This window comes from Callorhinchus milii, unplaced genomic scaffold, assembly GCF_018977255.1.
Source record: "Callorhinchus milii isolate IMCB2004 unplaced genomic scaffold, IMCB_Cmil_1.0 Scaffold3, whole genome shotgun sequence".
NCBI classification, from domain to species: Eukaryota; Metazoa; Chordata; class Chondrichthyes; order Chimaeriformes; family Callorhinchidae; genus Callorhinchus; species Callorhinchus milii.
This window is the reverse complement of record NW_024704744.1, coordinates 16499009-16643187: the sequence shown is the minus strand read 5'-3', so window position 1 is coordinate 16643187 and position 144179 is coordinate 16499009. Positions and strand designations below refer to the sequence as shown.

At 41.1% G+C, this 144179-nt stretch overlaps 1 long non-coding RNA gene across 1 annotated transcript; it reads left to right on the top strand.

The window, feature by feature from the left end:
* The first annotated feature begins 79172 nt into the window (after positions 1-79172).
* Positions 79173-142610, top strand: LOC103180940. Its single transcript, XR_488154.1, has 3 exons — positions 79173-79207; positions 133226-133292; positions 142552-142610. It is a non-coding gene; the product is annotated as an uncharacterized LOC103180940 (long non-coding RNA).
* Positions 142611-144179: the final 1569 nt, after the last annotated feature.

Below are 144179 nucleotides of genomic sequence, written 5' to 3'. Positions count from 1 at the left end.
CTCCACAACATTTCCCACATCTGGCACGATCTCTTCCCCCATAGGCAGCTGAGACCCTCATCCATGCTTTCATCACGTCCTGGCTTGACAATGCTAACTTCCTATTCAATGGATTTCCCAACTCTTCCTTCCACAACCTGCAGATTATTCAGAACTCTGCAGCTCATGTCCTCTCTCACACTAAACTCCATGAGCCTGACACCCCCATCCTCACCCGGCTTCACTAGCTCCCCCATCTTCCAAAGGATCAAATTCTAAATCCTCGTACTCACCTCCACGGTCTTACTCCTCCCTAACTCTGTGACCTAGTAAAACTTTACCAACCTGTACTCTCTCTTCACTCAGTTGGCACTGGCTTGCTCTATGTCCCCTGCCCTGCCTGCTCCACCGTTGGCAGGGCAGGCCTTCAGCCTTTCTGCCCCCACCCTTTGGAATTCCATCCTGGAGCCCTTCCACCTCGCCTCCTTCAAGATCCGTCTCAAGACTTTCCTTTTTGACTGGGCCTTCCCACTTCCACCTCCCTTGACCTCTTGACTCCAACCTCCAGCTTGGGTGCAAATCCTTCCCTGTCCAGCAACTTGGGATGTCCTCCCAACGTGAAAGTCACCGTATAAATGCTATTTATTGTTTCCCATCCCTCAATTTTTGCTATAGCACAACTCACTGTTCTAGTTTCTAACACTCTGCACTGATGCCTGGTTATAATATTGAAACCAATTCATTATTGCCTCCAGCTTCAGATTGATTCAGAACAGGGAGCAGGATTTATACTAATCGCTCTCATCAGGACTGAGGATTTTTTTCTGGTGTAACTAATGGGTCAGCTTCTTTCAGTTATTAACACTGTCATTGCTGGATCAGAACCTCAGTTCATAGCATAGTATAAGTCCACCACAACACTGTGAATATGCTGCATTATCCCAGGTGCTGTCATGTTAGATCCCATCAGCTGGTCAGGTAGATGTTAAGGATCCCGTGGCAACATTCAACAAGGAAGCTTCTTCTGGTATTTTCACCCACAATCCAGCTAAATTGGTTATTCACCTCATGGATGTTTACATGACTTACTGGGGCAAATACTGCTGCATTTGCTAAAAGAAACATCCATTGTACTTGATATTAATTACCTGTGAAGTGTGTCAATCTGATAAGGTGTTTTCAAAAGTGCAAGTTCTTTCTTTTAAAGAACTAGCTACATGATCCTTTAAAATACAGGGTCTATTTTTGAGGACAAACCAAATTGATGACCATTGCCTGCTTTTACATTGCAGTGGTGTGAGTCAACATGCTGCCAAAAGGCACCTGTTCAACATGGTTTCCAAGAGCAATGACCTCCAGCATAAGTCAGCATTGCGCTTTCCCTCAATCCCTCTGCCTCCTTTCCCATCTTCAGGTTGCACTTCAACCATGCCTATGGCAACCTCCCCCTCGCCCCACCCCCTAGCTTTGTGTTGTCCTCCGCCTCTATCAAGCACTATGGGACACTACCCTGTATGAGGGGCGCTGTATAAATGCAAATTGTTGTTATTGGATTTTCAAGACACATTGCCACGAAAAAGCATTGCGTAAGCTATCAATTTATTATCCCATTCATTCTTCTTTTCCCTCCTCATCCTTCTTCTTACATCCAATGCAATGTTTAGCTGCCTCAACAGAACTATTGCTGGGTGCAGCCTGTTGCCAGGTGTACACGCAGTAAGCTTCACTTGATTGATATCCTGTATTACAGTATTTCTTTATGTCTCGCAGTTTCTGTGAACAACATTTCCAAATGTAGCACATTTGTGGTATAAATTAAATGACCGGGAATGGTGATTGATGCAAAAATGAATCATGTCCTGATACATAACCCATTTGTCCTTCAACACTTGTGGATTTTGAGAACCTACATCACTTGGTGATTTATTTTTACGTAGGCCACAACTTCCCGTTGTTTATTCTGAGTGTATGCTTGCTGGAAAACTAGCAGCAACATAATAAACCCACATTCCTAGCACTAAATAGACTATAAATCCCTATTGCTAGAATCAAACCCACTGCTGGAAACAAGGTAGGGAACAGGAAGAAAGGAGTTTCTGAGTATATGCAGCAGGTCCTTGGTATAACATCTCAATCAAAAGATGTCCCTTTGACAATGTAGCTCTTCCCCATTACAGTACTTAAGCATCACCGAGACAATCCCAATGCAGAACTATTCTCATCTGACCTCACTTGAGGTCACAGATACCTTTCAGCACAGGTCTTTGCATACAAATCAGGAGAAGGAGCTGTGCAATGAAGAGTTCGGAGCTGAGCTGCTGGTAGAGATCAGAGAGGATTGGAGGGCAAGGGGGAGGTGGAGGAGGGAAGATGACTGAAGGCACAGTCGAAAAAGAAGGTCTTGAGATGGTCCTTGAGGGAGGTAAGGGGGGCTTATATTTTTTTCATTGCCAAACCAAGGCATGTTAAAGCTAATTGTACTGACCCAAGCTACCCCAGACAAGATCAGCAACTCAGCAGAGAGGTGACTTCAGAGCTGTGATCTCTTAGTCTGCCTGGTTTAGTCTTACACCTGGCAGCTGTATGCACCTATTTTTCTTCCTAAAGGCTGTTGGTGCTACAAGTACTTGCAGGGGATGTTCTAAAGAAATGTAATGTCAGGTGATTGATTTATTTACAAGCTTGTGTGGGTGGGCTTTGATCTGAATTTCATGAACTTTCAACATAAAGCCTACGTAGTGGAAACCAAATTCACAGTTTTTCCTCTCTCTGAGTCCAAAGGTCAATTTACTGAACCCGCCATAGTAATCATCAGAGGTGACAGGTAGCCGATATTTCAATATTGGATTCTGGAGGAGGAGACGGTTCAGTTAATCGAGCCTGTTCTGAGACTTGATAAAATCATGGTAGATCTTTTAATCTGATTTCCTCATCTTTTCTCCATATCCCTTTATATCCTTCCTTCCAATGTATCTCTCTAACTCACTTTAAGCATGCTAAATGAAAGTACCTCAATGGTCATCTAGACTAAGAGTTCCACATTTTCACAACCCTCTGTGTCAAGAGGTGAAGATAACAACAACAAAAAATTGCATTTATGTAGCGCCTTTCATGTTGGGAGGATGTCCCAAGGTGCTGGACAATTAAAGGTTTGCACCTGAGCTGAAGGTAAGGATCAGAGAGGGGTAGAGGGCAAGCAGGTGAAGGATAGAAATCAGCTAGGGTGCAAAAAAATCGTGATTGTCCAGTGCCTTGGGACATGATCCCGACATGAAAGGTGGTATACACATGAAATATGTTGTTGTTGTTGATTCTCCATTTGTGAAACTTGCCCCACACCATTTCAGAGAGTGGAAATGTGAAGCATCTGTTTTGGAGTCAAGCAGGAAAAAAAGGAATGAGATATGCAACAACAAGAACATTTATATACGTAGTGTGACATCTTAAACTGACTGTGCAACACGGGCAAGAAGGGGGGAGGAGGGGAGAGGATAGGGAAGGAAGAATAGAGGTTGGTACCTATACTGAAAGAGTTGACTTCTCAGGAGGCTTTTAAAGATAGAGTTGATTTTTAAATACAGACCTCATTGACTCTTTTTCTTTGCTATTTTCTACTCCATGTCTGAGTTGGCGATACTTTTCTACAGAAAACAGGAATCCGTGTCGACTTTGTTGTAAAATATATGGATCTGTTATTCTTCTGTGTAAACCAAACATCAAGCAGAGTTTGTGGCTTCTGTCAAGATCTCAAGAGTTTTCCAGGCTTCATAAAATATTTCACAATGTTTTCTTTAACTTTGATGACCCACAAATAAAACAAGAATTTATTCCTTTGGCATGTTTTTCAGGTTTCTCAGGTTCTGCGTGTGCTCTTTTACAACACTTTAGATTCAGCCATCCTTTACAAGCTGGTTCAGAAACATTCATTGGATCAGGGGAGACATGAGAGCCTCAAAAGTAGGAGCCAGGCAGATAGAGCAGCCAGCACAAAAACCCCTGTGCTTGTTGTCTTCTGGTTCAAGATGTACAGCATAGATGTAAAGTTTCCTAAAACAGGAAGAAATTTGTTGATCATATTTAAAATAAATATTTAACGTATAGTCATTCTTCCATTTGCTCAAATAAGGTGATTTGATTCTCCCTTTCCCATGTCTATGCAATGAGTTGTGCCACTCACTGATCCCTTAAAATTAGTCATCTTTTTGCTTTCATGAAATTTCCAATTAAAAACAAATGATGAAAAATGACTATTTTTAGTAATTATTGGAGGTCCCAAGGATCTAGCTCCCTAATCCTACTTCATTTCCTTATTTTCCTATTCCAAACCTATGTTGGCCTGTTTCCGTGCAGCAGTGTTCAATTGATATTAATCTTTGCATTTGTTATAGCACCTTTCACAACAGGAGGTCATCTCAAAACTCTTCACAGGAAAATAATAATAATCCTTGCATTATTTGTAAAGTGTAGTGACCGTATTTTTGTATCAATGGTGAAGGGTAGTGACTATATTTTTGTAGCCAATTTGCACACAGAAATGTCCCACACAGATTTGATACAATGTTTGTTTGTTTTTCTATCTTGGTTGCAGTTAAATTAATATTAATAATTAATAAATGTGTTGCCAGTTTTCTATTTAAAAAATATATTGTGTCAGGTGTCACCCATGCTCAATTGGTAGCACACTCATCTCTGAGTTAGAAGATTGTGGTTCAAGCCCCATGATGGGACTTTGAATTCACAGTCAAGGCTGACATTCCAATACAGTGTTGAAGGAACATTACATTTGGAGCCCTGTAGCTCAGTGGTCAGAGCATTCGTTTTGCAAGTGAGAGACCTGAGTTCAATTCCAGGCAGAGGGCGAAACCTTGGGCAAGTTTCCTTACTCCACACAGAGCCTAATAATAATCCCTCCAAAACCAAAAACAATAATAAATTGGTCATTTTCAATCTACGACTGTTTGTGGGACATTGCTGTGTGCAATTGGCTGCCGAGTTCGCCCACAAATATACAGTCAATTCACTTTACAGTGTGTTCTGTGAAGCGCTTTGGGACGTCCTCCCGGCGTGAAAAGCGCTATATCAAATGCAAGGATTATTATTATTATTATTACATTATTGGAGATACTGTACTTTGGGAGAAACATTAAACTGAGTCACCCTGTTCAGATCATGGCACTATTTGAAAGCTGAGGGAATTTTTTCCACAGTCTTGGTCACCAAATCTCCAAGTAAAATTGGTAATTGATTTCATTGCTATTTGTGGGACATTACTGTGTGCAAGTTGGCTGCTGCCTACAAAACTCATAGTCAGTACATTTTTGTGTGGTAAAGTGCTTTGAGACATCCTCCTGGATTAAAGACATTATATCAAATGTAAAGAATATTACTTTAATCACTAAAAATGACCATTTCCAGGGAAATAGACAAACTTCTGCCAATTCCCCTCCCCCCCAATTAATTTCAGCAAAAAATAACATTAATGAATGTGATCCAATAAAACATTTACAAATTTACATTAATAAAGGTCCTTTCAGTTTGGGAGGAAGTCCCAGGGCATTCAGAACATCCCAAGATGAAGGACGGCAACAGCAATATGGAAGATACTGAAGTATTAGCAGGAGTACATTGAGAAACACTGCATATTTCTTGTTAGACATGGAGCAAAAATACTGTTTTAGGCATAAAATAATTAAATTAAGTGCTCTTATGGATTTATTCCCACACTTCATCAATTGCATGTTTATTAATCTTTTATACTTCTGCTCGCATGCAATGTATGATTCTATCTATACAATCATTATATAATAATAATATTTGATATAGCACCATATTATGTCATCGAGATGTCTCAGAAATTATTGGAAAGTGTAGTGACTGTGTATTTATAGATAGCCAATTTGCACAATTATCTTGGGGATAATCCTTGCATCTGATATAATGACCATAACGGCAAAATTTGCATTTGTAGGCAATTTGCATTCAACAATACAGCAAATTTGCATACAACAATGTCCCACATAAAGCCATGGAGGGTATGACCAATTTTATCTGATAGTCTGTCTTGAATTATAAGAGATGCTATCACTGATTTGTTAAAGTACACGTAATGACTCAATGAAACACAGCAAGAGCTGGTTAAACCTCAAAGGAATAGTGCATGATTTTTAGATTGTTCAATTTGTCTAATATCTAGGGCATTCTAGGCCTACAGTACATATGGGGGACTACAGTACATATGGGGGACAGTTGTTTAAAAATAAGTGTTTTACAAGATCAGAAGAGAGCTACAGATCGAATAGGCCCTTCATCCCATTTGATTTCATCTTTCTAAAATACCTACCCTATTGCCTTCTCCTAGTTCAGCCCTCTGAGATGCTACCCCGTGTGAAGGCCATTGTATAAATGCAGGTTGTCATTGTTATAACATCATATTGTAATAAGTCAATTTGGCTCAGTTAGCAGTATTTTCACCTTTGAGTCAGAAGGTTGTAGGATCAAATCCCAAGTTGGAAATTGTAGCTCATTACCTCGTCTGACACTGGAGTTTTGGGTGCACTACATTACTTTTGATGTAGTGTAGTGACTGTATTTTTGCCAAATGGGATGTTAAAAAAATTCTTTAAAAAAAAAACAAATTGGTCCCTCAATCCACAACCATTTGTGGGACACTGCTCTGTGCAATTGGCTGCTGCGTTTCACCTACAAAATATACAGCCAATTCACTTTACAGTATATTCTGTGAAACACTTTGAGACCCTCAAAGACGTGATAAGGCGCTTTATCAAATGCAAGGATTATTATTATTAAACATTAAAGATCCTTCGTTTTTTTTCAAAAAGAAAATGGAGTTTCTCCCAGTGTCTTGGCCAATAATCTTGCAGTTTATTGATCGTTCATCTCATGGGTGTTTGTAGAACAATTGTGTGCAATTTGGCTACCATATTCAAGTATAAATACACAGTCATTACATTTTACAGAAAGCTCTGAGAAGTACTTTAAAACATTTCAATTTGTTAAGGTGCTTTATAAAACGCAAGGATTTTATATTGTTTGGGCATTCATCCACTTTCTCAAACCTCAAATGAAAATTGCTGCTTGATATGGATATTGTTGGTTCAGGAGAGAAGAAAAAAGTGGAAGAAAGACAAACAAAATTGATGGAAACCTCCACTATTCTGTCCTGATGACAATTATACGATTAGTAAAGGGGTTCACAGTTTGAATGACCAGACTTGTGCATGGTTTTATTCATCATATGTTCTTTGAAACCCAAGTTTATGTTTCAATGAATTGAGGTCCTGGAGAGCTGCCTGTGATCCAGCACCAATGTAGTGCAGATCAGTTACCTCAACGATTCTATGAATGAATCCAAGAAAGCAGAGAGGGAAGAGTGAAAACAACGTACCACTAACAATTACAGAGCATAAATAATAAAAAGCTTGCTCACAGTATGCAAGACTGGTTATTTTCCCATCTTGGCATTCTAATAGCAAAAGCATTAAGGTTGAGTAAGAATAACTGAGACAAAGCAAAGCTAATAGGTCAGGAATTTATGAGTGAAATGAGTACCAAGTTGCCAACTAATCCCTTTATTTGTTTTACTTTGGCCCAATAAAGAATAGTTGTTTTTGGTTGAGAGGAAGCCAATGTTAAGCGCTGGTGAAGGCATATGAAACATTATTGGCAACAGCAATCTACAAGAGCACTGAAAAAATATTAATAATCCTTGCATTTGCTCCAGCACCTTATCACAGCACCGAGACATCTCAAACCTCTTCATGGGATACACTGTAAAGTTGTGTGTCTGTAGATGCAAGGCCATGGAAGCAAAGTCCACAGTCTTACCAACATATGAAGGAGATGTTTGGGTTTAAGTTGCAAATGAGGTAAGCTTTGCAGGAAGGCGCTATATAAGTGCAAGTTGTTGTTGTTGTTGCTTGAGGTCTTTCATACCTACTAAAAATCTATCCATTCGACTGCTCCTATAGTCACCTCCCCAAAGTCTCTGGACCATTCACCAAGAGTTATTCAGCTCAAGGAACACTTTAAAATGAACACAAATTTTGGCTCCCCTGTTTCTTAACTGGATTCATTCCTTCAGTCTTCTAGTTCCTCCTTCATCAGACAAGCTTTTGTAACCCAAGCTTGGCATCACTCAATCCTTATGTGTTTACTAGTCCTGTTTCCTCTTCTCTTTTCAAACAAGGTGGTTTTCTGCACTCTGAGCTTTGGCACCTCAATCTTGATTTCTCAATAAAACAAAGTCAACAACAGCCAGCAGAAATAATGGCTCACTTTTGATTCTTCCATTTAAAATTCCTTAGGTTGAAGGTAGTTGAATAGTCAAAACATGAAATAGCAACTTTGAATTTATCTAATCACATGAAAGCTAAATTATAAAGATGGCAATGAATTAAATGTAATGAAAAGCAAGAAATAATCAACCTTGTATTTGATACAGTGTCTTTTACATTGGAGAACACCTCAAAGCACTTCACAGGATTTCCTGTAAAGTAAAATGCCTGTGTATTTTTTTGGCAAACATGGCAGCCAATTTGCTCAAAGCAATGTCCGACAATCAGTCATGAAGCCAATTTTATCAGGATCAGATTTGCATCAGAAGCACATTAAAGTGATAATCTAGAAGTTTTAGATCTCGTCCAATTTTGAAAACAAGAAATGTTTCCAATGTCGAGAATCACATATAAAAATGCATTTTTAATGTGAGTTAATGTAAAACTGCCATAATCCATTCAATAATAGGAATTGCTTGTTAATCATTCAATAATTATTCAAAAAATTTGCTTAATTTGAAATCTGAAAATTTTGATTTGAGAATTTTGGACCCCGGAAAGTTATAGACATTAAACTGAGTAATGTGTGAGGCGGTGAAAATCAAATGGGTTTTATCAAACAGCTTTTTTGAAAAGATCTGGTTAGAGTTTGGCCACTTTGAGGGGCTCTGTGTTATTCGTTAGTTGTGGTTTCTATATTTCATGCGAAGTGACTGGCCTCTAACTGCAAAGTTGTGGTTTTTATTACGGTTTTTATTTTCATGTTCCACAACACTGGACTGGTATTTTAGTGACTTGCTTCTTTGAATTGCTTTTTATTGTGCTTCTTGGCCATTACTAGTTAAGTTTGCTTCCTAACCTATTCAATCAAATCACATCCAACTGTAAAAGAATTTAGAGACTGAAGTCTTGAGACAGAGTGAGCTCTTCAATAAGTAATTTTCTTGAGGTCTTAGCTGGGAGTGGAGGGGGAAAAAGAACCGAGCCCCTCCTTAAATGAAGAATGATATCACCACCATCTGTCTAAGAGGAAAGTAATAATAATCCTACTTTTGATATTCATAGATTCATAGAATGTTACAGCACAGAAGGAGGCCATTCGGCCCATCGAGTCTGTGCTGGCTCTTTGACAGAGCAAGTCACTTTCACTAACCCCAATCACCAGCTTTCTCCCCATAACCCTGTAAACCCGTCTTCCCCAGATACCTAATCCAGTTTTCTCTTAAAAGCTGTTATCGAATCGGACTTCACTGCCCTTTCGGGCAGATCATTCCAAATTCGAACAACTCGCTGAGTGAAAACATTTCTTCTAATCTCCCCTCTGCTTCTTTTGGTAGATATCTTAAGACTGTGACCACGGGTCACAGACACATCTACCAGCGGAAACAGCTTTTCCTTATCTACCTTGTCGAAACCTTTCATGATCTTGAAGACCTCTATCAGGTCCCCGCGTAACCTTCTCTGCTCTAATGGGAAAAGTCCTAACTTCTCCAGCCTGTCCTCATAGCTAAGGTTCCCCATTCCTGGTATCATTCTCGTGAATCTCCTCTGCACCCTTTCCAGTGCCTTAATGTCCTTCCTGAAGTAAGGTGCCCAGAACTGGACGCAGTACTCCAGCTGAGGCCTAACCAGTGTTTTGTATAGATTAACCATAACCTCCCTACTCTTATACTCTATGCCCCTACTAATAAAGCTCAGTACACCAAATGCCTTTTTTACTGCCTTATCTACCTGCCCCGCTACCTTTAATGATTCGCTTACTTGAACACCCAGATCTCTCTGTACGTTCACCCCCCTTAAGATTGAGCTACCAAGTCTATATTGCCTCCTATCATTTTTCCTACCTAAGTGTATCACCTCACACTTATCCACATTGAAATCCATCTGCCACATGTCAGCCCATTCCACCATTCTGTGTATATCTGCTTGCAGTTGGTTACAGTCCTCCTCATTATTTACTACCCTACCTAACTTTGTATCATCTGCAAACTTGGAAATAGTGCTCTCTATGCCCAACTCCAGATCATTAATATATATTAGAAAGAGCAGTGGTTCCAATATCGATCCCTGGGGGACACCGCTGCACACCACCTTCCATTTCGAGAAATACCCATTAACCACCACCCTCTGCTTTCTGTCACTCAGCCAGTTCTTAATCCAAACTGCCACTGTCCCCTTAATACCGTGGGCCTCTAATTTTTGTATTAATCTCTTATGCGGTACTGTGTCAAAAGCCTTTTTAAAATCCATGTAAATAATGTCCACCGCATTTCCCTCATCAACCCTCACAGTCACCTCTTCAAAAAATGCTATTAGATTTGTTAGGCCAGATTTGCCTTTAACAAATCCATGTTGGCTGTCTCCAATTACCTCATGGTCCTCTCAGTAGAGATTTATTCTGTCCTGGATTATGGTCTCCAGTAGTTTTCCTATTACTGAAGTTAGGCTGACTGGCCTGTAATTTCCCAAACGTTAATATTGTGTCTTATCAGGCCAATGGGACATCTCAAAGTGCTTCACAGGATATACTGTAAAATTGTGACTTGTGTACTTTGTGGGTGAACTGTACACCTACCTCATTACAAAATAATCCTTGCAATGTCTTGTTCCGACTCGCATGCTCCCTCCCTTCTTTCAAGGCATGTCTCAAACTGTACCTCTTAGACCGTGCTTCCGGTCATTTATCCCCTTCAAAATCTCCTCGGCTCCCACCCCCAACTCGGTATCCATCCACACTATGAAGCTATTTGAGACAATGTGAAGTCCTGTAGTGTATTGGTTAGAGCACTCATCTTGCAAGAGAGCGCACCCAGGTTCGATTCCCAGGCAGTGCGAAACCTTAGGCAAGTTTCCTTACTCCACAAGCCTCTGTTTAGCTCACAGTAGTAGCAAGCCGGTTGCTAGGTGATTGGTGGATCGCTTTCCAGGGATAATAATCCCTTCAAAATAATAAATAATAACTAATAATTTGGTTACTCAATTCACGACTGTACACCACTGGCTCCTGTGTTTCGCCCACAAAATACAGAGTGATTTCATTTTACAGTATATTCTGTGAAGAGTTTTGAGTCGGCTCAACAATGGGGTAAGGTGCTATATCAAATGCAAGGAATATTATTATTATTAATATTTAATGTCTCTTCTGAACGATAGCACCTGCAATGTGGACACAAGGATGAGAATAAAAATAATAAACAATAATCCTTGCAATTAATATAATGCCTTTCATGTTAAGAGGACAGTTCAAAGTAATTCACTGGATTTTACTGTAAAGTATGGTCCTGTTGAAAATGGGCATTGGAAAGTGTTTTTAAGTAGATGATGTTTGGGTCCTTTCTATAGAGAACATAATGGAATTGGAAGGACTTGAAATCATTAATAGTACCTGTGTATTTTGTACATGAATTTAGCAGCCAATTTCTGCACAGCAATGTTTTATAAATAGACATGAAAAATTACCAATTTTTATTTGGGAGACTGTTGGCCAGATCCTTGGGAGAAACTCTTCTCTTCTATGGAATCCTTAACATTCCCTTGAATGGGTAGACGTAACCTTGGTTTAACGTCTCATGCAAATGCAGGATAAGTGTCTTGCGGGGATAGATGAAGAAAAAAACATAAAGAACTAGCAATAGGAGCTAAAAATGTGGATATTCATTGATATAAAATTACCCAGGCCCTATCTCTGGCCCTGAGTTAGAATAAAAAACCTTTCAAGTGCTAACATGTGGCGGAAGGTGCTTTATAAAACAATTTTGTGTTCATACAAACTGCAAGATCATTTTCAGAGTGCATGTTCTCATTGATACACTGTACTACTGCAATACTAAGGTCACTGCAGTCTCTGAGTTTATGGTGAAGGCTATGTCCTTCTGTGGTGCAGTAGAAGCCATAAATTGCTGTACAGGACAGTAATGGGTTTTCAGTACATTGTTAAAATTTCAGCTCAGGGCTGTGATGATAGATGCATACATATTGTTGTTTGATTTCATATGCCTTTGCAACAGACTTGGGCTAGGTAAAAATCTCTCTCCCTCCCCATAACCACACATACACACACGTGCACACACAAACACATGGCACACATATACATCAAGAAATACATCAACTACTTTTAAACCTACATTGTTATGAAATTAAAAGATCTGCACCTATTTTTCTTGACAGGTTCTCAGTTGTTTTTCATTGTTAACCTCATGTTAATCTGTATTGATGAAGCATTTCAAAAATAAACTTTCACTCCAATTGCAGTCACCTGTTTACACACCTTCCTCTCCTCTGTCTGCCCCCTTCAGGCTGCCTGGTGTTGTTTCTCAGGTTGGGCAACCTGGTCAACAACCCAATGAGTTCCCTGCCCACTCTTTCACTTCTGCACTGCGTCTAGCCCCTGCTGTCTCCATGTCTGAGGGCTGACTATTCCCCACTAACCAACTACCTCAAGTCTCTGCATGTGCATCTTGGCTGCCGCCACTAAGCCGGGCTGTCCTTCCCCCAAAATGTCCCCATCCCTGCAACACTCCCACTCTGTCCTCTCTCTCTGTCCTCTTCACCTCCTATCGCCACTTGACCATCCCACAGCCTCCCTCTGCTCCAGCCTGGGAATCCTCCGCTGGTCTCACTGTGGCACACGGCTTTGGCTGTCCAGCAGCAGCCACACTGACTGCCCCATTCCCCCACTATCACCACAGGCCACGCTGGACCCAGATTCCAGGGCTAACCTCTCCTTCCTCATTCCCATCCTCCCTGACCAGCCCTCCATCACCCTCTCCCGTATCACACATTCCCCTGGCAAATGTTCCCTCCACACCAGCCTACAAAATGCCTGCTCCCTCTGCAATGAAGCGCTGACCTTCAATGACCTCATTGTTGATGAAAACATCGACATCATGGCCCTCGCTGAAACCCAGATCACCTCAGACAACACCTTCCCCCTCACTGAGGCCACACTGACCAGCTGTACCTCCCAGCACACCCACATCCAAACCGCCGTGGCAATGGTGTGGCCCTCACCTCCAGGACTTCAGTTGCTTTATCCTCTTACTCCTCCGGCTCATTCCCCTCATTCGAGCATCTACCATCCCTCCAATCTTTCCCAGAAAATTCTCCTCATTTACCGCCCCCCAAAACCCGCCGCACCTTCATCTCTGATGTCTCCACCCTCTTAGCTTCCTTCTACCTCTGTTCTGACCACCTCCTCATCCTCTGCGACTTCAACTTTCACTTCATCCCCTCCTGCTCTATCTCTTCGGACTTCTTCTCTCTCCTCTCACAACCTTTGCCTCCATAAACACTCTTCCATCCACATTCATGCCCACCCATTCGACCTGGTGATTACCAAGGGCCTCAGTGTCTTGAATATCACAATCACAGACAAAGACATCTCAGATCACCATTTCATTTCCTTTAACTCCTCAATCTCTCTCTCCACTGCCACCAAAATCACTTCCATCTCCTACTGCCCCGGAAAAAATTTCCCCGCAATTCCTCTCCGCTGCCCTGGAGTCATTTGAACTCCTCCCCCTCTGGCCTACCTCCCTCACTGATTTATCCTCCTCGCTCACTCTCCTCCACGACTCCCTCCGAACCACTCTTGATGCCCTTGCCCCCCCTAATCTCCTGAACCACCGCCTACTCATGAACCTCACCCTGGCAAATCAAGGGTCAGGTGCAGGCCATCGAACACACCTGGCTCAAGTCTGATCTAAAGGACCACTGGCAGATTTGGCTGGACCACATCAAAAGATAAGCTGGAAAAGATAATCTTGGAGGTGAATGACTCCCAGGCTCCTATTCTCCACCACCAACTGGCTCCTACGTCCACCCTCCTATGCCTCGTCCATTCAATCCTCGAACTCTGACTGGGAGGAGATGCTCAATTTCATTGAGTCCAAAGTCAAGGGGATCCATTCAGCTGCTTTCACCCTCCCAACCGCCACTCCCTCCCCATCTCCCCCCACACTCCGACCCCTACCCTCCCTCCACATCTTCAAACCTGTCTCCCCCTGCTCTCTCATCAGCACCATATCCAGCATGAAATACACCACCTGCTCCCTTGACCACATCCCCACCCTTCTCCTTACCTTCCAGCTCCACCTCCTCGCCCTCTACTCTCAGACACCATGAATCCCTCCTTATCATCTGACACCATTCCCATCCCCCTAAAAACAGCTATGATCACCCCTGGACCCATCCCTGCTTTCTAACTACCTCCATCTCCAAACTCCCTTTTCTTTCCGAAGTCCTTGAAAGAGTCGTTGTTTCTCAACTTCACTCCTTCCTCTCTTACCACTAACTTCATGAGCCCCTCTAATCATGTTTCCGTGCTGCTCACAGGTTGAGGTGAGAGGAGAGGTGGTGGAGGAGGATGGAGTCCACGGTATCGAAGGCTGCACTCTCCTCCTGATTGGCTCACCCCAGTATCTCTGCACCTCAGGCACTGGCAGCATCAGCATCCACAGAAGCACACTCCACCTCACCAAGCCAGTTAGGAACCTAGGTCTCTTGTTTGCACTCAACTATCCTTTCTCTCCCATATCTGTGCCTTGACCCGCTCTGCCTTCCCCCACTTTCCCATCATTGGCCTCTCCGCCACTGTCTCACCCCTCAGGCTGCCATAACACACATTCGTCACCTCAAGGCTTGACTATGGAAACTTCCTCCTTATTGGTCTCCTCAACTCTTCCCTCCACAAGCTGCAGATCATCCAGAACTCTGTAGCTTGTGTCCTCTTCCGCACCAGGCTCAGGACCCCATCACCCCCAACCTCGCCCAGCTCCACTGGCTCCCCGTCCCTCAGAGGATAGAATTCAAAATCCTGGTCCTCATTTTCAAGGCCTTCAAGGCCTTGCCCCCTCCTACATCTCTGACCTGCTGAGCCCCTATCAACCTGTCCGCTCCCTCCATTCAGCAGGTTCCGACCTGCTCCATGTCTCTCGCCTGACCCACCCGGCCACCAGCGGCCGGGCTTTCTGCCCCCATCCTTTTGGAACTCCATCCCACGATCCCTTCGTCTTGCTCCCTCCCTTGCCTTCTTCAAGGCATGACTCAAAACCCTCCTTTTCGACCGTGCCTTCAACCGCCCTCCTAACTTTCTTATTCCAGATGTCCATTCACACAACTTTCACTTCAGTGTCTGTTTCTTGAATGGGGGGGGGGGGGTGAAGGGGGTTACTGTCTTTCTAACCAGATTTCTGCTTGTTTACTAAGCTGTTTATTTTCCCCTCGAATGTACAAATTTCTCTATGAGAAATTATGTGTTTGCTGATTTGCAGGAGTTTATCAGCAATGATCAAAGAACTGAAGGTCAATTAGTGACCTTCAGACCTTTCGGCTTGTTTCAAATTCCATTATTTGTTATAGCCTCAACGTGGCCTATGCACGTGCTTGCATTTAGAATAGAATTCCAATATATAATCCATCGAGTGACGCGGGGCCCATACGATTCATGATAGCGAACATTAAAAGATGGTTTATATTTATATAATAATAATAATCCTTGCATTTGATATAGCGCTTTTCACATCTTCTAGGCGTCCCAAAGCGCTGCACAGAATATACTTAAAGTGAATTGACTGTATATTTGTGGGCGAACTCGGCAGCCAATTGTGCACAGCAGTGTCCCACAAACAGTCGTGGATTGAAAACGACCAATTTATTATTATTTTGTTTTTTTGGAGGGATTATTATAAAGCGTGTGGAGTAAGGAAACTTGCCCAAGGTTTCGCCCTGCCTGGAATTGAACTCGGGTCTCTCACTTGCAAAGCGAGTGCTCTAACCACTGAGCTACAGGACTCCACGTTGTAATGCATTCATGCGTATAAGTTCCGGCACACACTGGCTCTAAACCACTTGAGGACCTCTCAAGCAAATATTATAGTATGGTTTTAATGAACATTCCAGTGTGTGGTTTATGCTGAACTAGGGGCAGACATCTGATTAAAGCATAACTGAGTGCTTTAATCAGCTTCCTGTCCCCTGATCTAGAATACGACACCCTTGTGCATTTGTGATAAACAGTGGTAGTTTTTCAGAGCTCCGGCTATTGAGCTCATTCTCAGAGTGACTTTTTTTTTAACCACACATACTCATTTAAGAATCAGCTTAATTCTGTAAATGGAAGATGCTGAGGTCTTTGATCTCATTGTATAAGCTGATCCTCCATTGCAGCGCTGGGTGAGCACCGCTCTATCTGCTAATGGTTATTTACTTCAAGTAAAGAGAGTGCTCTAATATGTGGTGCTCCTGTACTAAGGCAGACATTCCACTGGCTTTACCTTCTGTAAAGAGAACAGTTGGCACAATATCAGTACAAATGCATTTGGTGCCTGCCCTAACACAACTTGTAGGGGATCATTGCATGGCTGCCGTTTTTCGCCCGCAAATTATACAGTCAATTCACTTTACAATATATTCTGCGAAACGCTTTGAGACATCTCGAAGATGTGATAAGGTGCTATATCAAATGCAAGGATTATTTTATTATTACTGTACTACAAAGTGGTTGTGCACAATCAGGTTAAACCATTGTGCCTAAAGACAGTCACATCTCCAGTTCCTGACAGTTTTAACCAAATGGTATTAGTAGAAATACATAAGGAAATTTGAGATAATAATAATAATCCTTGCATTTGATATAGCGCTTTTCACGTCTTCACATTTGTCCCACAAACAGTCGTGGATTGATTGACCAAATTTTTTTTTATTGTTTGTATTTTTTGAGGGATTATTACTCCTGGCAAAGCAATCTGCTAATCAACTAGCAAACGGGATTCTATTTACTGCTAGGAAAACAGAGGCCTGTGCAGTATGGAAACTTGCCCAACATTTCGCCCTATCGGGTATAGAACCCAGGTCTCTCGCTTGTGAGCCCAGTGTTCTAACCACTGAGCTACAGGACTCCGCATTAAAGAGATGCATTAAACTCTGAAAGGTCTCTGAAAGTGGGCGTAATATTAAAAGTTTGGAAGATAGCAAATGTGAAAGCAGAATGGAAGAATAAATCAAATAAACCTGCTATTGTTAGTTATTTACCTTCCACATTATTCCTCATATTTCTCTGTGGCATTTGCTACTTTGGCTTTCTCTGTAGTATGCACATATCCTGTGGTTTCATTGTACATCAGTATCAATGAGTCACAGTGGTACTTTGCTTCCAGTGTTCAGTTTCCTCCAACCTCCTGCATACCTATCGCCTATTTTTAACAAACGAAGGTATGTTGACCTCTCAAAATTGCTGTATAGAGCAAACTGAGCTCAGTTGGGAACAGGCACCTGACAACCAAGTAGCCTGCATTGACGGAAAGGTGTATTCTTTTAAGTTCCTGTTTAATGTGCCTGCTGGTCAGTTATTGGAGTCTTCAAATTATATTTCAACAGCTCCTGATTCAATTCCTGTGCTTTTGAGAATGTTTAAATCAGAAGGATCCTCTGTTCATTTCCTGCAACTCACTGTGGAAAATAATTTATTGTTCAAATTGGCACACGTCATACAGCAGTACATAAATAATGCAATACACACCGTGCCCAAAGAGCAAACTACCCATTTGTAAAATATCACAGTGCCACTCAGAGGCACATAGCTTTAAATTGAGTGTGCCTTTGCTCGACTTCCTCCAACCCACTTTTCAACTAACACCTCATACATCTAGAGCATGAGCAGTTTTGTGAGGGTACTCTCAGTGCAGAGGTATGTGACCCGTGCTTCCATTATACATTTATAACTCTTCCATAAAGTTCTGGCCTGTTGAATCCGCTGCAGAGCGTATGTTGGCAGACTAACAGTGCATTTTTTAAAGCTACACAATCTTCTGTGACTTCAGTGAACCAAAAATTATTAGACTGCAGTAAGGGGATGGAATTTATTAAGTTCCTTTAATTAACTATTAAAACCCAGCATTGGAAAATGTAAGATTTGATGCTTAAGATGAACTTTCTTGACCTTCTCTCCTCCGTCCCACCCCACCCCCACAAAGAGTGTCTTGCAAAGGTTTCTGTTATATGCTTAAGTGGATTGTTCTATGTTCTGGGCTGTACATTTTGTTTAAAGGGAAAGAATGTACACCATTGCTGGGGATGAGATGCTGATCCAAAAGTTCGCTCATTTATTTATTTTGTGAAGTGCTTTGAGACATCTTGAATACTTGATAAGGCACTAAATCAAATGTAAGGATTATGTTAGTAAATTGTAGGGACTGTAATTTGTAGGTGATTTTTGAATTGCTACTCCAGAAAGAATTGCTTTAAAAAGTTTTGTAATGATGAGTTAACCCTATCCAAAAAGAGATGTGCTTCGATCTTGTTTATTTAGCAAGTTATTCTAGCGAGACACATATAACCGTTGCAAATTTGTCATGGTCTATGGTGCTCTACCCAGATCAATGCCTGTGTTGTACTTTAAGGGGGAAATCCCATTCTAAATGTGGAACGAAAAGATTGCTAATCTTAGCAATTGGCGTGGGATGGATTGCAGTTGCAACTGACATTAGTTTCTGTTAGTTTTCCATGATAAGTGAAGAAATGAAATATCTGCAATGCCGTGTTATAAAATACCGATTTTCCTTGGGAATTCCTTGTTTAAAATTTGTTTTGGTCAGTTGGATGTCTATATGTGCAGAAGCGCATTACCATGCTTTAGAATGAGAATTCTACAAATGTATGCACTTACACATAATAGTTTCTCACTGTCTGGAATGGAATGCCATTCTTTCACTGGAGGTATGCAACCAACTAACCTAATTCCAGAGAGTATTAGGTATAGGTTGACGAAAACAGAGCTTAGGAATCCTAGAGTGTGTGTTGCGGTGTCGCTAGAGTTGAAATGTAGCTTGCTACATTAAAAGTTAAAGATTAGAAAAACATTTCAAAGGTTCCCCCCATTTAAAACAGCAATTCATTCATCAAGCGTTACAGATAAGGCCCTTTTAGGCCAGATCTCAATGTTCCTTTACTAATGGTCAATTGTGTTCAGTGAAGGTTTGCAATGTCCCAACCAACTGAATTTGTATTGCTTCACATCATGGATGTGCTTTACTGAGCGCTGGTTTGACCACCACTGATACTCACACTGCAACCTGAAGCAATATTTGATTGTTTGACATTATTATTATTATTATGTTGATAGTAATTAAAGAGTTAAATCTAATTTTTCAGTCACAGATCAAGAAATCTCTAAACAGTAAATGCTAATCGTGTACAATGAAACCAAATTGAAACTAACTATGATATTGATGTGGTATGTGATGTATATAACCAGGGACAATTATCACATACTGCATTTTTTCACCCCTGGTAGTGACCAAGATCGTGACTTGTTTGTGAAAACCTAGTCCGTTTGGATGGTACTATTGTCTACTATGTTCCAGTCATTAAGAATGCAAGAGTGATCTTCTCATTACTTGTTTGTAATGGGATTTCTGATAGACTCCATCGGGTTCATTATACGGTTGCTCCAGGACTATGCAGGCACGTATGCTGGCCAGCATTATAATAGCAGTGGCTACAGCAATCTAATGAGTGCAATTGATCTGGATGATATTTGAGGCACACTCCATATCAGCCTTTAAGTGGGAATTCGACAAATATTTGAAAAAAGAGAAACCTGATAGAGTATGGGGTAAGTCAAGAGAATGGGACATCCAATAGCTCTTACAGAAATGCAGCACAGACACTATGGGCTGAATGGCCTCCTTCTGTGCTGTACTGTAAATTTCTACGCTAACATAGTTCCACAGTCCGGTTTCTGATGGTCTGTAACTGATCCCTTTTCAATTTGATAAATGGCGTGTATGCCAGATATTATGACAGTTTGTCATGAAAGCATGAGTTCTCTTGTGGGAAGATTGGCACACAATCCAATGTTTCAAATGTTTAGGTTTTGACTTCCTCGATACAAAACGTGTAGCCCACTTTCCCCAACAATGGGACTTTCCAGGGAAACAATGGGACTTTCTTTGGTGTTGGGCCTTTTAGTTAAGTATTCAGCCATTCAACTCACCACCGCCAGAACTGTGAGGTTCAATAAATAAATTCATGACTATGCTAAGTGGCCATTGGGACTCAAGACTACATAGTTATGAAGAGAGAGGCAAGGCACTAACTGATGGTTGATTAGATTTGCCGCAGAGCTGCTTCATTTGACATTATTATAGCACATGACTCATTGCGAGCTTTCAGCATATAAAAACGTGGGTAGAATTTTACTCTGCGCTGGCGCTTTTTTTTAACACAAAGCAGAATTCCAAGTGGCACATAAAATTGATTCCATTTTGCTGGTGGCAAACCCCAGGATCACACATACTGAATTAATAGCCACTTTCAGTGGTGTGTGCTTTTGGGTCAAGATGACAGAATGAGGACTGAGTGCCAAAGGAGGAAATGGACTCACTTGCTCTTTGCAACCAAGCCTTCTTCTTCTTCTTCTAATAATGATGATAATAATAATACTTACATTTGATATAACGCCTTGTCATGTCGTGTGATATCTCAAAGCGCTTCAGAAGATATACCGTAAAGTGAATTGACTGTATATTTGTGGGCAAAACGTCAGTCGATTGCACACAGCAGTGACTCACAATCAGCCATGGAGTGAGTGACCAATTTTATTTGGGGGCTTGTTGGCCAGAACACTGGGAGAAACTCCTTTCTCTTTTCAAATAGTGCCATGGAATCTTTAACGTCTACATGAACAGGCAGACAGCACCTTGATTTAACATCTCATCCAAAGGACGGGATGTAGTATTATATAATATTCTTGCCACCACTGGGTTCAGGGATGTGTGATTGAAGGTTTTTTTTCCCCCTTGAAAGACAGCATAGCCCAGCCATCAATCGTATGGTATTTGCAGCACAGAGTCAATGGTTGTGCACCTTTGTAAAGTGAAATCATAAGGTCAATGCCTCCAGCAGAGAATTCTTAACCATGCAACACTTCCCAAGCATTTATTTGTTTTTTTTCACAAGCATTTAAAAATAAATCATTTGACTGTGAGGTCAAAGTCCTGACATGGGGCTTGAACCCAAAATCTTCTGACTCAAAACTGAGTCAGGTTAACACCAACTAACTCATTAGAGGAACACAGCAGAGAATGCAGAGTCTTGATTATTCTCTACATTTTTAACAAATATGCATATTGTATATCCCAAAATGTAAATATATAGAAAATATGTGAAAAGTTCTTCATATTTTAACATGCTGCCTGCATTAATAATAGAAATATTCAGATCAGAACAACACACTATTAATTGTTTTTGTTTTAATTACCAGAGCGCAGCTTTGTGGTTTAACTTTGCCATGAATTATAGAAGAAATTATTCCATCTCCAGATTTCGCACTGAACTCTACTTCTGACAACTTTTAAAGAACATTAATTGTCTTGCAAAAGTGGCTTCCCTCTTCTCTTAGTGGCTGAGAGCCACTCCACTGCTTTCAGTGAGAAGAGCTTGAAATACTAAGAGCCTAAGGTGAGGCATTTCAATTCAGTTTGGTTTGGATACTCTTAAGCATGGAAATGGGTGTGTCAGACACTCAACTGACCATTTCAGTTCAGAACCTCGGAATCGAGATCAAAATGCACAACTCCATCATGAATAATACCAACACTAATAATAATAGCGCCTTATCATGACTTCGAGATGTCTCAAAGCGCTTCAGAGATTACACTGTAAAGTGAATTGACTGTATATTTTGTGGGCGAAATGTCGCAGCCAATCGTGCACAGCAGTATCCCACAAACAGCTGTGGATTGAGTGACCAAATTATTATTTTATTTTAATGACATTATTATCCCTGAAAAGCGATTTTCCAATTGACTAACAACTGGGTTCCTACTTAATGCTAGGTAAACAAAGGCGTGTGGAGTAAGGAAACTTGCCCAACATTTCGCCCTGCCCAGGAATTAAATCCAGCTCCTCTCACGTGAGGCGAGCGCTGTAACCACTAAGCTACAGGTCTCCACTTTACATAATAATCACTACATGTGATACAGCACCTTTACCTTTGGGAGTACGTCTCAAAGTGCTTTACGTTAATGGTTGGATACATTAATGACTGGGGGATGGGAGCCATGGGTGGATAAGGCTAGAGGGGTTCAGCCCTCCAAAATCTATCTACAGTTCACTTCTTTAAGGGAAGGTGATCTATAAATAGTCAGCCACGTCTCCCATCCTCCTCCTCACTCTGTAGGTTCCATGCCAACTTTAAATATGGCCAACCCCACCCCCCGCATCATGCAAACTGTGATGGGGGGTGGGGGGGAAGCAAATGGAGCAGGTTATCAGGATGGGTGGCTGAGGCTAGGACACTGGATTCATTAAGAACCAGCTTGATGCTGAACTGAGAAGATGATAGGTTTAGTATTCTTAAAGGATGAAATCAAATGGAACCAAAGGATCTTCATCCTTCTGTCTTGTGACATTGAATATTTCATATTGGGGTTTATTGGCCAGGACACTAGGAGAAACTCCCTTCTCTTTTTGTGGAGTAGCATGGGATCTTTAACGTCCAGCTGAACAGGCAGATGGGACTTTGGTTCAATGTCTCATTCAAAGAATGGCACCTCCTACAATGCGGCATCGGAGCATCGTCTTCAACTATATGAGTTCGAAGTCCTGATGTAGGGCTAGGTAAGTGTATCAAGGGATATGCGGCAAAGGCGGGTATTTTGAGTTGAGGTCAGCCATAATCTCAGAAAACGGCGGAAGAGGCTCGAAGGATCGAATGGCCTGCTCCTGTTTCCATGTTCTTGTGTTCCAAATCAGAGTCGAGAATTCTACCAATTGAACCAGGCTGACATCTATATAAATCCATCATTCTCTTTCGGTCACTGTCTGACTTGCAAAACAAGTACAACTTTTTCTGAGTTTATTTCGAATTTTCAGTATTCACAGATTTTCTTGCCCCTCCATAAATATCCATTCTTGAGATCTGTGTGATACTGATAACTGAACCATGGCAAATGTACAAAAGCAAAGGATGAATACTTTTGAAGTGCATTGTGCAAGAAAGATATTCAAACATCTGGAAAGGTTTATCAGGATGGGTGGCTGAGGCTGGGGGATTGGATTCATTACAAACCAGCTTGATGCTGAAGTGAAAAGATGATAGGCTTAGTATTCTTAAAGGATGAGATCAAATGGAACCAAAAGATCTTCATCCTTCTGTTTTGTGACATTGAATATCATGTGACATTGAATATCAGCCTGAGGATAGAGTAAGAGTTACTGAGCAAATGATATGCAATAACAAAGTGTGTTACAGCAAGAATATTCCACTAGTTAGGCATATGGATATTGTGACAAGGGACTAGATGATGGAAACTGGAAAGACAAATGTACAAGGTCTGTGCTGAGGCACTGGGACTTCGCACAGGGTCTTGAAGAGTAAGAATTTACATTTATATGGCATTTTTCACTTAAGAAGGATGTCTCAAATTGCTCTACACAAGTGTTTGGGTGCCAAAATGGGGGGGCGGCGGGGAGCTGAAAAAACATGTGTTAGGGAAGGGAAAGATGACTGAAAGTGCTGTAAAAGAGGTGCGTTTTGAAGTGGCCAAGAAGCCTGAAGTAGTAGACCAGAGGAGAGAGCATAATACTGAAAAAATGTTTACGATGGTTTTTATTATAAATGCATTATTCATCCAAGTTTTGGAACACTTTATGAGCACAGCAACGATGTGTTCAATCAGACTGATGAGCTGTTTCGTACCATGCTGGTTTCTCCATTAGTAGTGTGGTGGTATAGTGAAAGGGCTCCTGATGTGGGCTTTGCAGTTCATTAACAGGTCAATAGGTCTCAAACATGGGAATGTCAAACAGTATTTCTTGATAAGGACTCTACCCAGGGGACGATCGTGGTATTCCATGTTGTGACATTCAAATATTGCAGCAATGTTGGCAAGAACAATGGCAGGTTCTAGTGAATACAGCAAACACAGTGACCACTTCAGGCCCAACAATTGTATACTGTACCAAAGCCCAGGGGCAGGAATTTCACTTCCGAGGTCCACCCCCAAATGTGACCTATGATGTGATAATTCACACCAACCAACTAACATTACAGTCAAACCAGTCAGTTATTATCAACTCAATTTGAGGGAGAAGGGAGAATGGGAGCTTAAAAAGGTACGATGGGGCAGGAAAGGAAAGATGACAAAGTGAGGTGAAAGAGGTGCATTTTGAAGTGGTGTCTAAGTTTGAAGGAGCAGGCCAGAGGACAGAGCATAACACTAGAAATTATTTTACGAACGTAAATTAATAATAATTGACCGGTTTGAATTATCACATCATAGGTTGCACTTTTTTCACCCTTACAAGTGAACCCAACATGCACTTGACAGAATTCTTTCACAATTGTTAAGCAATTTGGAAGGCTTCATGGACAGGTGCAGGTTCAGTATCAGAAGCTTAAAATTCTGATTTTAGGGTGGAAGCCAGCTGTTCAAAGGTGCCATTTCACCTGAATGACTTCTCCACACGGTAAATCCTTAATCCCAGCATAGCTATTCCCAGAGTTGAGGCATTCCTATCTAAGGAAGAAGGAAAACTTGAAAAATATCCTTACCCACCCCAACCGGCACTCTCTCTATTTGAAACTGGCCCCATTCAAAGGTTCAATGTCACAGAATCAAGTTTTAAAAAGAGCCTCAGTGTTTGCAAACACAATCACAGCTATACCCCAATATGGCCAATAGATAAGTAATAGACACTTAAGTCCTGAAATTCCACCTGGGCCTAGCTTCTAAGTGTAAGACCATTTTGTCCTAAATTGTACAATTGTGTAGAATTGCGAAATTTTTTTAAATCTAGCCTAAATTTTGAAGCCATTTCTTTTTGAGATTTAATTTAAGAATTTTCCATAATTCTATGCAAACTTAAAACGGTCCTCTTCAATGACGTTGGGGGTGGGAGGGAGTTATGTGATGTGATAATAATCCCAAGTGATAAATGTCACAAGACATACCACATTTTTCCCATAGTTTCAATAATTTGAATTCTTCCACTAATGGTAATATAATGAGAGAGTTAGATCTTCCAGACTGTAACCATACGCTGACATACTTGGCTGCTCATCTACCATAGTTCCTCTTTTATTTGGTGTCGTAAATTGAACACTGACAGTTAAGGTCTGCAAACAGGGAGTAGCAAATAATCTTTCTAAAGCAGCTTCCTGTGGCAGATTGTTTAGAGGCTTGCTAGATTTTGACTGATGATCCAGCCTGGCTCATTCTGCCTTTAATTTTAAATACTGCAAGTGCAACGTTCTGCCTGTTAAGTCAATCAGCATCTTCAGTACAGCCTGGTCGGAGGATGAAAGTCACCCTACTTCAACAACAACAAGATTCCATCTGTATAGCACCTTTCACGTTGGGAGGACGTCCCAAGGCGCTGGACAGTGTACAGCATTTCAGACACGAGCTGGGGTCAGGGGGGAGAAGGGAGTGGAAGGGGGATGACCAATGGTATGGTCAAAGAGGAGAGTTTTGAGGCGGGACTTTGAGGCGGAGTGATTGGGGGATGGAGTTCCAGAGGTTGGGGTCAGAGTGGCTGAAGGCTCTCCCGCCAATGGTGAGGCGGGTGGTTCGGGGACGTGGAGCAGGCCGGAGCCGGCTGAGCTGAGGGAGCAGGCAGGTTGGTAGGGGGTTAGGAGGTCACAGAGATAGGGTGGGGTGAGATCATTGAGGGCTTTGTAGGTGAGGACCAGGATTTTGAACTGGATCCTCTGAAGGATAGGGAGCCAGTGGAGTCGGGCGAGAGTGGGGGAGATGGGGTGGGTCACGGAGTTTGGTGCGGGATAGGATACGGGCTGCGGTGTTCTGGATTATCTACAGCCTGTGGAGGGAGGAGTTGGGAAGGCCGACAAGCAGGGCGTTTGCATAGTCAAGCCTGGAGGTGATGAAGGCATGAACATGAGTTTCAGCGGTCTGAGGGGTGAGGTAGTGGCAGAGTCGGGCGATGTTACGGAGGTGAGGGAAGGCAGAGCGGGTCATGGCTTGGATATGCGGAAGTTGACAGTTGAGGGTCGAACAAGACACCTAGGTCCTGACTGGCTTGGTGAGTTGAAGTGTGCAACCATGGAGGTTGATGCTGCCAGAGCCAATCAGGAGGGCCTCAGTCTTGTTCACATTCAACTGTATTTCATCCAGAACCATAGACTTATACAGTTTAGACAATGTCCATTCAAACTATTGCCTATCTGGGCCTACACAATTATGCAAATGGCTCAACTACAAAGTCATTTAAAACAAATCCTATGAAGCATTTTGAGACCCCTCCTGATGTGAAGTGTGCATTATTAATTGCAAGAACAATTGATATTATTTCATATGGTAACACCTATTAACAACAATTACATTTGCATAGCGCCTTTCATATCAAAAGGATGTCCCAAGATGCTGAACAATCAGTGCTTCAGACCTGAGCTGGCGATCAGCATTAGGGAGGGCAGGGGAAGAAGAAGGTTGACCAAAGGCACGGTCAAAGAGGAGGGTCTTGAGGGAGACAGAGGGACTGCGGGATGGAGTTCCAGAGGGTGGGGGCAGAGTGGCTGAAGGCCTACCCACCAATGATGGGGCGGGCGAGGCGGGGGACATGAAGCATGTCGGAGCCCGCTGAGCGGAGGGAGTAGGCAGGTTTGGTAGGGGTTTAGGAGATCGCAGATATAGTGGAGAGCAAGTCTATTGAGGGCTTTGAAAATGAGGACCAGGATCTTGAACTGTATCCTCAGTGTAATGGGGAGCCAGTGGAGTCGGGCAACAAAGGGGAGGACAGGGTGGAGTCCTGTAGCTCAGTGGTTAGAGCAGTCGCCTCACAAACGAGAGACCTGGGTTTGATTCCCAGCATACTTACGCTATACCCTCGTATGCTACAGTTTATCCCCTCTCTTGTGGTTGTCTCTCTCTTTTACTGCCCCAACCCACCCACCCCCCGCCAACCATTCTTTCATGTGGAATTTTGTATGCTGCTTCACAGGATACAGATTTGATTTAGTGGGTATCATCATATAACTGCACTCAAATGCCAATTTTTGCAATCAGGGCAGCGTTCAGAGCGGAGATTTACTTGGGCAGAGACAATGTGTGGGAGGATGAATTTTCCCAATCAGGGAGAGGGGAGGTTACTCAAACTGGTGATAATTTAGAATTGAAAACAAATATGCAGTGTTTTACAATGCATTCAATACGATCATTACAATTAAAACTAGTGCGTCAACAGCATTATGAAAAGCCACTAATAATTCTAAAAANGATTTGTGTTGCATACCTTGTACCTTATAAACTCAAGCCACAAATTCTGTCCGGGTCTTGATTTACACTATTGATTTAGCAGTTCATGGTGTTCAGAATTTGTCAAATCCTTACATGCTTTCTTAATTTTAATGCTGGTTTTCTGTAAATTCTTTAAGAACTGCAGGAAACCAATCTTAAAAGTTAACCTGAGTTCAACAGTTTGCCAAAATCTGTCCGTGTTTGCCTACAAAATATGCAGTCACTACAGTAAACAGTAAAAATCCTGTGAAGTTCTCCCGAATTGAAAGACACCTTATCAAATGTAAGGGTTATTATTAACAACTTCGCATGCTGACTATGTATTTGGTAGATGAACCGACAGTCAATTTGCACACAGCAATGTCCCAATCTGGAGGATTATTAACCAGGACACCAGGAAAAACCCAAATCAAATCCAACAAGATCCAATTGGCCATTACTCCTGCTTCATCCAAACTTCTATTGTAATCTGGTCAAAACCACTTAAGCAGTCATTGAGCCATCCTGCAGACCTTTTAAACCTGCCATTCTGAAGATCTCTCCCTCCCTTTCAAAATGGATTCATATAAAATATCAGGTCAACTCAACCTTCATGCTCATTACAACAACAAATTGCCTTTCACACTGGGAGAATGTTACAACTAAATATTGCAGGTATGGCCTCATCAGTGATCTATACAAGGTTAAAATTAATTAATTTTATAGTCAAACACCACCCAACATTGAGGGGATACATGGTATGTAACAGGCTTTGATGGCAGCGCCTACACATTGGCTGTAATATTAAATCAATAATTACACTCAAATCCTTTTCTTTCTTCTCTACTAATAAACACCTTTTTAGTGTTTACTGTTTCTTATTCTAATATGCGTCATGTTGATTAAACTCATCCTTGAAATCCAGTAAATTTGCACTTCCTTTATATATTTTGAGTTAAATGATGAAATACAAGCACTTTACATACTGAAATTGAACATTGCCAAATATTATTTATAAAGGACTCGCTATGCATTGAGGAAAATCAACGTAAGCCCTTTCCTGAAGAATCAGGCCAAAACCAGCTGGCAAATTCCCATTCAAAATAATGGGCATTCCTGAAATTCTTGGGAGTAAAAGGGTAGCACTTCCAAACCACACCGCGCCTGCTTTGCAGAAAAGAAACACAACATATATTTTATTTGCATTTGAAGTTTTTAAAGCAGTCACAGCATTCATTACTGTGTGAACTGTGAGCTATTCATTCGTGCAGACACAATGCTTTAGTTTCGCAACGGTGCAAAAGGTTTGAGTGCAGGTGAGGTTTTAAGTTCGGGTGAAGTTTAAGCACAATGGACTGACATTGAAAGCACATGGATGAATACAAATTACACATCAGAGCCGGATCTTTGTAGCTTTGCTGATGTGAATCATTTCGAACAAAAATACCTTTGCTGCTGTTTCAAAACTGTTCCATCTCACGTGGAGCAAGAGTATAAAATCAGAGCTTGAAGGAAACAAAATTGGGGTTTATTTCGTAACATCACACATCTGTTCTGCGAACACTTGTCCTTTGTTGGGTTTTTCCTTCTGGGCACGTAATTTCCACATGTTTAACTCGCATATAACCAATCTGATGTTCATGTCCCGTCACAGTGTTTTGTATCCAAGCAGGATGGGCTGGGTATAAGGGAAGTCAGATTCTGCAACCTCTGCAGGAAGTGTGTGTTCCAGACAGTGCTGACTTTTGTCTGCTCAAAAGTCTGAAATCTGACTTTTTTAACCGCACTATAAATTTATTAAATTAGCGCCGTACAAGTAGAAACAGGGTTTCCTCAGTTGGGAACGTTTATGCTTTAAAAAACAAAAGCAGGAAGTGATGTCAGCAGCAATGTAACAACCCAGAAATCGGCCATTTTGTCACGCTTCCATTTGCCACCTTCCAGTCATTTGATACCCGTTCTGTTGCCAAAGAATTTAGGAACATTTCAGACAGAATTCCTATTATTTCCTCACTCAAATGTCTAAATATTCTGTGGTGTTTATAAACCATGAACTCCTATCCCTTTTAATACAGTGTGTCTATTAATATATTAAACAATTCATTGCTTTCTGTATTTGCCAAATCATAAGTACCCACGAATGCTTCGTACCAGCTTCAGGCAAAAATGAACTTGAAGGTATCAAACCCTGTTTATAACCATATTAGGTTCACCACATTCTGTCTCTTCAGGCCTTATTTTTATTGTATTGTTGCTAAGCTATTCCTATGGGATTCATAGCTTATTCTACAGAACATTATAGGATTAGTACATATTTTTTCAAAGTTTCAGAACAACCACATAACGCAATTGTTCCTAACATTCTGTACAAGCCTGTCTATGTTCCACCAATTTTACAGTAATAATAATAATCCTTCTACTTGATACAGCACCTTATCACGTTCATCTTTATACTCTTCTCGTGTTATTCAACAGATGAATCTAGAGCATGGAGTCTTTTAAAGCTGGGTTTTAAATCCATTTACAGGACTACAGAAAACAAGCTTCAAAGTTGAAACTGAACTCCACAATCTGAGTCTGCACACTCTGATATGTTATGTTAATAGAATAAATCTAATCCCAGGTTGAATTTTTCTCCACAAATTCTCACAAGCCTTTGGTTATTTTTAAAATCTGATTTAATTTTTAACTGGTTCAGTTCTAATTTTAAGACTGACCTTTGTTTGGATTCCTCTAAGAAAGGGAAGAGTCATGTCCTTTCCAGTTTGTTAATTCCCCTTCATTATTTCAAACTTTCTTTAGGGAGAATTCAATACAAACTACCTTGATCAATGGGGGAAGAGTTGCACACAGCAATGTCTCACAAATTGAGTGAGTGACCAATTCGATTTGGGAGATTTCTTTGCCAGGACACTGGGTGAATCTCCCTTCTCTTTTCAAATAGTGCCATGGGATCTTTAACATCCACTTGAACAGGCAGACAGGACAGCGGTTTAATGTCTCATCTGAAGGATGGCTCCTCCAACAATGCAACCCCGCCCAACCCCAGCACTTCACTGAAGTGTCAGCCTAGACTATGTGATTCCAAGTCCTGATGTGGGGCTTGAACCCACAATCTTCTGCACCTGGCTGACACACACACAACAGTATAGTAACCCAATACAAAATTTATTGCTGGTGCACAGAGTGCTTTTGTATTGCATCTGCATTCAGTCCAATCCTGTTATAGTGCGATTTACTATGAGTGGGATGGATGTAACAGGATCACAGTGGACCTGAGGTATACCGAAATGCTGCATATTGCTTGCTTCAGGCACTGATTGATGGGTTTCCTTGTGCCAGTGCAGAAGCCTCCAGAAATCAGCAGTCTTCCCAGCAATCACCAAAAAATGCTGGAGAGAGCAGTTGACACTGACTGGCTAGCGTTTGGTGCACAGCATGTAGGATGTCTGTGAGATCAGTGGCAACCTTGACAACCCCAGAGGTGCTGACAAGTGACCACACTGCAACACACTCACACACTCTGTTATCTCGCCTCTTAGACCCCCCCAATTATTGACTGTACTTCTCTAAAATAATTGAGTCCTCTGGGTTACTTCAAAACAGAACATCTAAACAAGACCCTCTGTGGGACCATCTCAGTCAACTGCCAGTTGCACTTGAATAGAACTTCGCCTCTTCTAATATTACGCTTTTAATAAGCACCAATTTAGCAGATTAACCACTTCTAACAGTCGCATTCTCAGTTTCCGAATTACTGTACTGTTCTATGTGTATATCTCCTCTAACGGTTAACAAATAGAGCTGACCTTGCCTGTTTTCTGCCAATACAGGATAAATGAATCATGTGGCTTTTCTACCCAGTGATGCTGTGGCTATAATAACTCAGAGGTCGAAAGTATGTACTCAACATAACTGATGTCAATTTATATGTCAGCCGTAATTTGGGAGTTAAATAAAAAACAATGCGTTACTCTTACATTAGGAAAATGTAATTCTACAGGAAATATGAATGTGCAGAACAAAGATAAGACCAAGGACAACAGTTAGATGTCAACAATAATGATAATAAAGTAAAATAATAATAAAAGTATAATATTTACATCCCTAGCGATGTGCCAGCCATCATTAAGTTATGCTGTCTGTTTCCTCTTCCTAACCTTCCAACCGTTGATGCCTCACTGTGTGTTCAGTGGCCTGGTTCAGTGCATCTGACATGTGTAATGATGTGTGCTCCCAGGGAATGAGGAGGTGGAGGTCAATGGCCTCACCCTCTCACACCTCCACTCATCCCAGGAATACATTACAGCTGCTGTACCTCGAGGTACCTTCATACATATGAAGGTGCTTTACTATGAAGCTAAACCCTCCTCAGCCTCCGTTGATTGGAGCTCCACCACCTGCTGTCCCAATATTTAACTTTCCCTCTGAGGTGTCTTGACCTGCGTGGCACAGTGCAGTTGTACTGCTTGAATCGGTGTTGGACTATTAAGCAGGGAATGGGGCTTATAGTGGCAGGAGAATGTCAATATCATTCCTTCTCCTCCTCACCTTCCTGCTCTTGGGAAAAGAATGTGGTGACATCCAGCTCAAAGATCTCACTCAAGCTACTGGTGGTGCTGTAGGAGTTCAGATACAGGAGGACAGTGAGAGACTGTTACAAATGAATGAGAAGCACATGTACAAGGTTCAGTACTAACGCTGAAGTTCCCTATTAAACATTATTATGTGGATCAGGAACAGCATGTCTTTGATGAATTACAGTTTTAAGGCCATCATTAACAAAGGATCTGGAACACACTGACTGACCTACTGACTGACTGGTTGACTGACTGACAATAAACTCTTCCGAGCCCCCAAACATTATTGATGAGAGGGTTAATTATAGCCTCCGCTGATGTCAATGGCTGGGTAGGCTTGGCCCTCCATTGTCCCCATATGCAGTGTCCAGTAGTGTATGATCTTCCTTTTCCTCTGCATTGTGGTGTTCCCCCGTTTTTTGAAAAGACACGCAATGATACAGATTATAAAATAGTACTGTGTGCAGTATCCTGTTCTTGTTGATCTTACGTTTGTGCTTTCAGCTCCCCAGAAGCCTTCCAAAACTGTCAGTATAACTGTGTGAAGGTGCCGGCAGCATTGACCTGATCTATCACCTTCAGTCAATCTCTCCTTTTGTGATGCTGAGCAATGCTTCCAGTGTCCCCTCAACTCCTTTACTCCCTCTGTAAGGGTCAGTTGGGCCCAGAAGCTCCAGCAAATGGTAGTTGCTACATTACCATTTTGGTGGAAAACAATTTCCAGCAAACACCATTTGTACCCTTTCATAGTAGCTGTGTTTGTATCATAGAACTTCTGACTCCAATGACTGTGTTCCCAAATATTTTGCTCTATGTGTTTGTAGAGGACAGCATCCTCTAACAATCAATGTCCATGGATTCTCTGAAGTATCCAAATTTTCTGATAATTTGATCGCAGTTATTGAATGAAAATTGTAGGAATCCTTATTCATTGTTTTGTAAGTACTATTCTTTGTCCTTCAGATGAGATATTAATCTAAGGTCTCATCTGCCCCTTTAGGTGTACGTTAAAGATCCCATGGCACTATTCCAAAAGAGAAGGGAGTTTCTTCTGTGTACTGGTCAACAATCTCCCAGTTAAAATTGGTCATTCACTTCATGGCTGTTTGTGAGAAATTGCTGTGTGCAACCTGGCTGTTTAGCAACAAAATACAGTCATTGCACTTTGCAGTATATCCTGTGAAGCACTTTGAGAAGGCCACTTAATGTGAAATCACTATATCAAACGCAAGGATTATTTATATTTTCATATTACTAATATTGTTATTGTGTGATTAAATCCTATAACAGTATACAGGATTTTCAGTAAGGAATCCCACAGAAATTTTGTTACTTATGAATGAAGACTGCTGTGAAAATGTACTGTTACAGATTTGACTCATTTGCTATTGTGAAGTTGCTGTGTAGACGGTTTAAAAGAATCAATGAGTCAATGCACATTTTTTATATGTATTGCAGATAAATTATGATTGTGACACAATCTCTTCTGTGCTGCTGTGGTGAGAGGGTTGAAAGTAGTTATCTGTGAAGCGAAGGATTCCAGGTTTGAATAGTGACAAGGTGCAGATAGGGGGGTATTGCAGAGTTTTGATTAATTGACTTTGGCAATCAGGGACCTGGGAGTGTCCATGCAGATCTTTTCTCAAGTGATGGAGCAAAGTCAGTAGATGTAGTGTTTTGCAAGGGCTGTGGAACAAAGGTCTGAGGGGTAACCTGACGGAGTGTCATCTTAATATTGTCATCTTTAAAATTATGAGTTTTTGATAGATTCAGTAGGGGAAAAATACCACTGGCTGGTGAGTCAATGACAACATGGCATCAATTTAAGATAGTTAGCAAATGGGGAGGTTAGGAGAATGTTTTCATGCACAGAGTAGTTAGTAGTTCTTAATAGAGCTAGAACAGATACAATGGGCTGAATGGCTTTCTTCTGTCTTGTAAATTTCTATAGTTCTATGGTGGAAGAAACAGGTTTGATGGGCAGAATGGGCTTTCCGCATTCCCTTTTACCAGGTTGTTATATTGCTGTTCAAATCCTGGATTGCATACGAGTTAGAGTTAAAATTCTTCCAGTGTGTTGAGCAATGTAGCAATATCATTAAGTGAAGTGTGTTTAACTGGTTTGCATTGAATTAATGCATGAGCACAAAGTTGTTTTTATTAAAGAAAAGTCATTAGAAATGCTGCCTGCTGACGTTGCAGCCAGAACACTTGTTGAAAAGCCAGACGTTTCCAGTTTGATTTCCATGACTGCCTGGCCCTTCCATTCATTCACTTGTATTTCTGTTCACAGCGGATAGTGTTTGAACTGAAACTGGCACTACTCCAAGGCAGTAAAGTGAAAAGAGTCACATTTTGGCATTGGCTGTCAGTTGTTACATTGCTCAGAAATAAGCTATTTCCTTTTACATCTGATAAGCTCATGAATTTGCCTAACGTCTCACGGGTGTCAAAATACAATGAAATGGTGCCTATCTGATCATAGCATTGACACTTTGACCATAATTCGCCCCAGAACTGAGTTTGCATTGTTCTTATCAGAACTGAAATGCATGGTTTTCCTTTGTTTTTAATAACAGCCCTTCAACTAAAAAAAGTGCTGATTTTGACATGTATACAGATCGCAAAAGTCAACTGGTATTTTACCCAACTGGTTTTGTGTGAGCTGAGATGGTATCGGAAATCCCAGTTGGAATTTCTCCCTCTCTCTCTTTCTCCCTGACTAATATAAAAATCACATGTCTTTAAAATCTACCTTTAATGACAGGTTTGGGATTGAACTTCCTTCCCAGCTCAGACTAAAGGAGAATGGTTTCTCCCTCAGTCTTCCAGTTTGACCGCAGTGAGATGTTTTGGCTCTTAGCTGTTAGAACACTTTTTTAAAAACTAAGTTTTTTCTTTAAAACATTTTTTAAGCCATTATCTGACAAAGCACAAAATGCATATCCTTAATTCTTAGATAGCCCAGGAAAATCTTTGACGTGATTTTATTAAAGGGGTTTCAGTTTTTAGTTGTGTAAACATGTGCAAACACGTGTACAGAAGGAATTACATGTGTCATCAATGATAGTTACCAATTGATGTAAAGCATTATAATAATAATAATAATCCTTGCATATGATATAGCGCTTTTCATGTCTTCTAGACGTCTCAAAGCGCTTCACAGAATATGCTGTAAAGTGAGTTGACTGTATATTTGTGGGAGAAACGCGGCAGTCAATTAGGCACAGCAGTGTCCCACAAACAGTCATGGACTGTTTGTGGGACCCAACAGCCCTACCATCGGTGGCCGGGCCTTCAGCCTCTCAGCCCCGAGGCTCTGGAACTCTATCCCCCAGTGCCTTCGGCTTGCTTCCTCCCTTTCCTCCTTCAAGGCCGGTCTCAAGACCTTTCTCTTTGACCGTGCCTTCAGCTCCCCTCTTGACTCTCTACCCCCTCCTCGCTCCCTCCCTTCCCTCCCCTCACCCTGACCATTTCTCCCCTGCTCGGGTCCTGACCCAACTGTACAGTGCCTTGGGACGTCCTCCCGACGTGAAAGGTGCTCTATAAATGGAATCTTGTTGTTGTTGTAGATTGAAAATGACCGTTTTTATTATTGTTTTTTGCTTTTTTGAGGGATTATTATCAGGCGTGTGGAGCAAGGAAACTTGTCCAAGGTTTCGCCCTGCCTGGAATTGAACCCAGGTGTCTCACTTGCAAGGCGAGTGCTCTAACCACTGAGCTACAGGACTCTACACATAATGTGAAGGACTCCATATAATGATTCACTGGTTGATGAATAACAAGTGAAATAAAATTTTCGCTGGTTATTTGTTATTTAATTAATGGAATCCTCTGGAAATCCTGCTGAACATGTGTTTGAAAATGGTTTATGCAACCCGCAAATTGGGATCCAGTGCTGACAAAAAGCTATCACGTTCAATAATGAGCACAAATCAAGTATGAGCTCTTAACAAGCAAACTGAGCCTTTCAACATTTGAGCCACAGAGCATGGAATTCAAAATGAACACAAGTTAACAAAATCTGAATCTTGGAACAATAAATTCTGCAGTCCAGGAGTCAAATGTTGGCGTACTATTTCTGGCGGGTGTTTGAGGGGAGGTTGCAACCACAGCACCAAGTATAGAACTACACGAAGGGCAGTTGAGTCTATAAAAAAATTGGATGAAGCATTACAAGCATGGAACCAGGCCATTCAGCCTAACTAATCTGTGCCATTGCTTACATTCCACATTAGCCTCCAACCCTCCTTATCCCTTCTCCATCATTAATGCTTCATCTCTAGATTGAGCACAAAAATATTCTGAATGACTGCAGAGGTAGGTCCTGGTCATATGGCACACATGTAAACATACAACAGTCACTAAATATGACCAGGTTTTTATCTTGCCTTCTTCCCAGTATAAAACCCTAACAAAAACATTGCTGTTTTTGCCTGGTACTTTATTGGCTTAATTTCACAAGTGCCCAAGATCCTTAAGACAGGAACGCAATAGGCACAAATCAAGTATGAATGAAAATCTAGCAATGTTAACATTACTGCAGTACACAGATATAATGATTTGTTCTGTTCTTCAGCTGCTTATCTATTGAATAATGATTGTTCTTGAACCATCGAAGAAGCGCCAGATGTGGTTGAAACGTTCCATTAATATCTTCATTTTGGTGCACCATTTTTTAATGTTTTTGAGTGTGGAATATCACCTCTGGAATGTGGAAATAGCATTAGGTCCATTCAACAATGAGTAGTTGATCACATAGCTACCTAATGCTGCACAAACAAACAATACTTCTTTCAGTTAACAGTTTGAGTTAAAGGCTGATAAAACATTTTAAGATTAAAATGAATAATTCTGGTGTTTAAGTGCAGATTTCTTAACCGCATTCCTAAATAAGGGGCACAAAAACAGAAGTCGCTGGGAGCACTTAACAGGTCAGGCAGCATCTATGGAGAGAGGAAAGTGAGTCAATATTTCAGGTCCAAGACCCTTTGTCAGAACAGCAGTGTCCCACCGACAGTCGTGGATTGAGTGACCAAATTATTATTATTACTTTTTGAAGGAATTATAACCCCTGGAAAAGCGATCCGCCAATCAATTAACAACCAGACTATACATAGTCCCTTAGGTACCAAGGAAACAGACAATCTGATGACAGATTCAGAAGAGTATTGTTGCAGACAGCTGTATGTGTAATATTGGTTCATTTTTGTTTTTCCTCCAAAGATATGGAGGAGCCTCACCACCATTCACTGTTATCTCTGTGCTCTCTGGAAAAGTGCAGGGAATGGTGGAGACGAGCATCTGATCAAACCATAACCAATACAGTTTTGAAACTCTGATTTCCACAGCGTGGTCTGCAATGCTAAAGCGAGGTATGAAAATGTCAACATCCTATTCTGTGTAATAATATATAATAATAGTAATCCTTGTATTTGATATTTTATTTGATATTTGATATTTGTACTACTGGAATGCTGAGATGAAATTCTGCCTTCCCAGCAAATGGCTCTTTTACACTTTGTATCCTATGCTCATGGGAGAGCTTTGCATTTTTATAGTCATTATATGAGAGCCAGCATCTCCAGCACAGCATGTGAGTCGAAAAGTATCTGGCACTTCTCAATGGACATTGTCAAGTGTCCATACAGCCTACAACAACAACAACAAGTTTGCATTTATAGAGCGCCTTTCACGTCGGGAGGACATCCCAATGTGCTGGACAGTTGGGTCGGGACCGAGCAGGGGGGAAATGGTCAGGGTGAGGGAAGGGAAGGGAGGGAGCGAGGAGGTGGTAGAGAGTCAAGAAGGGAGGTGAAGGCACGGTCTCAAGAAAGGTCTTGAGACCGGCCTTGAAGGAGGAAAGGGAGGAGGTGGCGAAGGCACTGGGGGATGGAGTTCCAGAGCCTAGGGGCTGAGGGGCTGAAGGCCCAGCCATCGATGGTAGGGTGGTTGGGGCGGGGGATGTGGAGCAGACCGGAGCCGGAGGAACGGAGGATACGGGCAGGTAAGTAGAGGGATAGTAGGTCGGAGAGGTAGGAGGAAGCAAGGCCGTGAATGGCCTTGTAGGTGAGGATGAGGATCTTGAATTCGATCCTCTGGGGGATGGGGAGCCAGTGGAGGGGAGCGAAGGTGGGAGTGATGTGGTCCCGAAGCCTGGTGCGGGACAGTACACGAGCTGCAGAGTTCTGAATGACCTGCAGCTTGTGGAGGGAGGTGCCGGGAAGGCCGGCGAGGAGAGAGTTCCCATAGTCCAGCCTTGAGGTGATAAAGGTGTGGACCAGTGTTTCAGTAGCGTGAGGGGTGAGGTAGTGCCGTAGTCTGGCGATGTTCCAGAGGTGGCGGAAGGCAGTGCCAGCTGTGGCGCGGATGTGGGAAGAAAGGATAGCTTAGGGTCGAACAGAACACCGAGTTTCCTGACTGGCTTTGAGAGGTGGAGAGTGCAGCCTTGGATGCTGATGCTGTCAGCATCTGAGGTGCGGAGGCGCTCACGCGAGCCAATCAGGAGGGCCTCAGTTTTGCGCATGTTGAGCTGAAGAAATAAAATAGAAAGCCTAAATAGACCATGTGGACAATCTGCTGGCCACAGTAACTCGAATACATGGGACAGTATTGTTTAAAATGGGAAAAAACTGTAATATGATGCAAATTCAAAACTCTGCTTTTACCTTTGGAACTGACCAATTGACAAATCTGGTCACAAGACTCACCAACACATTTTTGTCAGCCTTCCTGGAATGTTTAGCGTTTATCACTGCTCATGTTCCATTGTATCTTTCCACTCACTTGATTGTATTATAAACTGCACGTATTTGCCTCAAATTGCCTTGTCATTTAATCTCAAATGATGCCTTGCACAAAACTCTTACCATATCTACATTGAATAAGTAGTATTATTTCTTAAAACAGATGTCTGATAGTACAACATAACATTACTTGTGATTATATTGTACTGAATAGAATAAATAGTCTCACAAAGATCTATTTTTGTGTAGGTTTTGGCATCCTGAGCAGCTTATACAATTTACATTGTCTTATTTAAATGCCCTTCTTCTTATACTGTTTTCAGGCACCTACAATGAGTGCATTAAACTATTTCCTTTTCCACAGTGAATAAAATACATTATGCATAACGGAACATACTGGAGGCTAATTACAAGGGACGTGTTCATGTAGGTTGACTCATGGGATTAGATACAAGCCTTTTGTAAATGTCAATTTAAAAAACAACCATGCTACAGTGAGAATAGCATTAAGCCAAACAGGAGAGCTGCTATAAAATTAACTTGATTAGACTGCAGTCTATACTTAGTTTAAATGGAAGGTTTCAGTTTTCACAGAAAGGTTTGTCAATATTTCTGAAATGCAAATTCAGATCACTAATGAACTGGCATCATCTAACAATTATTCTCAAGTTAGTTCACTCTCTGTTCTATTCTTTTCTACATCTGTGGCGTCCTGTTCTATGAGGTTTGACTCACCACTTAGGTGCCTCAACAATTAAAAAAAACTCCTCCTAAAGTCCTTTGCAGATCTGCCACGATCAAATAAACTGGCAGACCAGGCTGAAGGGCTGAATGGTCCTTTTCCTATGGTGTATAATTTTTGATGCTCCTTAAATTAGTGCCATTATTTTATCATCACTGTTCCCAGTGTTTAATGTGATCTGGTATTCCTACCTTCACAAGATCACAAGGTTATTTTGGATGAAGAACGCCCTTCGACACATTTGATCTCATCCTTCCAGAACACCTACTCTACCATTCCTTCATCACAGCATCACGCTGCTTTTTAAACAAGTTGAGTGTCCTGACCTCAACCACCCTTCCAGGCAACATATTCCAGTCATTAATTATCTGATCTACATCCTCCCTCTTGGGGATGTCATCCGCAGACATGGGGTACACTTCCACATGTATGCGGATGACACCCAACTCTATTTTTCTACCTCTCTTTGTGATCCCCCAGTCCCCTGATGTTCTGTCAGCCTGCCTGTCAGATCTCAGAAGCTGGATGAGCGCAAATTTCCTTCAGCTGAACGTTGATGAGACGGAAGCCATACTTTTTGGCTCTCATCAATGTCTAAAATGTCACGGTTCTCACCTCCTCCACCTACCCGACCTCCCCCAAAACTCTCCGAACCCATACGCAACCAAGGCGTCAGGTTCGACTCCCAATTATCCTTCCTCCCCCACATCCGATTATTATTATTATTATATGGTCCCTCACCAGCACCGCTTTCTTCCACCTCTGACGCATCGCCCATCTCCACCAATATCTCTCTCTGAAAGCTAGTGAAACCCTGGTCCATGTCTTTGTCACCTCTCAGTTGGACTATTCTAACACCCTCCTCGCCGGCCTCCCCTCCACTACCATCCATAAAATCCAAATTATACAAAACTCTGGCACCTGTATTCTCATTCGCACCAAACTCCGCTCCCCGATTACCCCAGTCCTTGCCAGACTGCACTGGATGCCTGTCCCAGAGAGGATCAAATTCAAGATCCTCACCCTTGTCTTCAAATCCCTCCACTCCTCTGCATCGTCCTACCTCTCTGACCTCCTCTCTCCTTCAAACAGTGTCCATTGCCTTTGTTCCATCCAGTCTGGCCTCCTCCGAGTCCTCCGAGTCCTCCGCTCCACCCTCGGCGGCCATACCTTCAGCCACTACGCCCCGGGCTCTGGAACACCCTGCGCCTTGCCCCCTCTCTTCCTATTTTCAGGTCTCAGCTGAAGACCTTTCTTTTCAACCGCGCCTTTGGTCACCCTCTTCCCCCTCCCCCTGCCCTAGGATCCGTTACTGAGAAGCACTGTGAGATGCCGTCCAGCATGGAGGGCATTATATAAATCCAAATTGTTGTTGTTGTTGTTATCCTCTGAGTAAAGAAATGCTTCCTAGTGTCCTGAAATTGCCCTTTTCAACTCTGAACCATGTCCTCTTACTCTACTGTCTTGGTGCATCCTAAAGTATTGCTCTGGGTTCACCTTTTAATCCCATTTAAGATTTTATGCACACCAAACCTGCTATAATGCTCTGACTGGCCATAAATGACAATAATAAATAATAAACTTTACATTTGGTGCAGCATCTTTCATGTCAGGAGGATGTCCCCAAAGTGTTTCACAGGAAAAACTGTAAATAGGAGTAACTTTGTATCTTGTGGGCAAATGTCCTGGCCCCTCCTCCCTAAGTTCCCCGATTTTTAAACAGACCCGCCACTATCATTGATTTGTAGCCAATGGGCCAACATTTTTTGTTTAAGATTGAGGTCTTGAGTCTAGCAGAAACCTGAAGCCCTGACCTCGATTATGAAATAACATTTTCTGGGTCAAGATGGGTGTGAATTCCACCACTGAATTGAAGATTCAGCCAGAAAATATATATTGAAACAAAGAATATACTTGCTTGACTCTTTAAGGGCCAAAAAAAACTAAAAGATTCTTTGGTTTCTTGCCTGTCAACATTAGCTTTGTTTTGACTTTTCTAACATTGAGTGTAACGGCTATCGGAAAGCTCTTTGTCTTTCTGTTCTCATCCATCTTGGAGAACCCTGAGGGGTGAAATTCCAATGTTAAGGGTAATGTAGTATGAAGTGGAAAGCCTGGTTAATTCTGGAGAGTTGCCATATTCAGATAATCTAATATTCCTTGACAGTGAAATAAGCATTGGAACAATGTGCCGTGAAGTCTCAATCGATACCTAAAAAATGCATTAATTTAGTAATAATTCTTGCATTTGATATAACGCGTTTCACCTCAGGAGAACGCCTCAAAGCACTTAATACGATTTAGTGTTAAGTGCATCAATTTTATTTGGTGGGTGAACAAAGCAATGCCCCACAATCATCCATGAAATGAATGACCAATTTTATCTGGGAGGTTGTTGGCCAGGAGAAACTTCATTCTTTATTTGAATAGTGCCATGGGATACTTATCATCTGAAACATGGCCACCTGCATTCTCACCCACAATAAATTATGTACACCTATCACCCCACTGTCTCCCAGCAGATTGATAGGTCCTCATCCTCACCAATTCCATCAACTCCATAGCACCTCCCTATCTCTCCAATCTCCTCCTACCCTACTCTTCCACTTGTCTCTTGCACTTAGCTAACTCGGGTATGTTGCACGTTCTTCATCGTTTTGACACCTTAGCTGGTGGCCAAGCTCTCAGTACCTATGCCCCTAACCTCTGGAACTCCTATCCTCCACCCTCCCTTCTTCTTCCATCTTTAAGTTCTGCCTCAATTTCTGCCTCTTCAAACTGGCCTATAGGAAACACTGCAACCTGCCCGAACCCCACTAGATTATGTTCCAAGTCATAACATTGAACTTGAACTCACAGTCCCCTGAAAAAGAAATAAGGGAAGGCAAGAGAGAACCAGAAAGGGACACAATTCTTCCAGGTGGACCCTTTCTTCATGCAAACTAATTTTGTGATCTTGTGACTGAGACAAGAGGCCAAGTGAACCAGGCTGACACACAAACTAATTGGGCAAGGGTCTGACTTTGCAAAGTGCAAATGTTGTTATAAGAGGTGTGAATGAAGGTTTGCTTCTTGTTTCATGGTCCACTTGACACACAAAGCAGCATTGATCCCCAGGGTTTGTGTAGTTTGCATTGCAAACTGCTGACACATTCAGCTGGTGAAGTTGCTTTTAAGAAAGTTACACAAAATGTGATTTCATTAAGTCACTGGTGACTCATTCCCAAAATTGATTTGGGCTGATAACCTCATGCTTCTTAATGGGAGGCACAAATAAGAATGTAGGAGAATACTTCCCGGTGATGCTAAACCATTCATAAAAGTGGTTTGTTCTGAATGGAGATTGTAAATCAAGTCTGACTTTATTGTTGTTCTGCTATGAGATACCTAGATTTTAACGAGCAATCACAAACCATAAGACCAGAACAAATTTATCTTAGGGAAGTAAGTGGTACATATCCCTTTTGTATCAGCCCTCAGTTTGTGAACAGGATATATTGTAAATGGTAGTATGTATTTTATACATCAACAACAAATTGCATTTATATAGTGCACTTCACATAGTGTAACGTCTTGTAGGCAAAAGTGTCAGCCAATTTTCACACAACTAATGCCCCCAAAAAGCAATATCCCAGATTATATGTTGGTGCACTGCTGGATTCTAACCTACTAAAACCACATAGCTTGCCATCAATAGCAATGTCTGGAAAGCTTTCCCACTGTTTGTCCGGCTAGGACCACCCTATCTACCAGGACTTTAGCTTGCAGAGTAAAGGGGGAGCTGAGGGGGCAGATTCCCTGTCCCGAGTGACTGGTCTGCCTTTCCAAGTCCTGTCAGAGGCTGTGCCATCATCAGCAGTGCCCTGATATACAGCAGACCCGCCTAGTCTCGGGAACCGGGAACTGGCTCAATTCTGATATTCAGTTGCCAAACATTACAACAGAGCCAGTTCAGCTCCAAGGAGACCCCGCTTACCTCTGCCCGAAGGAGGATAGTCACTATTAAAATGGATTAAGATGAAAAAAAAACAGAAAGCAATTAGGGGAATCAAGAGAGAACTGAAAGAGACAAAGCAACAAATGCAAAACACAATGCCAAAAACGTCTTACAATTTTATAACAATAAGAGAGTAGTCAGGGAAGACTAAGAGACCCAAGAATGGATGAGAAGGAGAATGAACAGTTGAAGCAGTACAATACAAATTTACATTTATGTACAGCTCTTTATGTTGGGAGGATGTCCTTTTTTATCAATTATTTATAATTTTTATGTTAAATAATCAATAATTTATTAAATAATTCTGGTAACAAATATATACTGACAAAGAAATTTGGATGTTTTTCTCAGGGGGACACTAAAAATATACCCCAACATCCAGTAACTACTGGTGAGTTCCAGGATGTTGACATAAATTAGATTGGTTCAAGGGGCTGAAAAAAAATCCAAATATAGATGAACTGTACCCCAGGATAGATAAAGAGATGAGGCAGGAGATTTGCACAGTGCTGACAGACATTTTGAGGGAGTGACTCATCTCTCATGAGGTTCCAACCAACTGGGAGCAAGCGAATAAAGTTCCTATATTTAAGAAAGGTAACAGAACCAGACATGGCAAATATACGCCCATTGGTGTGACCGCAGTAATTGAAAACTGAGAGTCAACCATCAAGGAAAAAAATGGAAAATTATTTGTATAAAAATAAGTTGATAAATGACAGCCAGCATACATTCTGATCAATCTTATGAAAGCACCTTAATTAGGAAGTGACATCCCAGATTGACTGTGAGAAGCCATATAATGTAGTGTATCGGTACATCGAAACCGTGTTTGACAATGTACCACATGAAAGGCTTCATAACTTGATGCTACTGGGTATCAAGGATAAGACTTGCTCACTCACAATGTCAAAGCAGTTTGAAGTAGCGCCTTGGGACGTCCTCCCGACGTGAAAGGCACTATACAAATCTAATCTTGTTGTTGTTGTAAACAAAACAAACATGATGCTGGGCTATATTGCCAGATCAATTGAGTCCACAAGTCATACACAGGCTGTAGGGTGTTCTTGTCAGGCTACAACTATTGTATTGTGGACAGTTCTGGTTGCCAGGATTGCCCAGGTCCTTGTGGCAGTGCAGAGGAGAGCAGAGAGGAAGATCCCCAGTGTTAGAGGAATGAGCCAATATCAATAACCAGGCAAACTGACACTCTTCAGCCTTGAAAAGAGAGGCCTCAGAGGGGACCTTATAGAGGAATACAAGATTCTAAATAGGTTATCAAGATGGGCCAGGGCAATTGAAGGCAAGGCACATTTAAGAAATAGCTTGAATCTGTAATGGAAGAACCATAGGCTGAAAGGATGGGATTGAATGGGACAAAGTGAGTTTAATCTCTTGTGCAATCGTTGGTGATCTTGTGCAGATCTCATTAACTAACCAGAATCTTCATTACATTTATTATTCTGCTGTATGCTACAAAATTGAATCACAAAAACAGTGGAGGTTTTGCAATTTAAATAACTGAATAAAAGAACCAGCATTGTTATTTCTTCACTTCAGTTATGATTTATTTCATGACAGGTGATAAAATATTGAACTTGATCTTTTTTTTAAGCCTTTGACTCCTGCTGTTTTTGCACCTACAAATGTGCAGACTGCAGCCTTTATGTTTTGTGCAGGCAAGCTGCAATGCAGTGAGCTGATAAGACATCTCTGTATTTCCCTGGAGCTCATTCTTCGTACAAACGTAAGCTGCACTTTTCACTTGGCTGATCTGTAAATTATTTAACTGAAGAAGCATCAAGCGTAGTTTCCCAGTGTCTTCTGTGAGCTGACTCAGGCAGAATCACTGAAAGAGATTGTGCAAGTTCAGCTGATGCACATCAAAGTTTAGAGTAATTGGAAACTTTCAAAGTAGAACGAGATATTAGTCATGAGGACAATAATACTAATAATCCTTACATTTGATATAGCGCATTTCACATCAGAGGGACATCTCACAATGCTTCACAGGATATGCAGTAAGGTGTAATTCTGTGTATTCTGTAAGCAAATGTGGCAACCAATTTGCACCATACAATTCATATCCCACAAATAGCCAAGAAGTGGATGATCAATTTTATTTCGAGGGATTGTTGGTGATGACACCAGACGAAATGTACAATATATAACTGATCAGTATAAGTTATGTGCTAATTATTATTGTCCCCTAATGAATAGATAAACAGAATCGTAGAATTTCACCCATTTGGCCATCAAGTCTGCACTGGTGTTTCTCTCCACATATATCAAATGTAAGGATTATTACATTAACCATTCCATATATAGATCAACCTGATCAGGAAAGGTTCTAAAGGGAGAGAAGAGTTGAATAAATTTAATTACTGATGGAAGAGCTTCTTCCTACATTCTTTCCACTTCCCACATGGGATGATGATAAGAAAATGAAGTTCAATATAGTTAAATGCAAGGTATTACATATGAGAAGTAAAAATAGGAGGCACGTGGATGCATAGATCCTGTTAATTCTGCAAGCCAAAGCCCTAATAGGTAAGATTGTCCTAGCTGGATAAACAACAGGAAGGCTTGCCAGACAATGCTTTCAATGGCAAGCTATGTGGCTTTAGCTGGCCAGATTCCAGCAGGACCCTATTGCACAATCTGGGTTCTCTTTCCTTTGACTCTTGCCAGCCTGCACCTAATGCTTTCCAGAATTAGGTAACCATGATGTGTCTCTCCAGGAAGAGTGTGCACATTCCATTCCAATGCATGGAAACTTCAATTTGTAGGTGGAATGCATTGGAATTCTCAGTTTGGTTTGGATATTCTTAAGAACATAAGAACATAAGAATTAGGAGCAGGAGTAGGCCATTCGGCCCCTCGAGCCTGCCCCGCCATTTGATAAGATCATGGCTGATCTTCAGACCTAACTCTAATTACCTGCCCTATCCCCATATCCCCTAATTCCTCTGTTTTTTAAAAATCTATCAGTCTATCTATCTATTAAGCATGGTGATGGGTTTCCACAATGCATCACACACCCGGTTGACCAAAAAACAATTTGACTAAATATTATTAATGGAAAAAGATTTAAACATCTCTGGAAATATATTAAAAATAATGGCTGTAGGAATGTTGTGCAGATGTGCACTAAAATGCAGATCGCCTTTCCGGTAAATAAATCAATAAAAATAATAATAATTTGGTCACTCAATCCATGACTGTTTGTGGGAAACTGCTGTGTGCAATTGCTGCTGTGTTTTGCCTACAAAATATACAGTCAGTTCACTTTACAGTGTATTCTGTGAAGTTCTTTGAGATGTCTCAAAAATGTGATAAGATACTATATCAAGGATTATATTAATTATATCTATATGTGATATTAATTGCAAGGATTATATTATATCGAACTCAGAGGAAAATACATGGTGTCAAAAATCACATGATAAGAAGAGTTGTGAAGAAAAAGACTCTGCAGCTCATTTGATCTTTCCAGAATACTCACCCTATCATCTTCCTATCATAGCCCTATTAAATGAGCCGGGCATCTGGCCTCAACAACACTTCTCGGTAATATGTTCCAGTCATTAATTATATCTGAGTAAAGAAATACTTCCCGGTGTCTGTCCACAAATTTCCTTTTGCAACCCTAAACCTGTGTCCTCTTATTCTGTTGTCTGGAGAATCTGAAAGTTCTGCATTTACTTTCTCAACCCCCTTTAGAAACTTGCATTAGCTTTAAACAATCCCCTGAGACATCTCCTTTCAAGACTGAAGAACCCTAGTTTGTCTGATCGTTACTCATAGCTCATCCTCTAAACACTGGGGAAAGTCTTTGTTGCTCTCATCTGAATTCTCTCTCCTAAGCATTGTCTCTAGGGTCTGGGAAACTGGAACTGTACATAGTATACATGTAGAATGTGTAGCCTGACTAGAGGACTATAGAGCTTGAATATAGCATTTGGGGATTTGAACTCAACTGGCAATATAGCCCCACATTTTCTTTACATTTGCTACCTTTCACTCTTTTGATATGTTGAGCGAAGGATAACACTACATCTCTTTCAATTCCCCCTTGCAAGTTTTATCTCATCCATGAGGTATATGTGTTTCCTTACATCCTAAGTACAAATGTGTTGCACCTTTATTGTATGTTTTGCAGTGGTATAATATTTGCAGCATTTCACTGTCAAATGTGCAGTATAAATGGGGATTGAGCAAGCAAGAATCATACTGGCACCTTGGTTTTGTTTCAGGAACAGAGCGTCCCTAGCTCCTGCAATATAACTGTAATGGATGGAAACTGCTCTGAGCTCACTACTCCCCATGGTCAATTGAAAGCTCCTTGGCATGTCATTGGATTCTCAGGGAATTTTCAATGGACATTTTTAATCTTAAAGGAATGATCACACTCTTTAATATTAAAACAAACTACCAAATTTCAGTGCTGAGCACATGCATCGAACTAAACATACACAGGACTATAACTAGGGTGTATGTTTTTTCACAATGTGATGTAAATAGAACAGGAAGTATAAACCAGGCTTCATTTCCCACACCTCTCTCCTGCTGGAATCTAATGCAACTTCTCTCCCAGCAACAAACACACAGGGTTAGAACAAGAATAAAGGAAAAACAAGAGTTTTCAATTATTTAAGAAAATGGGAAGGAGATGCATTGTATGAGAGGAAATATAAAAAGAGATGACAAATGTTAATCAAAAATAACTACCTGAAAAGTAAGTTACAAGGCACATTTGGGGAAATTGGAGATTTATTGAATATGTTTGTTGTATTTAAACTAATAAAGAACAAATGGGCCCCTTAAGAGTTACAGAAGTAAAATCGTACAAAAGTTAACAGTATGGCAAGAATGTTGCATCTTTAACAATTTTCACTGCACAAGTTATTGGGAATATTCCCAAACAAGTGACTAAAGTGAAGGGGGNTACCTCTGATTTTATGGAAAAATATTGTAGTAGTCAGGAATCAGATGGTTATTTGGAAATTGCAGTTAATGAATACTCATAAATTGGATATAAAGGTGTTTAAGTAGATCGCTAGAGAATTTATTTTGGATCAATTAGGTGTTTGACACATGCGGAATCCCATCACCATCCAAACCAAATGAGAGTTTCATATATGTATACCACTTACACATGGACATCTCCCTATGGAATGCGCACTTCCTCTCTGGGTTCACCTAATTCCTGAGCGTATTAGACCCAGTTTGGTGCACCCCAAGGCTTGGGGATCCCAGAATGTGCACTGTGGTACCGATAAGAGTTCAACCAGGTATAACCACATCGCTGTTCATTGATCGTCTGGCAATCTTCCTATTGCTTGTCTTGCTAGGATCAATCCACCCATGCAAGGCTAATAGGAGCTGAGAGGGAAGAATCCTTGCTTCCAGTGACCAATCTCTAGAAAAAACGTAATAAGATAATACTGCCAGCTTGTTTAAAAATGTAACCTGTTTTGAAATGCAGTATTTGAAATGAAGCTTTTAAAATTAAGCAACAGGTTTACAATATACATTCACTCTTCCCACATATGTCACCCCTAACATTTCCCTCATGATGGAAGCTCTGATTGACAGTCTGGGGTGACCCATAAATTGTCATCACCTTCGGACTCAAGTTACAGCGATTTGTTGCTGAATTGCCACCAGTAAAAGCGTCCATGAATGTGAACAGTGTTTTTGGCAGGCAATCCTCTCTACTGTGTCCTGAGACCACATCTCTGATCAGCACCTGACTGCGCTAAACAGTGATTGCCTAGAAAACAGCCGTTACATCATAGGCTTTACTGATTGCCTCATAGTGGTGATGCCACTACAACGCTGTTTGGATGCCAACAACAAGCGTTCTGTCGTACAAGCATTTGAATATGACCAAATTTTAATACATGCATATTGTTTTATTATTGCTTGCATCACACTATGTTTGAACTTTTGTACGCTTATTAAACTCCTCGTTCTCTGAATCACTTTATGGCCCCACCTTGCTTCATTCCATTTTCTCTATACAACAACAACAACTTGCATTTATATCACACCCTTTACGTAGGGCAGTGTTTTGGAGCACTTAACAGTTGTGGAGCCTGACGCCAAGCCTGGGGGAGGGAGAAGTTGACTGTAAGTACAGTTGAAGAGGAAGGTCTTCAGTTGTGATCTAAAAGAGGGGAGGCAGGAGGTAAGCCGGAGGGATTGGGGGAGAGTTCCAAAGCTTCAGGACATAGTGGCTGAAAGTACGACAGCTGTTCTCTATAGCCACTGCCTCTGGAGCCTGAGGGAGATGATTTGGGAGACTTTTTCTGCTCACGTAGGCTATTAACCATGGCTGTGATTTACGATTCACAAATAAATTCAATTTGTCCCCATTCTAGGAAATTATTCTCCCGTTTTAACAAGTTAAAAGAAAACAAATCAATCTAAACCATTCGAGTAACAAGGTTATTTCCTCAATCTCCAATACTTCAACTTAATTTGTTTCTGCTTTCATCCATCTAATCCTTCAAATCCTCTTGTTGTATTCTCTCCCTGCCCCTCACCTGGGTCGAAGCTATTTTATTTCAAGATTAATTTTTCCTACTCAATGTGTCACTAAGCCAGTTCTGTCTCCCAGCTGATCATCTTCAAGATCCTCATTCTCAATGACAACAACAACAAAATTACATTTGTAAAGCACCTTTCAGGTTGGGAGGATGTCCCCAAGTGCTGAAACAAAACCCTTCATGACCTTGCACCTCCTAGCTCTTCAACTCTTCAACTTGTCCGTGTTCAGCAAGCTGTACCACCGACCCCCTACCCCTGCCTCCTTTATTGCACCATTCAGTCACTTTGCTCCCACCCTTTGGAACTCTCTCCATCGACAGCACCATCTCAATCCCTCTTTATCTGTCTTCAAAAGTCATCTCACCATCGGAGGCATCTCAAACTGTCCTTCTGACTATATCTACAGTTGATGAACTCACATTCTCTCCAGTGCAATGTTGGGAGGGTTCTACATTGCTTGAGGTGCTATGTAGGATCGAGGCATTAAATGGCACTATTCAAAAAGAGAAGGAAATTTCCTCTGGTATCCTGACCAACAATCCCTCAGATAAAAACTGATCACTCCCGATTTGTGTGCGAATTGACTGCTGTGTTCACCTTCAAAATACACAGTAACAAACCTTACAAATGTCCTTGTGAGGTGAAAGACGCTTCATCAAATGAAATGCAAATATATTTTATAAGCGTAAGCTTGCAGTTAGATTTGAAGCCGCACGCTGTCAAATGGTATTGTCGCTAAATTACATTAGTGCTATGTACAGTATTTAACAGGCTGCTAGCCATTTGTAATCTTATGATTCCCACTTTAACAAAGTGTTGGAATCCTGCAGGTTACCACCACGTAAGCATAAGGAAACCGCTGCACGAAAGCTAACAGTGGAATTGTTGAGAAATAAAAGTAAAATGTAAGATTTTGAAAAGGGGGATATTTCAGTAAATTAGAATGAAAATATTATTTTAATCCTTACATTTGGTATAACACCTTCCACATCGGGAGGACACTTCACAGTGCTCTGCAGGATATACTCAAAAGTGTAATGACTGTGTGTATCTGTGGGCGATCAAGGCAGCTAAGTTATGCACAGCAATGTCCCACAAACAGCTATGAAGTGAATGACCAATTTTAGGGGCACTTACTAATTGGTTTCCCAAAAAAGATTGTTAAATAATGCTTCCAAACAAAGAGGCTTTGCAGCCAACAATTAGCCTAAAAAAAATAATCACAGACCTGTGGTTTTAAATAGTGACATGTCGCCAAAACCCATGGTCTCTTTTACACTTCAGCCTCCCCCACAGCATCACCATGGTGATGGGATTACTGCACAACCCAGGCTGTTTATAGGAATGGAGGCTAAAAAAGATTGGCCAACTGGGGATGGAAGGTATTTCAGGTAATGTTAAATCTACATTTAAACCTTTGGCACTGGCAGGATGATGGAGACCTCAATTCTACAATGTGATTGTAAAACACACTATTATTAGTGCTAAATATAATCAGACCTCAAGAAAAACTATACCAGTACACTACATCTAACTGCACTAAAATGTAGACAAAATCCATAATTTGAAATTATTTTTAAAAAATGTTTTCAGAACTCATCATTCACTCAGTTTCCGTTTTTAAGTTTTATTTTCTCTGTCCTATTCACTCTGTTCTCTTCTTTATTTTAACATTTTTAGAATTATGTTCTACTTATGTTAACATTTATCTAACTTTATATAACTTTTCTACCTTTAAAACCTGTCAATTGCCTTTTCTTTTTCTCTTGCTTTCACTGGTCCACATTAGTAAGCATTATTGAATTTATCAAAGTGGATTTTTCATTTACACACACACATACACACATAGACACACAAACACCCCTGATGTACTGGTTTTCCAGCCAGTCCAAACATAAGATCCAGTTCCCATCACTTTCCTGGGAAGCTTATCCACTCCTTGTTGGAGATCATAGAAATCGCTTTACCAAATAAGAGATTATGGACGCAGGCAGTGGAGAATGGAGAATCTTTTTAAGTTCCTCAAGCACTGTTTGTGTGACAAGAGATGAGGTGCTTAATTCCATTGCATGTAAGTCAAAGATTGACAGGACTGTACGATGAGCTGTATCGTAAAAGTGGCTCTGTCAAAGCTGGATCGAAATTATAGCAGAAATTCATAGACGAGGTTGTTGCTCACAAACACACATACAAGGGTAGAAGTTCCATCTGGGTCTAGATTTAATCTATTTGGGTAGCATTTTAGAGGGTCCAGAATTTGGCCTATTTTCAAGCCTTTTTTTCTAAGTTCTTCTAAGAATTACAGAAAAAACAGCTTCAAAGCTAAGATTGAGTCCAACAATTTGGCAAATTCTAGACGTTCTAAATACGTTACATAAATAGAGCAAATCTAGATCCAAGTAGAATTTCTCTCCAAAGAAGTTCACAACAGGCACAGCGAGATAGCGCTCCAGAGTAGATAGATATCTGGGATGCTTTACAGCTTGATTGAGGATAACATTTCATTTCAGTCTCATGCTGGGTCCTGGTTTCTGTAATCAGAAGATAGTCCAGCTTTCTGAAACCTAGAGCTTGGTCTCATCCCCTGTCTGTGGGGAAATGAATCATTGTGATCTCTTGGGGTTATTTGTTTCAGATTGCTCTTGTTTAATTGCACAATTGCACAAAGGAGTTAAAAGGAGTTAAATGTGCTGCAACAAGTGTCACTGTGCAGTGCAGACATTACTTTTAGTGAGATACACGATCTACTGGGCTGTACTTTTTTAATGTTGCAAATGTAGGCTTATTATCACAATAACACACCATCATTCAGGTAAAAACCAACCTTTCTCTCAACAGTCTAAACCCAGTTCATGTTCCTATTAGTGGGTGAAAAATCCAACAGTTGGTGAACTTTGCTTCACAATGATAGGAAGAACTGACATCAAAGGATCAGGTGTCAGCCTGGCTCAGTTGTTGACACTCTCGTCTCTGAGTCAAAAAGTTGTGGGTTCAAGCCCCATGTCAGGACTTCGAACTCATAGACTAGGATTGGTTAACATTAATGCGGTGCAGACGGCTCATTGCATTGTTGGAGATGTTGCCCTTCAGATGAGATGAAGTCTCACGTCGGAATTTTGAGTTCAAAGTCTAGGCTGGCATTGCAATGCAATGTTCGGGGAGTGCTGCATTGTCAGAGAAGGTTTTGTTTGGATGACTAAACTGAGGTTCCCATCTACTTGTTCAGGTAGACTTTTAAAATCCCATGGCACTATTCGAAAAGAGAAGAGAGTTTTTCCGGTTGTCTCAGTCATCAATTCCCCAGATAAAACTGATCACTGTTTATAGAACCTTACTGTGCAGAAATTTGCTGAAGTGTTTGCCTACAAAAGCACAGTCGCTACAGTTTATAGTAAAATCTTATGAAGCACTTTGAGATGTCCTCCTGATATTAAAAGTGTTACAGCAAATACAAGAGTTATTATTACTTATTTATCAAAACTGACACTTGGCTATCAAAAGCCAGTTATCACTGAGGTATCTTTTCTGATTTCTGCTTAAAATCCCCCAAAACATCAGAATCAGACGATTATATTGGTAAAATGTAAACATTATCTAGTCTGTAAATGCTTTTTTTTGTTTGAATAAAAACACTTTTGTTTTGCCCAAATGTTTTCAATATTCCTCAACAAACAGTCTGGATATTTCCATACTTGGTGTGATTGTGGAACCATGTTTTTCATCAGTGTTTATGTCTGACCAAGAATAAGTTGTACGTTGTACAGTACTTTTACCGGGCTGATACGAGGGATGAGACATGACCCCTATGTGTAGAACCTTGAAATGGTGGTTGGTTTCAGAAGGGAATCAGACAAATATTTGAAAGAGAAGAATATAAAAGTACATGAGTGATGGGCTGGGGACTGAGATCAAATGGATGTCTCTTTCACAGAATTAGTATAAACATGATCAGCTGAATGAGCTCCTTCTGGGCTGTATGTTTCTACTGTTCTATAATTCTATGATTCTGCCGCTGACTGGTAAGGCTTCAGTTACTTTGCTGGTTAAAGTCAGGCTGGAGTTTGGAGGATCTGCATTAGAGCAAAATATAAACATTATCCAGTAGCGCCTATTCTTGTCCTTGCATCTCTGATAACACCAGATCAGACATAACGTAGTATAGTGATGTTCTGCAATTCACATCAGGGAGCAACACGTTATCATAAGTTTTGGTACAAGCTTGCTGCTGTTATTGTTTGTAATTTGTCCAGCATTTGGCCAGGACTCTTCAATACCTACATGCTCCCTCTTGGTGACATAATCTGCAGATATGGAGTCAACTACCATGTGTATGCAGATGACACCCAACTGTACCTCTCTGCCTCCACTCTTGACTCCAGGACCACTGCTTTGCTGACAGAATGTCTGTCGGACATCAAGTCCCGGATGAGAGCTAATTTTCTTCAATTGAATGTCAATAGGACCGAGACTCTCCTGATTGGTTCCTATCAGCGCCTCCTCACCTCAGGCACTGACAGCATCACCATCCATGGATGCACACTCCACCTTACTAAGCCAGTCCGGAAGCTTGGCATCTTGTTTGACCCTCAACTATCCTTTATACCCAACATTCGTGCCATGACCCGCTCTGCCTTCCCCTACCTCAGCAACATTGCCCAGCTCCACCACTGTCTCACACCACAGACCACTGAAACCTTCTTAACATGCATTCATTACATTAAGACTTGACTATGCAAACTCCTTCCTTGTCGGTCTCCCCAACTCCTTCCTCCCTTCAGCTCATCCAGAACTCTGCAGCCCATGTCCTCTTCCGACCCAGGCTCCGTGACCCTATCGATCCCATCCTCGGCCAACTCCACTGGCTTCCCATCACGCAGAGAATACAATTCAAGATCCTGGTCTTCACCTTCAAAGCTCTCCATGGTCTTGCTCCCCACTACCTCTGCAACTTCCTAATTCCCTACCATCCTGCCTGCTCCCACCACTCAGCGGGCTCCAGGCCTGCTTCACATCCTCCTTCTCACCCACCCCATCATTGTCGGATGGGCCTTCTGCCATTTTGCCCCCACCTTCTGGAACTCCATCTTGCAGTCCCTCCGCTTCGCCTCCTCCCTTGCTTCCTTCAAGACCTATCTCAAGACCCTCCTCTTCAACTGTGCTTTCGATCATCTGCTTCCCCCCACTGCCCTCCACCCTCCACAATCCCGACCCCAGCTCAGGTCCAAAACTCTGACTGTCAAGCACCTTGGAATGTCCTCCCGACACGAAAGGCGCTACACAAATGTAATGTTGTTGTTATTTTTGTAGGCCATTTTCCTTTAAATTTTAGCGATCATGTGATGCATTTTCCCAATTGTTGTCATCCTCACATCAACTCAAACTTAATCTAAATTGAATTGCTCATGTTGAAGCAGAGACAAGAATCTGTTCCCAGCACTCTCCTGGGAACAAATGCATTGTTGCAGAGCATAGAAATAGCATTCCCAAGTGAGAGATTGTGAATTCAGGAATGGGAAAGCTTTACACATTCCTTAAGCCTGGAGGATCTGTTTGACTAACAAGGGAAGAGGGGCTTAAGCAGTATAACAGGGATTCCAATACACGTGGGTCAAAGATTGACAGGACTACAGTACTGTATACAATAAAAGTGACCCAGTCAATCCTGGACGCAGAATTACAGCAGAAAATCACAGTGGAGGTGGATGTTCAGGAACTCCACCTGGGTCTAGATTTATTCTATTTAGGTGGTAGAGGGTCCAGAATTTGGCCAATGTTTAAAATAATTTAGACACACATATGCTTTCTCAACTAAAATATAATACACGTGTTTCTAACATAAATAATGCAATCTGCTACTATTTAGCAATAGGTTTCAAACTGATTTTATTTTCTGTGAAAGGCCTGCAAATGATTTTGACTGGTTACAGGAACTTAGGAGGAGGGAATTCAATCTAAGGGAAAGCAATTTATTTTTCAGACATAGAGGATATAATAGCAGCCACTGCTGTCTGCGTCTCAACGAGTCGTGTGGGATCTCTGTCTGCTATTGCCTCATCGACTTGACAACCGAGCAAGTAGGTTTTCATTGCTGAATTCACAGTTGCTCCAAATGCACACTACACACAGCAGCAGTTTTTTCCATTACATTTGATTAAAAGTGTCCACTGCTTGCTAGTAATTTTAAAACAATTTAAAACCTGTTTAAAAGGTTTGAACTAAACCTGCGTTTCCTTTCTTATGTACCCAGTAATACAGAACTGGTGTTACGCTGCTAACTTCAAAAGACTCCAAGTTTTCAAATGTGAACCTCGCCATCTCTATTTGGGCACAAATGTCCCAAGGGTTTGATGCTGTCTATATGTGGTTTAGCTGCTTAGGGAGAAGTTGATGTTCTTGCTGGGGAGATCAAAGCAATGTGACCTGAACTAGATTTGATCTCTAATGTAGCTGGGTTACCCGTTGAAGGTTCATCACTCAGCCTACATGTTACACAGATGAATAGTTATACCACAGCATCCCTTTCCATGCTTGACATAACATTGAATGTGCAGCTTAAAGTACCTTGCCTCAAAAACAAGGCTTGGACAATGTGTAAAATACTTAATAGCTCGTTTTCCTTGGAATGCAATCTACCATTTGACAATGAACACTTCAAGTAATATTCTTATCAGTGTCATTGGAAATCATTCAAATAATTATATTTAAAATTGATTGTAGTCTGATATCATTCTTGCCTCAGTGTGACAAATGAGTTATTAGCTGTGTCTGAGCAGCACAAGTTTACATTACCAAACTTTAGAGAGAATTTCATATACAGCTGTACTGGGAATTGTGATCTGGGAAGAATGTATTTTCAAACACTTTGAATACCTGAGGTGCCCTCACTAGGTGAATGGAAGGTATCAGGAATTCCCTGTGAGCTTCTTGGTGAGCAGTACATCTCAGCATGAAATGCACGAGCACATTGCCACCATCTTCCTGCCCACAGCTCAAACACACATCCCTTCCCATTGAGCGATGGTTCCACCAATTGAAAGTGCGGAGCTTGAGCAGCAGATGCTTACCAATCTATATACATGGTTTGGAATCCAAGGTGGATTCCAAGCTCTGGATTTAAGAACAAAAGAAATGCTAGATGAAAAAAGACCAAGATCCATCTAGTTTGCCTTCCACCTTCCTGGTAGTCACAGCACATATGTCCTAGACTACCTATGTACTATATCCCATATATGAATGTCTGTTCACAAAATTGGACTCCAGGTAACGCCTTCCAGCAGCTGGCACCCCAAGCCTCATAGTTTCTTTATCAGCTATGTGATGGACATCTGTCTTCAGTATGGTGGGAGGACCTTTACAGGACATCTTGCAATACGCCCAGTGACCCTGATGTTCTCAAAGTCCAAGTTCAATACTGTGAACCAGGGTTACTCAGCACTATCTGCTTAATCCAGATCTGCATGTAATGGGCTTTGGCAAATACAAGTGCCAAATACAAATACAAGTGTGAAGCTGCCTCCACCACCAGGTCAGCAACAGGTCAGTATAGACTGGAGCCCTTCTTTCCTCCAGTCGTTTCCCCTGATTACCACAAATCCACCTGACTGCTTTACATTGTGTTGGCCAGGACACTGGGACAAAATACCCTCTCAATAGTTTGTGACTTGTGCTTAAATATAGAAACAAGTAATTTAGTATCAGATCTTCTCAGTTTTGTAAACCACTTAAATAAAATGCAGATCATGCAAGTTGAATGCATCCTGCAGTATAAGTGCAGGAGCACAAATTTCAATAGTTTAAAGGTGACCGTTGCAGCCCGTGGTGTGTTAACATCAGTGTGCCCTAGTTTTGCTGAACAATACACATATACGCGTATATAGGTTTTACCCTAATTCAGTTTTATTGCAAGAAATCTGATTTTGAGCCATTGCAGACATATCTTCTCAGCTACTTTAACATGTTTTTAACATAGTAACTCAGTTTTATTTCAGCACAATTGAACACTTGAGCACTGTTACCGTTTAGGAAGATAGGCTATAATAACTGAGAAACACAGTTGAAGGTTGAGTCCTTCGTCTGCCTGGCCTATCTTCAGTTTTGTCTTCTTTGCAGTGCATTGGAATTTGTTTCCTGAACACTATGCTGTTGATGTGGTTCCCCCCCGCCCATTGCTTATGGTTCCATGGTGTTCCTGTCATACTAGCTCTATGAAAACCTCAATGACACATGACTGTACTTAACTTCAATTTGAGGGTGGCTTTCAGCCATTCTGATATAAATATCTCATCTAGATGTAGTTGAGTTAAACTGTGGGTGAGCTAAAAGACTTCATGCTATTGTGGTTAGATTTTATTCGCTGGTATAAGAAAGTGCTGTACATGTAGAGTGTACATTTTATAAATAATGCTGCTTGCACACCTTTAATTCGATGTTGCAGAACTAACATTTCTTGTGCTGGTAACAAGAAACCATTGTTCACAATTATGTCAGCTTCACTCATGATGACACTGCAGTCCTTAAAGTGCTGGGTGGTAGGAAGGCCATATTACATAGACTGACACGCAATGCAATAGTAAGTGGCCTGTAAGTATGTTCAACACCAACAACAAAATTATATTTGTATAGCGCCTTTCCCAAGGCGCCGGACAATCAGTGTATCAGACCCAAGCTGGGTGTCAAATAACCCAAATAAATAGTGTATTTGGGTTAAAAAGGGTTTAAATATTTTAATTTTTTAATAAATGTAGAAAGAAAGCAATGTGCATCAACTCAATGGTTTGGGATCAGCATGAACATTTCCAGTGTTTGCTTTGCTAGCCGGGTGTCTGACATGCAGAAACCCATCATTATGCTTAACAGTATCCAAGTCAGACTGAGTCCCACATAAGCAGGCTGTTTACGCAACCTTAGGCAAGCTTCCTTACTCCACAAGCCTCTGTTGACCTAGCAGTAAGTAGGAACCCGGTTGTTAGTCGATCGGTGGAGGTAATAATTCCTTCAAAATGTTTCTAAAATAATAATAACAAATATTTGGTCACTCAATCCATGACTGTTTGTGGGACACTGCTGTGTGCAATTGGCTGACGCACTTCACCCGAAAAATATACAGTCAATTCACTTTACAATATATCGTGATGTCTCAATGATGTGATAAGGCGCCATATCAAATGTAAGGAGTATCATTATTATTACTCATGGAAACTTCCCTTTTCCTAGAATGGAGTGCACACTATATACTATTGAATGGGATAAATATATTGTGAGTTCACAACTCAGGACAGATTGGTCAGATGGCCAATTTGAGAATGCACACGATTCTTATACCATTATTATAAGATTCCAAAATGTTCAAGTATTGTATATTCATTTAGTACCTTGCTGTCTGACCATACACTATGAATTGCAATGTCAGAATGCTTTTGAATGAGAAAGTATTACTATTAATAGCAATAACTGACATAGCACATTATCATACTGAAACTTCTCAAAGTGCTTCACAGTAATGACTGTTAAACGTAGGCAAACACAGTAGCCAATTTGCACACAGCAATGTCCCACAAACAGTCATGATTTGAATGATCAAAACTGGAGGTTTTGTTGCCAAGGAACAAAGGGAGAAGTTCCCTTCTCTTTTCAAATAATGCTAAGGCACCTCACACTGCTCTCTTATCATTGCATTGGAGTATCAGCGTAGACCGTGAGTTTAAAGTCCTTGATCTGGGCCTGAACCCATAATCTTCTGAACGAGAAGGGAGAGTGTCACCAACAGAGCCAAGCTGGCACATGGCTGGTGACATGGTTTTCAAGTTTCACATTGTGTGAAAATTGTAATGTGTTGAAAAATGATCTTGTGATATATATATAAATTGACTAGTCCCCGGAACAATCTGCCCCCCACCCCCCCCCCCCCCACCCAATATCTGGACTGTATTTTGTATTGAAAATCCAGGTAACAAGACGCTAGCTTAATTAGCAAATATAATCAGAGTAAAGCCTGATAACCGGTCTACTAATGGGAGGTGAGGCTCCGGTGAGACTGCTCAGCAGAACCATTGAGAAGAAGGTTGGGCGGTCTGCCTCCAGCACAGCAGGAGATCAGTCCATGTGTTAATTATCCAATGGTTGCTTATTTCAATACATGTGATAATTAGCACCATGTGTGTTAATTATTACATTACATTTTGGAACTTTCATTCCAATTTTTCTCTTTACAAACTCTTGTATTTTCATTGCCTAGTAATTAGCAATCAATCCATGTCGGCTTACATACATGGAGACTTGGACTGAGTGTGTATCACACTGATGTGTAAAATATACCTCCCGCTAAGACTAACAAAAAACTGTTCAAATATGCCTGCGGGAAAGACGCCAAGCGAAACTCTCAATAAAGCAAACCAACGTGGTTGTGTTTCAAAAGAGAGCATCTTTGTCTCTTCTTTGTCAACTTTTCTATATAAGAATGACAACAAATTGATGCAAATGAGATTCTGCGTAATATTGGTCAGTGAGTTGGTTCACATCATAAAACTGTGTTTGAGAATACAATTGTGCGCAGAAGTGTCAATTGCCTGAATGACTTGTTGACTTAAACATGTTTACTTTGTCTGCGCTGATCCTTCTGAAAATTGTCTGTCCAATTCTGACCCCTTTCAGCAGCCCATCACTGAACCAATGGTAAGCTCCCATGTACAGAAGTCACCACTAGTACCAGTTACTATTGATTCAGTTCTTGTTTGCTGGTTGGAAGCATTTACATAGCTTATCACAGCCAGTGACTATCCTCCTTGGGGGGAGGTAAGTGGGTCTCCTTGGAGCTGAACTGGCTTCAAGGTGACATGCCTGACAATGGAATGTTGGAATCAAGCCAGCCCTCTGTGGCGGTCTCGGTAGTCCGGTTCCTGAGCCAGGTGAGCCCGAGGTATTCCAGGGCCCTGCTGATAACAGCACAGTCAGCCTGGCTCATCGGAGGGCTTGGAAGGGTAGACCAGACACTGGGGGCAGGGGTTCATCCCAATCAGCTCCTGTTAACCCTGCAATTCAAAGTCATAACAGGTGGGATGGTCCTAGTTGGACAAACAATGGGAAAGCTTGCCGGATATTAACATCAATAGCAAGCTATGCGGTTTTAGCTGGTTAAACTCCAGCAGTGCCTCAATGCATACTCTTGGGTCCCCAAGTCTTGATTCTTGCCAACCTGTGCCTAACGCGTTCCAGAATTAAGTAAGCAGGATGCATCTCTCCAAGGGAGAGAGTGTGCACAGCATTCCAAAACTCTATCTCTGGGATTTCTATGTCCAGGTGGGATGCATGGAAATCTCAGTTTGGTTTAGATACTCTTAAGCATGGTGATTGTTTTCCACACGTGTTAAATTCCGGGTGACAAAAATCAATAAATCAATAAATCGCAGCCTGGACACTTACATTTTTCAACTAACCTCGGAATAAGCATTTTCAGTTGTTTGCACTGTTGATTTAAGTTATGATGGTATTTTCAGTGATGTTGATTAAACAGGGTCACTTGCTGAGACCTGTTTAATCACACTGATTTGCTTGAGGAAGTTTGATCATTTTAGAATTTTTAAATTACTCTCCACATCCAATGTTTCATGTTACAATTTCCCGTTACTTTTACTTCCAATTCTATCTTTCTCCAGTGAGAAAAATACACACACACTTAAATAATAATAATAATAATTTTAACATCAAAACATCTCAATGCACAAGTAATTGGGGGAGATGAGGAGAAATATTTTTACACAAAGAGTTGTTATGGTCTAGAATGCATTGCCTGAAAGGATGGTGGAAACAGATTCAGAAACAACTTTCAGAAGGGAATTAGATAGGTACTTGAAAAGGAAAAATGTGCGGGGATGTGGGGAGAACAGTGTGGGAGTGGGACTGATTGGGTAGCTCTTCCAAAGAGCCAGCACAGGCATAATGGGTTGAATTCTATGATTCTATAATTCTAATTGTCAATTGTATTTCTTTGGTAGATAAGCATAGTACCCGTTTTGCAGACAGCAAGATCCCACAAAGAGTTATAAAGTGAATGACAAATTTATAATAATAATCCTTGCATTTTTGATATAGCCCCTTATCACATCTTTGCTTCATGAATTGACTGTATGTTTTGTGGGCGAAACGCTTATCTAGAGTTTTGTCACGGCATCTCCCTTTCAAACAGTGTTTGTAAGAGAGTAAGAGAGCCCAGAAGTGATACATCCTGCTCATTTTAATTTATTTTGTACTTTTATTTACTTCATGATTGAAGGAAAAACACCATTTGCCCACAAAACACATGAAGTCACATCACTTTACAGTATATCAGGAGCCATGTGCTGTGACATCTCGACAATGTGATAACGCACTATGTCAAAATGCAAGGATTTTACTCTTTAAAATAAAAACCTGGATCTCAACACAGATACTACAACCTGACAGCTTGAGCTCTCAGACTTGAGCAGACTGCTCTGAAACTAGTGGTAAACACAGCATGTAATTTAAAGAGAGCATGTGTACGAGAGAGAACATGTATGTGATAGCAGAGTATGTATGTGAGTGCAGTGCTTGACAACAATCCCTATGATTTACCCTTTACGTTTTTTCAAACACTGCAGAAGGAGAATCAGCTTTCTGGGGTTACCCGCTGTACTTTAACCTTACTTGAGTAACCATACACTGTAAAATTGAAGCTCTCTTACTGTATAGTACTTCAGTACTAGGGTTAGAAGCTGGTCATAGGTTAAAACCAACTCTTGCTGCTAGGAGAAAAGGGCACATACAGTAGAGAGATGAATTGGTATCGGCTCCTTTGTGGATAAGGAATCAGTGTACATAATTAGTCATCATGCAAAACAAAAGTTGGCTACAGTACTAACCAAAAAAATATTCTATCACAAGTATCACTATAGTATTTCACTGTACCAGCCCTTTTCTTATTCTAACATTCTTTCTCTCTGATTCTTTTTCTCTCTCTGAGTTATGTTCTCTCTCTGTCTCTGTAACATTCTCTCTTTCTATGTCTCTCACTCTGACTTTATCTTTTTTGCTAACTCTCTCCCATCTCTATCCCTAGACTACGTCAGCCTGGCTCAGTTGGTAGCACTCTTGCCTCTGAATCAGAAAGTTATGGCTTCAAGCACTATGTAGTCTATATTGACACTCCTTTGCATTGTGATCGATTGTTGGAGATATCATCATTCGGATAAGGCAAAAAACAAGTTCCTGTCTGCCTGTCCAGATGGATGATAAAGATCCCATGGCGCTATTCAATAAGAGAAGGAAATTTCTCAGTGTCCTGGCCAACAATGCCCTCGATAAAATTGGCAAGTCACTCTATGGCTGTTTGTGGAGTCCTGTAGCTCAGTGGTTAGAGCTCTCGCTTTGCAAGTGAGAGACCTGAGTTCAATTCCAGGCAGGGCGAAACCTTGGGCAAGTTTCCTTACTCCACACGCCTAATAATAATCCCTCCAAAACAAAACAATAATAAAAAAAATTGGTCATTTTCAATCCACGACTGTTTGTGGGACATTGCTGTGCGCAATTGGCTGCCGCGTTCGCCCACAAATATACAGTCAATTCACTTTACAGTGTGTTCTGTGAAGTGCTTTGGGACGTCCTCCCGACGTGAACAGCGCTATATCAAATGCAAGGATTATTATTATTATTATTAATAATCCCTCCAAAAAAACAAAACAACAATAAATTGGTCATTTTCAATCCATGACTGTTTGTGGGACATTGCTGTGCGCAATTGGCTGCCGCGTTTGCCCACAAATATACAGTCAATTCACTTTACAGTATATTCTGTGAAGCGCTTTGGGACGTCTAGAAGACGTGAAAAGCGCTATATCAAATGCAAGGATTATTATTATTATTATTTGTGGAACATTGCTTTGTGCAAATCTGCTGCTGTTTTCATCCATTAGTTACATCACTTTACAGGTGTCATGTGAAACACTTTGTGACCATTTAGACTTTCCAATTGATGTTGGAATTAAGAGATGTTAAAATCTATGCACATTAGTAATTCGGTGTGGGTGAAAGTGCAGTGTTTGCTTCCTGATCTCCATAATAGCAACTCCACCTGCTGGTAATCATACTTGTGCCGGCCACCGATGGTCGGACGGGTCGAGCGGGAGACATGGAACAGGCCGGAGCCCGATGAACGGAGGGAGTGGGTAGGTTGGTAGGGAGTCAGCAGGTTAGAGAGATAGGAGGGGGCAAAGCCATGGATGGCCTTAAAGGTGAGGACGAAGATCTTGAACTCAATCCTCTGGGGGATTCAGTCTTAAATTCAGTCTTAACATGAAAGTCAGTTTTCTGTAGTTCTTAAAAGAGCTTGCAGAAAACTAACTTCAAAATTAAGCCTGTACTTAAGAATTTGTCAATTTCTGGGCTTTCTAAAAAGCTACACAAATAGCATTAATCTAGACCTAGATGGAATTTTTCTCCACTAGGTTGTAAATCCCATAAATTAGTCAGGTCAGTCCCACTTTCTATATAACAGTGCTTTCTATAACTCATACCTCCAATACTACTGCACTCATAGACCTATCTAATTCCCTCTTTCAACTTTTGCTAAACAGGCTTTACTTCTGTATTTAAGAGGAATATTGTTCCCAGTACTATTCTGACAAGTGACATAACTTAGGTTGCATAAGTTTGAAAAAAAAACATTATGCAATGGGGACAGAAAGGAAAATAGCATGTTTCTTCCTGTTAGCTAAGTAATATTAACATGTAATCACTGGAATTGATACTGGAATACATCCGAGGATGATGTTTCACCAACCCTTCTAAAAAGATAAACAAAGCAAAATGTTCGGAATGTTATTGCATTAATGGTAAAGTTCCACCAGGGACGAGATTTACTCTATTAACCTAACATTTTAATATGTCTAGAATTTGGCAAATTGTTGAATTCAGTCTTAACTTTGAAGTTCGTTTTCTATAGTAGTTTTAGAAGAACCTACAGAAAACAAGCTTCAAAATTAAGGTTGTATTTAAGAATTCCACACATTCTATACAGGTTCATATAATACATAAAGAGAGTCAGAAGGTTGCCAGTTCAAGACCCACATAGCGACTTTGAACTCACAGTCTAGGCTGACACTGCAGTACAGTGTTGGCCAAGTGCTGTATTGTCAGAGGTGCTGTTCAGGTGAACATTAAAGATCCTGTGGCATTATTCAAAAAGAGAAGATAATTTTTCTTGGTGTCCTGGCCAACTATTTCCCAGATAAAATTGGTCACTCACTTCATTGGTTATTTCTGGGACACTACCCTACACAAATTGGCTACTGTGTTTACCTACAAATGTTTCATTCATAGTGAAATCCTATGAAGTGCTTTGGCACATCTTGACAATGGAAAAAGGAGCTCTGTCAAATGCAAGAATTATTATTATTATAATTATTATTTAATGTAGACTCAGGTGGAATTTGTAAGGGTTGTATAGACCACATTTCAAAATGATGGCCTATCATTTGGGTGAAGCTGTGACTTAACTAGTGAGAAATTATGCCAGAATATTTGTAGATAAGAGATGAAAGAATTTCTAAACCACTCCAGTAAATCATCAATTATTGTTTTCATAAACCTTACAGTATGCTTGAGATGTCTAGAAAACTATAGTTATTTGTGTCCTGACTATAGTCAGGTATCAGAACAAAAGGTGGAGCCAGATATAACTATCTTGCTTTAATTCAGTGTTTTATTGCACTGAAATGTTTCAAAGCACTTCACACAATGAATTCATCTGAAATGTTGTGATTGTTGTTATGGAGGCAAATGTGGCAGCTAATCTGCGCTAACAAGGACAAATGCCTTTCAGCGTTGACCCTGACAGCGTAGAAAATATTAAAAGAAATGATACCTGACTCTCAATGTACAGTAGTTAGTCTAATTTATAATATTTAGTAATGATTCTTGCATTTGATATCGCACCTTATCATGCCTTGGACACATCTCAAAGTGCTTCATAGAATATAATGTAAAGTGTATATTTTGTATATTTTGTGGACAAAATGCGGTAGCCAAACAGTTGTGGATTGAGTGACCAAATTATTATTTTTTTGAGGGATTATTACACAGAAAAGCGATTCACCAATCAACTAACAAAAATAATCCAAAGAGGATGTGATGGTTAATTATACATTAAACATCTGCATAAAAAGGAGCAGAAATTCAGGCAATTGTGCTGCTTAGAAGATAATTCCAAAGATAGAAGTGCTATAGCAGTCTTTGCTGTTTGGCAATTTCCACAGGTTGTTTGGGGTTGCTACAGGCTGCTGAGTGATTGTTTTCCTGTCATAGATTTGGAGATCTGGTTTGAGCAGTTCAGGTACAGGCTTTCACTGGTTGTCAACTAAGTCATATCGTTTCAATATTCAAGGTGGACTCTGTTAGAGAGTAGCCCATCCCAAATAAATGGACTCCACTGAGTCTAGGAGCAAGAGATGTTTTTTTTCTCTGCAGTCTACCAATCTGGGCTGCAACATCCATGGAGTCCTTGGTTAAAGTACTTACCTCGCAAGCGAGAGGATCGATTCCCAAGTAGGATGAAACCTAAGGCAGGTTTCCTCATCCACACACCTCTGTTTACCAAGCAGTACGTAGGAACCCAGTTGTTAGTCGATTGGCGAATCACTTTTCTGGGGGTAATAATCCCTTTTAAAAAAACAATAATGATAATTTGGTCACTCAATCCACAACTGTTTGTGGGACACTGCTATACACAATTGGCTGCTGCGTTTCTCCCACAAAATATACAGTCAATTCACTTTACAATATATTGTGTGAAGCGCTTTGAGACATCCCAACAACGTGATAAGGCACTATATCAAATGCAAGGATTATTATTATTAACATCCATCATTGGGCAATAGTTTCTGAACGGGGTTTCCACAAATTCTGCTCCAGTACGGTAATCACAATCGATTTCCTGAGAGATAGGTAAAGTACTTACTATGACTGGAAATTTACAAGTTACTCCCAATTTGCAAAGCTTCGTTCCCTTATTAAGGAAACCCATGGAAATTCTTGTCAACCCACAACAACAACAACAATAACAAAATTACATTTATAGAGCGCCCTTTACATCAGGAGAACGTTCCAAAGCGCTGAACAGTCAGGTATCGGGCCCGAGAATGGGGGAGAGGTGGTGTAGGGGTGAGGGAAGGCAGAGAGATGGGAGGGCGACCAAAGGCACAATCGAAGAGAAGGCCTTGAGACCGGCTTGAAGGAGGCAAAGGAGGAAGCGAGGTGAAGGGACCGTGGGATGGAGTTCCAGAGTATGGGGGCAGAGAGGCTGAAAGCCCAGCCACCGATGGTAGGGCAGGAATCATGGAGCAGAGAGGTTGGGAAGGAGTCAGCAGGTCGGAGAGGTAGGAGGGGGCAAGGCCATGGATGGCCTTGAAAGTGAAGATGAGGATCCTCTGGGGCATGGGGAGCCAGCGGAGTCAGGCGAGGGTGGGAGTGATGGGGTCACGGTGCCTGGTGTGTGAGAGTACACGAGCTGCAGAGACCAAGAAATTCCACTAAGAAGTAAATTGTGACAGAGGGGACTTACTGAAATGCAGCAATGATGAACTTATCCATTTACGTGACTCAGACACTTATTAAAGAAATGATCTCACAACCCCGCCTTACCCACCATATCCCTTGATATTTTTATCCACCCAGGTACCTATCCATTTCTCTCTTAAATCCCTCAGCTGATTTATGTAACTGAAGTATGTCAAGTTTCTTCCATTTCTGGGCCATGAGGATTAACATCCCAAATTGGAAATCACATAGAAATATTATTGTGACTGGAATTTTGCAACAGCTTCTGATTCATCACGATTTCCTTGAATTTGTTATCTGACACGTTAGCATTTGAGATACTGATCTATAGTTACAGGAGACAGACTTTGATCCCCCATTAAGGACCTGCATGATTTCAACTGGTGTCCATTGACAAGCAAAACACCACTTTACGGAGAGATTGGAACAACAATAACTGGTGGCTCAGGAGCTCTTGAACTTGGGCTTTAAGCCCATCCCCATGCTTAATAATTTCCAAACCAAATCCAAGCTCGACAGATAAAAATTCCCATGCACTAGAATGGAATGTGCACCCTTTCCCTAGAAGGACACATCCTGCTTACTGGAGAGTATTAGATGCAAGTTGGCAAGGCATTGGGGTACTGCTGGAGCTTATTAACATAGCTTCTTGCCATTGAAAGTACTGTCTGGATAACTGATGTCATCATTTGAGCTATTTCCCTTGGGGTGACAAGTTATCATAGTTTCACTGTAGTAAAAATTTAGTGAAGCTTCATAAATCATTCATATGGTATTTCTCATATAGAGCACATTATAAAACACATTATAAAACACCATTATAAAACAAGCACCATACATCATGTAGAAGTAGAATGTGCATCAGAGACTGAATTCATGTAAACTAATGTACTCTTGTTCCAACCTACACAATGTTATCAATAAAGTTATTCCACCAAGATCTAGATTTTGTTTAGCATTTCAGAGAACACACATTCTGGACAATTCTTAAATTCAGTCTTAATTTTGAAGTTTCTATAGTTCTCGAAATAATCTCATTATAATAATCCTTGAATTTGATCTTTATAAAAACAGCTTAATTAAGTTGGAATTTAAGTCTCTCAATTTGCTCGTTCCAAAATGCAAAGGAAAAAAGGTCTAAATCTCAGAGAAGAGGATTTCTCACAGTGTTCTGGTCAACAGTCCCCTAAAATAGTTATTGGATACTGCTGTGTACAGATTAGTTGCCATGTTCACCAACTACAGTAAAAGCAGAGTTGAAGCACTTTGAGACATCTCAGTGATGTGATAAGCTGCTATATCAAATGCAAGGATTATTATTATTTTATCATATTCTGATATCATAGTAATCAAGATTGTTTTTTATAAAAGGCAAACCATTTTTTGTTGTCTCTTTTTATAAGCCCTCTTTTGATCTCGAATTGAAAAGTATATATTTTTTGCAAAGTTCTACTTAAAATTCAGCTTTGATCTGATCACTTCTACTTAAACATTTCAATGATGATTATGCAAAATAAATCCTTGATGACCCCGCTGCTCCAGGATTCATTCTGAAATTCAATTGAAACTGAATGGCAATCTGCAGTTTCAGTCATAAAGTTACAATAAAATATTTAACTGTTGACCAGTTTGATAGAAAAAGAGATTATCTCTCCTATCTCAAAACTAGGCTAAGTTCAATCTGTTATTAACCTCAAGGGAACTATTGCTCGGTATGCTTTATTGTTGATAATATTCTGTACTTTATTACTGTGTGATAGAAATGAGCATTAGAAATGAGTAGGTCAGGAATTTTTGTAGTCATATGCAAAGCAGCAATTTCCTCTCCAGAAAATCTTTTGATATTCAATCATTCTTTCAAATTTATAGCTGGGTAAGGCATTAGTCACAGTGTTGGTTTTGCGTACCTTTTTATAGCTCCTTATAACATCAAAAAGTGCTTTGCAGTTAATTACTGTGCTGTCAAAGAGCAGTGACTGTTTCCGTAGCCAAATGAGGCGATTGTTTGTGCCAGCAAAGTCCAACAAACTGTCATGAAGTGAATGGCCAATTATTCTGGAGGCTGGACAGGAAACAAAAGAAGCTTTCTTCTCTTTTCAAATGGGATCTATGGGATCATTAACATTCGCTTGAACAGGCAGATGGTACCTCGGCTTAACATCTGAACTGAAAGATAGCACCTCTGGTAATGCAGGACTCTTGTAGTGCTGCACAGAAGTGCCACCCTTGAGCTAAGAGTCCCAGTGTTGGTCTTTGAACCCAGGCCCGTCTGACCCAGGGGCGAGGACAGTACTACTGAGCAAAACTGACATGATGAGCACTGAAGGTCAGCAGGATGCCAATTGTGTATATACAGATATTACATGGCATGAGTTGATGGTTTTTTAACAAGAAATCCATCAAGAGTAATCACAGGGCATCCAACTGTGAGGTAGCCTTAAAATCAGGTTCTGCTTCAGTTTTTTGTAAATCCATCGCTGTTCACGTTTTATTGTTGACTGCCTTGCTGACGTGTTGCTGACAGTAATTATGATATTATAATAATAATGATATAATAATCCGTGCATTTGATATACCGCTTTTCACACCTTCTCGATGTCTCAAAGCGCTTCACAGAATAGACTAAAGTGAATTGACTGTATATTTGTGGGCGAAACGCGACAGCCATTTGTGCACATCAGTGTCCCACAAACAGTCGTAGATTGAAAATGACCAATTTATTATTGTTTTGTTTTGGAGGGATTATTATTAGGCATGTGGAGTAAGGAAACTTGCCCAAGGTTTCGCACTGCCTGGAATTGAACCCAAGTGTCTCGCTTGCAAGGCGAGTGCTCTAACCAATGAGCTACAGGATTCCATATTGAAAGCATTCAAATGAAATGAAGTTAATTGGTCCACAATTTTGTTGCTTACTCTTTTGTTTAGCTGAATGACATTGTATATATTTAAAAAAAAGGTAACCAGGAAGGTTCATATTTATCCTGTGACTGTCAGAGGGTAACTTATGCAGGTGACAGCATCTAATTGTTCCAACAAAGGACACAGTTATTTATGGGATACAAACACCTACTCGATCATCTAAATGTACACACACTGCACACATTATAAAAATCCATTGTGATATGAACCTACACTTGAGGAAATACAAAAAGAACCTTTCTCTTTATCGTAAAACCTTTCATCTTTTCAACAGGAGTCCCCTTTGGTTAGAATTTGGTTAGAACGGTCTTATCAAATCTGTCTTTTAAGCACACTGTAGTGGATGGACAAGTCCATCTTTTAAATGACAATCAAAATACAAGATTGCCTGGTGTTTCTTCAGGTAAAAAGTTTCCTTGTGTTTTTTGCTGTACCTCATGTTCCAGGGTGATACAGATCTAAGAGCCATGATAAAGAGCAAACAATTTTTTAACTGCAGAATAAGCTGATTTTGCTTGGGCTTTGACCTTGTTTTACTTTGTTATCTCAAGAAAGGAAGAGATCAATGAAGATGTCGTAATCCTTTCCAGTGGATGTACTAAAGTGGATAAATATCGAGTTTAAATATGAACTTGTGTTATCTTGATATCAAGTGAAAACAAACAATTTAGAAACAATGGCTTTTTGGACTTCTGATAACCAGCGTATAATAACAAAGCTTCTTTATGACCTCTGGCTATCATCTTCTGGTGGAACAGGTCACTTAAAGAGAGAAAGATGAGGGTTGATGCTTGTTTTAAGATCAGTGTTTCCCACTCTTGCTGTCACCTCTCATCACTCAACCGCTCATCATGTCCTCCTCAGTTCAGATGGTAGAAAAAATCCAGCCCGATCATATCTCCACAGTAGGACTTCAAGTTGCCCAGGCTGAGTCCATCAAGACACATGGTAAATGGTGTAGAATAGGCTAGTTTTCTGTTTTGTGTCTTCCTTGCATACCTGACCTGAGACCATTCCATTTGCTCCGGAGCTGAGGTTCAACAGCAAATACAACTTAGATTTTCCTTGTGACTTTTTCCAATTAATTTAGCTAGAATTGTTAAAATTTCTACATGTTTTTAGTAAATAATTTAGTGTGTTAGCCTGGCTCAGTTGGTAGCACTCTTGACTCTGAGTCAAAAGGTTGTAGATTCAAGTCCTAAGTTGGGACTTTGAACTCATAGTCAAGGCTTATACTCCAATGTAGTGCTGCGGATGTGCTACATGACCTTCAGATGAAATAAACTGAGGACCCATCAGTTTATCCTATTAACCTGTTTGAGTTTAAATCCTTCTACCTCACAACATCCCTCTCTGCTTTCAACACCCTTCTTCAAACTTATCTCTTGGACTGGGCCTTGGTCAACTCCTTCCTATCCTCTTACCTCTCATCCTGCTCGGGCTCTCCCACTCCATCTCTGTCACGCACTTTGAAATATTTAACGACTGTATCTGAAAGGAGCTACATCAGTACAAATTGTTGTTGTAATTAGTTTGGACAGTATCAATCAAATCTCTGTGAGATTCAAGGCCACGCTACACAACTGCTCATAATTTGATATTAATCTAAAACCTCACAGAGAGGGGAATGTGCATAACTCATCTTGGAAATTAAAATCTCTGTTGTACTTAGTGGTCTAATTCTGAGCCTTGAACTAGGTACATTGCCAGGGTAGCAGATGGGAGCTTAATTGGATTTGACCTGTTTTACACCTGACCTTTGACGGCTTATCTCAGAAATGAGACAGGCAATGCACACCCCCTCTTGTGAGGCTTACGATTTAGTGCCAAATATGGTCAACTACATGCCCTGGTCTTGAACCTTATACAGATTGGATTGAAACTGTCCAAACTACAATGGATGGTTCAATTCTCATTCCAGAAGTCAGGTATATTTCTAGGATACAATACAATTCACATTTATTTCATGCCTTTCGTGGACTTACAAAGATTTACAAACAATGTACAGCATCAAAAGAGACCACTTGTCCCAACCAATCCATGTCAGTGTTTATACTCTACATAATTCTACACCCATTCCTTATTCCCTCCCATATCTTGCTATTCCCCTCTCCCTCAAGTGAAGATATAGCTTCCTCCTAAACGCATCTATACTATTTGATTCAACCACCGCTTCAGGCAGCGAGTTCCACAATCTCACAACCCTCTGCGTGAAGTAGTTCCTCTTAAATTCTCTTTTAGATCCCTTAGTTTCTATCTTTCCTTGTGTACCCTGGCAACAGACTCCCCAATTAGCTGGAATAGCCACTTTCACATCAGGAAGATGTCTCAAAGAGCTTTATACAGCTAATGTTGGGAGCTGAAGAGGGTGGGGGAGGGGAAAGATGACAGAAAGCACACTCAAATAAGTAAATCTTAAGATGGGCTTTAAATGTTGGGGGCGAGGGGCTGAGATGGAGGAACCCTGGGATGGAGTTACAGAGTAATGGGAGCTTCACTGCATTTGACTTGTGTTACACTTGACCTTGAAATGCTTGAAGCTGACAGAACAACAACAACAAGATTACATTTGTATAGCGCCTTTCACGTCGGGAGGACTTCCCAAGGTGCTGGACAGTGTACAGCATTTCAGACACAAGCTGGGGTCGGGGGGAGAAGGGAGGGGAGGGGAAGGGGGGTGACCGATGGCATGGTCGAAGAGGAGGGTTTTGAGGCGGAACTTGAAGGAGGCTAAGGAGGGGGCGAGGCGGAGTGATTGGGGGATGGAATTCCAGAGGTTGGGGGCACAGTGGCTGAAGGCTCTCCCGCCAATGGCGGGGTGGGTGGATCGGGGGACGTGGAGCAGGCCAGAGCTGGCTGAGTGGAGGGAGCGGGTGGGTTGGTAGGGGGTTAGTAGGTCACAGAGGTAGGGTAGGGCGAGGCCATGGAGGGCTTTGTAGGAGAGGACCAGGATTTTGAATTGGATCCTCTGAAGGATAGAGAGCCAATGAAGTTGGGCGAAAATGGGGGAGATGGGGTAACGGAGTTTGGTGCGGGAGAGGACATGGGCTGCAGAGTTCTGAATTATCTGCAGCCTGTGGATGGAGGAGTTGGGAAGGCCGACAAGCAGGGTATTTGCATAGTCGAGCTTGGAGTTGATGAAGGCATGAACAAGAGTTTCAGAGGCCTGAGGGATGGGGTAGTGGCAGAGTCGGGCAATGTTACGGAGGTGAGGGAAGGCAGAGTGGGTCATGGCTTGGATGTAGGGAAGAAAAGACAGTTGAGGATTGAACAGGACACCCAGGTTCCTGACTGGGTTGGTGAGTTGAAGTGTGCAACCATGGAGGTTGATGCTGCCGGAGCCTGAGGTGCTGAGGCACTGGCGTGAGCCAATCAGGAGGGCCTCAGTCTGGATCACATTCAACTGTAGGAAATTTTGCCCTCATCCAGGACTTGATGTCCGACAGGCAGTCTGTCAGGACAGCAGTAGTCCTGGAGTTGAGAGTGGAGGCAGAAAGATAGAATTGGGTGTCATCTGCATACGAATGGAAATTGACCCCATGTCTGCGGATGATGTCACCAAGGGGGAGCATGTAGATATTAAAGAGGAGAGGGCCAAGGACACAGCCCTGGGGGACGCCAGACATGACAGTGTGGGGACTGGAGGAGAAACCGTTAGAGGCAACAAAGTAGAGACTGTGAGAGAGATAGGAATCGAACCAGGCAATGGCAGGTCTGCGAACATTAAATAAAGAGTTAAAAATCAGAAAACGCTCCATTTCTGCAGTTGACATCTCTCTCCTAATGAATACAGGCATATTTTACCTTAAATGATATTATTTTAAAAGCAGAGGTTCATTCTCAGTATTGGAGGATGCGTGCAGCTACTAAGGATCAGATTCAAATTGTGTTAACATTACTCACTCCATTGACATAGTGGCGAATGTGACTAAAATGTTACAGGTCAGATACTGTTCAAATGTACAAGCTGCTTTTCAAGCAGTGACTACGAATCTTTTATTGGAGTAGCTCCATACACTGCACTATTAGAATGAAGCATAATCTACCAGTACTCACAAAAGGGGCTTTAACATGGCAGTTCTCCTTACATGCTTTCACTGACACTTGGAGTCCAGCATCACATAGACTATATTCCTATGAATCAGCAGCACACTGAGCTCTTTGTACTGAATAGTACTCTGTAGCTCAGAGTCCTGGAGATCAGATTTGCATTCCTGTTGCAGCCCTGGAGTACAGTGTTTTGATATGCAAGTGTGTTATGCCCATCGAGTGGATGGCATATAGGTTTGTGGCTGCAATTTCCCACACAGTGAGCTTATGTAAATCTTAGGTAAACCATTGAGGGATGCACGACGAAGTTAGAGATTGAATGTTCCCCGTCATTCATTTGTATCGTGAGCCAACTCCAGACAAGTCAGATCAGCAAGTGGAAAGATGTCCCTACAACAACTCACTTAAGAAATGGGGATGAGAATGAATGGTAAAAGAAAATCTTCCCTGATGGCACAATGGATTTTATACAGAATCGAACTCTACAAAACTAAAACACATTTAGCCCAACTAGTCAATGACAGTGTTTATACTCCACATCAGCCTCCAGACTTCCTATTCTGCTCTCCTATATCCCTCCAGTATCTTCTCCCTTTTGATACAAAGCCATGTAATAATAATTTCAGGGTCATCAGTTCACTGCTCACATCACTTCCTGTGCATAGTGGTGACCTACTGTCTCAGAAGCCAGCCATTTTTTCACATTTTGTTTTAACACAAAGATCTCAGTGTATGGCCCCAGAGTACTGCTTTATAATGGTTTGCCCATACATGTCTCATTCAAGAGCATTCCGCAGAATATCTATGAATTAAACGGCTATAAAATGTTAATTACTTTAAACAAATCATTTGGATACTCTGTGACGCGCTTTGAGAGATCTCACAGACATGATAAGTCACTATATCAAATGCAAGGATTATTATTATTTTATGCTTTAAAGTTCACTAAAGGAGCAAAGCCTTCACAGAAAAACATTTAGCAATATTTTGGGGGAGGATAGAGGAAAGCTAGAAGCATAAGTGCTTGCAGAATATGATACAGATCAAAGTGTTTGGATGGTATTTATGTCACTGAATTTTACGTGTGCAACTAAACACAATCAAGTTCACTGAGTGGTTTTCATGAACACAGTGTGCCTTTAACGAAGGATTGACCTCAAAATAGTTCAACGCTCATCAGGAACACATTGAAACTGAATTGTTGTGAAATTCTGATAAATCATTAACTAGTTCTCCACAAAATCATTTTTTTGGAAATCCCAGATAAAGATACTGCAGTCCATTTGCTGATCTCTGTACCACACTCGTTCATTCAACAAATTGACCTAAACCAAAACAACAGTAGTAGGTTCAGTCAGAGTGAGGAACAAAGATGGTCTGAGTACTAAAACACACAGGTGGTTTTCAGTGAAGTTAGCGGTTAATGGAGTGACTGTTTAATATGCTGTGTATTAAATAAATAATAATAATAATCATAATCATTGCATTAAATATAGCGCCTTTCACATTCAGGAGGGTGTCTCAAAACACTTCACCATCAGCCATGTAATCTACAATGTTCTGACTCAAAGGTGAAAGTGTTACCAACCGAGCCAGGCTGACACACTAAATTATTTATTTAAAACAAAAATTTTGAATATACCGTAAAGTGTAGTGACTGTATTTTACAGTTTAAAAATCTACAGAGATATATGATATATCACATTGCAAGGATTATTATTATTATTGAAGTGTATTCTGCAGGGGGGGGAAATGGGAGTCAGCAGCTGTCTGACATACGAGGAAACCTATCCCAATGCTTAAGAGTATTCAAACCAAACTTGCCTACAACATACTGTAAATAAACTTTACAGGAAAATCCTGCAGAGAGTTCTGAGGCATGAAGCTGAGCTAACTGAACCAACACAGAACTCTGGAAACTGGTGATGTTTCCTGAGGGCAAGGGAGACCTGAAAGACTTTTATGATGCTATATGCAAGTGCAATGAACATTGACCATACCCAGTAAGGAGGTATAAATGACTCATCCTTTTTGATTTAATCTAGTACAACATCTAAGTAGCTGCAAAGTGCACTTAAATGGAGACAGCAGCACAGTCATGGTGGATGTTTATGTCCTTACAACACAATCAGCTACCATCAGCTTTCTTTCCCTCATTTTGTTCTTTCATAATTTGACCTTGCGAAGATGTCTGTTATTCATTAACCCCCGTTAGCTAAAGGAACACCCAGCAAGAAAGTGCACGTGATTGGCAGCTTTTCCAGGAATCCCTTCAATTGAGCAATCATAAGCACATAATACAACCCGAACACTGTGAGTTGTTAGCAGTAATTCAATAGTCAACGTTAATACTAGTCGGCAGTACTATTTATGGCAGAGTATTCAATAATTCATGATTTTACATTTAACCCTCCATGCAAATGTTATCCCTTAGTCTTCTGCTGAGTCAAATTAAATTCCTGTCTACTGGATCAACTCACTTTATGATGTTGACATGCATATTAATGTTTATGTTAATGTTTATTACAGCTTTATTTCTGTGATATTAATGCTACACGACCAAAGGAAACATCAAAAGAATTAAATAAACAACAAAAACAGCTTTTAGATAGAAATAAGATTCAAACATTGTCTAATCTATTCTTTTTTCCTCTTTATTCTCTCTTCATTCCCCTGCACTCTGTCTTTTTGTCAAGTTCATTTTACTTTTTTCTCTCTCCAATCTAAGCTTTCCTAATTTTTCTCCTTACAAACTGCTGCCTACAAAATACACAGTCACTACACTTTACAGTAAATCCTGTGAGGCGCTTTGAGATGTCTTCCTAATTTGAAAGGTGCTATATCACCTTTCAAATCAGGATTATTATTACCATCAACACAACGCAGGACTCCAGACAGGGCTTTTCACAAGTCACCAATAACAAACTCGTTTTTACACCAACATGTTTGTTTAGTAACAATCCTACTTTCAAATGCCTCTCTCCAGGGGACATGTCACAATGTCCAGAGGTCACTTTGTTATCCTGACTAAACAAATACCATACATTTTTCCTATGTTCCCTCATTGCACTGATTCAATATACAGTCGATTCACTTTACAGTATATTCTGTGAAGCGCTTTGAGATGTCTCGAAGACGTGATAAGGCACTATATCAAATGCAAGGATTATTATTATTATTTGCATCATGGGATCATTACTGTCCCTCTTTGAACAACAGTGAGTTGAAGCATTCAAAATAAAAAAATAAATCGACAGGTTAGATAGTCTTTGACTCTTTACTCTGGTAGGGATCCATTACAAGGGAGCACAGCCTTAAAATCAGAAGTAAGACAATTAAAATTGAGGTCAGGAAACATTTCTTCACACAAAGGGTTGGGAAGATGTGGAATGCTCTGCCCCAGAAAGCTGCAGAGGTCAAATCAATTGGGATATTCCTCGACCCGGGGAAGATTTCATCCGACCCATGAACTATTTCCAACTTAACTGACATGTAAATATAGGCACCACTCAGTCTTCGAGCCAATCAAGAGACTGTCACCAGAGCCTCAGACTCTGCCTGGTTATGGAATTGGCCAATTAGGATAACATTTTGCTGATGAGGCCCACAGTCATCTCTCAAATCCAGCGTCCAGCACCTCAGCAACCCAAAAGGTTGGACCACCCTGCCAAAGACCATGAGCTCATAGCCCAACATGAGGCATGAACCTACAAACTTGTGACTCGGGCACAAGACTGCTACCAATTGAGCCGAGCTGGCACTTAAAGTAAGACAGGGAGAGAAAAAAACAAAAAAGCGACAGCAAGCAAGAGAGGCTGAGCTTTATCAAGCCAAGAGAGGGGAGAGCTTGCTTCATTCCAGTTATTTCTAGTGAATCTTTCAGAGATATTTGTGTCATTCTGTTTAAAGAGAGTTTCATTATCAGGACCCTTTTCATGATTCAAAATGATGCCCAGAATTACGCCATTCATCTGTTATGCAATCTCCATGTTGGTCTCTTTTGTTTGAATAATTTGAGTTCAAACAGCACATGATGATGAGATCATTGAGGGTGCTGACTTAGGATCTGTACTGAGCCTAGCAATTAATATGTGCCGTTGATGCTGAAGTTTGCATCTACTGAGGTCAATTGCCAAACTGGAAACTTCAGTAATCCAGGTTACTGGATTCTTATCCTCTTACCCTCTTCCCAAGCAATGATACCATCATTATCCGTGCTTTATTCCTCTAAAGCATTGCAAATTACATTTTATTTCAGACTCATTCCCCCCACATGGATGACTTATCACTGGTTTTATTTCCCATCCTCTGAATTTCTGGCAGTGTTTGACATGTTCTTTTGTGATGTAATCAGTTCAGACTCTCATATCCCGCTTCTGATGGGAGATTTCCATGCATTCACAGTGAACAAAGTGTCCGTGGGAGACTTGCAGTCTAGGAATCGTTGAAGTCAGTATTTCATTGTATGGACTGTGACAGTGACTGTGACCAGTGGTGCCAGGATTCCAGCTCGGAGAAGAACACATGAGAAAGAATCTCCAGGTGGGCAAGATGTAACAAAACCAAGGTGTAAGTGAATGACTTTCGGTATGTATGGGTGTGTGTGCTGAGAAAGAATGCTAGTGTCAAAGTAAGTAAGTACAGTCTGGCCTTCAGCCTCTCTGCCCCCAACCTTTGGAACTCCATCCCACAGTCTGTTCGCCTTGCTCCCTCTTTTGAATCCTTCAAGTCCGATCTCAAGACCATTCTCTTTGACTGCCCCTTCAGTCACCCTCACACCCCCACCCTCCCTGCCCTCCACTACTTCTGATCCCAACCTCCAGCTCGGGTCTAAATCCCTGATTGTCCAGCATCCTCCCGACATGAAATGAGCTAAACAAATGGTATTTCTTGTTTTTGTTGCCAAAACGAGCACTGAAGAGGCCTTCTGGAGAGAGAGCTGCAGAAGATTTTGATGGGGGGGGGGAGGGAAGTCCAGCACTCATCTGGTAGCTGGAATTCCAGCTAAGTGGAATTACTGGCATTTATCAGCTTTTTTCGGCACTGATAAAAAATGGCACGGAAAAATGGAACTAAATGCCACATCAGGAGATGGGGCCGGTGAGAATCTACACGCACTTCTCTTTTCAAATGGTGCTATCAGGTCTTTACCGATCACCAAACAGGCAGACAGGTCCTTAGTATAACTAAAAAATTTTCAAAAATGGTACCTCCAACAATGCAGCACCCATAAGTGGTGGGTGACGAGGGCTACGGGGGGTCAGCCCATAACTCCAAATCTATCTACAGCTCACTCTTTAAGGGGAGCTGGGAGTGGGAAAGCCCTGAGCCTTGAGAAAAAAGTCAGTCGTCTAAACAGGATTGCAGAACCCATAGGCTCACTCTTGTCCTTCTCCCAACTCATTGGCGACACCTGCCCACTTTTGGTCTGGTGGGCTGCTCATCGGGGGAGTCCTCACCTCTGATTGGCCAATGGACCTGTCAGTCATTCTCCCCCCAAATACTTTCAACCACCAGCAATGAGTATGACCTTGGAGAGTGTTTGGCTTGATCCTCTGAGGGATGGGGAGCCAATGAAGCCGGAGCTTTGTGGAGGATAAGATATGAACTGCAGAGCTACAATTAATCTGCATCTTGTGGAGGGATGAGTTGGGAAATCCGGTGAGCAGGGAATTAGCATAGTCAAGCCAGAACGTGTAGAAAACATGTATGAGAGTCTCAGCGACCTGAGGGGAGATGTATTGGCAGAGGCGGGCAATGTTGCGGAGGTGGGGGAAGGCAGAATGTGTCGCAGCATGGATGTGATCCTTCCTGATGACCTGTTCCAGTCATTAATTCCCCTCTGTATAAACACTTCCTTGTGTCTGCCCTCAAATTGCCCTTTACAACCCTGAACCTGTTTTTTCTTGCTCCATTGACTTCTTTCCTGCCCTCCCCAATCCATTTTGCCCCCAACCCCCATTTCAGGCTCCCAGTCAGCTGTGTGAAGCGGTTTGAAATGTCCTCTCAGCATGAAAGGCACTATATAAATAGTTGTTGATAGCTTATCTGAAAGGATTGTTCTGGAGTTACTTTCTCAATCCAATTTAAAATCTTATATACACAAGGCTATTTTTATTAAGGTACATAGTCAGGTCTTGTCAGAATGCCAAGACTGCAAGAACACATGAATTCATCTTCCTGTTACACCAAAGGGAATTAAATAGCTTTTCACAAACTATTATATCCTTACTACATTAATCATAAAATCAGATTTCAGTCAATATTTTATGAGTTACTAAAATATTGTTGAAATTGGGCTGGAAAACTAGAAGTGCAAACAACACAAAAACAATGTGCTCTTCATGTTTGTGCCCGTAGGAGTTGCAATTTAATGTTGGAATCACCACGTGTGTTACTGCTTGCAGGAGCATTGATAGAATCATGCTGTTCTTGCTTGAGCAAACTTCCCTTTGAGGACGAGCTGAAGTTATAGCTGTACAGGGCTTATGTGTCTCTTAACAACACTCAGTCTGATCATTCGTTTGTAATAATAAATAAATAATAATCCTTGCATTTGATATAGCACCTCATCACCTCGTTGAGATGTCTCAAACGCTTCATAGAGTATATTGTGAAGTGAATTGACTGCATATTTTGTGAGCAAAATGTGATAGCCAATGGTCAATAGCAGTGTCCTACAAAGAGTCGTGGATTAGAGTGACCCATTTTTTGGGGGGAGTGATTATTAACCCCGGAAAGCAATCTGCTAATCGACTAACAACTGGGTTCCTACTCGGTAAACAAGGACATGTGGAGTTGGGAAACTTGCCTAAGGTTTTGCCCCGCCCGGGAATCAAACTGGAGTCCTCTCGCTTGCGAGGTTAGCGTGCTAACAACTATGCTATGAGACTCCAAACTGTAAAAGCAGCTTTGTAAAAGCAGGCTTTGATGAACTGATTAACATGCTTCCTCCTGTATGAAAATTCATGCATTTGCACAGCCGTGAAAATACCCACAGGTACAAACAGAAACTAGTTCATTCCAGATGAGGTTTTCCTGTTTGATGTGATTCTGCTGGTGCTCAGTATTTATGAGTGTACTTATGGAAATAAAATATTTTGTATTCCAAGGGCTCTGGTGTCTCTTTTCTTAGTATATTTATAGGATTTTATTGAAGTACAACTAAAAACTCAATTTGTGGGGCCTGTGGGTAATGAGAGAAACTCGCTGTTCAGGCCACTTTTTAGTCGTTTACTCCCTCACCCCTTAATGGTGACTAAACTCACCAGTGAGACCGGATCACTGATAAGAACACCTCACTGATAAGAGCAAAATAAGCCAGTCTATTGACTGCCCTTATTAGCAAGTTTCTACCTTCTTTGAAACGCCTTTACTGTTTCACACAGTTTTTTTTGATAACGCCTACGGTTCAAAAGACAGCCACCTGCAGCCTCAGCTCAGGCCTATCCAAAGTCAGGAAGTGTCCAGGGTGTGGGCAGTGTCACAGTTCTTGATTGGACTTGACTACAATTTTCAACAGTCTGATAATTATCACTTCGCTCCTCACAAGTGTCACCCCGAAAGCATCAGTGAGGAACTAGCCTGGCACAAGCTCAGGTGCTGAAATTAGTGATTCAATAAAATACCAACAGCTCCAACAAATGTCCCACAAGAGGCCAGAGAGAAAAATGATGGGAAGATTCAGCAATGATAAATATCAAACTCAATCTCAATACCAGTCGCTAATTCAAATTCTACCTCTTCAAAAGTGATAATTGCCCCACCAGATCCTGCCATTAGGCCTCTCTCTCTCTCTCTCTCTCACTCAATGAGCCAAATCTCACATTCCAAATGAGAAATCAACTTGCTCACACAAACAACAATAATAAACAACAAATTAAATTTATATAGCGCCTTTCCCATCGGAAGGACAACCCAAGGCGCTGGAGTGTGGACATAGCGTGCACAAATGTGATGCCTGGAGCTACATTGTTTGCGGCACAGACATTTCAAAATAAGTAGTTGGATTTCTTAGTCAGGAGCTTCAATGCTATAGATCTGATGTTACATGGCTGCCCAACAAGGCAACAACGTTTAGATTGTGTAAGCGGTAACACAGTGCACTTAATTCAGTTTGTTAGAAAATATCCAGGAGTCTGTCTGATTGATTCTAACTTGAATTGGAAAGCTGATATATCTAAAGCAGACTTGTTTGAATTCTGTCTTTCTTCCATTTCCACTTTTAAAGCATTATCTTTCCACATTAGCTGCACCACTGTCTCTGCTTTTTATCCTGTTTCATTGAAACCTTGAAGGACTCAGTACTTCAGTGCTCCTGCTTGTTTGTGCCTGCAATGGTTTAAAATTACTTACAAATGGAATGACAAGGATGACTCACTTTTTTCAATCACCGCTAAATGGATTTTCAATGACTGGAATTTATTTTTAGCCAGTTCCGTGATTTAAGGTTTTATGAATAAAAGTAGAGCGGTAACTTTGTGTCATTGAATGAACCGTGTAATGTATACAGACAATTCAGAGGTAGAGGATGTTACATTCGTCTCCAACATATTTGTATGAGTTGTGAGAGTGAACCACAATGGGAGGAACAAAGCAATCAGTAGAGAAAGACAGAGAGAAAATGGAACAAAACAAGAATGAGAGACAAATTTGTGTTACCAAGGAATACACAACAGATAACAGTACTGTACTCATTACAGTAAACAAATGTATAAGAATAATCCTTTTTTTGCACGACATAGGTCAGTTTAATCACTAGCTTTGTGACTGAGCTCTTAATCTTCACTTCTCAGTCTGACAATGGATTCATAGGTCACAGGTTATTCTCCTTCCTTCTGGGCCTGCTCTTGAGCCATGGCTGTTTTCCCCTCCATCTCCTGGTACCTGGGGGCTGCGCCCAGCTCTTCTCACTCCAGAGCTTAATAACTCTCCAGATCAGCCAGACTCACTGTCTTTACTCCTATTGCAGCTAAAGTTATCTGCATGCCCCAGAAACAAACAAACTGCAATCAGCACCCGCGCAGAGAAAAGAGTTCTTAGTTCTGCTTGCTCAATTCACACAGTTAAGAGCACCAGAGACTAGATGTTTCTCATGGTCTTGTAGGCTTAAAACCATTTAATAAAATGTAAGATCATGCAGATTTTTGGAAATCTCTCACTGGTTTTCCACTGCTTTTACCCAGGCCAAATTATTGTGATGCAGTGAGTATTAGCAAGTTATTTAAACTGCTGGGCCATATTAACTGAGACAGATCCTATCTTCGTCCAGAATCTGCACATGCATTTCCTGCAGTGCTCACTGCCTAATAACCAGGATTGAGAAGTCTGGCTGCTTTCTCCTAACCTCAGGCACTCTGATAGAATCCTTCAGCTGAGATGTTACATGCCGTCTGCCTGTACAGGTGGCACAATTTGAAAAGAGAAGGGAATTTCTGCTGGTATCTTGGTCAATAATTCCCATTGAAAAGCACTGGTCATTCATTGAAAAACATTGGCCATTTATTAGTCATAAAAGGCTGTTCATGAGACATTGCTATACACAAATTGGCTGCTGCATTCTCCTACAAAATACTCAGTCACTACTCTTTGATTCATAAAGATGCTATATCAAGTGCAGAGATTATTATTACATTATTATTGTTACCCAGTTATTTTACAGTAAATTCTGTGAAACATCCTTCTGACTACTGACTACAAGGATTATTATAATTTCTGGCCATAGAAACTTAACAAACTCAACAAAACAAGAGATAAAGCCCAGGAACTGCCTTTTCTATATGGCTCATCTTTGCTCTGCCGTGTCATCTACTGAACAAATATGGGGACTTCAGATGGCTTTTTAATGAAACATTCAAAATTGTAACTGTTAAAATTAATAATATGAATAAAAATGAGAAAACCTTCACAGTTGCTTGTTAAAGAGATAGGGGAATTTCTACACAAAAAATTGAAGTGCACAACAAGCATGTTTAAATGTTTCAACTGTTTATGCAGAGATTCTTTTTCATCATGTTGTGTCTGTACTTCTGTATTTTGTTTCGGTTGTGTCTCTGTTTTCCTATCAAACATCTTGTAGAAACATTGTAATTTGGTAAAATGGCCAGCAAAATATATTGCAACCTCCTGCTTGGATTACTCCAACCCACTACTTGGCCAGTCTCCCCAGCTCCACCATTCACAAGATCCAGCTCATTCTAAACTCTGCCGCCCGCATCCTGACTCGAACCAAACTCCATACCCACATCTCACCAGTTCTGTCCAGGCTCCACTGGCTCCCCATCACCAAACGGATCAACTTCAAGATCCTCACTCTCATGTTCAAATCCATTCACTCCCTGGCATCTCCCTACCTCTCCAACCTCGTCACTCCCCAATCCACCACTCGGTGCCTCCGCTCGACTGCCTCCGCTCGACTGCACCGGCTTCCTGCTCATCCCCTGCACCTTTGGCCCAACCATCGAGGTCATGCTTTCAGCCACTCTGAAAACTCAAAACTCTGGAACACTCTCCTTCAATCCCTCCACCTTGCCCACTCCCTCCCTTCTGTGAAGTTCCATCCAACTTTCCTCTTCGACCATGCTTACGGCGTGAGGCTCCGCCACTGTTAAGCACTATGAGATGCCTCCCTGGGTGGAGGGCGCTACATAAGTGCAAGTTGTTGTTGTTACCCGATTTATAATGATTAGATCAATGCTTGCATTTGTAATCATCCAGCAAATCTCCACTCACTGATTTCTATTTTATTTTTGGTAGAACATTAAATTGAAAATTACATTGTGACATGTTCCAAAGGAATAGATTAGTTTCTGGTTGTTCGATAAATATACTAACAGTATGTACCACAGAATCCTTTTGTGAAGGGAAGATGGTAGGATGGGTTTTCTGCAAGGATGAGATCAGATGGGCCTTCTTCTTGTGAATCAATCTTGTGATCTTGTAATTTTATGGTGATAGAAATTTATAGTAAAGAAGGCCATTTGGCCAAATATGTTCATTAGGTGAAGTTCTTTGGTGGAGTCCCTTAGCTCAGTGGTTAGAGCCCTGAGTTCAATTCCAGGCAGGGTGAAACCTTGGGCAAGTTTCCTTACTCCACACGCCTAATAATAATCCCTCCAAAAAACCCAAAACAATAAAAAATTGGTCATTTTCAATCTACGACTGTTTGTGGGACATTGCTGTGCGCAGTTGGCTGCCGCGTTCGCCCACAAATATACAGTCAATTCACTTTACAGTGTGTTCTGTGAAGCGCTTTGGGACGTCCTCCCGACGTGAAAAGCGCTATATCAAATGCAAGGTTTATTATTATTGTTATTATTATTAGAAGGGCAATTATTATAATGAACTTTGAAAGATGTTTTTTTGAAAGAGCAATCCATTCAGTTACATTTACTTGCTTCCCCATACTCATAATAATATTCCTACAGAAGTCACTGGGAACACTCAGCAGGTCAGGCAGCATCTATGGACCATTTTATTTCAGATTTCCAGCATCTGCGGTATTTGTCTTTTTTAATAAGATTCCTTACATTTGATATAATGTCTTTCACAATTCAAAGCACTTCACGGGATATACTTTTTCTTTCGTATAAAGAATGATTTAGTGTTGTCCAAATTGCTGAATGGTTATTGGCACCACATAGTTTAGTACACAGACCATAATGTTTCTAATTTCTGTCCTTAGCCTGTGCTGAGCTAGCTAGTTGGTTTCGGGTCTTAGTCATGCAGTTGAAGAAACACGAAAATCAGTCTCATCAGAATAAACATAGCATGCAGGATGCTGGGCTACATTGCCAAATTAGTTCAGTTCAGATCCCAGAAGTCATTCAATGGTCAGATTAGGCCACGTTTGGAATACGACTTACATTTCTAGTTGTGACTTAAGGAGCTGCCTATGCCCTAGATGCCATATAAAGAACAACAAAATGCTGACCCCCCAGAGTTAGGAAGTAACCTAGGGGCAATGATTAGCTGGGGCACTTCAGACTTGAAAATAGGCATCACAGAGGGGGCCTTATAGAGGTATTTAGAAAAACTAAGCTGTGAACATTAGTGTCAGATATGCTGCAGGATATGAGGACAGCAGCTTTAGGATTCTAAATTCCAATTTTAAGAAAGGCACCAGGAAGTATTTCTTTGCACAAGTAAGAACAGGTGGAATGGGTTAACAAGAAGAGTGGATGAAGTTGGGTCACTGGATATACTTGATAGTGTAATTGGAGGATGGTAAGGTGGATATTGTGGAAGAATAATATCACATTGGTCACAGGATCTTTTTTTTGTCTATATTCCTCTCGTGATCTTTATAAATATATTTATTCAAATGGAAAAAAAATTGTGAAACCTGACCTTTTCCTTTAGTACTTTTCTGCAGTGCCAACATTTATTCTCTTGTGCCTTTAATACTACAAGTTTTATTTCTACTGGTAACTCTGCAAGCACCAAGAAGTGAGTGCTGCCGAAGCTCAAATGTCTGACAAATCTTCAGAGCTGGGGAGGACACAGGTTTAGTTATTCAGTCATCAGTAACTTGGCACACTGGCTGTTTGATGCACTTATTGTCAAGCATCCAGCAGAACTTAGGAGGCACCTGTAGGTCTGTGCGGGGAATCAGATATCAATCACTCTTTCAGCACTGCCATGCACCTAAATTATGAACACCGTCAATGCCACATTTTATAAATCATGTAATGTATTTAGCGCATCAGCCTTTGCACTGATGGCAGCGAGCAAGACAGTGAGTCTGACATGTACCGAGGTCGGGGTGGAAATAATGAATCATCCGTTCCACCATTTGTAGCAGAGTCAATATAAAACCTAATTAATTTTGCAATGACTCACCCGAGGTGCTTCCTGTGGAAGCGCATGTTCGGAGAGGAAACCCTATTTAAAGGTATGCCTTTAAACAGGGAGATTAGCCGGGCAAGATTTCCTGTGACATATGCAACAGAAGTAATTGTTTTGTTTTCAGTCTGCAAGCTATTTGTAGAACTCTGTGGGAGGTTTCTTAATGTGCGTCCAACATACTTTTTGACAGTTGATGACAGCTAAATATGTTGCAGATCGTTTGCTGATTAAAATCTAACTGAATGGAAACGATTTGAGGGCAGGAGCTGGGGGTGTCTTGAGATATCAGGGAGGACTCAGTCACAAATGAAACAGTGTATACGGAAGTAGCAGGTGGGAGAACATTAAAAAGAATAGTTTACTGCTGACCTTTCTGTCACCCGCAAGTTCGCAATTCTTAATCAAAAGATGCTCAGACATTACCATTATGAGTTATCCCAATGACATTTCTGCATTATATCTGATTGTTGTTTGACTGGAGTAGGAGGATGAATATTGTCTTTTTTACCCACGCAGTTCTTAGTTTGTTCACTTTGTTCAACAACGGATATCCATCTGAGAAACTTGATTGAGAAAAATGCACTGTTGAAATATTGAAATAAGTCATTTCAGAAAAGTGTGCTTTTCGACAAGATAAGAGCCCAAAATCCCATCTACGCATAGAGTTACACAACAATAACGACTTAAATTTATATAGTGCTCTTCACATAGGTAGCATCTCGGAGCACTTAAAAGAGTGATACGTAGCTTACATAGAGTGATACAGCACAGAAGCAGGCCATTCAGACTAACTAGTCCATGAATGTAAACACTTCACAGTATTCCCCACCCCTCGTACAGACTTAACCTGTAAGATTATTTTCTTTTAAAATTTAACTCCTGAATCAAAACCTAATCAAAGAATTTTCACAATTTTTTACGACCATAATAATAATCCTTACATTTGATATAGAGGCTTTCAGCACCTTGAGACGTCCTCCCAATTTGAAAGGTGCTATGCAAATGTAATTTGTTGGCGTTGTTTCATGAGAGGAGAACGCCTCAAAGAGCTTCACACAGGATATACTGTAAAATGCAGTGACTGTATACTTTGTAGACAAACGAGGCAGCCATTTGCAAATGTCCCACAAACAACCATGGAGTGATTGACCAAGTTCATTTGGAGGATTGTTGGCCAAGATACCAGGAGAAATTGCTTTCTCTTTTCGAATAGTGCCATGGGAAAACATGCCATGATGATTTAGTATTACATAACCTCTTCACCTTCTTGTTGCTTGTGAGAGGTGAAATCAGGTCACCATGTAAGATTTTCCACTGTGACTGTGAGAGTAGCTGCTGATTTCCACCCTAAAACCCCAACGCCATTAACCCCAATATAATAATAATATTTGAGACAGCTCCTTTCAACAACAACAATTTGCACTTATATAGTGCTCTCCACGCAGGGTAGCATCTCAGAGCATTTATCAGGGGCGGAGTCTGACTCTGAGCTGGGCTGGTGAGGGAGGTGGCCGTAAGCACTCTCAAAGAGGAAAGTTTTCAGGCAAGACTTGAAAAAGGGGAGAGGGGGGGCGAGGCAGAGGGATTGAGGGAGAGTGTTCCAGAGTTTTGCGGCGTAGTGGCTGAAAGTGCGACCTCCGATGGTGGGGTGGAGAATGCGAGGGACGAGCAGGAGGCCGTTGCCAGTCGAGCTGAGGCGCCTGGTGGTGGATTGGGGAGTGAGGAGATAGGGAGGTGCCAGGGAGAGAATGGATTTGAACACAATTGTGACGATCTTGAAGTCGATCCATTTGGTGATGGGGAGCCAGTGGAGCCTGACCACTGGCTCCCTTCTTTCATATCAAAAGAACGTCTCAAAGCGCTTCACAGGATATATGTAAATTGTAGTGACTGTGCATTGTGTAAGCAAAGGTTCATAAGTACTGCTCACTTGTGACAACACTCACATCTTTGTCTGGACATGGAATTGCAACTCATTGGCTAGCAAATAGGGAACCTTTGGGAAATCTGCAAAACCTAAATATTTATGGTATTTACGTTTTCCTTATTCTTTATTCTTCCCATGTTTGCTCACACTAACACCATTCATCCCCATCTGGAAGATTTGGACAAGCATTCTAGAATGCTTTGCAGCCTTTTTGCTACCTTTGTTACTCTGCCAAGAGTGTGGATGGAGGAACTGGAGTAAAGCCAACAGAACCTCTGTAAATGCAAGCCAGCAGCTCAGCCAAGAGCAAATTAACCTTGTCACAGAGAAATCCCACAAAGCTGACTCCATACTGAGCTTTGAGATACAAACCTTTCATATCAGACTGATGCAGATACAATAGTTCACCTGTCTGACCCCAACTTTGGCCTCAACAGAGAAACCTTTGATTTGTGTCAAGTGCCTGTACAGAGATTGGGGAATGCAATTTTCAACAATGTAATAACGATGTATGTAAGATTTTAAACAAGATTGAGAAGGTAAACCCACAACAATAGTTTCAGATATGCCAAGGCAGCAAAATACGCTGTATTTGGATTATCATAGATGGGAGTTCTGGCTGAAGGTCTTTCTTCATCTAATCATCTCTTGTGATCATATCACACATCGCAATTTACAATGGCAAAATAGAGCCCCTCTACATTCAAAGAGATATCACAGAGGATAAAAAACATGGTTAGAGAGGGAGGAAGTTGTGATGTGAACCACATGGCTTGACTTAAGTTTTAAGTTTTAAGATGCCTGCAGGTAACAGTGACAAGAGGGCCTCAATTTAAGATAGTTAGCAAACAAAGAAATGGGGAAGTTAGGAGAATGTTTTTCATGCACAGAGTAATTAGGATATCCACTGGCAGGTGGGTCGGTAACCTGAGAACACCGATTTAAAATAGTTGTTGAAAGAAACAGAGGGGAGGTGAGGAGAAATGTTTTCACACAGCGAGTTGTTCAGATCTGGAATGCATTGCCTGAAAGGGTGGTGGAAGCCGATTCAATAACAACTTTTAAGAGAAGTATATCATTATTTGGGAGGACAAGTTTGCAGGACTATGGGGAGAGCGCGGAGAAGTGCGATTGATTTGGACAGCTCTTTTCAAAGAGCTGGAACAGACACGATGGGCTGAATGGCCTCCTTCTGTGCTGTATAATTCTATATGAAATGCCTTGCTGGAAGCAGTGGTTTAAGCAGAATTCATATTAACTTTCAAAAGATAATGAGATAAATATCTAAAAAGGAGTAAACTGTAGGGGTGTGAGGAAAGGACAGGTGAATGGAACTAAAAGGCTTGCTCTTAAAAGTACAGACTCAGTTGGTCTTCTTCTGTTTTGTAAATCTCCATGGTTCTAACAATAATACTGAATGCAATTTATGCAAGACAGAGCATATCTCTGAAATAGAAGGCAAATTTTTTTAAAATGCCGTCATTGTGCACAAGCAGTTTAATCCGCTCATGTGAATAGCTCACTAGTGTGCAGGTTGACATTTTGTCACAAAATCTCGCAGGAGACTACTAATGTGTACTGAAAAATTTAAAACTGCTTCAGTCAGCTCCTTCTTTTTATTATCAGGAGAAAAGGTTCTCCTTATCTCCGATATGAGGATCTCAGCAAGGAACAAAAAGAATATTAAAAGGGAGAATTAATTGCTGTCTCCCTATAGCTGACTGAAGGAGGCACACCTCTCTACAACTGAAACCCAGCATTTCCAGCAGAATACTGCAATAACTGTAGTATGATCCACGTGCCTTGGAACTTTATGACCTTTATGTAACTATTCTCATTTTTTCAGGGTTTAATATCATATCATCATAGAAATATAGAACACAGAAGGAAGCCATTCGGTCCATCGTGACTGTAAAAATGATCATGCCTGTTACATTTATATGTTATATTAAAAATAGACATGTGGAACAGAACCTGCCATTTCCAAAAAAATGTCAGAATGGGCTCACTCCAGTTGTTATTTAACACAGGCTGGAGCTCAGACTTCTGAATGCTAGACTCTTACATTTATCACGGCTTTTACAAAACAATTACAAAGGTGCTACAAGAAACATTAAGTGTATTTATAGATTTATAGATGAATTTAATACAAATACAAAAACGACAACCACAACAACTTGCACTTATATAGCGCCCTCCACGCAGGGTAGCATCTCAGAGCGCTTAACAGTGACGGAAACTGATTCTGAGCCGGGGTGACAGAGGTGATCGTAAGCCGGTCAAAAAGGAAGGTTTTCAGGCAGAACTTGAAAAAAGTGAGAGAGGAGGCAAGTCGGAGGGATTGAGGGAGAGTGTTCCACAGTTTCGGAGTGCACTGGCTGAAAGCGCAGCCTGCAATGGTGGGGTGGAGGGTGCGAGGGACAAGAAGGAGGCCGGTGCCAGTCGAGCTGAGGCATCAGGTGATGGAATGGGGAGTGAGGAGGTTGGAGAGGTAGGAAGGTGCCTGAGAGTGAATGGATTTGAACACAATTGTGAGGATCTTGAAGCCGATCCATTCAGTGATGGGGAGCCAGTGGAGCGTGCACAGAACTGGTGAGATGTGGGTACGGAGTTTAGTTCGGGTGTATGGGGGGGGGCGGCAGAGTTCTGAATGAGCTGGATCTGTTGAATAGAGGAGCTGGGGAGAGGGTTTTGGCTGCATTTGAAGCTAAAATTAAGTTTTAGGGTCCTTGAATTGGCATTCAGTGCAATCATTCCTATTAGATTTAAGTCAATGAGGGATGTGGAAATTCCTAAGACATAAATAAAATATAGACTGTGCAGCCAAGCAATGACACAGTTTTAAATGTATTCCATCGAGCATTTTTACGATTCCTTTTCAACCCACCTGAGGCGGATTGGTGCTGCTATTCATTGTGAAAGCGAAAATGCAGCTAGCAAAGGTGTTAGGCATATGTCTCACACGGCCTGGAGGGATTATGATTCTGACATTTGTAATAAAAGGCATCTGTGGTCTGGAATATGCCGATGCACAGCTACAGTGACAGTGAGAATGAAGGAATTATACTCGTCAGTTCCCTCAAGCTTCCTGCTTAGATTCCATGCTTATGGTCTCACTTTTGGCTTGTATTTGGCTAATGCAACAATTCCACCTATGGGACCTTTGACCAGTAGCCTGTTTACATGTTATTTGTTTTTCATTAGAGATGAGTGCTGTTAATATACAATAACTGGTGGGTATTGGAATGGTCATCAGAAGGCATGGAAAGTGTCCCATGAAAAAGAAGACTTCAGCAGTATTGTATCATGTTGTGCAGACAAACAGGCTGTGAATAGCAGATTACACTCTCCTGGGTGAATAGTGATACAGCACATGGTATTTAATTATGTGTACTCCGTTTGATAATGTGAATGCATTACGAAACACAGCAAACGTAAAAGTAATTTCCGAGGTAACATCAAAGAGTTGTAACATTTAATATATCATTAATTCTCTTTCCACATAAGTAATCTACTACTATTACCTCTATACATTATAACTACACAAATATTTGAGTCATTAGTCTCTTCTATATCTCTGGGGTGGAGGAGTGCTGAAATAAAGTCTTTTTAACATCCATCGGCTGAAAGGTGTACTGAAAGTACAAAGGTTAGTATTGCTTACCGCTGGCAGAGCCATTATTTTGTGCATTAGCAACATTAACCATGACATGCTCAATGGTTTGATTAGTGACCTCTCTTGCTTAACATCCCTGTGTCATTCTAATGAGTCAAGACACATTCTAATTTTACTAGTTTTATTGACCCAATCTGTCATATTGTGCACATGTTTTATTATGTATAGCCTTTTCGTATCATCAAACTAATTTTTTATTTCAATGCAATCGTTACTTTCTAGCCCAGTTTATGATACATGACTATGCCCTAATATATCCCAGTCCATCAAACACGCCTTGACAGCTGTCTGGGACATTTTGTGCTTCCACCTCTATTGAAAGCTTCTAGACTCTTTCAGCAGCTTCACTATCTTAACACTGTCTGAATATTCGATTTGACTCTGTTTCAAAGCCCACATTTTGGTATTTGCCTTTGTAAAGATGCCCTAGAGTTATTTTGACAGATGTATTATTTACTTGGTGATTTGAATCTTGCAATAAATGTAGTCATGGCCTTTTTGCATTGGTCCCTGAATATTCTGATCATGGACACTTTTACTACATTGCATTCCAGTCTAATGTCTACAGTAAACTACAATTAGACCAAATGGCTTTCTTCAATGATCTAAATTTCTATGGTTCTATGGATTCCGTGGAAAGGGATCCACTTGTAGTGGGACAACAATAACTTGCACTTATATAGCGCTCTTCATACAAGGTAGCTCTCCGAGCGGTAAAGAGTGGTGAAGCTTGATGTCAAGCCAAGGAGAAAGGGAGTTTACCGTATTCAAGGTTGAAGAGGAAAGTCTTCAGGTATGAGCTAAATATGGATAAGGAGCAGGCAAGATGGAAGGATTGAGGTAGAGAGTTTCAGATTCTTGTTGAGCAATGGCTGACTGGCTGGGATCAGCCAATGTGTTCAATATTATCAGGTACCTTTTTTAATGCAGGTGTTAATGAGCACCATAGGAGTTCATTAACAAATCACATTTTACACTCCTAAAATTTGGAAAGCTATCTGTAAGCCACAAGCTATATATTTGGTCTTTCAAATAGGAAGTATGATTTCAAAACTGAAACAATATTCTAGGGGTAGGTTTCACAATTTCAGTCAAGTTACTGGGAGAAGGAAGTAAAAACTGGCAAAAGTCCAAAATAATATTCTCGTATTGATGTGCTGATGTGCTTCCAGATTAAATATATTTAACATATAGTGTAGCCTGCTTGTACAAAACAGGTGTAAAGTCCACTTGGTAAATTTGAGGAGAAAATTGCCATGAGTAATGTGTTATTTATCACCACTGTTAATTGTTGCATTATTGGTAAATGCAGTATACAGTCAATTTACTTTACAATATATTCTGTGAAGCGCTTTGAGATGTCTCAATGACATAATAAGGCACTAAATCAAATGCAAAGATTATTATTATCATTATATTGAGCAATTAAAAGTCCTTCAAAAAAGGCTTTTAATTTCTTTGTGATCTGTATCATGTGGAACACAGGTCTGGTTTGGTTTGTTATAAATGGGCATAATAATCCTTGCATTTGATATAGTGCCCATAACATCAAAACATCTTAATATGCCTCACAAGAAATTACTGTTAAAGGTAGTGATTGTGCAGAGTTGTGTAACTCAGCGGTTAGTGCATTCTCCTCACAAGCGAGAGACCTGGGTTCGATTCTCAGCAGGGCAAAAAGTTTTGCCCACAAAATATACAGTCAATTCACTTTACAGTATGTGAAGTGCTTTGAGACGTCTTGAAGACATGTAAGGCGCTATATCGAATGCAAGGATTATTATTATTATAACATAGAAGTTCCTCCAATGTCATTTTAAATTGCTACCAGCATTTAGTGAAGTCAGCTTGGATCATTTGGTAGGACAGAAAGTTGTAGGTTCAAGGCCTAATTTGGGATTAGAATCTTTTAGTCTGGACTGATACTCTAGTACAGCACTGTCAGAGGGATTATCTTTCAGATGAGATGTTAGACTGTGGTTTGCTCTGTCTGTTCAGCGGGATATTAGAAATCTATTGGCACTTGCCTTGGTCAATAATCCTCCAGATTACTGTGTCATTTTACTTCAATTCTATAAATGGCTACTATATTTGCCTACAAAAACAGTCACTACATTTGACAGTATTTACTCATTAGCTTGAATGCCTGCTATTTATGCATACACTGTCTTCTCACAATCAGTAGCAGACAGAAGAATCTTGGACCCTGGAGTTTAATGTCGAGAAACTGGAACTGTAGGAGAGATGAATGTGAGATTGTGTGATAACATTGGTTATTTTAATGAAGTATAGATTTTATGCCTTTCAAAATATGCCAAGTTGAGCATTTAGCTCAAAGCTTTCCATGTCTTTGTGAGAAGAAACTGACAATGATTATTTTATCAGGTGTTAATTCTAGAAATGGAACATTTTCTACATAATGTCTGATCAGAGACGATATCTCAAGGTCAGGTACTGCATAGGGCAATAATTACATGTCCTCTATTACAGTAAAATAGATCATGTCACTTGAAAAGCAGTATTGCAGTTAGATCATGAATACTGGATTCACATCCCAACCCCTGCCCCCCTCTCCTGATTTTAATATAATAATAATTATAATCCTTGCTTTAATATAGTGCCTTATCAAGCCTTCGAGATGTCTCAAAATGCTTCACAGAATATACTGTAAAGTGAATTAACTATATATTTTGTGGGCGAAACACGGCAGCCAATTGTGTACAGCAGTGTCCCACAAACAGTCAGTTGTAGATTGAGTGACCAATTTATTTATTTTTTTAAAGGAATTATTACCCCTGGAAAAGTAATCCGCCAATCAACTAACAACCAGGTAAACAGAGGCATGTGGAGTAAGGAAACTTGCCTAGAAAATAATAGCTCAGGATACAGCATAAAGTTTGGGACATGACATATCAAGCCAGGATGGTGGAAGCCAAACTAGATGGATCTTGGTCTTCTTTTGCCTAGGAAATTCTTATGTTCGTATGTTTCGCCCTCCCAGAAATCTAACCCAGGTCGCTCGCTTGTGAGGAAAGTGTTTTAACCACTAAGCTACAGGACTCCACAAATAAATACAGTGATATATAGTAATGAAACTGCTCTTGCATATTTGAGGCTTTAAAGTAGTGATCGATCTTGTTTGCATAAACTTATCCCAATCTGGTTTCTTAATTGAGATCATATGCACAGTAGAGTAAATTAATGGCAGTTCTCACAGAAAAGGAATTTAAAGAACGATGATGGAGGAAAATGGAAACAAAAGAAAATAAATGAAAAGAGAAAAATTAACAAAATAGTTAAAGATTGGACTATTAATAAGAAGTCTTAACCTAATGTCACTGCATTTTTTCTATTTACCACATGGAGCTGAACTTATTCAGCAATAACAACAAAATTACATTATTTAGCACCTTTCACATCAGTAACTATTGAAAAAGATTTAAATGATTCTGGAATATTTTGCTAATTACTTAACTGAAGGAATCTGTATGTGTTTGCACTTGGTTAACCCTATTCACAAAAATTTGCACTTAGAAATCACCTCTTGTGTAATTAAAGATCTCAAATTGCCTTGCAGAGTCAAAGTGGGAGATAAGGAGGGAGATGATGGAAGGCATAGTCACAGAGATAGGTTTTTAGAAGGATTTTGAAAACAGCGAGGCAGTCGGGGAAGGCAAGAGATTCAGTGAGGTCGTTTGGGAGGACAGGGTTGGACAGGGTTGACACTTCACTCATCAAGGGTAGAGTGGGAAAGGGTTAGGGACAGGGGGATGTTAGGATGGCGGGGGGCAAGGTGCAGGTTTGGCTTGACAAGAGTGGAGGGAGTGGGCAAGAGAGCAGAACTGCAGAAGATCACAGAGGTGGAGTGGGGCAAGGCAGTGGAGGGATTTAAAAGTTAGAATGAGGTCTTAAATTCAGTCTGCTGGAGGATAGGGAACCAGTGGAGCCTGGTGATAGCTTAAGCATTTGACAGGGTTAATGGAGGGATGTTTTGAGCAGAGGAGTCGAGGGAGAAGGGGAGAAAATGTGAAAGATATAAAGGGTGGGAGTGAGTGGGGTCAGGAACAAGAGGATGGGGAAGAAGGAGCTTGAGGAAACAGACAGTCCAGAGGCTTTTATTTGCACCTTTTGCCCATTTTTTAATCCCATTCTGAACATTAAGTTGATAAGGAGTATACCAGCTGTTTTTTCCCCATAAATGGTTAGTCTCTGAAGGGAGGCGGGGGGGGGGGGGGGGGAGTAGTGGAGGGAACCTGAGGAGAGGAGGGGCAGAGAGCAGAGAGGGGGAGTGGGTGGAAAGAAAGAGTAACATAGCACATTTTTATTTATATTATACCTTAAATGCATCTGGTTACATTTGTTGCTTTGTTAATTTAAAAACATGACTAATCCATGTGGAATTGATCATTAGAGCCTTGTGTAATAAAATGACCGTGGTACAGATGGTCGTGGAATCTATCAAGGTTGATGTATTTTATAGTGGTGGAGCTCCTGCAGCAGTTTATTTTACTAAATGTGTTGTTAGCAAAACATTTTATTTTGCTAAATATGGAGTTAAACCAGCTAAAAACGCATAGCCTGCCATTGAGAGCGCTGACTAGCAAGCTTCCTGCTGCTTGCCGTGCTGGGTATTTTACCCATTAGGGCTTTGACTTAACACAGTTATCAGGAGCCAAGAGAGAAAAACCACGACTCCCAATGCTTGGTGTGCCTCTCCAAGTCCTGTATTTAATTCTATATGTCTGTCTATTTCACTGACTCCCTTTTTATCTATCTGTCTGTTCATCTTTCTCTCTAACCCAATTCCATCCCTGCATCAGATCTTTGAAGAAACAAACTCAATAAATCTGCATTATTGTGTGATCTCGCAACAAAATATAGATTTGTAATCAACTTCTTATTATTATCATTATTTTACAATCTCAGATGCTGTACAGTTAAATGGACCCCAAATTATTGGATAATATACATGGATATGGATCACTTCCTGTAATCCACTCCTAATTCTTTGCTCTTTCTCCATCTATTCCCTTCTAGGTTGTTCCTCTTCGGATATGTATCCAATCCCCTTTCATATGTTGTTATTTTCTTACTTTCAATAACTGCTTGTGGCAAATCATTCCAACGGTCTAATAATTCTCTGCTTGAAAGAACATTCTCTTCGCCTTCCCCCTTAACTCTTACCGAGATCATCCATCAATGAATTACAGCACCAAGTACTGGCACACTGGACAAAAGAATTACAACTCATCAAATTAATGCTGCCTATCACTCATGTTCAGTACCTTCATTTGAACAGTCCAGATAAGTGATTCAGCATTCCTGTGTGATCAAAGCATGATTGATGACCTTCATTTCTTTTTTAGAAGTCTTGGAATTTTCTAATGACTTCTCTAGTCTAGAACCCCAGGCAATACATTTCAGTGCACAGTGGTCTGCCCAAGCACATGTTTTTGTTGTCTCTTTCAGCAGCTATTGACCCACAGGAAATCCATCCTTGAAGATTATATCAGAGAAGAGTTACCGTGATCTACTTCCAGAAAGAAGTATCCATTTGTGCACTTCATTCCCTTATTTACAACCATAGAATCATGGAAATTCACAGCAAGCTATTCTGGTCCATTGTGTCCATGCTGGATCTTTTAACAGCTATCCTTTCATTTATTCCTTATCAAGCAACTAAGAAATACTGCAATTCAGATTCTATAGTAACATTGGCTGTCAAAATTGTGGTTCCATTCCACAATTAAGGAACTGGATTATTATTAATAATAATAATTCTTGCCTTTGATATAGCCCCTTATCATGTCGTTGAGATGTCTCAAAGTGTTTTAAAGGATATAATGTAAAATGGATTGACTGTGTATGTTGTGTGCAAAACGTGGCAGCCAATTGCATATAGCAATAAGAACATAGGATCAGGAGTAGGCCATTCAGCCCTTCGAGCCTATTCGAGCCATTCAATTAGATCATGGTTGATCTGTACCTCAACTAATTTCTGTCAATTCCAATTTCCTGCTTTTTCCCCATATCCCTTGATACCCTGAACTACCAAAAAATCTATCAACCTCACTCTTGAAGATATGGATGGATCCAGCATCCACAGCCTTTTGGGGGAGAGAATTCCAGATTTCTACCACCTTTGAGTGAAAAAAATGTTTCCTGATTTAATTTTTAAATGGCCTGGTTCTAACTTTAAGACTATGCCCCCATGTTTTGGATTCCCCCACCAGAGGAAATAGCTTCTGTGTATCTACCCTATCAAATCCCTTTATCATCTTAAATACCTCAATCAAATCACCCCTCAATCTTCTAAACGCAAGGGAATACAATCCAAGTTTACGCAGTTTTTCCTTGTAACTTAACCCTTTAAGGCCTCGTAATATTCTGGTGAACCTACGCTGCACCCCTTCCAGGGCCAATATATCTTTCCTGAGGTGTGGTGCCCACAACTCCACGCAGTACTCCAGATGGTCTGACCAACGCTCTATATACAGCTGAAGCATCATTTCTTCCCCTTTGTATGCCAGGCCCCTTGAGATAAAGGCCAAGATTCCATTCTCCTTTTTGATCAATGTCCTACAAACAACCATGGAGTGAGGAACCAATTTTATTTAGGAGATTGTTAGCCAGGCCACAGGAAGAAACTCCCTTCTCTTTTCGAATAGTGCTATGGGATCTTTAACATCCACCTGAACAGGCAGATGGGATCTCGGTTTAACACACAGCCCCTTGGGACGTCCTTCCAATGTGAAAGGCGCTACATAAATGTAATTTTGATGTTGTTGTCTCAGCCGAAGGAAGGCACATCCGACAATGCAACCGCCCCCCCCCCCAGCACTTTATGATTAGACTATGTGATTTCAGGCCCCAACATGGGGCTTGAACCCACAACCTCCTGACTCAGAGGCGCGAATGCTTCCACTGCATCAGGCCGACACATAAAATTGAAAGTGTATTAAAATAGACTCTCCCCCAACTTCTGATTTTTGAATAATGGGTGTGCCCAAAGGATGTTGCAAATGCCTCTGACTGCAGCCGCAGTATTGAACCCTGGAGGGGCTTTTCACATTCTGTTTAAGAGGATATTGATTTATTTGAGCTGTTATTCTGTAAAGTAACGAAACACCCCAATCCAGGAACCAAAACTTCAATGCTATAATAATAATGATGATGATAATAATCCTTGTATTTGATATAGCGCCTTATCAAGTCTTCGAGATGTCTCAAAGCATTTCACAAAGCCACATTGAGAGTTTACTGTGGTCATTTTATGGGCCAGTTCCCCCAAGACACTTTTTCAATAGACACTGAACAGCAGGAATAACACTGATCTCAGATACACTGAATTAACAACTGAGTTCAGTTACAAGCGAGTGCTCCGCAACAGTTTAAGATAATTAAAACGATGAGACTTTTTCAAAAAAAATGATAGGACAGCCACCTCCTGCAGTTTTTCATGATAATTCCGGATGGTAGAATATTTGCTTTGATCTCTTTGGTGATAAAATTTAATTTAATTTTGTAAGCTGAACTGGCGCCCAGGTGGCGTACTTGACAAGAGAATGTCGGAATCAAGACCACCCCTCTCTAGCAGTCTCAGCAGTTGGATTCCTGAGCCAGGCGGGTCCGCATACTCCAGGGCACTGCTGGTGACAGACCAGCCAGGCTGGCTCATTGGAGGGACTTGGAGGGGCTGACTGCGGCCAATGATTCTTCCCACTCATCTCCTGTTAACCCTGCAAGCCAAAGGCCTAGCAGATAGGGTGGCGAGAGAGAATGATTCCCTGTACCATACATTTCACTCAAGAATCAGGGCACTACTTTTACCAATCACTTTATGACATCCGTCTTTGTTTGCTCAGCTGCTTCTCGTCTGTGTCACAAGGTGCCCTGATGTAGATCATGTGATTTTTAAATACCAATTGGCAACATCACGCATCAATAAGCTCTGTCTGTGAAGCAGCACTGTGTACATCTGCATACTGACTGGTAAACAGCAAAGGGCAGATTTTCTGCCTTCGCAGATCGGCTGATCCTATGTCAGCGGATTGAGAAATTTAGAAAAGCATCATGTATGCTACTAATAATAATACTAACCCTTGCATTTGATATAGCACCCTTTCACATCGTTGAGACATCTGAAAGCGCTTCACAGTGTATTTTGTGGGCAAAGTGCAGCAGCCAACTGCACACAGCAGCGACCCACAAATAATTGTGGATTGAGTCATTTTTTTGGGGGGTGGGAAGGGATTATTACCCCTGGAAAGTGATCCACCATTTGACTATTAACCAGGTTCCAACTTACTGCTAGGTAAACAGAAACATACAGAGTAAGGAAACTCACAAACAATTGTGGATTGAGTATTTTTGGGGGCATGAGAGGGATTATTAGCTCTGGAAACAACCGGGTTCCTACTTACCTTTAGGTAAGCAGAAACACGTAGAATAAAGAAACTTGTCTAAGGTTTCGCCGCACCCAGGAATTGAACCCAGATCCTCTCACTTGAACGCTAACCAATACCCTCAGGGACTCCACATATGTTGGAAGAAAAACTACAGCTACTGCAGGAACTCACTTCATCACAATAACTGGAATTTATCTTTTATCTTGTCAGTTCTGTGTTTTATCTAACTTCATCTGCCCAATGTGTCTGTAAACCTACATCCCAGCTGTTTCATGTTATTTTATTAAAGAGTCTATTGGGGGAGGGAAATCGTCATATGATATTCTCACTTGTGATATTTTCACCAGTGATAATTATCAGCGGTACTGGCCTTGGATAATTATTATATCTGATATGAAATGTTACATTTTGCCTCATATTATGTTAAACCTCTGTGGCATTAATGTGGCACTTTGCAGGATATAATTGGAAGATAGGAGGTGAGACATCATGGTGGGGGGGTGTGGTGGGATTACTGAGCAAATAACCTCTGGCCTTTGATTCCTCAAGTGGCAAACTCATACACTCATAATAATTCATAAATTCATAATAATCTTTTCAAACAGTGCCATGGGATCTTCAACAACCAAGTTATCAGGCAGACCGGACCTCGGTTTAACATCTCATCTGAACCACCTCCTACAATATAAAATAACCCCTAGTACTGCAGCGGAGTGTCATATGAACTGAAAGCCTAGACATGGGGCATGAACCCACAGCCTTCTAACTCAGAGGCGAGAGTACCACCAACCGAGCCAAGGTTAAACAATGTACTGTGTTAGAAGTTACATCTGACTAGCATTAATTTGTTGCTCTTCACTCTTTCCCTTCCCAGAACTTTAAATTAAGGCAGGAATAATGTGCTCCGTGATCTGGTCAAGTGTGTTCAGGTGCTGCTGGTGATTGATTCTACTTGTCTTTGACACTCACAACAGCCATCAAAATATTGACAACACTCCTGAGAGTGTAGAAGGAAGAAAGGAATGGCAAACACTCCCAGGAGAGGATGGTTGGGAACAAATTGATAAGGTAAAGCAAATATCCAGAGTAGAAATATGTCCAATATATTGGCAGTCTGACACAGTCAGTAGCAATTTAATTAGATAGGCTGTGCTAATTAGAAAAACTAGCTTGAGGCTATATGCAGCACCTTAAAAGACATCCGCAAGACATACATCCTTAATTAGAAAAATTTACTACCATGAGTTTTATGAAGCACTCTGAGCAGGAAGGTTGTGGGTTCAAACCCCAAGTAGGTACCTTGAACTCATATAGTTTAGGCTAACATGTTGATACAGTCATGGGGGAGTGCCGCATTCTGCCATCTTTCACACAAATGTTAAACTGAGGACCCATCTGTCCATTCAGATGGGGGTCTTGGCCAACATTCCCCCAGATAAAATTGGTCACTCACTTCATGGCTGTTTGTAGCAGTGGCTGTGCGCAATTCGCTGTTACATTTACCTACAAAATACACACTCATTATATTTTGCAGTAAATCCTGGGAAACACATTGAGAAATCCTCCTAACATGAAAGGTGATACTTCAAATGCAAAGAATCTTGTTACAAAAATGTATTTAAACTGTTAGATATCAACACTACTTTGTGTAGCTTATACCTTAGATAAAAGCTACACAAAGTAGTGTTTTAATAATAATAATAATCCTTGCATTTGATATAGCGCTTTTCACGTCGGAAGGACGTCCCAAAGCGCTTCACAGAATATACTGTAAAGTGAACTGACTATATTTGTGGGTGAACGCGGCAGCCAATTGCGCACAGCAATGTCCCACAAACAGTCGTAGATTGAAAATTACCAATTTATTATTGATTTTTTTTTTGGAGGGATTATTATTAGGCGTGTGGAGTAAGGAAACTTGCCCAAGGTTTCGCCCTCTGCCTGGAATTGAACTCAGGTCTCTCACTTGCAAAGCGAGTGCTCTAACCACTGAGCTACAGGACTCCACGTTTTAACATAGAAACATGACGTTTCATATCAGATCTGATGTGATAATTATCTAAGGCCAGTAGCACTGATTGCTTTTAACCATATTTTGGTCAATATGATAATCATCACCGGTGGGACTATCACAAGAACAATACAATCCAAATTTACATTTGTATAGTGCCTTTCATATCAGGAGGATGTCCCAAAGCGCTGGATAGTTAAGGATTTGGACCCAAGCAGTGGAGAGCATTGGGGTAAGGGAGGGTAGAGGGCAGGGAATGTAGGAGGGTGGCTGAAGGCACAGTCAAAGAGGAGACTTGCCTTCAAGGAAGCAAGGAAGGAGCAAGCTAGAGGGAATGTGGGATGCAGTTCCAAAGGGTGTGGTTGGAGAGGCTGAAGGCCCGACCACCAATGGTGGGGCGGGCCAGGTGGGGGATGTGGAGCAGGTCGGAGCCTGCTGAGCGGAGAGAGCGGACAGGTTGATAAGGTAATAATATTAATAATATTACATGGTACATTTTCCCCCAATAGATCCATTAATCCCTGTCATCCAGACTTCCATTTACTGAATTGCTCATATATTAATGATAATACATTTGTTGTGCTTCATAAAAATCACATAGTAAATTTTTCTAATTAAGGATGTATGTCTTGCGGATGTCTTTTAAGGTGCTGTATGTAGCCTCAAGCCAGTTTTTCTAATTAGCACAGACTATCTAATTAATGATGTTTAAGTAAATATTGTAATACATTCAGCTTCCAGCACCATATGAAAAATGTTACAGCTTCCTCTAATCAGTATTAAATTTATAAAATATAAAACCAAAAAAAATCAAGTCTGATTTTCATTAAAAAGGCAAGAGTAGTTCTGCAAAGGTTCGTACTGATTTATTTCAATTTATTTACATTAAATGGGGGAGAAATTCTACCTAAACTCAGATTGTGAGGAGTCCTGTAGCTTAACGGTTAGAGCCTCACCTCGCAAGCAGGAGGACTTCGGCTTGATTCCCAGGCAGGGCAAAACCTTGGGCAAGTTTCCTTACTTCACACATCTCTGTTTACCTAGCAATATGTAGGAACCCAGTTAGTCAATTGGCAGATCACTTGGATGTAATAATCCCTTAAAAAATCATTTTAAAATTTGGTCATTCAATTCTCAATCCATGACTGTTTGGGACACACTGCTGTGTGCAATTGGTGTGTTTTTCCCACAAATTATGCAGTCGATTCATTTTACAGTATGTTCTGAGAAGCACTTTGAGACATCACAAAGACTTAATAAGGCGCTATATCAAATGCAAAGATTATTATTATTATTTTTGGAATTTCAGGGCATCTAGAATTCAGCAAATTCATAAAAATGCTCTTAAGTTTGAAAACGTACCTCTTTTGTAGTGCTTTTGTCATCTTTCCCCTCTTCACCCATTTCGACTCACACTACGAACTTTGGTGCCCAGCCAGCAGTGTCAAACACTTTGAGACGTCCTTCCAATGTAAACGGCGCTATATGAATGTCAATTTTATTGGAAGCTTTTTTTTGGTAAGTTCTTAATAAGAATCACAGAGACAGGCTTCAAATTTAAGATTGAATTGAACAATTTAACCAATTCTGCCGTTTCTGAGATGCAAATTAAAATAGAATAAATCCTGACCCAGGTGGAACCTCTACCCAAGATTTGTAACAGATTTCCAGTGCCCTATTCTCAGTTTTGTATCCCAGCAAACTATATGAATTCATCATTGACTGGTTCAGTGTTTGGGATGGACACCAGCAAGCTTTAAGATTATTTACAGAAAAAAAAATTCATTTCAAAAGTCGGTCCAATTTCTAGAGTGATGATAACGTTGAGTATCATTTATGTTACAGCATTTGACAATAATAATCCTTGCATTAATAATCCAATAATAATCCTCGCAGTTTATATAACACTTTGTCATATTGTCACAATGTTTTCAAACCACTTCACACTTCAAACCACTGTATTTTGTGGATGAAAGTGGCAGTGAATTCAGCTGAATTCACTAATTTTGGAGTGAAATTAGTTGGCCAGAACACCAGGAGCAACACCCTTTTATTTTCAAACAGTGCCATGTGATCTTTAAGGCCCACCTGAACAGATAGACAGTTCTTCCGTTTTATGATTTATCTGAAGGACAGCACCTCTGACAATGCAGTGCACCCCCAAACACTGCATTGGAGTTTCAGCATAGACTATATGGGTTCCAAATTTTCAACTCATCCCCAGACAGAGGAAGCAAGCACTTTAATAGGACTTTTATTATCCTGTAGCTCAGTGGTTAGAGCACTCGCATTGCAAGTGAGAGACCTGAGTTCAATTCCCGGCAGGGCAAAACCTTGGGCAAGTTTCCTTACTCCACACACCTAATAATAATCCCTCCAAAACTAAAAACAATAATAAATTGGTCATTTTCAATCTACGACTGTTTGTGGGACATTGCTGTGCGCAATCGGCTGCCGCGTTTGCCCACAAATATACAGTCAATTCACTTTACAGTGTATTCTGTGAAGCACTTTGGGACATTCTCCCGACGTGAAAAGCACTATATCTAATGCAAGGATTATTATTATCCTCTCCAAAAAACCATCTTCACATGAATATTAAGTATACAACAATACCAATTCTAACATTGATTGAAATTGAAAAACAATTAAAAAGTGCTAAGAAAGAGTGATTTATTTTACAACAAATGTTTGTAGTGTTTATAATTATGTGTCCAACTGCAAAATACTAGGTAACTTCAATACAAATACAATTTAGATTTATGTAGCATCGTTTATATCATGAGAGTGTCTTAAAACACTTAAAAAGTATTTTTCACTTATATCTAACCGTCTCCTTGTGTGCTCTTTATTTTCACTGGTTTCTTGGCAACTGATCACTAGGTGCAATACATTGGGACACACAGTAATCAATATTAAAATCAGTATTGCTGTACATTATTTAATATTAAACTTTACCGTAAATCCTGTGAAAGGCTTTGAGATGTCCTCTCAAGGTGACAGGCATTGATCAAATGCAAGGATTATTACTATTCTAAAAGGATAGGCAGGGATGGTTTATGCAAAGGAAACTTCATATCTATGATTTATTCGAGCTTGCAATGCTCATCAGTTACCTCTCTACCTCATTCAGCAAGCTTTCATTTTGCTCCTGAAGTCTACCCTTCGTTCCAACAATTCTTTTTGGTCAGCCGGGTATCTGACACATGCATAAATCTCTCATCGTGCTTAAGAGTATCCAAACCAAACTGAGAATTCCATGCATCCCATCTACATCCCAGAGACAGATTGTTGGAATGGAATGCTCACTCTCTCCCTGGAGGGATGCATCCTCCCTCCACAAGCTGCAGGTCATTCAGAACTCTGCAGCTCGTGTACTGTCCCGCACCAGGCTTCGGGACCACATCACTCCCACCCTCGCTCGCCTCCACTGGCTCCCCATCCCCCAGAGGATTGATTTCAAGATCCTCATCCTCACCTACAAGGCCATTCACGGCCTTGCTCCCTCCTACCTCTCCGACCTACTATCCCCCTACCTACCTGCCCGTACCCTCCGTTCCTCTGGCTCCGGTCTGCTCCACGTCCCCCGCCCCAACCGCCCTACCATCGGTGGTCGGGCCTTCAGCCTCTCAGCCCCCAGACTCTGGAACTCTATCCCCCAGTGCCTTCGCCTTGCTTCCTCCCTTTCCTCCTTCAAGGCCGGTCTCAAAACCTTTCTCTTTGACCGAGCCTTCAGCTCCCCTCTCGACTCTCTTCCCCCCCTCGCTCCCTCCCTTCCCTCCCCTTACCCTGACCATTTCCCCCCTCCTCGCTCCCTCCCTTCCCTCCCCTCACCCTGACCATTTCCCCCCTGCTCGGGTCATGACCCAACTGTGCAGCGCCTTGGGACGTCCTCCTGACGTGAAAGGCGCTTTATAAATGGAATCTTGTTGTTGTTGTTGTTGTTGTTGTTAATTCTGGAAAGTATTAGGCGCAGGTTGGCAAGAGCCGAGGCTTGTGGACCTCAGAGTGTGTGTTGAGGTACTGCTGGAAGCTAACCAGCTAAAACCGCATAGCTTGCCATTGAGAGCACTATCTGGCAAGTTTTCCTGATGCTTGTCCAGCTTTGGACTACCCTACCCATTAGGGCTTCTGGTTGAAGGGTTAATGAGAGTTCAGTGGGAAGAGTCCCTGCCCCTGTTAACTGGTCTGCCCTTCCAATCCTGCCGATGAGCCAGGCTGGCTGTGCTGTCATCAGCAGTGCCCTGGAATACTGTGGAAACGCCTGGCTCAGGAACTGCACTACCAAGACTGCCACAGAGAGTGTGCTCAATTTTAACATTTTGTTGCCAAACATGTCACCTGGGAGCCAGTTCAGCTCGGATGAGACCCCGCTTACTGCCCCCACTCCCCGGAAGGATAATCCCCAGTTGGCCATTTGACATCTAATAAGTGTGGGTTTGAGCCCTCACTTGGTGGACGGCAGGTACCAGGAACTCCCTGTGAGCTTCCTAGTGCACAACCCAACTCAAAATGAAAAATGAGAGAATGATTGAAAAAAAGATAAATGCATACACAGGGCTCAATGAGGAAGCCCTCCAGCGAATTAATTAGAGTAGTTTTGCTAGAATGATGTCGGACAAGACACTCTTATGGCACCTCTGCTTCACAAGATTAAAAATTAGAGCGACTACAACCTTGTATTGTTCACAGATTCTTCACCAACAGCATTTCCCCTACTTCCTGCTGATTATTTGGCTGGGGAAGGGATCTCCTATGGATGCCGACAATTAAGAAGAAATTCATTGTATAAACTCCTGGAACAACAGACTGACATAATGGAAAATCTGCTTCATTTCCAATGCTCACCTAATACGAGAAGATTGAAGTAAAAGAAATTCTGCATCATGTTTGGTGAAGGAATACCTTGTGAGCTTGGACATTACACACTGGGTATCCTAAGAACTGAAGTGGAGAAAATGCTTGCCAGCATTATACAGGGTCATATGGACAGAGATCTGAATAGTCTACAGCTTGCGTAGGGTGGTCTAGAGGGGCTGAGCATTGGCTGGGCGAAGTCAAGTCTTGACTTAATAAAGGTGTGGATGAGGGTTCTTGGCAGCCTGAAGGAGAGGTAATCCCTTCAGGTCAGTCTGTATCTAAGGTTCAAATAATAAGTAGAGAAATTGATTATTAATGATTTAACAAACTCCACGGTCGCTGTGTTGATGGAGCATGGAAACTCAGTTTTATGGAGCATCGCTGGCAAATGATGAACTGTTTGGATATCATCAGTGTCAATTTCACAGAGCTTTATGTTCTTAGAAGTTTTGCTGTGGTCATTCATCTCCCTCGGGGGATTCAATGGTTGGGTCAAATCTATAAACAAGCAAGTTACGCACATATGTTAGAAAGAACAAACATGAAGGACTCAAACCCCTTTCCTCATTTCCGTTTATCTGGGAATTATCTGCTCATCAGTTCCCTGCAGCACAACACGGTGATCAGGGCAAAGTGCTTTTCTGCTCCGTTTGGTCAGGTTCCTGAATATATCCCTATGTGAATCAATCAAAAGTTATTTTAAATATATCATTTTATTTTACATCTTTAATGCTATGTAATTAACAATGGCAATGGAGTTATTTGCAAGCACAAGGGGTCCAATTTGGGAAATTTCTCAAATTGAGCAGAATATTTATACCATTAACAATGCTACACGGAATACACCAGAATGATTCACCATTGGTCCGAAATCCTGTCATAAAGTGAGTGGGGTTAATGACCGAATTTCGGGAGTAAAATAATGCAACTCGTCCAAAATTCCTAGTGAAATTTATAGGCCCTTTGCTGAGGCGCAAATAAATTGATATTATCTCCATAAAAACCTTAATTAGACTTCATTCACGGGTGAAGTTCAAACCATTGCTCGTTTGCTCTGTAATTCCTGTCATTTTAAACTGTTTTAAGATCAGTTTATTTGATTCTTGTTGATGTAAATGTGTTACATTCCACTGCAGAACAGACCAACATAGACAGCTGGTAGGATTGGGTACATGTTGTATTACGTGAGGATTCTGTGAATATTTACTTTCCTCTGGCTTTGGATTACAATGGTGGCATTATTCACTCTTTATTCTTATTTAGCCAGTAATGTATTATCTTTGAAACAATCTTTCAAGTTCAATGCCCTTCTAATAAAGAGGAGACTTTAATAATGTACTGGATATGATACTTATGCAGTCATGTTCTATATATCTGCTAATATTTTTCTTTCTGTACTTCATGATTCTGTCCTTAAATGGTTCAGATCCTACCTTTCACACCATCTCCACTTCATCTCCACAAACGGTTTCTCCTCTAGCCCCTGCACCGTCTCGTGCAGCATTGCTCAGGACTCTGTCCTTGATCCCCTCTTGTTAAATATCTATTTGCTCCCTCTTGGTGACATCAGCCGCAGACATGGGGTCAACTTCCACATGTATGCGGATGACACCCAACTGTACCTCTCTGCCTCCACCCTTGACTCCAGGATCATTGCTGTCCTGACAGAATCTCTGTTGGACATCAAGTCCTGGATGAGAGCTAACTTTTTACAGCTGAACGTCAACAAGACCGAGGCTCTCCTGATTGGCTCCCATCAGCGTTTCAACACCTCAGGCACCAACAGCATCACCATCTAAAGATGCAAACTCCACCTCACTGAGCCAGTCCGGAACCTTGGGTCTTGTTTGACCCTCAACTATCCTTTCTACCCCACATCTGTGTCATGAGTCGCTCTCCCTTCCCCCATCTCCACAACATCGCCCGGCTCCGCCACTGTCTGCAAGAAAGGGCTCAGAGTGATAAATTTGGTATATTTATAAATACATAAATAAATGCAGCTGGAATATTGACAGCATGATGACTTAAGTGGAAGTGACGAGTTAAGCCAGGATCGAGTTATCAGTTTACTGTATATCAAATGCAAAGATCATTACTGTTCAGAGCTACTGTGCAGAAGATTGACAGGGTTGGTTGTGTTCTATTTACACAATACTTAGCCTGTTAACATGGCTGCGGAAAATAACAGAGCATGCCCAGATTCAAATGCTCTGCTAGTCACAGGGTGCTCCAGATGTGGATAGTCCTCTCCCAAACATAGTTATTAAGTGATGCGATCTTGAAACACTTCTTAAGTAGACTGTCAAGTGGTCTCTTGCTTGGAGGTCTATGATTGTCTTCGCCGCTTCCCACTTGGGCAGATGGATATTTCCCCCAGAATACCATAACACAGCTATTACAATTGGAAAATAAATGATACTTGATATTAACTCTTTCAATGTTTGCTACCAGAATTTCTACTTCTAAGTAACTTAGACCAGTGACATTTCCCCATTGTGATGTGCATGCAGCTGATGTTTCATTGGGGAGATAATTCTGTGGTGATGATTTCCTCTCCGGGTACAAGTGTTTTTTCAGTACTGAACTGTGTTAATGATATACAAATGTTCAGCTTTCCCCTCACAGTAAATACTAACAACTGCCGGTGTGTTCTTTAATGATATTACAATCTGACATTGTATCAACACATTATTGCTTTGTAAAGTATTCCCAATGCAAATGTACAGGGAGCAAACTGAAAAATGAGACCAGAAAAGGCAGGTATGAGATGTTAAATTGGCAACCCAGAATATGAGATCATTTTGCGTGGTATATAATGAGGGCTTTCACATAACAACACAAAGCACACTCTTACTGCCATTAAGTAATATATCAAGATCCATTCCCCTCTATTCGCTACACAGTATCACAATCTATTTTGAATGATTAGGTAAGCTAGGGCTCTCTCACCTTGAAAAGAAAAGATTCAATGGGGACCTTCTAGAGGTATATAAGATGTGTTATGAATTTGTGAAAGTAAAACAGTACTTTCAGATACACCTGCAGGATAAGAGACCGCAGGTGCGAATTGTTAAGGGTATCTTTTCAGATTGGGCCCAGGAAGTATTCATTTATATACAGGATAATTAGTTATTATAACTGATTACCAGGAAGACTTGTAGGGGCCAAGATACTAAACTCAAGTTAGAAATGGCTTGATAGTGTAATGGGAGGCCATTAAGGTTGGTATTTCAAATGAAACAAAAACCTTCTTCATCCAAATCTCTAATAGGAGTAATTCATATAGACTCCAAATCCCGAATTGAGAATCCTGTGAGGAATTAAGAGTGCATTAGCAGCAGGCTGACCTGAAGGGATTACACTGAAACACACCCAAAAGTAGATTACTGGGTTCCTGCATGTTGCTGTGTTGCACATCCAGTTGTGGACAATTCTGAGTAACCCCATTATAACACATGTTTGGGTTCCACAAAAAAAATCACGATACTGTGAGAGAAAATGGCTGCTGATAATAACAATAGTCCTTCCATTTGATAAAGCGCCTTATTACATCTTCTAGACATCTCAAAGCGCATCACAGAATATACTGTAAAATTAATTGACTGAATATTTTGTGGTGAATCATGGCAGCCACAGCAGTGTCCCACAAACAATTGTGGATTAAGAGACCAAATTATGTTTTTTAAATTTAAAATGTTTTTTATTTTGAAGGATTATTACCCTGGGATGCCAATCGACTAACAACCAAGTTCCTACTTACTGCTAGGTAAACAGAGGCGTGTGGAGTAAGGAAACTTGCCCAACATTTTGCCCTGCCCAGGAATCTAAACCAAGTCCTTCGCTTGTGAGGCGAGTGCTCTTACCACTGAGCTACAGGACTCCATCATACTGCACACTGATGCCATATAATAATAATAATAATGATCCTTGCATTTGATATAGCGCTTTTCACGTCGGGAGGACGTCCCAAAGCGCTTCACAGAACACACTGTAAAGTGAATTGACTGTATATTTGTGGGCGAACGCGGCAGCCAATTGCGCACAGCAATGTCCCACAAACAGTCGTAGATTGAAAATGACCAATTTAATTATTGTTTTTGGTTTTTTGGAGGGATTATTATTAGGCGTGTGGAGTAAGGAAACTTGCCCAAGGTTTCGCCCTCTGCCTGGAATTGAACTCAGGTCTCTCACTTTCAAAGCGAGTGCTCTAACCACTGAGCTACAGGACTCCATATTCAGGATAACAGGTTGCTGCTGACATCACTTGGCATTGATAGGCCGGATTCCTGTGCATGTGTGAGACGTGCAGGAAACTAATTGTGACTGCTACTGTGAGTGGTTCCTGCAAGAGTGGTCAAGGTGGACTGTCTGCACACACGTGCAGGAAGCTGGCCAGACCATGCAAAAAGACAAAAGTCTACTGCACTGCCGGTAACCTCTGGTCATCATGTGTTACTTATTTGTTTCTTAGAGTTTATATTAACAACCTGTACTATGAACCATTGGAAATTAGACCCGGATAGGGAATAAAATAAATCCAGGACATACCATTTATTCCAAGCCAAGATTAGCCAGAAAAATCACAAATGTTGCTAAGATAACAGGCCTGGCTATTTTTGCAAACTTGATTTTACTTTTCTCTGTATCAATATAATTTCTATTTTACTATTTAAATTCTCATGCTCTTCATAATGAAAGGGATAACAGATGTGCTTCCTATAAAAGTCACAACAAATGTAACAAGCTATAAACAAGATGCAGCAGCTGCAGATGATTGCTGCCAATGTTTCAACTGAGCTCCAGTTTAAATGTTTGAGAATTGAATATAATTTTATGTATCTTATTTCTTTATGCCTTCTCAGGTCATTCATTATTTTAGATGTATTTTTTTACTCCAGTTTTAAATCCAGAGGAAATGATCATTCTTTAGAAAAGTATTAAACATTTTATTGTTTTTATAATTGGATTTTACGCTCAATCCCCTCCCTAATGTATCTGGTTTCCTCTCTCGCTGTGGTTTATATTCTATAATGTCCCCAGTGACTGATCTGCCACTGTGAGTCCTACCACTGAGCCAGGCTGGCTGTGCTTTTGTCAGCAGTGCCCTGGAACACTGCAGACCCACCCACCTGACTCAAGAACTGGACAACCGTGGTCACCGATGAGGATCGACTCAAATTTGACATTTTATTGCCAGGCTTATAACTCGCAGTCAGTTCAGGACCAAGGAGAACTCTCTCACCACCCCCACACAGTGGATAGTCATTACCATAAGCAACATAAATGATACTGACAGAAAGCAAAGTCTATCGTTTCCACATCAGAAAACTGGAAATTAGAACTCTGACGTTTATCCGAGCGAGGGCTGCAGGCTGAAAAAGTGTCATGGATACTGCGATTTTTCAATTTATCCATGACAAAACTCTGTCGTGTACATTTCCTGCATTAACTTTGAGAGACTATCCTCCTTGGAGGGGGAGGTAAGCAGGGTCTGTTTGAAGCTGAACTTGCTCCAAGATGACATGTTTGCCAACAAAATATCAGAATTGAGCCAACCCTCTGTGGTGGTCTCAGTCGTCCAGTTCATGAGCCAGGTGGATCTGCAGTACTCTAGGGCACTGCTGATAACAGCAGGATTGGAAGGGCAGACCGGTCACTTGTTCAGGCAGTCCACTCAGCTTTTGTTAACCCCGCAAGCCAAGCCCTAATGGGTAGAGTGTCCTAGCTAGATAAGCAGGGCGACAGTTTACCAGACAATACTCTCAATGAGAAGCTATGCAGTTTTAGCTTGTCAGCTTCCAGCAGTACCACAATGCACACACTGGGATCCCTAAACCTTGCTTCTTTCCAACCTCCACCTAATATTTTCCAAAATTAGATGGGCAGGATGAGTCCTTCTAGGGAGAGACTGTGTATTCCATTTCAAACATTTATCTCTGGAATTTATTTGTGTAGGTGGGATGCATTGAACCCTCAGTTTGTTTTGATTACTCCTATCTTAAGCATAGTGATGGGTTTCCATATATGTCAGACACCCGGTTGACCAAAACTACAAATAACCTTGAGAGAGGCCGGTCAGATGCCCTTATGGTTAATGCGAGAAATTCAAACCATTCTTGCGGCTGTCCAAGCAAAACCCAGCCACTTCCTGTGTTCACAGGTGAAAAAATGTATTACATTTCAATTTAGACATTGGAAAGGTTGGGAAGTACGAAGAGATATCTCCCCCACATCTGCGCCATGACCGGCACTGCCTACCACCACTTCCGCAACATTGCCAGGCTCTGCCACTGCCTCACCCCTCAGATTGCCGAAACCCTCACCCACGCATTCGTCACCTCAAGGCTTGATTATGGGAACTCTCTCCTCATCGGCCTTCCCAACTCTTCCCTTCACAAGCTGCAGATCATCCAAATCTCTGCAGCTCATGTACTCTCACGCACCAGGCTCCATGACCCCATCACTCCCACCCTCGCCCGACTCCACTGGCTCCCCATCCCCCAGAGGATCAAGTTCAAGATCCTCATCCTCACCTTCAAGGCCATCCATGGCCTTGCCCCCTCCTATCTCTCTGACCTGCTAACTCCCTACCAACCCGCCCACTCCTTTCATTCAGCAGGCTCCGGCCTGCTCCATGTCTTCCGCCCGACCCACCCTACCATCGGTTGCCGGTCTTTCAGCCTCTCTGCCCCCACACTCTGGAACTCCATTCCACGGTTCCTTCACCTCGCTTCCTCCCTTGCCTCCTTCAAGGCCGGTCTCAAGACCCTTCTCTTCAACCGTGCCTTTGGTCTCCCTCCCACCTCTCTGCCTTTCCTCACCCCTACACCACCCCTCCACCATGCCTGGGCCCTTACACCTGACTGTTCAGCGCTTTGGGATGTCCTCCCGACGTGAAAGGCGCTCTATAAATGTAATTTTGTTGTTGTATAGCTGTATTTCCGCATCCATGACTTCTCCCAACATTACCCCGTAAACCCGTGACATTCACTAAGGTTACCATAATAGTTGTGTAATTAGGGTGAGTTTGCTTTGTACCATGAAGAAATTAATATGCTCAATGCAATGCTTCTGCCATTTAAATGTAAGTGCTGATGGGAAATTGCACCAGAGGTTGAAGGTTTTATGACAATTATATTCTTTGAAACCTGATTCTAATCTCAGATTTTTTTTAAAAACAACGGTAATTCATGCTGGAATAAGGTTCAACAAGCACCAGGAACCCACTGTTCTTGGTATGTGAGCTCCTTCCGACATGAAAGGTGCTTTACAAATGTAATTTTGTAATTTTTTTTATTAGCCCGAGTTTGTCCAGATCCAGCATTCACACGTATGAGGAATCAACAAAGGTCGCTGGGCAGAGATCAGTAGCAAGAACCCTTGCCAATTTTCCTCCTTTCTACTAGTGAAACCCACTGTACCACCTTCGTTGCTTCCTTATAGTTCCCTTCAAATGGGGCAATGTCTCGGAGTGCTTATCAATGGCATAGTTTGATGTTGAGCCGGGGAGAAATGGGAGGTGGTTAGGCACAGTCGGAGAGAATGAAGTAGGTGAGTGTGAGGATCATGAAATTGTTTAAGATTGAAATTGACTCAGGAAATCTTTAAAGCGTGTTCAATTTGTTATGTAAACTAGGAAGCATCACTTACAATTAAATGCCTCTTGTTGTTGCCTCTGGTCATTGCCCACCTAAATTAGGACAAAAGCTGCCACATTTGCCTACAAAAACAGTTATTACACCTTACAACAACAACAAGATTACATTTGTATAGCGCCTTTCACGTCGGGAAGCCGTCCCAAAGCCCTGGAAAGAATATAGTATTTCCGACCCAAACTGGGGTTGGGGTGGGGGGGGAAGGGAGGGGAGGGGAAGTGGGTTGGCCGATGGCATGGTCGAAGAGGAGGGTCTTGAGGCGGGACTTGAAGGAGGCTAAGGAGGGGGCGAGGTGGAGTGACTGGGGGATGGAATTCCAGAGGTTGGGGGCAGAGTGCCTGAAGGCTTCCCACCAATGGTGAGGCGGGTGGGTCGGGGGACGTGGAGCAGGCCAGAGCCGGCTGAGCGGAGGGTGGGTTGGTAGGGGTTAGGAGGTCGCAGAGGTAGGGTGGGTGAGGCCATGGAGGGCTTTGTATGTGAGGACCAGGATCTTGAACTGGATCCTCTGAAGGATAGGGAGCCAGTGGAATCAGGCAAGAGTGAGGGAGATTAATTACAGTAATTAATATGAATAGCTTTGAGACTTTTTGGTATAAAGATGGACGATCTGTTTTTTTTCTTATATAATAGTTGGAAGGAATAAAGTCTAACATGAATGCAAAGGTACAAAGAGCATTGCTGGTGTGATCTTTGTTGCAGACTAAAGGGACTGGAGTTTGTATTAGCGAAACAGATTGCAGCTCTAGATTTACCATGTGATTCATTTATGGAAATTCTTCTTCAAAACAAAATTTTCTTCAAGTAACCTTCCAAGCGCCACAACATCTTCCTTTCACAAGCTTTCTTGCTATTTAGGGGAAGCACTGAGGCAGTGGCTATGATATATCCATAGCCAAAATGCATTATATTGAGTTGGTGACAGCTAATTTTTGGCTCTTAGTAAAGACCGTGTGTTCTTTGTGCAGAATTTTGACAAGGTGATCCTCAGCTGAGAGACCCTGCCATACAGTACTATAAAAGTGCAGAAATTGTCACTTCTTAACAAGTATTCAGAAGGATTCTGAGTTATATGTATGGAGCTACTTGGGTAATTGAGGGAATAGGCTCTGATGTAAATGTCTATTAGAATAAAATCAAGCCAGGAAACTGTCAGCTGCCGGCTGCACTGTGCATCTTTGACAGAGTACACTGTCTCCTCCTCTGAGAGGTTTGCTCTTATGCCTTCTTGGTCCACTTCCAAGAACTGAGGCAGCTCGCTCCATTCAGAAATTGATATTATCTGAGGCTGAGTGGCTTGTGGAACTGAATAGTAGGGATGGTTGATAAAGTGCCCGGAAACATCCAATAATATTTTATTTTGTCTGTGTTCATACCTTGATTGTTTTTCCCCAACCTTGGGAATGGTGCTCGATTATTGCTGTTGTTTTAAGTGCACAGTCGAGCAGACATCCTGCTTCATCCCCTGGTAATGAGTAATGTGGGCTGGTGTAAGTGCAGCATTTTTTCTGCTTTCTCTGGGAGTGCTTTACTCTATTCAGTTAACTGCCGGAGGTCTTTTGGACTCCTCTATTCACTTCTTCCTCAATACAATGGTGCCAAACCCAGGACTGTAAAGATCACGAGGCAGGATTAAAAAAACACGGACACTCAGGTTAAAGATGCTGAGATAGTAAATGCCATTCTCTCTTGTGTAATAGTTTCCCAGATTATTTAACAGACAGCATTATTTGCATATTTAATTTACATAGATTTACATAGACTGTACAGCATGGTAACAGGTCATTCGGCCTAACCAATCTGTGCTGGTGTTCATTACTTCACATTCATCTCCACCCATTCCTTATTCCCTCCAGTCCTGTTCCATTCCCTTCTCTCTCACGTGTATATCTAGCTTCCTCTTGAATTATCTATACTATCTGATTCAGTCACCACTTCAAGCAATGAGTTCCACATTCTCATATGCTCTGTGTGAAGTAGTTTCTCCCAAATTCTCTTTTAGATCTCCTTATACTTGTGTTCCCTGGTTATTTATGCTAATTCTGCTTGCAATTCTCTCAAGGGAAGACAGGGAATTTGAACCCCGCTAGGATGTTGATCTTAAATAAGGCTTTGAAATATCTGAAGGATTTGAATCCAGGTCTTATTCTTTTACATTGCCCAAGGTTTTGCAAATAAATATATATTATTTTTGAAAAAATGCCTAATGACAATGAGGGGATTGGAACCTGTGTTTCATCAAATCCCCAAAACAACTCAAAGTATATGACACTTCCCTGCAACCTTCTAACATCCTCAGTGGAAATTAAAGATTCACCAATATTTAAAATAAATCATTGATCTTCCCCATCCTCACAAGCTGTCCCTCATACTGTGCCAGAAGTAGCCATTACATGACTAATTGGCTTGTTATTTGCTTGGTGGCAAATTGCAAAATAATGTCAATAATAATTATAAAACTAGATTGAATATCAGTTATTCTCCCTTCTCCAGATTTCAATAATGCTTCACAAAACTATAGTTTCTCTCACTTTCTCACTGTCTCTCTGTGTTCCCTATGACCTTGGCCAATAGAAAAGTGCGGAAATGTTTGCCCAAAATTGCGGGAAGGAGTTGGGCAGAGTTTGCGAAAAATCTGCAGAGGCAGTACTACAGTGTGCGGGTAGTAAACTTATGGAACACGCTCCCTAGGGAGACAGTGGAAGCAGAAAATGTCATTTGTTTCAAGAACAAATTAGATAGATTTCTGGTAGAAAGTAATATCTTGGGATACCGTGTATAGTTTGGGACACGACATGTCAAGCGACTGTCAGGATGGTGGAAGGAGAATTATATGAACCTTGGTCTTGTTTCACCTAACAAATTCTTACGGTTTTATTGCAGGGAGGTAACTGGTGTTATTGAGGTACATTTTACTGCCAACCTGCAATTTTTCACTTTATTGATAAAAAATAAATATGAGGAAATAACATATACAGTATTAGACTGCTGCTGCAAAAAAAGATTAATTTCTTCTTTAACAAAAACTGGGTGGCCCATTTAGTGGGGGGAATGGGTCATCAGCGCATGCTCGAAGGGCCTGCCAAAAAACAGACACTCAGGTACAGTGTCCTGACTGCAGGGCTACAGGAGCTCAACACCTCTTGCCTCTCAGGGCCTGGCACTGCACACAGAGACAGAGACCAAGAGAGAGACAGACACACTCAGACACAGAGAGAGACACACATACTCAGAGACAGAGAGACAGATACACTAAAACACAGAGAGAGAGACACACTCTCAGACAGAGAGACACACATTCTCAGAGAGAAAGACACACACATTCATATACACAAAGAGACATACACACACAGACAAAGGAGAGAGACGCACATATTCACACAGAGACACTCATAAACATTCACACATAAAAGAGACACACAGCTACACACAATCACAAACAGATTCATACAGAGGAGACAGAGACACAGACGCACTCACACACAGACATTCACAACACATATAGAAGAGAGACACAATCACATAGACACTCACAAACACATACACTTAGAGAGAAAGAGACACACAGACACACTGACACAAATACTCGCAAACACATAGAGAGGAGAGAGACACACTCACATAGAGACACTCACATGCGCATAGCAAGAGAGACACACACAGACACATTGACACAGACGCTCACAAACACAGAGAGAGAGACACACAGAAAATCACAACAGCGGGGCAGTGGAGTGGAGCCCATTTCCCGTTTGCACCGCACTGCGCATGTGAGTCCGGAGCCGCTCCACCCATATTTGTGTCGGATAAACAGCAAGAGGACTGGGGCTGGAAACTATACTTTTTAGCGGGTTTCTAGCAGAGGGCGTTGTTCATAGCGGATTCGGCGGAAAAATTGCGCCCGCACTTTTCTATTGGCACCAATCATGAATAAAATAACTCATTTGTGATAATCACCTGAGGAACAAGCTGGGAAAAAAAACAATAGCAGATTGGCCCAATTCTCTCTTTTAGCTGTGAGAAGGTACATCCCCCAATACCCCTCACAACAAACAGATGGATAGAATACCCAAAGAACATTTCCTATCTTTCTAATGAAAGGATTTGATAAGATAGATACTGATAGGCTGTTTCCACTTTGTTCACTTTTCCCTGACTAGAGGATGTAAATATAAGATAGTGATAGATCTATTAGGGAATTTAAGAGGATCTTCTTCCTGGTGGTGAGAAGGTCAATCTCACTGCGGAAGGTGTTGTTGAAGGGAATAGAGGAGTATAGGTAAGGGGAAGAGGAGGTTTGGAGCGTGTGTGAAGTATAGACCCTGGCACATACTAGTTGGCCTGAATGATCTGTTTCTGAGCATTCTATGTATATGTGTTTAATCTGAGGGACTATACAGGGATTGTGCCAATATTTAGTCTTCAGTGAGACTGGGCAAAACTATTCTCCCAAATGCAAGTGGTCCCAAACATGTCATTAAGGACTTTGAGGAAAGGCGTTAAGGACACAGTTTAACCACATTTTCTGTCCTTGTGATTATCATTCAGCAATAATTAGCACATCACATTCCACATTTTTCCACACGTTGTAACCGCTGACTGCAAGTAAAATGAAAACTGTGTGATTGTGATCTCTAAATAGTCCCAGTTAAATGATGTATGGCAGTCCCCCAATTAAACACGCAGTTTTATTGGAAAACAAACATATTTAAAATTGTCAAGCTGTGAGTTGTGAATAAACGAGCCAGTTCTTGCATTAAAAACAAAATGATGTAACACTGCTGACTATCACGATTGTAATAGAAAGGATATTTCACAACTTTGACAGACCCTTTGAACTTTAATGTAAGACAAAATGAACCTTCTCCCTGTAAATTCACTAGCTTTGGCATTTGCTTGCAGGCATTTTGTCCGCCAGTACTTTTGATCGTATTTTCTAGCAATTGTTAAACTTTAAATAGGCACAAAGAGCACTTTAATGAGGGATTACTTAATCGGTCACAGGATGAAGCCTGGCTGATATTTGTCAGCCGCTGTTGGTGACATACATCGGCCCACATCTGCTTTATTCACATACATTCCATCAATAGGCCTTAGATCTTGGTATTGAATCAAGATAGCCACCATGATGTGACTGCAAGATGTTCTGTGGTTAGTGATTGAACGATTGAGGTACACACCGCAAAAGCAAATATTTGTTAACAGAAAGGAGAATGTCTTCCTCTCCTACGCCCATTCAGCCACATAATCTTGAAAACACAGATGAGAGCACTGTCCAATTGTTACCAAAAGGGTTACTTAATACAGTTCCTGTACACAATGCAACTTTAGCCTTAATTTAATTTAACCTCAATTTAGGTCTGTCCAGCACCTTGGGACGTCCTCCCGACATGAAAGGCGCTTTACAAAGTAATTTTGTTGTTGTTGTTAGCCATTAAGCTGCTTTCCCAAATATAATTGAACACTATTGAAAAAAATCCAAATGTTCATCACTCAGACACCCAAATTGATCTGCAGTTGATTCTTACATTAGGAACCTGACCAGGTAATGCAATGATTAAAGGTCCACATTTCATAGTTGTTAGGTGTCAGCCTGGCGCACACTTGCCTCTGAGTTAGGAGGTTGGGGTTCAAGCCCCACATTGGGAATTGGAATCACATAGTCTAAGCTGATACTCCAATGCAGTGATGGAGCTCCTCCATCACCACCAACAGTTGATCTCCTCCCCCTGGCACATTCCCATGCCAGCACAGGAGATGCAATACCTGCCCTCCCATACCACTGTCCAGGGCCCCAAACACAGTTTTCAAGTGAGTCAGTGATTTACGTGTACTATTACCAATGTAGTTTATTACATTCACTGGTCATGATGTGGTCTCCTCTACATTGGGAAGACCAAAAGTAGATTGGGTGACTGATTTGCCGAACACCTCCGTTCTGTCCACAACCACAATCCTGAGCTTCTGGTTTCTTGCCACTTCAACTCTCCCTCCTATTTGCACTCTGACCTCTCCATCCATGGTCTCCTATGCTGTTCCAATGGGCCACAGCACAAGCTCAAGGAACAGCACCTCATTTACCTGCTAGGGACCTTACAGCCCTCTGGCCTCAATATTGATTTCAACAATTTCAGAGCATAACAGTTCACATTCCCTCTCCCCCTCATCTGTGACCATTACCACATCATCTGGGTCCCAGACATACCTTTTCTCTCTCTGGTGTGCTTGTTTTGTTGCAATTCCCCCCCACCCTCCCACTTCGTTCTGCATTATTAACACCTCTTTTCCCCTGTTTTGTTGCAGTCCTTCCCTTTGTATTGCAACATTAACACGTCATTATCCATTATCCCCTGTCCTCTACCCCATTTTCTTTTTTATCTTCCTTGTCCTGCCTCCCCCCTCTCTATTAGCCCTTAAAACAACAACAAGATTTCATTTATAGAGCGCCTTTCACATCGGGGGGACGTCCCAAGGCGCTGGACAGTTGGGTCGGACCCGAGCAGGGTGAGGGGAGGGAAGGGAGGGAGCGAGTAGAGTCGAGAGGGGAGCTGAAGGCACGGCTGAAGAGAAAGGTCTTGAGACAGGCCTTGAAGGAGGAAAGGGAGGAAGCAAGGCAAAGGCACTGGGGGATGTAGTTCCAGAGCCTAGGGGCTGAGAGGCTGAAGGCCTGGCCACCGATGGTAGGGCAGTTGGGGCGGGGGATGTGGTGCAGACCGGAGCCAGAGGAACGGAGGGTATGGGCAGGTAAGTAGGGGGATAGTAGGTCAGAGAGGTAGGAGGGAGCAAGGCCGTGAATGGCCTTGTAGGTGAGGTTGAGGATCTTGAATTCGATCCTCTGGGGAATGGGGAGCCAGTGGAGGCGAGCGAGGGTGGGATGATTGTGGTCGCGAAGCCTGGTACACAAGCTGCAGAGTCTGAATAACCTGCAGCTTGTGGAGGGAGGGCCAGGAAGGCCGACGAGGAGAGAGTTCCCATAGTCCAGCCTTGAGGTGATAAAGGCGTGGATCAGAGTTTCAGCAGCATGAGGGGCGAGGTAGTGCCGTAGTCTAGTGATATTCCGGAGGTGATGGAAGGCGGTGCCCTCTCCTTCCAAACATGCCCCAGTTCTGACAAAGAGTCGTGGACCCGAAACGTTGACTCACTTTCCTTTCTACATAGATGTTGCGTGACCTGCTGAGTGGTTCCCAGTGACTTCTGTTTTGTTTCAGATTTCCAGCATCTGCAGTATTTTGTGTTCAGTGCTGGGGTGTGTTGTATTGAGGGAGGTGCTATCCTTCTGATGAGACATTAAACCGAGGTCCCACCTGCCTGTTCAAGTCGATATTACAGATCACATGGCACTATTCGAAAAGAGAAGACAGTTTCTCTTGGTGTCCTAGCCAACAAATCCCCAAATAAAAATTGGTCACTCATTCAATGGCTGTTGGTGGGACATTGCTGTGTGCAAACCGACTGCCACGTTTCTCCCACAAATACCTAGTCAATTGACTTTATAGTATATTTTGTGAAGCACTTTGAGAAATCTCAACAGCATGATAAGGTGCTATAACAAATGCAAGGATTATTATTATTATTTTAGTTACTGGTTAAGATGTCAGAGTTTCCTGAAAACCCAATCCCACAGATGGAACTACTGTGCATTTCATCAGTTAGCTTAGGCAGAACTTCTTGTGGTGGTGGGAACAGTTCCCAGATTTAGGGGATAGTTGGAAAAGACAAGCTTGACTTTACTTGTTTAATATAACCAATGACTAACATTCTGGCAGGAAGCATTGCACTTGGGCACCTGAGCGTTGCTCTCGTCTGGGTCTATTTCTGTGGTGGACAAAGGCACTATTATGAGGGAGATACATTTACTTGGCCAAAGGAGGGGTTCATGTTGGGAGGTAGAACACTCATTTTTCACCTAAGGATCCTGAGTTGCAAATGTAACCCAAACAGAGAGAATCAATGCCAAAATCTAATAGCGATTAAGTTGGTTTACATGAAATATTACAGTCCATCTGAATCACAATGAAACAGAATTGACGTTGCATCTCTTCCAATTCACAGAATACTGAATTCACTGAGAAACATCAGTTTGGACAATAGATGGGAAAATTATACGGGAACTGTTATTAGGCATAATGTTGTCAGGACAACATGGAGCAGTGGACCTGTTTGAGTACTTGGTCCGAATGAGACTTAAGGACTTACAAACATTACACAACACAAAGATTACTCACCACTGTCAATAGAGATTTTTGCACTGCCATCTCAGCTTCCAGCCATTAGCCCCGATTCTTGTTCCTGACCCCAAAAGCTGGCCTTTGATCACCACTTCACAGGCGATAGATTCAGTTACACCGGCATCCAATGACACTCCACTGAAGCACCATAGAAAACAGCAATGTCAGTGCAGAAATCTTCAGGCCCAACCATTACTCCAAAGTCAGGGAGGAATGGTTCAGACCTGCAGCCAGTCTTGAGTATTAGAAGGAAAATATGATGTTTCATAGAATGTTCAGTTATGATAGAACCTGTTATGAAACATCACTTTTTTTTACTCTCTCCCCCATTCGGTAACTTTCAGTGGCATTTGTTTCACTCTTTACAATTGGAAAACCAGAATAGACCTATGTGGCACCCCATTAATCGCATGCATCCAGCATGGTAGTTAGTGGTGACCCATGGCAAAATTGTTTTGCTTTGATTTTCCTCGTTTCTAGCTCTGTGATCTTGCTGATCCTAGAAATGCTACACACAGACGCAAAATACAAACGTGTGGGCACATTATTTCAGCTCAGGAATTTGCTGTTGCCGTAAGAGATGTTTTCATTTATCCACAATCTGACAGAGGTTATCAGTATGACATATTCTGATGTAACGCAGGTCCAAACTGACCACAGGTCCATAGTAATCCAAGGCATTGTTGATAGTTGGCCAACTAGTCTGGTTCATCAGTAAGACCTGTGGACAAGGCTCTCAACCACACAAGCCAGACTCCTTGTAAATGGTATTAGCCCTATGACAAACCTTGTGAAACCATTAAGCACCGGTGAGCAAGATGGTTGTGATTATTTATGTTGAACATAATATAACCAAATGGACTTGTGTTGTAATAATTGACTTCCAATATTGGGTTGAATTTGCAGTATTTATTCACAGGATTGCTTAATTTAAATAAAAGCAGGTCATGGTAAATAAGGATCCCTTGAGTTAATCAAAAATATGTCACGGAAATGAGCTGTAATGTGGGAAATTCTCTACTTTCAGAGTTCCCTGACTTGACACGATATCTCATACGAATCCTGTTAAGAAATACTTCAAATTATTAATGTTGTTTGAAACTGATTTTGTATAAGTATGATTTATAGGGAATAACTACTGTACATCAACAGAATTTAGCTGCTTTGAGTGGGAAAGGCTAATAACAGGGAGGCTGAAGAAGCAAACAGCGTTAGTCAGAGTGTAGAGATATACAAGAATTTACCACAGCTTTCCTCTAAATGCAAACATTCACAATCTGGCTCTCTTAGCTGAGCCACTAATTCCTGTTTACAGGAGCATGAACACCTACGTGCAGTAAAACAAATGCTGTTTACAAGATTCTAAATTTACAAGCTCGACTGCAAATTCTGGTTTACAGAACCTTTAAAACATCTGCCACTCTCTGTGAGTCAATTTGTAAAATGGCCACATCATCTAGATCCAGCAGCAGAGGTTGTGAGAATGCACAAAGGTTTCAGAATCAGAGGCTTTGCAGAGTTTGCCAGAGAGACAAGAGTAAACTCAAATTAAACACCGTCACACAGCCCCTTTTGTGACATCTTTTGCAAAGTCTCTGTGCTGTTATACAGAATATAGTGCTCTTTACTCACTTTGATTCATTACCAATCTATGTATGCATATAATAATAATCTTTGCATTTCATATTATGTTGTTGAGCCATCTCAAAGCGCTTCACAGAATATACTCTAAAGACTGTGTATCTTGTGGAAGAAATGCGGCAGCCAATTGTGCACAGCATCGTCCCACAAACAGTTGTGGATTAAGTGTCAATTTTTTTTTGAACGGATTATTACTCCTGCAAAGCAATCCACCAATCTACTAACAACTGGGTTCCTTCTTACTGCTACATAAATAGAGACGTGTAGATTAAGGAAACCTGCCAAGGATTTTGTCCAGCCCGGGAATCGAACCCGGATCCTCCCGTTTGCTAGGCGAGCACTCTAACCACTACCCGACGGGATTATACACGTTCCAGTGAATGTTGTTTGCTATTTGAAAATGGTGCAAACTAACACCTTAGGCATCCAGTGCCAGCATCAAATACATCCAGATCAGATGCAGCCCAGTTGGGTTCAGAGGAAAACTCAACAACCTCACTAGTTCAATTTGTCAATTCAATGACAGATCAAGCCAGTTATATACTGTGAGTTTCACCTACCATGAACTGGGTGGAAACTGCCCAAGTTAATTTCTTTATTGCCAACAGACAGAAGAGACTTTCATCCAAGTAGTCTGGGCTGGATTCAAAACCAGGTCTGAGTGTTGAAAGGCTACTGTCTAATCCTGTTCTTCCATATGTGTATATATTTCCTTTGAAAATCAGCTTTTGTATGTCTGGTCTAATGGACAAAGTACAAATTATTTTATGACTCTCATTGCCCATAACTTGCTGACCAGATCCAACTTTTCCTAAGGGCTGTAAGACTGACTCATCACTCTGTTAAGCTTATACTATGTGCATAGCTGTGCTATAAAACGTTCCAGATGATTTTGGCTCATAAAAAACAATGTATTTATTATTTTGTGCTCTGAGCCAAGATCCACTGGAAAACTTCACAATACAGCTACAGAGCACGAACTGGCAGCAGACAGATCACCTTCCCCAGAATGTGCACTGATCAAAGAGAAGCAATTGCTTCACTTGCACCAATTCCCCATCTTCTCTGTTAAACTCTTTGAGACGTTCAACCTACTGTACCAGCATTAGGTGCAATACAAGTTTTTGTTGTTGCTCTAGACATCCTGGATGCTGCATTCATTTGAATGAGACTGGATGTTCTAGGTTTGAATCCAAGTGGAAACACTTGACCAATTGCTCTACAGCAACAACAAGATTCCATTTATAGAGCGCCTTTCACGTCGGGAGGACGTCCCAAGGCGCTGGACAGTTAGGTTAGGACCCGAGCAGGGGGGAAATGGTCAGGGTGAGGGGAGGGAAGGGAAGGAGCGAGGAGGGGATAGAGAGTCGAGAGGGGAGTTGAAGGCACGGTCAAAGAAAAGGTCTTGAGACCGGCCTTGAAGGAGGAAAGGGAGGAAGCAAGGTGAAGGCACTGGGGGATGGAGTTCCAGAGCCTAGGGGCTGAGAGGCTGAAGGCCTCTAGATTATTAAGGCAAAACCCTCATCCATGCCTTTGTCACTTCCTGGCTGGACTATTCCAATGCTCTCCTCTCTGGTCTCCCCAACTCCACAATACACAAAATTCTGTCACCCGATATTCACCCGCATAAAACTCCGTACCCCCATCACATCAGTCCTATCCAGGCTCCCCTGGCTCCCAATTACCGAATCGATCGATTTCAAGATCCTCTCACTCGTTTTCAAATCCCTTCAGGCCCGTGTACCTCCCTACCTATCCAATCTGCTTACTCCCCCACTCCATCACCCGATGCCTCCGCTTAGCTGGCTCTAGCCTCCTGTTTGTCCATCGTCCACTCCGCTCCACCATCAATGGCTGTGCCTTCAGCCACTACCCCCCAAAACTCTGGAACACTCTCCCTCAATCCCTTCGCCTTACACCCTGTCTCCCCACTTTCAAATCCCACCTAAAGACCTTCCTTTTTGATCGTGTTAACAGTCACCTCTCCCCTCCGTCTCCCCTGGCTCAGTGTCAAGCACTCCGGGATGCTACTTCGCATGAAGGGCGCTATATAAATACAAGTTTTTGTTGTTGTATTAAAAAGAGCATCTCGTCTAAAATATAGGGGAGTTATAGAATGGCTACATCACAGATAAATGTAACCTAGCTCTCCTACTAAAGCTATTATTCCAATCCCTCATTCTTTCTCCATAGCCTTTAATATAACTATTATTTAGGTAAGTTTAAGCTTACAACTGAGAATAGGTAAGTGGGGACCTTGTTGGGTACGGTGGGGTCCCCACTTACCTATTCCTAGTTGTAAGCTTAAACTTATTCCTAACTCCTAGCAGATCTGGCTGGCAAAGCATAGTAATTTAATTTAAAGCATTGTTGAAGTTTGACCAGCCTATCTGGCTCATCACTGATATTTGGAAGTGGAACAGAAGTGTCCTCAACTCTCAGAGCTACATCCCTAATGGGTAACACAGTCCTAGTGGGACAGTACTGAAGTTTACCAATGCTTTGCAAAATGTGCAGGTACCAAAGTGTCATTTCAGGCAGCAGCATTCACAGTATATAATAATAATCCTTGCCCTTTCACGTCTTATCAACATCTCAAAGCGCTTCACAAAATAGACTGTAAAGTGAATTGACCGTATATTTGTGGGAGAAACGCGGCAGCCAATTGTGCACAGCAGTGTCCTACAAACAGTTGTGGATTGAAAATGACCAATTTATTATTGTTTCTTTTTGGAGGGATTATTATTAGGCGTGTGGAGTAAGGAAACTTGCCCAAGGTTTCGTCCTGCCTGGAATTGAACCCAGGTGTCTCGCTTGCAAGGCGAGTGCTCTAACCACTGAGCTACAGGACTCCACGGTATGGCAAGCAACAACACATGAGCTCATCAAGAGAGAGAATGTCTCTTTGTCAGTAAACTATTCAGAGCGATTTTAAAATATATATTTTGCTTTAGAGGAAAGGAGTACTGTATTTACAGATACTCTTGAACTGAATGATTACCACATACTATCCAAGTAGCTTGATGGCCTGATGTAACTAGAATAGACTACAGTTGTGGTTGTAATGAAACACTCCAAATTGAGGGCTTTTGATAAAGGTGATGAATAATAGCAGCAACAATAATAATAATCTTTGCATTTGGTATAGCACCTATAATTTTGAAATCTCTCCAAGTGTTTCACCGGTAATTGCTGTAAAGTGTGTATTTATTGGTGAACGCAGCAGCCAATTTGCACATTGCAATGTCCCACAAGCAGACATGAAGTGAATGATCAATTTATCTGCAGGATAAATGCTTTAAAGAGATAGGATAGAGACCCGAACGAGGTGGGAAATAGGGAGATAGAACAGAGTTGACCAAAGACACAGATACTGAGGTAAGGCTTTGAAAGATTTTGAAAGCAGAGGACAGCATGAAAACAGATGGATTTGGAGAGAGATTTCCAGAGAAATGGGGGACAGTAACTGAAAGCTTGGTCAACAGTGGAGGGGCAGAGGGGTGGGGATGTACAGCAGGCCTAAGTTTGCAAACAAAAGGAAGTGGACAGAGCGTAGATCTAGAATAGGTCGCAGAGATAAGAAGGGGCATGGAGGGATTTGGAGACCATAACAAACATCTTGAAATTGATCAAGCAGGATGAGGAGTCAGTGCAGCCTGGTGAGGATGGGGATGTTGGGTATTCAGAGCCAAGTGAAGGAGACAACACAGTCTGTGGAGTACTGAATGAGCTGGAGCTTGTGCTCGGTCGAACGCGGAGAACATCTGAAAAATCGATACTGCAAGTGAAAAGGTTGTGAGGATTGAGGTTGTGACAGAGGCAGTGATATGTCGGAAGTAGAGAAAAGTTGTCTTGGTCAAGGACTGAATATAGGCTTTATATCAGTGAATGATTACTAATCACACCCACTTCTCCATCTCTGCTAATGGATATCACTTCATTATCTACATATGTTTAGCATTTCTTGTTGCAATGTGCATTAACGTATTTATCTATATTAAAATCATCAGTCACTCCTCAGCTCATCTATTCATTTTTTTGTGGATCTTATCAAGTGCTGTTTACCTTTAATCTTTTCTATTGCCTTGCTACATAGCTTGGTATCATTTGCAAATGTTAACAATAAGCATTCTCCTCCAAATCCTTCTCATTTTAATAGTGTAGTCTTCGGGGGATTCCCCAGACAATGTTGTGTCATGTTTTGTTTCTTACAAACCAGGATAGAGGTTAATATTACAGTACCACAGCTGCTCCTGACATCTGAGTAGAAGTATTACTGGGATATTTAAGTTTTCTTTCAGCATCACAATATGCAAGTCCAGAGAAACTATGATTCCCCACAACTACCAGCAATCTAAGGGTTAAACGTCTTATTTTCAATGACATCCAGTTGGCAAGTTAGGGTAAAATGACAGATAGACATTATTGTGCAGAATTATTATTATTATCCAGGGACATTTGTTATCTTATGAGCATCCTTCCATTACTAATTTACTAACAGGAATGATATATCCCTCCAATAATTCCTCCAATATCCCTCTAATAATCCCTCCAAAACAATAATAAATTGGTAATTTTGAATCCACGATTGTTTGTGGGACACTGCTGCGTGCAGTTGGCTGCCGCGTTTCGCCCACAAATATGCAGTTAATTCACTTTACAGCATATTCTGTGAAGCGCTTTGAGACGTCTAGAAGATGTGAAAAGCGCTGTATCAAATGCAAGGATTATTATTATTATTATATTTATTATTTATCCTCTAAAAACCTGTATTAGATCTTTTCTTAATCTACACTATTCCAGTAAAAACAGATCCAATTTTTTGAATCTGTCCTCATAGTCATAACCTGTCCTACTCACCCTTGAACTCCAGATTGTACCCTTTCCGTTATCCTTTCCTTAATAATTCTTACATTTGATAAAATACCCATAATATGGCTTAATGAATTTCAAAGGGAATTGGTGTCAAGTGCATTAACTGTATTCGTAAGCAAATATAACAGCTAATTTGCATACAGCAGATTTCACAAATTGTCTAAAGTGAATGACCAATTTTATTTGGAAGATTGTCAGGCAGGACATTGGAATAAAATCTCTTCTTTGTTTGAGTACCCTCATGGGATCTTTCACATCCACTTAAACAGGAAGATAGGTCCTTGGTTTAATGTCTCATCCAAGAAATACAAAACTCATCAATATAGCAAAAGTTAAAATAATACAAATTGTAGTTAAGGCAGAGCCTGGCTTGGGAAGATGATTGATAATTTGATTATAAAGAATAGATTTATATTGTTGTTGAGAATGGAGAAGGTAATATTCAACGTTATTGAAACTCCTAAACTGTTCCAAGGTAGACAGCAATACAGTACAGAAAGATAGTTTAGCAAGTTTATGTGTGGACACTTAACACCTAATAATTCTCATTGCCCTTTGAGTGAAGGGACTGAAATTTTGCTCAATGTGAAAATAACATATATTCCATTTCATCAATATGAGATTGAATAAAAATGCAGTTTACAGCGTTCCTGGTCTGATAAACCATTTCTGTAAGTGCTCTTCATTAATTCCACTGACGTAAGGGAACATTTACTGGGTTCCCAATGTATCCTTGACTGAGGACTTCATGATGTTTATGAATCACATCTCAATCCATGTGACCAGATTGCACTGTAAAACAGCTGAATGGAGCCAGTTTAAAAATGCATTGCCTAGCAACAATTAAGTGATGAGCTCATAGAAGTCGAAAGCTTCCATATTCATCTTTAATATTTTGCAGACAATGGACATTAAAAAAATCTAGTAGGATGGGAAAGCAGTCTCGTTTTATTTTTCATTCAAAGGACTCAGTGAAAGTGTGAAAATCATCAGTTTTACTTGTTTCACCATTGTTTATTATTGTGGTGGAACCTTTATCTACTATGCTCCAAATCTTTGGAATTTCCTGCCTCAATCTCTCTGCCCCACCTTTATGTATCTTTAAATCCCACTTCAAAACTGAACTCTTCACCTACAATCACCTCCTCCTTCTCCCTTGCTCAGCATCCAACACTCTGAGGCATTATCCTATATGAAAGGCACCATATAAATGTAAGTTGTTGTTTTGAAAATAATATTCTACATGTAGTTCATTGTGTTGATGCTTCAAGGAACTTTGCCGAAATGGAATGCGTTTTTTACACATAATGTTTCACACGAGTTCCCAATCTCAGCTCAGTTATCAATGGGAGGTACCTATTAGAGACCATTCACTTCTTCACAGTCAGGTGGTCCAATACAGCATCAGGAGGTGACGTGGGCTTTTAATGCAATTTCAAATACCCTTGCGCCCTCTAGTGCTGTAATGTCTATATGGAGAAGTGTTGGTAACTCTCCGACTGCATTGGAGTGGTAGCAATTGAGGTTTATTGTGTCAGCAGAAAAGCCAAGCCAAGAGTTTCATGATCCTGTTACACAAAATCTATCCCTGCACAATGAGTCTAATCTGTAGGGAAAACCAGTCCTATAAGCATCCATTCATACACATGTCCAAAATAGATGCTGAGAATTTCGAGGTATTGATATTTCACTGCAAGTGAAAACATTGCTTCAGTGAAAGAGTCTTTCAGGGAAGGTTTTGGCACGTCCGTTGGCTTTGCATACCTGAGTAATTTCTGCTTGTCAAAATGAATTAATATGAAATGCCATCTGCCTGTTTTAACACTTGATCCCTTTTTTCCATCATTCTTGCATGTAATCTAATGAAAGCCACATTATGAAATGAAGAGTGAGAAAGGTTTATATGGTAAATAATGCACAGAGCCTCCACCTTCTTAATGCTTGAATAAAAATTTTGGAGGTAGACAAGTATTTCCTAAAAATGTGCTCTGTGATTATACTTGAATGCAACTGTTATGTACCTTTACTTAAATGTACATTCAACAACAATAAAAACAAGAAATCTACATTTACATAACGCCTTTCGCTTCGGGAGATCGTCCCAAAGCGCCAGACAACCTAGAGTTTGCAGCCAAGCAAGGGTGGCATCTGGAGGGGCTGGCAGCTAAGGAAGACAGGGGAGGGGGGGAAATACCCATGAACCAAAGAATCTTGAGGTGCACCTTGAAGGAGACAAGGGAAGAGGCAAGTTATAGGAACTCTGGGTTTGAATTCTGTAAAATGAATTGACTGTATATTTGTGGGCGAAAATATACAGTCACTACACTTTATAATAAGTTCCTGTAAGCACATAGAGACTTCTTTCCAACATGAAAGGTATTTTATCCAATGAAAGGGTTTTTGCTTATTATTATTTAATGTTATTATTACTTTTAGATTAACACATTGACTGCAAGCAAGACTAGGAATATAGGAAAACAGAAACATGAAGAGGCCATTCAAGGTAGATTATTACTCATTAAATTCCTATTTTCTCTTCTCGAATCTTTATCCATACAATTTACTTTTAATTTAGCACTTTGAGACATCTTCCTGACGTGAAAGGTGAAATATTGTATTGTATAATGTGTCACTTTATGCCTGCTATCCATCTATTCTATCTCTTCTTACTTGCGATTTGCAATGTGTCTGGATTTTTATTGGCTGAAAATTGTTAGAGAGACAGGAACTTGAGATTGCACTACTGATGTGAATGATTGAAGCAGTCGTTTCTGATATATCACCGGAACATTTATTGATGCGTTTTTGTCATGTCCAAAAATAGTGCCAAAGTAGATATGCTCAACAATGACTTCTGGAGTCCAATTGCATTCAGATGAGAAAACTCACCTATTGCCGCAGAAAGACTTAATTCTCAATGTACAATAACCGATATTATTCTAATCCATCATTTTGAGTTTATTCTTTGCCATAAAGGTTGATGGTAAGCAATTGTTAATCCCAATGAGGTGCCCCTCCATAATAGAGTAATGGATCTCTCACTGCATCTCTTCAAATAGTTCCCACCCTCAGCTGGGTTGCCTGGGAAGTACAGAACCCAAGACAAGTAGTTTACTGAGGGAGGTGGTAAGCTGGGACAAGGGGGATTGAGGGTGCGGTAACCATTTGTACTGAGGTAACTTCCTATCTGCTGGTTTTACAGCAACATAAGCAGGTTTAGAAAATGAGTTGTAGCAGAAGGAATGCTGAGAAGGCACCATGACATGAAGTCAATATTTCACAGAAAACTCAATTCAACAATTATCAAACATTTTCAAGTTTTTCTGCACAGGTTTAAAATGATGGGACCAAATTTATAAACTGGATTTATTTTGTGACTTGTAGATGTCCAATTTAAACCCTAGGGGTTAAATATGCAGCATGTGATGTGATAATGAACACATTTCAGAGAGATCTGCCAGTCAATAATACATGTAAGCACATCCATCCACTCCCACCCACCAACCGTGTTTTCAAATGTTGCGCTCAAGGACAACTGTTGCAGCAGGAGTAAAATGTCCCTTGATCATCACGGGGGATAATCATCACAATGTAGGACAGTTAATGTCCCAGTCGATAAATTGCCAGGGGTGAGCAAAACTAGCACCCTTCAAATGGTTGTGCCGCAAATGGTTCCTGAAGCCACTGAGCATTGCATTACCTACTGCTTGTTCACCCCATAAAGCAGATTTATCCCAGCACTACTGCTGAGCTTTATCATTCAGATTTAATAATCAGGCATGCCAAGTACTTGTAAAAGTTCATACATTTCGCTAGAGATGGTTAAACAATTACTTGCTGAGATATAGTCATTTTATGTTAAATGCATTATACTCCAGAGCATTTTAAAATAATTTAATATTCAACTAAATACTGCAGATATACCTTATCTATATTACTGGAAATGGCTTGGAGATATTTCTCATTGATGAGTTCGGTTAGCACATAGCCTTGGTCAAACGTCAAGGCGATTAAAAATAAACGTGCTCAGTTAGGTGAAAGTGGTGAAGCAATCGGTAGTATTGACACTCTGGTCTACAAGCTGCGATCATTGGGATTTCTAGTCAAGCTGGTCACCGACTCACTTCTGTTTCATCAAATCTGTGATATATAGAGTAGGAGTGGAAGCCAAAATTGGATGCATGAGTCATGAAGTTCAATGAATTACAATGGTAACACAATAGGAATACAACCTAAGATAAAATTAAAAAATGTAGCCAAATTTATCAAGGAGAAATATCTCCTTTTCTGTGAATCATCTTCTAAAAATGGATCTATGTCTTTTATGTCAATAAACCTTACATTTGCATTTGATGGAGCCCTTTTTCTCGTGACCAAAATGTCTCAACACACTTTGCATGATTTTCTTTGAAGTGTAATGACCGTGCACACAGCAGTGTCCCACAAACAGTGAAAGGCCAATTTTATCTGGGAGATTGTTGGCCAGGACATAAGAACATAAGAAACGCTAGGCGAAAAAAAGACCAAGGTCCATCCAGTTCGCCTTCCACCTTCCTAGCGGTCGCATGCACATATGTCCCAGATTACCTATGTACCAGGGACACTTGGGACAGAATGGACTCTTCTCTAAGAAATAGGTAGTTATCGTTAAAGTCTGCAATAGTTGAAAAGAATCACTTAGAAGAATATGTATCCCACCGTGATAGACTGCTGCCCAAGCCATCATATTGGTCTCTGCTGTAGAACGTAACACACTTACACAAACAAGAATCTACTGTACATCCGCACTGTTCTTAAAATGGTAATTTGAACCCACCAGATATTGAGGGACAATTGATGTTTTTATGTTGATAATATTGATCTCTTGATGCCACAAGAAAGGCTCTACATAATATCACTAAGATATTAAGACTGATTACTTCCTTTTACTTTCCAAATTTTGTCATTAACTCCACAACCCTGATGACAGCATTTGGGGCTGTAAGTGTTTAATGATCTATATACCTGAAACAGCTATTCTGATTTCAGGTTGAATTTCAGGTTGCAAATGAATATAAATAGGCTTTAAATATATTTTATACTAATTGCTGGTGTCTATGGTCAGAGGAATCCAGCAAATTTAAAGAAATGTTCTAAATGACTGGGGACAAGAGACAATGTTTGCATTTAAGCTGTTAACTGAAGATTTGGATAATTTATCATATGATTCTTGCACTGTGCATGCATTGGCAGATATTGCAGTCTGAAAATTATGCATGTAACATTATAAAAATATATGTCATCATCTAAATGTGGTTCACTAAGCATGAGGTTCCATTTAACCTATCAGTTTCTGTTGGTTCTACAAGTACTGTGTCCAGCAGGTATTCTTATGGGTAAGAGAACAGGCAAATTCCACATCATTCTAGACTACGCAGCCACAATCAGAACATATTTTCTTTCAACATAATGGTAAATGGCAGCAAAATAAAGGATAGTCTGTGGGTGGATCTAATGCTTTAACACTCGTGGAATACGACCGAGGTTAAGCCATTGTAAACAAATTATTTTTTGAGAATAAGGAGTGACAGGTGGCAAACCCATTTGAAATTAATAGAGCTGCTTTCTTTGTTGTTTTTTTATTCCAGTCGTTATAAATAAGTTTAGCCATTGCTGGAATTTGGAGGAGCTGTGTATTGTGTTTGCACTATATTTGTGACAGTATAGATTTATGCAGTGAATCTTGTTATATAGTTAAATGTTTCCTGGCCAGCGGAATTGCATGCTTGAGCATCAGGATATTTGGTCGTTATTGGGCAGGGTAAATGAACAGGATCAGTCAGGTGTCATTTCAAGGGTTGCTGTTCTTATGATGGATTGTGCAGCAAGATGACTTGTGTTCATGCGTTCTTTTTTATGGAAACCTGCTCCTGGCCTCCATATCTGGAACTGCACCTGCTAGAATTTGGAGGCGTTTTTTATTTAGGGGTCAGCCAGGCTCAGCTGGTAGCACTCTCATTTCTGAGTCAAAATGTTGTGGGTTCAAGACCTGCACTGGGACTTTGCAATCACAGTTTAGGCTGACACTCCAATGCAGAGGGTGCGCTTCGGGTGAGACGTTAAACTGAGGTCCCCTCTGTCTGTTCAGGTGGATGTTAAATGGCACTACTTGGAAAAGAGAAGGGAGTTTCCTGGACAACAATCGCCCAAATAAAATTAATCCTTTGCTTGTTTGTGGAACATTCCTGTCTGTAAATTGCCTACTATGCTTGCCTACAAATACACAATCATTGCACTTTACAGTAAAAATCTATGAAATGTTATGATGACATGATAATATGCTATGTCAAATGCAAGGATTATTATTATTTATTATATTTTGCTTGCACTGTATTTTGTGGGAGCATGTATTTATTGTTACATTTGACAGTATAAATTGCTATAATCAGGCAGGTCTTTCTTTTCTTTCGATATTACATTTCTTTTGCTTGTGCGTTGCAGTCTCTGTGAAACACAACAACAGATTTTATGCGTTTAGCGCCTTTTATGTAAGGAGAACACCCCAAAGCACAAGACAGTCGAGGATTAGCACGTGAGCTGATGGTTGGATTCGGGGAGTGGGGGGACAAGGGGGTGGTGGGGAAAAGATGACCGAAAGCATGATCAAAGAGGGAGGTATAAAGGAGGCGAGGGAGTGGGTGAGGCGGAGGGACTCCAAGATGGAATTCCAGAGCTCGGGGACAGAAACAGATTGCAATACCAAAATGGCAGCACCTCTGATGTTATCACTTCACCTATAGATAATGGACATACATTTCAGCACATGCCCATCCTCATCCACCATTATGTCCAGGAGAGGGAGGCAACTCCCTACAGAGCTGACCCCACACCGAAAGGGTTTGAGGTAAAACGCCACCTGACCGAGTAGTCACTTTACATTAGAGGGTGCCTGCAGGACAGGCTTGCATCTGCAATCAGACGTGCAGTGTTAACAGTGATATTACACTCAGCCACAGTGTCACACCTGGTAGCTAAGATAATGAGGTTTCATTTGGCATAACCACAGAATTGTTTAATTACTATTTTTAAGCTCTGAAGTGTTTAGGTGTATTCTGCCAATTGGCTGATGCAGGATATATTGTGCACAATTATAGCAGTATCTAGTGGTCATCGGTGAACGTTTTCCAACTCGCATCTTTTTGTCATAATTATTATTATTATAATAATGCACTCCGCGATCTTCTGACTTAACTTAATCATCAGAGCATCCTCCCCCATCACTCCTCCAGTTGGCTCTGAACAGATGTAGGCGCTGCTTGTGTGACTGAGGGTCACTCTCACCACATAGCAAGGGGCAGAGGAAACAATAACAAAAAGAAAACATTAATTTGCTACAGACATCTGCACCACGATTGGAGCGGAATCCAATAGCTCACGTATCCTAATTGGCATTACGCACATGTTGCAGACAATGCAAACAGGTCATTGGGATGGAATGTTTCTTAAGTATTTGTCTGAAGGTGTTCTTGCTAGAAGTATGACTTAAGCCTCTCAGATTTCAGCTCCACACACCCAATGTCTCAGGTGTAGGAAGATACTTTGCTTTGCTGCTTCCAAAAGCCACATAGCCATTCACATGTTCTCACTATCACACACGCTTCTCCCAGACCTTCCTTTGCCTGGAATCGTATTTCCAGCTGCTCAATCTATTTCGTTTACACAGTCAGCTTTTGTGTACATTTTAATGAAGGTCAAACTTGAGGTGTTCCTAAACACATTCCATTTCTGAATTGTTGTAATTAAGGAACAGTTTATTAACAGGAAACTGCTCTGAATGACAGGTTTAAGTTTGAACCCATCCCCCACTACGGTCTTTTTTCAGAATGAAAACGCCCTCATCATTGTTTTAATGTTGAGAGGATTCCAATGATTTCATTCACAGTCTCTAGAATGGCACCAGATCAGGAATGCAAATGTCTTTAATCAAGCCTTGAAAAGCACACATTTTATGGATTTGTTTACTTGTTAAGAGCCTAAAAATAATTCTAAAAGGGAATTTTTAAAATTTAAAAGCTTGAATGAATGAATGAATGAAGTTTGTCTAAACTTGTCATAAAATTAACGCGCATAGACCAAGTTTAGTGCCGGCTTAATATTGTTGAGGAGAGATGTAATAGAGGTATTCAAAATTATGAGGGGTTTTGATAGAGTAGATAGGGAGAAATTGCTTCCTCTGGCAGATGGGTCAGTAACCAGGCACATAGATTCAAGATAATTGTCAAAAGTACCAGAGAGGAAACAAGGAGAATTTTTACCCGGAGACTTGTTATGATCTAGAATGCACTGCCTGAAAGGGTGGTGGGAGCAGATTCGATAGTATGTTTCAAAAGGGAATTGTATAAGTACTTGAAAAGGAAACATTGAGATGTTAACTCAAATCCCCGTCTGCCTATTCATGTAAACGTGAAAGATTTCATGACTCTATTCAAATAGAGAGAGTTTCTCCCAAATGTCCTGGTCAATAATCCCCATTGGTCATTCACTCCATGGCTGTTTGTGGGATTTGGTATGCACAAACTATCCGCCATGTTCACCTACAAAATACTGTAAATCCTTTGAAGCACTTTCACTCGACCTAATAAGGTGCTGTGTTAAATGCAAGAATTATATTAGAAATGTCACAGCCTATTGAAATAACAAGACAGAACAATGGACATTGAATTAACGATTATCATTATAATCAAAATTGTGCACACTTTTAAATACCATAGCGATGCCATTAATTCTAATAATAATAATTTGGTCACCTATTCCACGACTGTGGGACACTGCTGCCCACAATTGGCTGCCGCATTTCGCCCACAAAATATTCAATCAATTCATTTTTTAGTATACTCTGTGAAGCGCTTTGAGACGTCTAGAAGGCGTGATAAGACTCTAGAACAAATGCAAGGATTATTAGTATTATTAGTAGTATTCTCCTCAACCGTGCCTTCACTTCCCCTCTCGACTCTCAAACCCCTCCTCGCTCCCTCCCTTCCCTCCCCTCACCCTGACCAGTTCCCCGCTGCTCGGGTCCCGATCCAACTGTCCAGCGCCTTGGGACGTCCTCCCGACGTGAAAGACGCTCTATAAGTGCAATCTAGTTGGTGTTGTTGTTAATAGCAAGTGGAATTTCACCACTTCTTTAATGGTGAAATTCCCTAGCCCGCACCCCCACTACACATTTAACATGAAGTCAAGAAAAGTTCTCTTTAATTAAACTGTCTGGCTAAAGTAAATTTGCTGTAACCTTACTCCCTCTTGTGGTTCATTATTATTGATCTCACCTGCATGTCACTCGGCTTCTCTGAGCCTTGCCTTTCCAGGTTAAAGTTCTGAAACCTGGGATTTCCACAGAGCAGAAGCAATTAAAATTAGATCATTCCTCTCACTGATAACACCATGAGATAAATTGCATAATTGCTGTGACAACTATCGCATCAAATATCTTAATAATTTTAGTTAACAATTGTCAATTGGTTTCAAGCATCAACACCCCCTGCCTTTGACTTGATGGTTTGGCCCAAAGCGACTTGCTATCACCATCTTTGTTCCTGCTCATCGAGCATAGCATTTCACTGCTTCTTCACAGAACACTGAGCACACTTTGGTATCTCATCCAAGGGGCCATTATTCATTTGTGAGCCTTGACAGTGAATATCACAGGCCTTTCACCTGTAGGGTTATCAAGCCAGTTCCTATCCACACCCCATGGCCACTAATACTTACACTATCCAGCAAACCTCTCTAGAGTAGGAGCCCTGGCTGATATTGCATTCTCCATCCTAGGAGGGTGATGAGACTAATTGTAACACCAACTACTGAGACCAACTAACTGAGCACAAATGTGTCTGAATGATCTTGTGCGCACCAGGATAAGTGTGTTTATCCTCTGGACCATAGGAGCAGCTTCCTAAATGATATTAATCATAATAATAATAATAATAATAATGACAATCCTTGCATTTGATATAGCACTTTTCATGTCTTCTAGACGTCTCAAAGCGCTTCACAGAATATACTGTAAAGTGAATTGACTGTATATTTGTGGGCAAAACTCGGCAGCGAATTGCACACAACAATGTCCCACAAACAGTTGTGGATTGAAAATGACCAATTTATTATTGTTTTGTTTTGGAGGGATTATTATTAGACGTGTGGAGTAAGGAAACTTGCCCAAGGTTTCGCCCTGCCTGGAATTGAACCCAGGTGTCTCGATTGCAAGGCGAGTGCTCTAACCACTGAATTAGGGGAATCCACAATATTTATACGATCAGAAGAGCTCAAGCCTCACATCAGGACTTGAGCTGAAAGTCTAGGCTGACACTGCAATGCAGTGTTGGGGAAGAACTGCATTGTCAGTGGTGGTGTCCTTTCGATTACATGTTTAAACCGAGGTTCCGTCTGACTGTTCAGGTGGACGTTAAACATCCCATGGCTTATTAGAAAAATCCCCCAAATAAAATGAATCATTCACTTCATGAGTATTTGTGGGACATTGCTGCATGCAAATTGACTACATTTGCCTACAAACACACAGTCACTACACTTCACAGAAAAACTATGTGAAGCATTTGAGATGTCCTCAGTATTATGTATTTAACAAAACTCCAACTAGTCTTAGTCTGCAAGACCATTTTGTCTTAAAATTTAAGATGGCCCAAAATTGGGGAAGATTCTTCAATTCTGTATTAATTTGGAAGTGGGTTTTCCATTGTTCTTATAATGAACAGGCTTCCAAATTAAAGCTGAAGCATAACAATATCACAGTTCTGCAGAACCTTGCAAATTTAAGGCAGATTTAATACTTAAAACACAGGCTTAGACCAGGTGGAATTTTAGGCCTCCTATTTCTTGCTGAAATTTTCCGCATGATTGCATCTTGAAGTGGAAATAGCTCAGTGGATGAAGATAAAAGATAGATATCTTGAAAGGAGTAAACTACGGGAATTGAGGAAAAGGTAGGTAAATGGGACTGAAGGAATTGCTCTTTAAAAGAGCCAGCACAGACACGATGGGCCAAAGAGCCTTCTTCTATGCTATTAAATTTCTGTAGGGTGGAGTCTCAATTCAGACTCTGGTTTTACTTTTCATAATATTCCGATATTAAGCCGTTACAATATGCTCCGTGGAGCTGGATAGCTCAGCCCTATGGTTGCTGAATAATTGGTTTACATATGTCACATTTACTTTGCCTCCAGGTTCACAGTCTCTCTCTTTTCTGTTTTGACTTTTTGTTGCTGCTCGAAGTATAATATGAGCAGAAACTGCAACAACAGGGGACGCATTCAACATGCATTCTGGTTGATGATCAGTAAATATGTCTGATTTTCATGACATTTATATGTGCCGAGGAAAATACTGACTGATTCCACCATCCCGTTTGTTTCCACTGCTGAACTGAAAGGTGATCTAAATGATCTAAATAGAATAGCAATAGTATTCAGCTCAGTAATAACAATAATAATAATCCTTGCATTTGATATAGCGCATTATCACGCCTTTGAGACGTCTCAAAGCACTTCACAGAATATACTGTAAAGTGAATTGACTGAATATCTTGTGTGTGAAGCTTAAGATTAATATTAAGCATCCATTTAAACGATGATCCAATGGCTTGGCTAAAATACATTGGATGACTTTAATTTAATGACAGGATTTTGAATGGACTTAATTTTTCTCTATTTTCTCTATTTTGTCATTTTCAATCCATGCTTGTTTTACTCTTTTCACCTTTGAAGGAGGATCCTTTTATTATAAACCGACCGGATTTTCAATTCAGTAAAAGTGTGGAGAACAGGCAGCTCGAAACGCTGAAACCTTCAACGGAGATTTCACTGCAGACCTGCGATGGAGATTGACACACCTCCATAGTTATACCTTTGCTGAGGTGTCTTCACTGCTATGTCTCCACTGCTATCTCTTTGTTGCTGTGTCTCTATTTCTCAATGTCAGTTGATGTGCCTTTGCTGCTATTTCTCCACTGCTGTGTCTTGACTGCACTCTCTCTCTCCATTACCATGTCTCGATTGCTGTGCCTCCTTTGCATTGCCTCCACTGCAGTACCACTGAGATGTACAGATACAAGACAAAAAAATACAGAAGTACATTTGTATATATTGTATCACAACGGGAGGACGTCCCAAGGTGCTGGACAGTGAGGGATTTGGACCCAAGCAGATATTAGTCAGCATCTTTAATTTTCCTTTCCTTCTCCCTCCTTGTTTCCCTTTCATATCTGTGAATCGCTTTGTACATTCAATGTATGTGAAAGACGATGCATTAAAGAAAGTCGTTATTTTTATTCTCCACGGATGTGATCATTTCTGTGCTGCTGAGGCCTAAGGACATTGGGTAATGTTGTTGTGTGACAGTAGCCCATCTTGGAATGGGAAAGATATGAGGATGAATGAATATTCTGGATTTTTTGCTTGATTATCAGTGATGTTTTGGGAGGATCTATTCAGTCCCCTTCCTGGAACTGCGTGAAGGAGGAAATAACCACAGTAGGCCAAATTACCCTTTCTTTCATGTTTGCTTACATCAAGCCCATTGGGGCACCCTTCTGTCATGAAAGGTGTGATATAAATGTAAGTTTATTGCTTTATCTGCTGACTACTATGGCAAAAAAATCAATGTACACTTTTATAATGTATTATTTTCAATTTTTTTATCACAAATAATAATAAAAATCCTTGCATTTGGTATATATGTTATTTATTGTAAATTGCATTATCATAATTAAGATAGATTGATTGAAGACACATGAAACAGGTTGGGAAAGAAAGGTGGATCTGGAAAAGGTGAAGAATTGCTTTCTATCCTATTGAAGTCAGGAAATGAATGAAAGAGTAAGCCAATTGCGCACAGCAATTGAAAGAGTAAGATTGACAGGATCTGTGGACATGTCTATATAATATATAATAGTATTCTTGCATTTGCTATAGCACCTTACCATGTCATTGAGGAGTCTCAATACCCTTCACAGGCTATAATAACTTACATTTGAAATAGCGCCTTTCACATCACTTCAACTGTAATAACACAGTAATAATAATAATCCTTGCATTTGGTGTAGATTCTTTCACGTCAGGAGGATTTCCCGAAGAGCTTCTCAGGACACATACATTGTAAAGTGAAGTGACTGTGTGTTTTGTGGGCAATAATGTGCAGGATGGGACTTGTGATCAATATGCAAGAATAATTCAATTATATTTTTAAGCAAAATATTTTAACAAAATGAATATTCAAAACTGTGATTTACAATAAACTGATTACTGCCATAGCCATTTCATTCGCTATGAAGTAAAGCTATAAAATAATTTATTTAACCCTTGCCTAATTAATGTGTCATTTTCCCTTGGCTTTC